Consider the following 113,261-nt stretch of genomic DNA (forward strand, 5'->3'; position numbering starts at 1 on the left):
AACTAGTTTAAGATCCCAGCAATCAATAGAAAATTGCAGATCCATACAAGTATATTGGACCTTGCCAGGAAGTTATTCATCATGTATGAAATTAGAGTTTACTCTAGGCCTGAGTGGAGTCATCCTGCTCCCTTTCCACAATTTACATAGAATGTAGCCATCTCTTTAGATGCTGGAGCTAAGTTCACAAACATGGAAATCCAAAATCATATATTTTTCATATATAGAAGCCCAAATGGCATCCTTTAAGTAAATTGGAACCGCTGTACCCTTTCAATAGTCAGATGTCTTTCTCATTGAGATTGGGGTAACATATGCATATCGGATTTGATAGCTCTACCTAAGGAAAACAAAAATGAAACGCATTTCTACCTGATTATATTATTATGTTATCACACAGTGATGGCCCCAGCGCACAAAAAACAACTGGAATGAACTCTTCTGCAAAATAGTGCAATGCTCTGAACCGCATGGAGGCTCAGGGTTATTTGAGACAGCTAGCCACAAGCATCTCCCAAATATCAGCAGACTTCCACCATCTCTACTGAACCCAGTGACATTTCCTAAAAACAGTCAATACTAAAAAAAGCCAAAAACACTCACTATGGATGAAAATATTCTGATAAAACTGTGAAAGCAAAAACAAAACGTACAAATTTGAAATAGTAGGCAGTACAATAATACAGTTCAATGCAAATTGTGTTCACAATCTGGGAATATCAGAGACCTGTACAGCATAAACACGTGTTTATATGAACTCGTGGACTAGAGCATAGAGTAAGTGCAAAGGTTTAGGTTTTGATAGTTTCATTCACTAAAAGTACTGATCTATCACATGCAGGAGCTGCGGCAGCTTTTCCTACTTTCTCTGCAGCCTGGGACTCTTCCTTCTCCTGTGGTATTTGTCCTTGGTTGTCATATCTCAGCATGTTTGCAATATCGGTTATTCAGAATGCAGGAAATGACAGTATATATTGCTCAATTTTGTTTTGGGATCCAAGTTTTTGCTACCACTGCAATAATTTGCACGATTAATATCCTGATTCTCTCCCAAGCATATAAAACTGTCTTTGATAAATAGCAAACTATTTTATATTCTAAACACAGTCTCAGATAAACAATTCTTACCATAGTCAATATGAAATTGGTTTTATTTTGCTTAAACAATAGTGAAAGTGAAATTTAATTCTGAACAATGAAAACATGCTTTCGTTAATTTGGGTGATACGATTGAACTTTATTTATCCCAGGAGGGTAATTGGTCTGCCAAATAAAACACAAGATTGGGGATGTGCAAAGATTGGGGGGGGAGGGAGGGGAGTCAGTCTACCCCATGACAGAAGGGGGGGTTGTACAGTTTGATAGCCACAGGGGGAAATAGGATCTCCTGTGGCGTTCTGTACTTCATCTTGGTGGAACCAGTCGGTTGCTGATGGTATTCCTCAGGTTGACCAGTGTGTTATGGGGGGGGTGAGCTGTATTGTCCAAGATGCTCCGCAGTTAGAGAAGCATCCTCCCCTCCAAGACCACCTCCCATGAATCCAACACTGCCCCCAGGATGGAGCCAGTCTTCCTGATGAGTTTGTTAATCCTGCTCCCGTCCGCAGCCTTCGCCCTGCTGCCCCAGCACATGACAGCGAAGAAGATGGTACTGGCCACCACTGATTGGCAGAACATCTGCAGCATCTTAATACAGATGTTGAAGGAGCAGAGCCTTCTTAAAAAGTACAGGTGGTTCTGTCCCATCCTGTACAAGGCCTCAGCGTTCCTGGACCAGTCCAGTTTACTGTCCAGGTAAACTCCAAGGTATTTGTAGTTCTTGGCAAACTGCACGTCCGCACCATTGATGGAGACAGGGGACAAAGTTCCACTAACTCAGTATTGTCCGTGTTGAGCTACAGGTGATTCAGGTAATTCAGCACTGACTGAATCTTGAAATAAAGCATCAATGGAGATGCTGCAGAGATGGTGGACAGAAACCTAACCTGGTCCTTTCACATTGATGTAGAGGTCAAGAAAGCGCATCAGCGTATTTACTTTCTTAGGTGTCTGAGAAGATTTGGCATGTCCACGAGAATTCTCTCAAACTTCTACAGATACAATGTAGAAAGTAATATGCATCTACCCGCACACAACAATAAACAAAACAACTGCTTGACTACCTGAACCTGCAGACAGCAATGAACAGAGCCTAGTTCATCACGATCTTGTCACTTCCGTCCATCCAGTCCATCTTCACGGTGCATTGCATCAGGAGGGTTGGAAGCATCATCAAGGATGTCTGCTACCTTGGCCATTCCCTTCTCTCCCTTCTTGGAGAGGATACAGAAGTTTGGATGTCCAGACTTAAGAGCAGCTTCTTCCCCACTGCTATCAGACTCTTAATCCAAACCCCCTTCCCAGAGGGGCTATCATGTACTCTTACTGTTAATTCTACCTCAATCATCTATTCCATTGGTGTGCTTACTTTTTTGCACTCTCAAATTGCATTACCATCTTTGCACCATTCTGCTTTTTGCATTCATCATTGCATTTAGTGTTGTATCCACCATGTCTAGTGTTTACTCCATGAGCTTCATGTCACCAAGGGATTTAATTGCACGCTGATGTACATGACAACAAACTAATCTGATTCAGAATCATTGCTTTCAGCTGTGCTTTGTGTTCTTTATCCTTATTCAAATCACTTTTTTTAATAAGACAGGCTGGTTTAAAAATTTAGCTCTAAATTGGAATACTTCTTTGGAATTTGAAAAAATATATAGAATCTGATGTTAGAATTTCATGTGGGCTAGAATCCATATGATCTGTGTGGAGAACCAGAAATTGTCTTGGAGCCACTCACACATTGTTTTCATACATAGACCTCCTAAGGATTTAAGTAATTAAGGTGTATCAATTGTATTTTTTTTGTACTTATGCGCCTCAGTGATTTCAGGAATCTGATATCTCAGATGAAATTAAACTGTGTTAATTGACATCATGCCAACATTTCATTTAGAGGAGGTATAATTAAATGCAAGCATTGCAGTGTCAATGAGGTTTGGAATGAATGGCACCTCGAGGCATCAATGATGCGTGTCCTAAAATCCTGGATCACTCAAAATGCTTAGATATCCAGATAGCCAGTAAGCTCTGAGATAATTAAAGAGGAAGGAGAGGGGTAAATCCCCAAGAAGACAAATACTAAATCCTGGTCACTGAGATATGGCATCAGAGATTGCTGAAGATAAGGAGAGGGGTAAATCCCCAAGACACAAACTACTTTTTAAATGTGCTTGTGGTCACGGGGGGGGCATCAGAGACCCCCTTTTTTTTTCTGAAGATAAAAATCACTATCAAAAAAATCAATTTCCACTCTGCCTCAAAGATCGCTGGCCTGAACCCAACGGCTGTAACACCAACACCAGTCACCGCTGCGGCGGAACCCGCTCCCATCGCCTCCCCCCGCCGCCGGGACCCAGCCATCTTCCCCCCACGCCACCCCCGCTGAGCCCACGCCACTCCCGCTGGGCCCAAGCCACCCCCGCAGACCTCCTCTGGGTCCCCGCCACCCCCACGGCCCGCACCACCTTCATTCCCCCCCCCCCCCCGCTGGGCCCGCACCACCTTCATCTTAAGCAAGAAGAGGGGAGATGAAGGGGAGGGGGGGGGAGGGGAAGGGGGGGGGGGAGGGGGGGGGTGCGTTGGGTGCAAATGAGCACCCCTATTATTTTTTTCCATATGAATAATATCAAATAATAAACAATTGGACCTGCTTTCCCTTAAACAAAAAAAAATATGAATTCCATAGCATAAAAAAAAAAAATCAAAAAATTTTGAGAGTTAAAAGATAGCCTAATCGTTATATAGCGATAAATCGATAATACACCCACCCCACTCCAATCACCACTCCACTCCAATCACCACTTCACACCCAATGACTGCACCTCCACAGACACCTCTGTCAAGCTTCTCAAGTTTGTGGATGACAAAACCCTGATTGGACTGATCCAGGATGGGGATCTCTGTACTCTTTTCAGTTTGACATCTTTCCTATAACATGGTGCCCAGAACTGAACACAATATTCTAAATGCGGTCTCACCAACGTGTTATACAACTGCAACATGACCTCTCAACTTCTATACTCAATACTCTGACTGATGAAGGCCAAAGTGCCAAAATGCTTTTTGACCACCTGATTTACCTGCGACACGACCTTCAAGGAACCATGCAACCATCAACCATTCCTCTGCCCACCTGGCTAATTGATCCAAATCCTGCTGCAATCTCTCACAACCATCTTCATTATCTGCAAAACCACTCACTTCTGTATCATCAGCAAACTTGCTAATCTTGACCTGTTCTGTGACGTTTCAGAGTGCTGGAGTTACTCAGTGGGTCAGGCTGAGTATAGAGGTTGGGAGGTCATGTTGCAGTTGCATAAGAAGTTGGTGAGGCCGCATTCAGAGTATTGTGTTCAGTTCTGGGCACCATGTTATAGGAAAGATGTCATCAAACTGGAAAGGGTACTGTGAAGATTTATGAGGATGTTGACAGGACTAGGCCAGAGTTATAGGGAGAGGTTGAGTAGGCTGGGACTCTATTTCATGGAGCACAGGAGGCTGAGGGATGATCTAATAGAGGTATATAAAATCATGATTTGAATAGATATGGTTGAGTCTTCTGTCCAGAGTAAGTGAATCGAGGAGCAGAGGACATAAGTTTAAGGTGAAGGGTTAAAAGATTTAATAGGAATCTGCGGGGTATGTTTTTCACACAAAGGGTGGTAGGTGTATGGAGGAGGTAGTTGTGGCAGGGACTATTGCAACATTTAAGAAACAGTTAGGTACATGGATAGGACAGGTTCGGAGGGATACGGATCAAACGTGGGCAGGTGGGACTAGTGCAGATGGGACAGGCTGGGCCGAGGGGCCTGTTTCCAAACTGTATCACTCTATGACTATCTTTCCCTCTCAAACCCATTCTCCTGCCTTCTCCCCATTACCTCTGACACCCGTATCAATCAAGAATCTATCAATCTCCTCCTGAAAAATGTCCATTGACTTGACCTCCACAGCTGTCTGTGGTAATGAATTCCGCAGTTCACCACCCTCTGACTTAAGAAATTCTTGCTCATCTCCTTCCTAAAGGAATGTCTTTTAATTCTGAGGCTGTGGCCACTGGTCCTAGACTCTCCCACTAGTGGAAACATCCTCTCCAAATCAACTCCATCCAGGTTTTTACCAGGCTGGGACAGACGGCAACAGCTTCACACCATGTCCCAAAGCTTGTGTCCTGTCCTGCATCACCCAAGGCAGCAGAGACGTTACAGGAGAGGGCAAGCACCGTAACAAAGTAGCTCACGATGGTTTGGGTAACACTCAGGAATGTCTATGCATGGCACATCATGAATATTACTGAAGAACGTTCTTGACCCGAACTATAATCTATACCTTTTCTCCAGAGATGCTGCCTGACCCACTGAGTTACTCCAGCACTCTGTGACATGTCACCTATCCATGTTCTGCACAGATGCTGCCTGACTCACTGAGTTACTCCAGCACTCTGTGATATGTCACCTATCCATGTTGTCCACAGCTACCTCCCTTTGTGTGAAAAAGCTACCTCAGATTTCTGTTAATTTCTGAAATATTGGTCATAAATTTGGTGCAAAAATGCTCCAAAACAAGGCTCAGAATGGATCAGAGAGCATCTAAAACCCCTGAGCTTCCAGGGCCCTTAAGGCCCTTAAAGGGTTGACGGTGGATATGCAATGGAAGGCATTTAAAAACTGCATGGATGAACTACAACAATTGTTCATCCCAGTTTGGCAAAAGAATAAATCAGGGAAGGTAGTGCATCCATGGATAACAAGGGAAATCAGGGATAGTATCAAAACAAAATATGAAGCGTACAAATTAGCCAGAACAAACAGCCTACCAGAGGACTGGGAGAAATTCAGTCCAGCAGAGGAGGACAAAGGGCTTAATTAGGAAAGGGAAAATAGATTATGAAAGAAAACTGGCAGGGAACATAAAAACTGACTGCAAAAGTTGTTATAGATATGTGAAGAGGAAAAGATTAGTTAAAACAAATGTAGGCCCCTTGCAGTCAGAAACAGGCGAATTGATCATGGGGAACAAGGACATGGCAGACCAATTGAATAATAACTCGCTAGAATTTAGGAGATTGAGGGGGGATCTTATAGAAACTTACAAAATTCTTAAGGGGTTGGACAGGCTAGATGCAGGAAGATTGTTCCCGATGTTGGGGAAGTCCAGGACAAGGGGTCACAGCTTAAGGATAAGGGGGAAATCCTTTAAGACCGAGATGAGAAAAACATTTTTCACACAGAGAGTGGTGAATCTCTGGAACTCTCTGCCACAGAGGGTAGTTGAGGCCAGTTCATTGGCTATATTTAAGAGGGAGTTAGATGTGGGCCATGTGGCTAAAGGGATCAGGGGGTATGGAGAGAAGGCAGGTACGGGACACTAGGTTGGATGATCAGCCATGATCATATTGAATGGCGGTGCAGGCTCGAAGGGCCGAATGGCCTACTCCTGCACCTATTTTCTATGTATCTATGTATCTTTAACTACTTTAGTTCTGTCTTCACTAAGGAAGACATAAATAATCTGCTGTAAATAGCAAGGGACCGGGGGTTAAATGAGATGGAGGAACTGAGTGAAATCCAGGTTAGCCGGGAAGTGGTGGTAGGTAAATTGAATGGATTAAATGCCAAAAAATCCCCAGGGCCAGATAAGTTGCATCCCAGAGTACTTAAGGAAGTAGCCGCAGAAATAGTGGATGCATTAGTAATAATTTTTCAAAACTCTTTAGATTCTAGAGTAGTTCCTAAGGACTGGAGGGTAGCTAATGTAACCCCACTTTTTAAAAAAGGGAGGGAGAGAGAAAACGGGGAATTACAGACCAGTTAGTCTAACATCGGTGGTGAGGAAAATTCTGGAGTCAGTTATTAAAGATGGGATAGCAGCACATTTGGAAAGTGGTGAATTCATTGGACAAAGTCAGCATGGATTTATGAAAGGTAAATCATGTCTGATGAATCTTATAGAATTTTTTGAGGATGTAACTAGTAGAGTGGATAAGGGAGAACCAGTGGATGTGTTATATCTGGACTTTCAGAAGGCTTTCGACATGGTCCCACATAAGAGATTAGTATACAAACTTACGGTATTGGGGGTTCAGGATTGATGTGGATAGAGAACTGGCTGGTAGACAGGAAGCAAAGAGTAGGAGTAAACGGGTCCTTTTCAGAATGGCAGGCAGTGACTAGTGGGGTACCGCAAGGCTCAGTGCTGGGACCCCAGCTATTTACAATATATATTAATGATCTGGATGAGGGAATTGAATGCAACATCTCCAAGTTTGCGGATGACACAAAGCTGGGGGGGGGGGGGGGGGGGGCAGTGTTAGCTGTGAGGAGGATGCTAGGAGGCTGCAAGGTGACTTGGATAGGTTGGGTGAGTGGGCAGATGCATGCCAGATGCAGTATAATGTGGATAAGTGTGAGGTTATCCACTTTGGTGGCAAAAACAGGAAAGTGTAGTGCGTGGGTCTCAAAAGGAAGCACGAAGTCCAGTGTTTTGAGAGGCACCTTTTATTATGTTCCTCCCGGTTGTAGGGAAGACCAAACAAGAGAAAGATGGCACCCAAACCCCTGCCTTTAAACCCTCTGGCTAAGGGCCGCCTCCGGACTGAACCACTCCCGTGCCGAGGGGTTCGACAGTATGATGGCACGACCCTTGGGAGCCGCCACAAAAGTAGACTATTATCTGAATGGTGGCCTATTAGGAAAAGGGGAGATGCAGCGAGACCTGGGTGTCATGGTACACCAGTCATTGAAAGTAGGAATGCAGGTGCAGCAGGCAGTGAAGAAGGCAAATGGTATGTTAGCATTCATAGCAAAAGGATTTTAGTATAGGAGCAGGGAGGTTCTACTGCAGTTGTACAGGGTCTTGGTGAGACCACACCTGGAGTATTGCATACAGTTTTGGTCTCCTAATCTGAGGAAAGGCATTCTTGCCATAGAGGGAGTACAGAGAAGGTTCACCAGACTGATTCCTGGGATGGCAGGACTTTTATATGAAGAAAGACTGGATAGACTTGGCTTGTACTCGCTAGAATTTAGAAGATTGAGGGGGGATCTTATAGAAACTTACAAAATTCTTAAGGGGTTGGACAGGCTAGATGCAGGAAGATTGTTCCTGATGTTGGGGAAGTCCAGAACAAGGGGTCACAGTTTAAGGATAAGGGGAAGTCTTTTAGGACTGAGATGAGAAAAAACATTTTTTTTACACAGAGAGTGGTGAATCTCTGGAATTCTCTGCCACAGAATGTAGTTGAGGCCAGTTCATTGGCTATATTTAAGAGGGAGTTAGATGTGGCCCTTGTGGCTAAAGGGATCAGGGGGTATGGAGAGACGGCAGGGATGGGATACTGAGTTGGATGATCAGCCATGATCATATGGAATGGCGGTGCAGGCTCGAAGGGCCGAATGGCCTACTCCTGCACCTATTTTTTATGTTCTGTTTCTATGTTAAGCGGGCCCTGGACCCCGGCATCGAGGGACTTCACGCTTCGTGCTCGTGATGTGTGCAGCGCACACATTATTTCACATTAAGTTTTTTGTAATCCTGTCATGCCACCCCCCTTTTTGAAAAGCTTCATAAGGGCCTGTTAAGCATACCTCTCTTATCTGCCTCCCTCCTATCACAACAACCATATCCTGTGTCCTTTTTCTTTTAGACAGTCATGAAATACAAAAAGCGTCGGTCGCAGCTGATAAGCCAGAAAGGTCAGAAGTAGAAAGCATCACATAACTGAAGAAATGTCTCGACCCGAAACGTCGCCTATTTCTTCGCTCCATAGATGCTGCCTCACCCGCTGAGTTTTTCCAGCATTTTTGTCTACCTTCGATTTCTCCAGCATCTGCAGTTCTTTCTTAAACATAACACTGCCAGTTGTTCACATAGCTAGGATCTGCACAAGAGTTATCAGGCACAAATGGACTGCAGACAGGGTCTAGTCAACGGGTAGCTCAACCCTCCAGAGGCTAGATCTGACCCCGTGTACAGGTGAGGAATAGAATGGTGAAGCCTGTTGACAAATTACGATAATCATGCTAGATGGGTTTTTGATTAGTATCAGAAGCCCCGAGTCCTGCTTCAAATGTGCAGAGCTCAGAAACCCATCCTTTCCCACATGGAAGAGGTGAAGAGTTGCAGTCAGCACTTACACATATGGTGTAGCATCTGAGTAGCTAATATTACAGCATCCATTACAGGATGAGCAAGACTACGTAAAACAAAATCTGCAGTGGGAGCTCCGACTACTGCAGGGATCTAAGCTTGCATGGCAATGTGGACTCAGGTTACCGCCATCATTAATCTTGCTTCAAATACATTTTGATGTGATCACAGTAGTTCAACAAACCATCCGGCAACGTTCTCTAGAATTGCTGATATCCAGTCCAGTGGGAATAATCCCACCTCTGCTACTCCAACAGTGACCTCATGGTAGCCCATTGACCGACAAGTCCAACTGTTGCTGCTAAAGAGATCTTTCTGGCCCATACCAAATTCCTGGAACCTTCTCCACTGTGCGTGGACAACTATACATTCACAAGATTGCATCGGTAAAGAGAACAGTGTAATGGCAGTAGAAAAGGCAAGAAATAAACAGAACACGAAAATTGAGTTCTTGACCATATGGGGAAAAGTGTATTTGAGGAACAAAATCTCAAACCTCGCACAAAGCTCATGGTCATTATTTGATTCTGAGTCATGGACTAACTAAAGCAGATATCTTAAAATATTGGAGGACATCGCCAATGCAGACTCTACAGATCCTTCAAATCGTTTGGCAGGATAAGTAAATCAACATCTATGTTGCATCCCAGGCTACCATCCCCAGCTGGTTAGACTGAGTTGGCTCTGATGGGCAGACCACATCATTCACATGTTAACAACAAACCCTGAAAACTCAAATTCTCAAAGATCAAAGAGGCCTTGAAAAAATGTGCAACATACTTAAATACATGTGAGAATCTCTGGCCCATGTCTGCTCAAAATGGTGCAGAAGAATTTAGAATGACACCGAGAGACTGATGGAAAGAGTACACCACATCCTAAATCACTCACCTTCCTGGCCTCCTAAGAATTGCCTTCCGACTTGTGCCAGAGTCTGTGCTTCCTAATGACCCATTAGCCCTCAAAATTTAAAGAAGAAAAACCAGAGCATTTTTCGAAGACATAGACACCATTCATTGATTTATTACAAGGATAGTATGGTGCAACACAATTTTGGAGTTAAACCTAATTACGGGTTGGGTGATGAATGGGGAGGGATGCGAGGCAGGTATATCACCACCTTTTGTTTTTCTTTCTGTGTTTGTCTTTTTATTTCTCTACGTCTTCCTTATTTCTTTTACTTACTCACTCTTTGGCTACACCACTTTGGTAGTCTAGGGGTTCTGTCCTTGCACATTCCACTTTTCCTCTCTCTTGCTTTTTCTTTCTTCTTTTCTCTCAACTAGCTAAAATCAAAATTGAAGCTGTACAATAACTGTATTATGTCATATGCCACTGGTTATATTTTTGTACACTTGCTTCTAATAAATTAAAAAAAACAATACAAAAAAAAACAAACTATAAAGTAAGATAATCATACTCAATCCCAAAGAATTGACCAAGTGGATGATCTGTTGTAAAAGATCAGCAATTACTAATGATTCCCGGGTAATTGAAGGTGACATGCTGCAATGCTGTTATAGTGGTCGTTCAAAAATTACAATAGGAAAATATTTCCAAATAAAGATAGCAAGACTTGAGTCCACTCACCACATGTCTGAATTATTGTTTTCCCAGGCATGTAGAGTGCCCTCCGTAATGTTTGGGACAAAGACCCATCATTTATTTATTTGCCTCTATACTCCACAATTTGAGATTTGTAATAGAAAAAAAATCACACGTGGTTAAAGAGCACATCGTCAGATTTTATTAAAGGGTATTTTTGTACATTTTGGTTTCATCATGTAGAAATTCCATTTGTGTTCATACATAGTTGTCGTCGTTCCCCCCCCCCCCATGTTTGCGACACCTGAGGCAGGTATAAGTGAGCTGTCAGCACCTAGTCTTTCCATCACATTTGGAGACTTTTATTGCTGTTTATCAACATGAGGACCAAAGTTGTGCCAATGAAAGTCAAAGAAGGCATTATGAGTGAGAAACAAGAATAAAACTGTTAGAGACATCAACCAAACCTTAGGCTTACCAAAATAAACTATTTGGAACATCATTAAGAAGAAAGAGAGCACTGGCGGGCTTATTAATCGCAAAGGGACTGGCAGGCCAAGGAAGACCCCACAGCTGATGACAGAAGAATTCTCTCTATAATAAAGAAAAATCCCCAAACGCCTATCCGACAGATCAGAAACACTTTTCAGGAGTCAGGAGTGGATTTGTCAAGACCACTGTATACAGAGGCTACACTGCAAGATGCAAACCACTGGTTAGTCCCAAAAATAAGATGGCCAGGATACAGTTTGCCAAGAAGTACTTAAAAGGGCAGCAACAGTTCTGGAAAAAGGTATTGTGGACAGATGAGATGAAGATTAACTTATATCAGAGTGATGGCAAGAGCAAAGTATGGAGGAGAGAAGGAACTGCCCAAGATCCAAAGCATACCACCTCATCTGTGAAACACGGTAGTGGGGGTGATATGGCCTGGGCATGTATGGCTGTTGAAGGTACTGGCTCCCTTATCTTCATTGATGATACGACTGCTAGGAGCATAATGACTTCTGAAGTGTATAGACAGATCCTATCTGCTCAAGTTCAAACAAATGCCTCAAAACTCATTGGCCGGCAGTTCATTCTACAGCAAGACAATGGTCCCCAACATAATGCTAAAGCAACAAAGGAGTTTTTCATAGCTAAAAAATGGTCAATTCTTGAGTGGCCGTCAATCACCCAATCTGAACCCAATTGAGCATGCCTTTTATATGCTGAAGAGAAAACAGAAGGGGACTAGCCCCCAAAAAGAAGCATAAGCTAAAGATGGCTGCAATACAGGCCTGGTAGAGCATCATCAGAGAAGACACCCTGATGATGCAACTGGTGATGTCCTTGAATTTCGGACTTGCATGCAAAAGATATGCAACAAAATACTAAACATGACTACTTTCATTTACATGACATTGCTGTGTCCCAAACATTATAGTGTCCAGAAATGGAGGACTATGTATAAACACAGCTGTAATTTCTACATGGTGAAACCAAAATGTATAAAAATGGACTTTATTAAAATCTGACAATATTCACTTTAACCACGTGATTTTTTTCTATTACAAATCTCAAATTGTGGAGTATAGAGGCAAATAAATAAATGATGGGTCTTTGGCCAAAATATTATGGAGGGCACAGTACTGTCACTGTGTTGGTGTTGGATTGAAAGGTATGTTAAAAAGAGGTTTGCACCTCAGAGAGGTTTCTCCAGGTGCATGTCAAAGATATTTCTCGTTGTTTCGCTCAGTGGCAAATGGACGGCATTCATTTTTAGCATGTAGGTTAATATCGAAGTTCTGTAACAAAGCTGTTGTGCTTTATAGAGAGTGAAATGATTTTACTAGTTTAGGAGTTGAGTCTTTGTGCTAAAGATCAGGTCTTGCCACAATGGTAATTAGGGCATGGCAATCTCTCAGAAGCTGTTGAACACAATGGATTGCAATAATTCCATGTGAAATTAAGGGGAATAGTGAGAATTCTATCTGAAGGCAAAGGTAATTTCTGAGCAAATATTTGGCACAATATTTTCTTCTCTCTGATTTTACCAACTGGTGCTAAGTTCCTGCTGCATTTGGGAACGAATATATCTCTGCCTTAACTCTCATTTGGTGAAGTTGCTCCATGAAGAGATTAGGTGTGCCCAGGCATCACGGAATCAGCCACCCTTTTTCCAATGTCTGCCCTGTTTATCCTGCTGCACAAAAGGCAGGGACATGTGCCCTCACTTCTATTGGTTTTGGAAAGACAGCAAATGCAACAGAGCAGGGAACCATCTTTGTACAGCATTGAAGGATGTCCCTGGCTTTTCCTCATAACCATGTCATTGTGAGGACTCCAAAGGGAGTCATAAGACACATAGACATGCAGCTGTAGTTCTAGTTCTGCTTTCCAGGACTCGGAAATTTGCAATAGGTGCAGTAGGCCATTCGGCCCTTTGAGCCAGCACTGCCATTCAATGTGATCCTCGCTAAACTGAAAAGCAGTGAGAAACCAGGGATTGAAGAAACTGCTTTTGTCTCCAGAACATGTCAGTCAGTCTTGTATGGCGTTTGATAAAATGGCAGAACAGTGAATGGTTTTGTATCATGCAAGCTTCCTAAAACCCAAAACATTGATGATTTATGGTGATGTCACAATGTACCTGCATCAACAACATTTCTTTGCTGAATAGAAATAAATTAACAAATGACATTTCTCTGATTTAAATAGAGATGAACACATAATGACACGCAAGAATTCCTTTCCCCCCCCCTCATTATAACAAGGTGCACTATTTTGTTGATATTTGTTTACCTCACCTCAAAATGGTGCATGATATCTTTTCATATTACTACCAGAAACTTTGCAAATTGTAATACAGAAGTGGTATTGATATGGATTATTATAGTTATGAGTGAAAATTACATTTAGTTTTCATTGAGGTTTGAAAAAATACATCAATGAAGAGTATATAATATATATTTAATGACATTTTCAATACAATTTTGTTGACCAATGTTCATTTTTTCTTGAAAGGCTTTCCTCTCCATAATATTTGGAGAACAGTGCGAGATGATAGTTTAAAATCATATTTCACATTTTTTAGGTTTTTTTAGTTTGTAGTTAATTCTTCTCCAATATGTTCTGATCTCATATTAGATATTTATGTGATCACAGTCGGCCTGGTGCGACCTGTTTTCTCATGAATCTGAGAAAACTTCAGAGCAATTTTTATTAGAGGGCTGAGCATTGTCTGTAATAGAAACAGAAATTAGATGTTAAAAAGTGTGTACATGCACATGCTCCAATGTTATCCTTATACTTAGATCTCTCCCATCTCTGTACCATCTGTCGCAGACAGGGTTGCTTTCAGGACAGATGCTAGGAAATAGTCTTTTAGCTCTGCAGGAGAGCAAGTGGTCATGTACAAGGAGCCTGGAGGTGAGAGGTGTGTAAGGAGGCAGCAGAGTGTAAAAATTGGGAAAATAAGCAGCAATGTTTAAACAAATTCAAAATTGTGTGTAATTGGTAGAATTGGGAGGGTGAATATAAAGAGTTAACGTAAAATTTATTAAGAAGGAAAACCTACTTTGGAAGTTAAAATGTGATCTCTCAGAAGGGCTAGTAACTATCAAGTTTTTGTGTCTTTTCAAATTGAGACAGGGATTTAAATATAAAACACTAAAGTGACCAACTCGCTGAAAAACATATTTTGAACCAGGAATAGAAGAGTAAAAAAGAAAAAACATGGCAATTCACTTGAAATTCAATTGCGGTAACAAATTAATAATGTACATCTAAAGAATGAAAAGATAAACAAATGAGTTTCTTAGATTATGGACAGTCAACTGAAACTTAATTCTTGGACCACATGTGCAGAAAGCACCGTCCGTTGATAAGATTTAAAATAAGGGTTTCCAACCTTTAAGGACAGCTGGAAACACACTTGAACAGAACAAAGGGATGATCATATCCTTGATCAATGTGTACCAAGTGGCCATTTCCATTCAGAATTGCAAGTTGATGACAATCACAAAGTGAAGGAAAAGGCAGAATCTCCATGCTCTGCACCAGTCATTAATCAGTGCTCCGCATTAAGGGAGATGGGGTGATGATGCCCTGATCACACACAAACAACGGACAGTGTGTTCACGGTGGGAGGATCGGGAATTATGAAACGAGCAAGGCATTGCAATGCATTAATCACTGGGAATTTTATGGCCTAGGAAAAAGTTATGGGCAATTGCACACCAAATGGTGTTCTGTTATCTCACTTTTGCATCCACCCTACCATCTAGGCAGCATTTTACAGAGGCCAATTAACCTACAAAGCTGCAAATCTTTGGGATGTGTGGGGAAATCAAAGCACCCAGAGGAAACCCGCACGGCCACAGGGAGAATGTGCAAACTCCACACAGACAGCACACAAAGTCAGGATCAAACCTGGGTCTCAGGTGCTATGAGGCAGCAACTCAACCAGCTGTGTCATCCCCTTATTTATTGCTTATAAATATGGATTATATAGTCTATTGCTTATATATTAAGGTTTGGATTTTTAAGAGTAGAGTTTTTCTGTTTCCTCATTGAGGGAAGCAAACTAAGGACTGAATATGTTTACGATTTTTCACTCTGTGGGGGAAGTCATGATCTTTACTCTGTTCCTCTAAAATGCTTTAAGGCAAATATTCCCAAAGTTTTTAACCAATGGCACATTTAACAGCATACAATTTTGTGTTCCAATAAATTGAAATTATACTACTTTATCTTTAAGATTTTTATAGTCCCTTTCTCCCGATTCTGAATAGTTTTCCCAGCAATGGAGCTCAATGTTATCCTATCTAAGTGGCCAATCTTCCTGTGGATCAAAAAGCTGTGTGATTTCCCGAGATGTATGGTGGGGTGAACATACAGAACAAAGAATAGTACAGTACAGGAACATGCCCTTTGGTGCACAACATTTGTGCCAAACACGATGCTTGTGAAACTAATCTCAGCCTGCATGTGATCCAATTCCCTCTATTTCCTGCATTTCCATGTGCCTATATGAAAGAAACTATAAACGGCTATTTAAGAGAGACACGAGAGACTGCAGATGCTGGAATCTTGAGCAAAAGACAAACTGCTAGGCGAGAATATCCAGCATTGTATACAGTATTGACCACTGGGAAGTGTTTGTGGTACATGGAACACAGCGCAGGAACAGGTCCTTTGGCCCACAATGTCTGTGCTGAACATGATGCCAAGACTAACTGTTATCTGCATGCATGTAATCCTTATCCTTTGAATGTTTGGGAGATCGGCAGAATGCTGCGGGGCTGCAGAAATCCTGGGTGGGAACTTAGTTCATGGCAGTATCTGAATGGTTAAATTAAACATTATGGTTTAACTATATGTCGCCCTTGGTTGGCCGATGTTTTTTTATTTAAATATATTGCCAGGCGCCTGCAATTCTAACTTGCAAACTGTTTTGGGTATGAGCTATTTTCAGGAACGGAACCCTGTCGTAAACTAAAGAGGACCTGTTCTTTAGTTGCTGATTCCCTGCTGGTTCCGTTTGCTTTGAACAAACTTTTTAGCATGACATTGTTTTTCACCTGAATTATCTTCACACATAATTCTGCCCATATATAGTACTTCATAGTACATATGTGGGCAGTACATAATACATATATATAATACATATAGTACTTTATAAATTCAATTGCAGACATAAACCAACATTACAGCAAGAAGTGAAATTATATTTTTCTAAAGAAGTCAAAATCAAATCTACAGTAACAATGAATTTCTCTGCTATTGTCATAAAATCTTATGCTAAAATAGTTTGAAGCAGCGGTACCTAATAGTAGGTCAAAATGTACAGTATTTAGATAAAAAATAAAATGATGGCGATTAAAAGACACTTAACACAAGAAAAGCTTACCTGTGCATCTTTGAAGATTTTAGAAGCATCTTTATAATAGCTATCAATATAAATTCTGATGGTCGCTCCAGCACTGCCAGTTCCACTTAATCTAAAGATAATTCGTGATCCATCTGTGAAAATGATTCTCAATCCCTGTCAACATAAGATTGATGAGAATTATTCAAGAGCTGACACTGATGCTGTGACCTGTTAATGATGTGGCTAATATTCTAAATATATACACCCTGCTGCTATCCAGAGGAACTGGTGCATAAGAAATGTAAAAGTAGAACATTTGTAATACCTTGCAGCAGGAAATATAAAGGTATTCAAAACATTTCTGAAGATTTAATTCCAGTCTTTGATGAGTTATCAGATCTGCAATAGAATAGCGATTGTATGCTACAATTGCCCTCAGCTATAGAGGATAACACGCACTGATATGTGTGCATGAATGCTTGATTAATGCGGAATTTGTCTTTGGGAGTTGCTCCAGTGGTACATCTTGCCAACTCTTATTCAGGCATATATAGTGGCTTCCATAATGTTTGGGACAAATACCCATCATTTATTTATTTGCCTCTGTACTCCACAATTTGAGATTTGTCATAGAAAAAAATCACATGTGGTTAAAGTGCACATTGTCAGATTTTAATACATTTTATAAATTTTAGTTTCATCATGTAGAAATTACAGCTGTGTTTATACATAGTTCCCCCAATTTCAGGGCACCATAATGTTTGGGACACACCAATGTCATGTAAATAGGAATAGTCATGTTTAGTATTTTGTTACACATCCTTTGCATGCAACAACTGTTTGAAGTCTGCGATTCATGGACATCACCAGTTGCTGGGTGTCTTCTCTGATGATGCTCTGCCAGGCCTGTATTGCAGCCATCTTTAGCTTATGCTTGTTTTGGGAGCACGTCCCCATCAGATTTCTCTTCAGCATATAAAAGGCATGCTCAATTGGGTTCAGATCGGGTGATTGACTTGGCCACTCAATTATTGACCATGTTTTATCTTTGAAAAACTCCTTTGTTGCTTTAGCAGTATGTTTTTCGGATCATTGTCTTGCTGTAGAATGAACTGCCGGCCATTGAGTTTTGAGGCATTTGTTTGAACTTGAGCAGATCGGATGTGTCTAAACACTTCAGAATTCATTATGCTACTATCATCAGCAGTTGTATCATCAATGAAGATAAGTGAGCAAGTACCTTCAGCAGCCATACATGCCCAGGCCATAACACCCCCACCACTGTGTTTCACAGATGAGGTGGTATGCTTTGGATCTTGGGCAGTTCCTTCTCACCTCCATACTTTGCTCTTGCCATCACTCTGATATAAATTAATCTTCGTCTCATCTGTCCACAAGACCTTTTTCCAGACTGTAGTTGCTCTTTTAAATACTTCTTGGCAAACTGTAACCTGGGTATCCTATTTGTGACTAACCAGTGGTTTGCATCTTGCAGTGTAGCCTCTGTATTTCTGTTCATGAAGTCTTCTGCGAACAGTGGTCATTGACAAATCCACACCCGGCTCCTGAAGAGTGTTTCTGATCTGTCGGACAGGTGTTTGGGGGGTTTCTTTATTATAGAGAGAATTCTTCTGTCATCGGCTGTGGAGGTCTTCCTTGGCTTACCAGTCCCTTTGCAATTAGTAAGCTCACCAGTGCTCTCTTTCTTCTTAATGATTCCTTCGGTAAGCCTAAGATTTGGCTGATGTCTCCGACAGTTGTCTCTAATAGTTTCTCAGTCTCATAATGGCTTCTTTGACTTTCATTGGCACAACTTTGGTCCTCAAGTTGACAAACAGCAATAAAAGTTTCCAAATGTGATGAAAAGACTGGAGGAAAGACTAGGTGTTGAGATGCTTATCTGCATTAAGGAGGCAATTAAACACACCTGAGCAATTACAAACACCCGTGAAGCCATGTGTCCCAAACATTATGGTGCCATGAAATGGGGGGACTATGTATAAACACAACTGTAATGAAACCAAAATGTATAAAAATGGACTTTATTAAAATCTGACAACGTGCACTTTAACCACGTGATTTTTTTCTGTTATAAATCTCAAATTGTAGAGTACAGAGGCAAATAAATAAATGATGGGTCTTTGTCCTAAACATTATGGAGGGCACTGTACGTAACACCATGAGGATAATGTACCTCAGGGCTGCAGGCAAAAATACAAATTACAACATAGGCCTACAATCTGATGTTCAAACTTACAAAAACCAGAAATTAAAGAAAATATCTCTGGCTATTAATTTTAGCCTGAAAGGATATTGAACAGCTTCCAATTCTCACCTGTACTATTATCACCAATCAGGTTATATTTTGTTAATATTTAAATGGATTGCAGAAGCTACTGATTGCATATAAATATGTAATGTGTAGACCAAAATAACATCTGAAACTTTTCCAAAGCTTTTTTGATCCTTTGTGAAATTCTTTATTTGGACACTTTTTCTGATTTGAAGAAGCCTAGAGTTGTTTCTCTTTTGCAGCTTCAGGCATCGACGTTGATATTGCATGGTGCATATCAAAGATGTGCCATACTCAATTTCAGACTATAAGCTCTGTACCAATATAAATGTTTGTGTTTGATCTTGTGACTTTGAATGGTTGAGCATTTTCAACAAAAATGAATGGCATTTTGCGCTTTAGGTTTGTTGACATTTTAAATCATATTGATTTTGAAAATTTAGCTCACAAAACACTGCCTGCAAAAAATAGGAGATTTGTGTTTCTAAACAGAAAATTATTAAAGTATAACCCTCCACAGCTCGATATTACATTGAATTAAAGAAAATGGGAGCAGGGATACACCATGTGATGCATTGAACCTTGATTGTTATACAACATGACCCTAACTGATCATCTATTTAGATCAAATACATACTTGATTATCTACCTTTGATGGCTTTTGCATCCAGAACGGAATCTACCTCATCTAAATATATTCAACAATTTGGCCTTGCAATGCTCTAATAATGAATTCCAAAGATTCACACTATGACCCGGTAGGCTTCTGCCATGCTCCGCGTTTTGGTAATTTTTGAATGTTTTCAAAGTATTCACTACGATTTGGTGTGTGAAGAAACTTTTGATTCATCCCTCATTGGAGACCCCTTTTCTCGTTATAGTGTCGTTGAGGCCGCAACCAGGGCGGCCTCCAAAAGAAGCCGGGGACTCTGGTGCCTTGTTGCCGTCAGGAGCTGGCCGAGACCGGAGCTTTTGTGGAAATTTAAGTGAGATGCTGCTGCTGCTGCCGATGCTGCTGCTGAGTTGGAGGCTGCTACTGCGGGCTGGGACGTCTGACGGGACGGCTCGGACGACCCCGCGCGGCTCCCTGGAGGGAGACCGCTTTTCGGGCTGCTGCAACGGCGACCTCTCCCGCCCGTGTTGCGGGGTAGAAGAGCTCCTGGAGCGGGGCCTCACTACACCGCCCCGCGCGGCTGGAATGGCCGCGGACTCTGCGGCGCAATAAAACATAAGCCCGGTGTGCGACCTCGCACCAGAAGCAGTTTGGTTAACTCTGTGAATCAAATTAGTTCTACCAATGTTTAATGGATGTTTAAAATGAATGTTGTGTCTGGGGTCAGATGCTGGAAAATTTCGTTTGGACCCCCAGGGGTCCACAACAAAAGACTGACTTGACTCTTGATTTGAAGTGAAACTCATCTCATTGCAAGTGATAGGCACCACTGCATCTATCAGGAGGTAAATTTAAGTGAGATCTCATCTCATTCTTCCAAATTCTAGGGAATATAAGCCATCCCAAGAAGCAGTTTGGTTAATCTAATCAAATTAGTTCTACCAATGTTTAAGAAAGAACTGCAGATGCTGGAAAAATCAAGGTCAGCGGGTGAGGGGGGGCAACATCCATAGATGTCTGCCTCTTTACCTCGCTGAGGCTCCATAGATGCTGCCTCTTACCCGCTTTTTCATTCTACCAATGTAACTCTTTAACTGATTATTTAAAATGCAGTCTCCTAATTTCTCATCATTTGGGTAGGTAAATACAGCTGCTTTCTATTTTAAGTTCTGCATTGTTATGTCAGCACCTGTACTTCTTTTTCAACCCCCCAAGAGGTAAATTTAGGACCATAATCTTCTGTAGTCATGCAGGTTTAAGTTACTGACATGTCACTTCTTAATATGTCTTTATGGAGAACTGGATAATGTGATTGCATCACATCTACATCACCTACCTGGTTTCTGGAAATACTGCCATCAACAGGGTCACAGTATTCAAAATTATCAGCCTTTTCCACAAAGTATTCTTCTTCGCACACTGTGAATTTATAGCCAACGAAAGCACGGTCTGTCATCACAGTCTCCATATTCTTCATTAACTTAGTTGCTGCTGCAGCATCTACTTCCTCATAATCATACCTGTTGCAGAAAAAGAGTGAATTATGTGCATACAGTGAGCTAAGAGATGTTTCAATTTAAGTATTCTAGATTATGAAGTAAAAACAATGTTTCCAAAGCGGTAGTAACATTTTTAAAGATAATCACAAGAAATTCATGGTAGGTTAGAAATTTTGTAAATCACAACCAAAGAAATCATTGTTGAGACTGAATTCACTTAATTTTAGAAGGAAATTAGGCATCTGTTCATTATGGAATAACATTCAGTGGATGAGATTATGAGAATAAAAATATAAATACAAACTTGATGGAACAAATGCTGTATTTCTGTTCAATAATATTAATCACTATATAAACCACAGGCAGCAAAATGTATGCTTTTCTACGATGTATGTGCAGTATTCCTTTGTCATTTTAAAATTCCAGTAAAATTGTACAGGTATTTCCATCCCTGTTCTCCTGAAGGTATTGATTAGCATGAGAGAATACTTCATAAAAAATCATATCCTCTTGGTAATTCACTCCAGAAATTATTCCTCATTAACAGACTTGGATTACATGCTATTTGACTATTAGGTTCCCAACTGACCCCAATTCAGATCTTACTCAAAATCATACATAGACACTTGGAGAGCTTAATGTGTAAAAATAATGATCAGGAAATAGGACGTTTACCGAATACACTCTAAACCAAAGACCAATACTAAAGCCAATTAAAAGTCTACTGGACTGGAAAACAATTTCAGTTAATCTAAATTTGGCAATTTCTAGTCTACATGGTTTGACATCACACCACACCATGCATTTTCAATGACAACATCTGAAGAGTTCAAGCATTTCATGTTATTTAGACGGAATTCTGATAATGCAATTGTACTCCAGAGTTCCATATTAAATGGTATATGAAGCCTGAAATAACAAAGCAAAGCCGTTCCTTCCAATTAACCAAGTTAAAATACATTTTCACCAACGATTTAACTGATTTTTCCTTCCATATTTGAGCCTAGATTAAATATTTTGTCAAAACAAGATCTAATCGTTGATGTGAAATAAGTGTAGATCTTAGCCACTGTGATAACTATCCTACACTATCAGTTGTTCATTTTAAACAACTTCTCCGAAATACAATCAAAACGCTGGAATTGTTCAAAGGTCAGGCAGCATTCTGAAGCATCTGTGATGCCTTTATTAGTGGGCCCTGATTCTTCTTGTTATTGTTGACAGAGCTCCAGTCCACATCTCAATTTATTCCTTGCTCTTCTGTGCTCACCATCTCTCCTCTTAGATAGTGCAAGAATAGCGTTCCCCTGGTACTCTACTTCCACCCCATCAGACTTCACAGTCACAGTTCTCCTTGTCCTGTCTGTCCCTCCCCTGCCAGCTGTGCACTTATAAACTAACTTGTTTTCTCTCCATCCCAAGGTGATATATAGTCTTTAACATAAAATGTTAATCTCATTTCTCTTTCATTGGATGCTGCCTGCTCTGCTGCATCTTTCCAGCATTTTCCATTTTTATTGCAGGTTTACGGGATTTGCTGTTTGCTCATTTTCTACTCTTCTGATGTGTATTCTCTTAATTAAAAAATATAAAATGTAAATTAGGCCACCTTTTCATTTTAAATAATATTTTGGTCATTTTTGTAGATTTAGTCAGAGGGACGAAGAGGCAACACACAGATATTTGAAGCAGTGTGGATATGCTTAAATAAGAGTGTTAAACACAATTTTCCAGGTCAATGCTAAAAAGATCCCTCGAGCAAAAAGCATTACTTCTTCTGAAGGGTTACAATACAGTAGTAGGCCATTAAAAAGCACAAGTTTCAGAAGACAATGCAAAAGAAACACACTGGAATGAAAGAAACAGAACACTGGAAGAACTCAGCAATCAAAGTTTCCTCCTCCCAAAATTATTTTATTAAATGTCAAATGAAACTCAACTTGTTTCTCGGAGAGTTTGATAGTGCAGGATACAAGATTGAAGCAGAACGCTTGGAAATATTACCATCTAGAATTTTTTTTTCTCCTTTGAGGCAAAAATAAATGTCCTATTTATTTCCCCTGCTGTATTTATAAGGATTATTTATACCTATGTGTTGGATCACTCTGTAGACTACTCAGGGAAAAGTATTTGTGGTTGTTCTGCCAGTTAAATTGGATATACACAGACTGTTCCTTTGGACCAATTATGCTTCACAATATATGTATGGCATTTCATTTTAGACATTCCCGAAAATAAATTGCAAGAGGCAATGAGAAAATAATCAACACGTTCTCTTTCAAAATGTTATCGCACTGGCAAATGACAATTAGGATTCTCCTTAATTTAAACACATAGTGTGCAGATTAACATGGGAATCAATTCTGGTACACAATGTAGTGTTTTCTGAAACCATACATGTTAATGTTAAAATCAAAGGAACTTTCTTGAACAAGGTATCTGACCTGGTGAAAAAATTGCGGCCATATTTCTGCCAGTGTTCCTGCATGATCACCTCCACGCTTTGTTTGCGTTTGGCAATAATAGACAGCCAGGCAAGCACAGCCCACAAACCATCTTTTTCACGAATGTGATCAGATCCTTAAGAGGCAATGAAAGTAACAGCTGCCATCAATTAAAGATTCAATTAAAATAAAACATTGAGAGCATCATGGTGCAGCAATGCAGGCATAAGGAACATTTTCCAATGTCTCATTAAATACTTCAAGATTAGGTGAGATAAAGCTTTGCACCCAAAGTCATAGAGTGAGACAATGTGGAAACAGGCCCTTCGGCCCAACTTGCGCACACCAGCCAACATGTCCCAGCTGCACTAGTCTCACCAGCCTGCGCTTGGTGCATATCCTTCCATTGTTTCTTAAACAATGGGATAGTCCCAGCCTCAACTACCTCATCTGGCAGCTTGTTCCATACACCCATGTGTGAAGAAGTTGCCCCTCGGATTCCTATTAAATATTTTCCCCTTCACCTTGAATCTATGTCCTCTGGTCCTCGATTCCCCTACTCTGGACAAGAGACTGTGCATCGACCCGATCTATTCCTCTTGTGATTTTGTACACTTCTATACACCCCTTATCCTCCTACGCTCCAAGGAATAGAGACCCAGCCTACTCAACCTCACCCTATAGCTGACACCCTCTAATCATGGCAACATCCTAGTAAATCTTTTATGAACAGTTTCAAGCTTGATAATATTAACTATAACATAGTGCCCAGAACTGAAGACAATATTTTAAATGTTCTACATGCGATCTCACCAACGTTTTAAACAACTGCAACGTGTCCTCCAAAAGTGTCTTGGAAGTGTTCAACGAATAAAGCTCATTTTATGGTATTCTATCAATGGCTTTGCTGAATAATTAACAATAATGGCTAGTTTTCTCCTTCAAAGCAGAGGGAGACAAATTGGTAGCTTCAAGATTAGGTGAGATAAAGCTAACAGAGCAAAGATCAGGAACAAATCCTGGAAGTTTTTGAAGGGCATGTTTGGCATGACAAAAGGCAGTATCTTTATTCATAGGGTCAGAAAAAAGAGAAATAAGACCTGCCTTTCCAAAAGACCGGCTTATGCTGAAAAAAGATCTTTAACATCCACCTACTTTAATCTCCATTGGCATATTCACAGTCACAATACCATTCATTACAATATTGTGAAGGTATGGTTATCCTGGATTGACTGATTGAATTGATTGATTGAAAGATACGGAATGGAAACAGGCCACTCCAAACAGTCGTTCACACTAGTTCTATGTATCCCTGATGCGCATCCATTTCCAGCACCTTGGGGGTAATTCACACAGCCCAATTAACCCACAAACCCCCCTGTCTTTGGGATATGGGAAGAAACCCACATGGTCCCAAGGAGAAAATGCAAACTCCACACAGGCAGCACCCAATGCAGGATCCAACCCATGTCTCTGGTGCTGTGAGGCAACAGCTTTACCTGCTGCACCATTATGCTGCCCACCATGTCGAGTTATTTTGTGCACTTTCTGACACAAATTACGTAGATTTTGGAACGCCTGCAAAAACAGAACCCAACCGTAATACAGGGTGGGACTGTATTACAAACTCTGGCTAGTAGCTTCTCTGTGAATGTTGTACTTTTTCAAACAATCTATCTATATCTATCGTATCATAACATATATACTTATTAAAACTCTGATCTTGTACGTGTGTATATGTATGTGTATATGTGGTTGTCTTTACATCTTCGCAAAAAGACTACGCGGTAACGATTACATTTTTACATATTCTGATTGGCAATTTTCCCCTCGAGGCCGAGATCACATTCACTGAACAGTTGATGCTTTATTTCTCGACTTATTACTGTTTAAAAGAAGTTTAAAAAACATCAAAATACAAAAGAATTAAAAACAACCAGCTTTCACTGATGACATCACAATGGCTCGGCTAGCAGTGATCAGCTTCACAGAAGATTTAATCCTATATTTCACATTATTCGCGAGTAAAGCTTTAAAAATGCCAACTATCACAAGTTTTGTACATATTCTGATTCACATTTTCCCCCTCTAGCAGAAATCACCTTCACTGCTTACATTTTATGCTTTATTTCTCGACATTACTGATTAAAGTTTTTTTTTAAATCAATAGACTTTGAATTAAAAACAACCTGCTTCAACTGATGACGTCACAATGGCTTGGCTAGCAGTGATCAGCTTCACTTACGTTCGGGAACTGTTTGAGTTGGAGGACCACGCCTCCTGTGGGGGCTATGGGTAGGGAACGGGTGCGTTGGGGGAGCAGACCCAACGGGTCTGCACTTGGTCTCGTACGTATGTGTTTTTGTGTGTGTATATGTGGTTGTCTTTGCAAAAACACTACGCGGTAACGATTACATTTTTACATATTCTGATTGACATTTTTCCTCTCTAGGCAGAGACCACCTTCACTGAACATTTTATGCTTTATTTCGCGACTTATTCTTGACTTATTACAGATTAAAAGTTTAAAAAAATGAAAAGAATTTGAATTTAAAACGACCAGCTTCAACTGATGATATCGCAAGGGCTCGACTACCAGTGATCAGCTTCACTGAAGAACTGCTTCAACTGATGACATCACAATGGCTCGGCTAGCAGTGATCAGCTTCACTGAAGATTTCATCCTATATTTCATATTATTTGCGATCAAAGTTTTAAAAATGCCAACTTAAAATCATTCCTGCCAGCTTCCAACACACTTCGATACAATGTTGCAACACAGGAACACTCTGAACTTTTCACCTCACCAGGAGGGGGAGGTCGATTTGCTATTGCAATTGGAATTTATTTTTAAAAGCCCACTGCTGAGGGAGGCAGGGGAGTGCTGGAATCTTACGTTTGGGAATGGCTTGAGTTGGAGGAGCACGCCTCCCATGGGGGCTATGGGTATGGAACGGGTGCAGTGTGTGTGTGTGTGTGTGTGTGTGTGTGTGTGTGTGTGTGTGTGTGTGTGTGTGTGTGTGTGTGTGTGTGTGTGTGTGTGTGTGTGTGTGTGTGTGTGTGTGTGTGTGTGTGTGCGCATGTGTGCAAATTTTTGCAGCACCTTACTCAGCTTTTTCCCGTCTTCGATCTAAATGAAGTTTCCTTCACATTGATGTTATATTTCACATTATTTCACATTCTCTAAATTTAAAAATTGTAGTTTAACAATAATTTAGCAGCTATTTGGCATCAAAATCCTTGCTGCCTCTCCTTGCAACATTGGTGCCATCCAAGAACACTGATCTCCTGGAATATTGCATTGGGGGAACAGCTTTCATTGGGGTGAGTGGTGGAATATTGCTTTGGGGAACGGGTTGCGTTGGGGGACCAGGCCTCCCGTGTGACAGGGAACCCAATGGGTCTCAGTTGGTCTACTATCTATCTACACATAACTAAAGCTCTGATCTTCCGGTTTGCGCAGTTTTTCTATTAGCGCAAAAACGGTAAGCGATAGCGCTACGATTTTTCACCAGCTCACTCACCGTTATCCTGTGCTGCGAATGCACTGAGTTTCGTTCCGATCGGTGGGATAATGTAAAAGTTAGCGAGGTTTAAAAATCGTAAAAACCACGTGTGCGCAGATCGATCTTCTCTCCTGCCAGTCAGCGCCGCATGGATTAGTCTCTTCTCCTGTCACTACTCGGGACGGTCCGCCCCTTCCTGCGCCATTGTGTCTTTACTGGAGCGGAGGATGGCCAGCGGAGGTCTCCAACCGGCCACAATTTTTGGAGGGACTGGAAGCAGCGCGGCGATGTTGCAAAACAGAAAGTGGTGAATCTGCTCCCTGCGGAGGAGAGCGTCCAAAACGCACCACCATCGCAATGCCCCTTCCCCTCTGGTCTCCCTCGCTGGCTTCTGCCACCTCCCCCGTGATCTCCCCCCTCCCCCATGGCTCTACCCCAGTCTTTTCTTTGAGCTCTCCCCCCACCCCCACCGCCGCCCACACGGCCGTAGCTGCTGGTGCTTCCGGGCCGAACCGAGGCCTTGCTCTGAGGGCGTCGATGGCTGATGCTCCTCCTGGGCAACATCGAGATCCTGGAGAGGGAGAGTGGGGGAGGAGAGGGGATAGAGGGAGAGGAGGGGACTGGGCAGGGGAGAGGGGTTAGGGAGGGAGGGAGCGAGGGAGCGAGGGAGGGAGGGAGGGAGGGATTGGAGGGAGGGAGTGACTGACAGTAGGGGAAAAGAGATGTGAGGGAGGGATTGGGGGAGTGTAGGAGGAGAGAGAAAAGAAGAGGGGAGGAGGTGAGGTGAGAGAGAGTGGGGGAGGAGGGAGAGTAGGGGAGGAGGGGAATAGCGGGAGAGGAGGGGGGAGTAGAGGAGGTGGGAATAGAGGGAGAGGAGAGCAGTGGGGGAAATGAGCAGGGAGTGTGGGAGGGGATAGGGAGGGGAGAGGAGTTATGGAGGGAGGAAGGGAGGGAGGGGGGGAGGGGAGGGAGTGAGTGATTGAGGGTAGGAGAAAGGAGAGGGAGAGAGAATTGAGAGAGGGATTGGGGAGGGGAGAAGAAGAGGGGAAAGAAGAGGAGGGGGAGAGAGTGCTAGGGATGAGGGGAAATGAACTGCGCCTGTGCAGTTGGGGGCTATGGGCGAGTGGTGGAATATTGCGTTGGGGGACCAAGCCTCCTGTGTGTCAGGGACCCAACGGGTCCCACTTAGTCTAGTATATATGACAAAAACTCTCATCTTGTTTGTTTCTATGCGTGCCTGTGCACGTGTGTCTGTAAATGTGATCTCGGAACGACGCCAAAATGGTACACAATAGCGCTAAAATTATTTGCACCACCTTACTCACCATTGTCCTGTGGTGGTTTGTACCAAGTTTTGTTGAGATTGATGTTATATTTCACAAGTTATTCCCATTTTCACATTTAAAAAATCCAAATTTGAGAAAAAATTCTTCCCTCTGCAGCTCTGACTTCACAATTGGATTGTAACCCTACTCGTTCTACTTTACAAATGGCTCCACGGGTCCTCTATTCACTTTATTAATTTAATTTATGCCATCAACAGCACAACTTTGAACGCGGCAGTCACGCCTGCGCAGTGCGGTTCCGTCAGCATCGCATGCGTAGTTTAGTGGAATATGGCGTTGGGGGAATGGGACCCAACAGGTCCACGCTTGGTCTAGTTGTTGCTAAATCCCACATCAGACTCAATTGGTAGCTCCTCTGTGAATCATAGATGTGTAATTAATATTCAGGGTGGATTACACACAGGAAAGCAATGTTCAACAGCAGAGATATACTCTGGCCCATTGTTATTTGAATAGATCGTTAATCATAAATGTTTGTTGGAGTGTCACCAAACTACCATTATCTCCATAAAGCAGAAATTTGAGCATTTCCCATTGATATGCAATAGTATTATCATTGTCAGCTGCCCGCTAAAGAAACACTTTGGAAGTCAGAAAATAAATTGAACAAAGTACAAAATTCCGAGGCAATGCAGCATGGTTTAGGTGTCAGCATAATGGTAAAGATAAGCCGCCTGAAAGGCTTGGTGTGATACATTTAAAATACCTGGTTGAACACAAACAAAATAGCTTAACGTAAGCTTGACAGATGGAAAGAGCAATTAACCCAAAGTCTGTTATTGGCCAACGGAGGAACTTTGGGAAAATGTTCTTTGATGCTGCATTTTTAAAAAGATTCTGTGCCCTCCCTTCGTTTAGTTTAGAGATACAGCACGGTCTGCACCGACCAGCAATCCCCGCACATTAACACTATCCTACACACACTAGAGACAATTTACACGTATACCAAGACAATTAACCTACAAACCTGCACGTCTTTGGAATGTGGGAGGAAACCGAAGTTCTCGGAGAAAACCCACGTGGTCACGGGGAGAACATACAAACTCCGTAGAGACAGCACCCGTAATCAGGATTGAACCCAGGTCTACTGATGTTGTAAAGCAGAAACTCTACCACTCCGCCACTGTGCCGCCCTAAAACTCTTCTTCTCAAAATCATCCTGGAGCTCAAGTATGTTTTGCAGATTAAGTCACTTGAAGCTCCAAGGGCAATGAGAACATTTCTGTATTTTACATAGAATATGGCGTGGCTTGACCAAACTCCAGAAAACAATACATTTGCCGCTGTGAGGACAACCCAAAAACAGCCCAGCCTCCTTCAGGATAATGTTTCCTGATGCATTGCCACACCCTAATTCCCTGTGATTGTCCGGGACCCAAAATAGCAATGCCAGAATTCTTTCTACAGTGTCAAAAAAATCTTCACCAACCACAGATAAAACGTGCTTGCTAAAAAAAAACCCCACCAACTTGATGAACAAGAGCTTCCTGTGCCAACAAGAAGAAATATAATATTTAATGGCTCTGTTCCCATGTTGATGTCACTCATATCAAAGCCATTACAGTATCTTCTGCACAGATCATGAAGTAAACATTCCCACATAAACAAAGTATCTTATCAATCCATGATAATACAATCATTGTCTAACCAACCCTATGCATTTCCTTGGTGCTCTTTCCAACATCTATGTTTGCCTGTTACTTCTCTACAGCGATTCAATGTATTTCTAGGTAAGAAGCTGGCTGGTTGCTCTTATGTAGTGGAAGAACTCACAATCATCCACAAGGGCGACTGCAAGTTATTCTGAGCTGATGTCAATTTCTTTGACGAAAATTGAGGGTATGTTTATATTGATATTGTCCCAAGCACACTACAAGACCAGAGGGAGATGGCAATTTTCTTTTAGCTCAATGGCGTTTCTTCAGCTAGAAGACACATGGTATTAATCACTAAGATGACTTGGCTACATTTTCTGTTCTCTGAAGAATCAAACATTTGACAGTGTCTGGAATTAAGACAAACTGCTCTGCCAAATCATCATAATTAATTGGGGTCAAGGAAAGAGCGTTCACGTCGCGGCCCTGTTCCCACCAATCTTTCCACCAACACGCACAAGAAGCACAAGAAGCGCAAGACAGACACCATTGTATGCAGATGCCGAGAAATGTGTTCAGCTCTGGCTGAACAATTTCTAATCTTGTGATGTGGACTCGATAAGAAGATAATTAAGTTACCATGTACTGGAATTGTTTCTAGTTTTAGACTATACCTTAATGTTGAAAGCAACAATTAAAGAAAAATCTCAGGATAACAAACCACAATGACAAACTATAATAGTGAAAGTGATTCCTAGGTCCCTTAATTTGCATGCAGTGCGTTGCACAAAGTATTTATTATTCATGAAAAAGAAAATTAAACAGGCACCAGAGAAATTTAGATACGTCAATAGGTAATTCATCTCTCAAACTAGGAAATTAAACACCTTACCTGTTCCAAAGCTTTCTTCGCCACAAAGGGAAAGTTTGTTGGCATCCATCAAATTTCCAAAGAATTTCCAGCCAGTAGGTGTTTCATACAAAGCTATTTTTGTAGCTTTGGCAACCCTTCAAAGAGACAGATTCAGGTCTAATTTTCAATTTTGTTCAACATCCAAAAAAGCACATAATTTATTGCAGAATTTAACCTCACAACTTGGATTCATTTGTGTAAACAGAATGAACATGGAACAGCACAAGAGCAGATCCTTTGGTATTGATTACCCAAGCCAAACTTGATGCCAAGGTAAACTAATCTTCTATACCAGCACATGGTCCTCTTAAATGGTACTGCCTTTACCACCATGCCAGGCAATGTGTTCCAGGCACCCACAACTCTTGTGTAAAAATGCATGCCCTGCTTATCTCTATTATTATAACACTCTGATCTTGGATGTGGATGTATTTATTTGTGTGTGTCTTGTTTGTCTGTGATTCACATCTCCTCGAAAACACAACGCGCTAACGGTGTCATTTTTACATATTCCGATAGAGATTTACCTCATGATTTCAAAATTTGCCTCATCTGAAAATTTGATTAATTATTTCTTGATCTTTTTATTAAAATTGTTCACAAATCTGAGATTTTTTTTAAAGCTAACGAGCTGATGACATCATAATGGCTTTGCTCCTCGCGACCAGCTGCGCAGTTTTCAAAGCGCAGCTTGCTGGCCACTGTTTTTGCACGTGCTGCGAGTTACGTTAACGTTAACCCCCCCCCCCCCCCCCCCCCCCCCTCGCAGTCAACTCGAAATCGGCCAGCCGTCCGCAGCGCCTCGCCCGCAGCCCAGCCCCCCAGGGATTAATAAGTGTGTCAGTGGTATGCCAGACCTTGATACACAAATGGATAAATCTAAACAAATTTTGCAGATAGCAGACTAAAGGTTCAATAAAATAAAGAGAAAGCAGAATTGAAAACCAAATGGTTATGGAACGCAAAAGGGTGCGACTTAAATTATACATGTTATTACATAGATGAGCTTTGCTGTAAATTTCACTTATGCATAATATATAGACACATTATAAACTTCAGTTAGATCAATAATATTGTGCAACACTTGAGAGCAAACAATCTTTTGGAGCATCTTATTTAATTATCATTCTAAAGATTCTGTGGAATTGATCATAGGTTTCTCAAATATGTTTTCACTGACAAAAATACTAGAAAGCGATGAAGAAAGAATCAGTATGCTCAATGTACTTCTTCCTGAAAGGGGACCAAAAGGCATGGATTCCCCTTTAAGAAAACTAAAAGGAAATCAGGATGCTTTCACTATTAATTTCCATGCAGCAAGCAAATCGTGCTTACCGATCCAGTGCTCCACTCGTGGGCATGCTTCGAGCAAATCCTCGAACACCAGTTTGTTGGAAATACGGAATAGTGAAGATGTTCGCAGCAATCACAGCCACAGAGTCAGATGGGTTTACAAAGAATCCATGTTTTCCAAGGATCATATTCCGATCCTAAAAAAATACAAGTATATTTTCATTTATGTGATCATGTAATTTAAAAGACTGGTTAGCAATCAAAGTAAAATTCATTTGTGCTCATGTTTGAGAAATTAACTGCGTACTACACCTAATTTGTGGAGGGCTTTGCATCCTGGAGGTGAAGGCAGGACTTCTGCAAACAACTCCCCCACCCCCCCCACCACCACCACTACTAAGAATCTAAGATTGAAGTCATCTGCTGACCCAATGCTCCTGTAGGTTCATGGTTCTCTCAGGTAGTCATCACAGAGCTTGGTGACACGTGCTGGATTACCTTCAGCTATGTCATCATGCATAGATTGCTCTCTCTGATGTCTTTAAACTTGCTTGCCAATTGTTAATTCATGGAAGCAGGGACCCAAGTCATCTCTCTCAATTTACTGTTCACCAAAGAGAGTTCCCCCAAACATTCTCTAATCCCAGAGGAAATTATTTCATCCTTTTTCATTTCAGCGAAAACAAAGTAGCCTTTCCAGCACTGGGCCAAAAAGAGAAGGCAGCATAAAGAGGCTTCTACGATGCACATTGCTGTCTTCACAGAGATGCAGGAAACTTTTGTCTATGCTTAGAAGTTGTAAGGGCTCCCATTAATAAACCAGATTTTATCATCATCAGAAAGAGGTTCCACTTCCTCAACATAAAGGTTGATGTCACTGAAGAAAAGAATCTCTTGAGAGTCATTGTCAAATTTCTTGGAAGCATGTGACTTCTTCATCTACAATACCAGACATTTTCAGTAGGCAGCACTGCCTCAAAGGATACATCTAGTGGACTAACAGTATCTTCTACTTTCCAAGATCCCCACACTATTTTGGACTCCAGCCACAGCAGCCAAGAGCAGATGCAATTATAGTCATGCAAGTACCCAAATAATTGTGAAAATTGCACTGATTCTATTGCCTTACTATCAATTGTATCAGCTGGAGTACATCACAACATATGCTAACAAGATGACTCTTGATTCTTACTCTGAGTCTAAGAGGGTCAAGAGTGTTTAGTGTCATATGTCCCAAACAATGAAATTCTTACCTGCAGCAGCACAGCAGAATAAACCACATAAACAGGCTTTTGAACCCAATAGCCCATTGCACCCATCTACACCAGTGCCATTTACCTGCATTTGGTCTGTAGCTTTTTATGTACTTGTCTAGCTTCTCAAAGTATCTGCCTCCACCACATCCTCAGACAGCACATTCTAATACTGAGAAAAACCTGTGTGTGATAATATTCTCCCAAGATCCCCATTAAACCATAAACCTCTCACTCATGCCCTTTTGGCTTTGACACCCAACCATGGGATAAAGATTGTTATTGTCTATCATGTGTACCCCCGACATTATTTTGTATACCTCTGATAAGTCACCCCCCAGCCTCCTCACTCCAGCTTTCTCCTTAAAGTAGTAACGCTCAAATCCAGGCAACAATCTGGTGAATTTCCTTTGCACCCTTTCCTGTGCAATCACATCTTCACAATATGGAGACTTCAATTCTGTTCCCCATGCTACACAATCTAGCCAACAAAAATACAATAGCAACATACAGACTTTGAGACTGACGGACATGAGGCACAGCGTGAAGAACTGTGTTGATGTTAAGGATCATAATGTAGAATGGGTAATTGGGCACGATGATTTAGCAGGCTCCTGTAAACACATCCTATGTAAGAATAATGTTATAGACGATGCCTCCCATCTATTATCTGCTGATAGACAAGGGAGTCAATGTTCAAATTGAGATTTTAAAATCATATTTAATTATATTCCACATCCCCACCTGCACTGAATCTAACAGATCAAAACCTGATTCCCTGATAACAACATTTAAATGGCTTGGTCCATCAGCTCTGTACTTCCCAATGATTGGTCCTCTTGCTGAAATGATTATGAGCTTTGCATGAAAAATCTAATTCCACTGTGCAAGTCTAAACATTGGTCAAGATATTAAATATTTGGACTGGTGCTTACTATCAATTGTAAATAGCGAACATGATAACCAATGCAACTAAGAGTAATGCACATTGCAGCACTTTGATCAGATTGACCGATAGAGTTGCATTTCAAACCAACAAAATCCCCAATCATACAATGAGAAATCCCTACGACTCATTACGTTAATTCAAGCTATTGAACCAACTGATCATTTGTGTGTGCGCAATTCAGCTGAAACAAACATCACTGGAAGAAGCATCACAATTAATTCTGGTTACGACAGATGGACCCAATCAATGTAGTATTCTGCTGTCCCTCACTTGCTCCCTCACTCATTGCTATCATTTTCAATCACCTACATAATTGGACATTCCGAGAAAATGGGCATTTTGACGAACAGGTTATGAGCTAAATTGAATGTCCTCTACCTGTGCAATAGGTGGGAGCACAGGGAATTTCGTCAACAAATGCGCAAATTTACTGCTGGGACCCCAGACTATATTACCATTGTTTCATTCTCCAGACTCGAAGGTGAGCTGGCGCTCTACACAACCTGAGAAGAACTCTGCTTACACCAAAGTGGCTGGGTAAAGGGGAGGGGTCATGGTCAAGGTTGGAGTGCAGGAGGCCATGATTGAAGATGAGGAGAATGATGTGGGGTAAAACTTGTCTACTTTTGAAAATGACAGGGGCTCTTTGAGCCATATCTGTGCTCTGTAGAAGATCAATATGCTCCAGCGATATATCTCATTCATAATATCACAAGATATTCATGCAGGAAAACGATCTACTTGCTTGTAGTTTCTCTCTGTTATCGCTACTGCAAATGGTTCTTCGGTCTATTGGGGGGTTGGGCTTGTTTCATGAATATGTACAAGAGACTAGGTTACAGGTAATTGTTCCGAGCTGAAATACCGACAGAAAGACAAATGTTTTTTCTTACACCATCGCCATCAAATGCAGCTCCAAAATCATAGTCTCCAGTTTCCATGGTCTCCACTAGGTCAGCAGCATATGTTAAGTTTGGATCAGGATGGTGACCACCAAAGTCTTCAAGAGGTGTGCAGTTCACTGCTGAATTTGCAGGTGACCCCAGTTCTTCACACAAAATCTTCTTAACGTAAGGACCCATCACTAATTAAAATAATAAAATGAATGAAATACAAAAATATCCTGATGACAAGTGCAGCTTATGACAGTGAAATACTTTAAACCCTAAATTTAATAAATTGGACATCATGCAAACTATCACCAAAATCAAAATAAGCCAATGTTTCAAATAAAAGATGCTGGAACTACTCAGCAAACCAAGCAGCCTCTGTGGAAAGGGAAACAGAATTAACTGCAAGTTCAATGATTAGTGTAGATGGTAAAAATGTGGACAGGGATGTGGTGGGCCACAGGGCTTGTTTCTGAACCGTACATCTAAGACACAATAACTTTGACTCTTCATCAGAAATGAAAAAGGTTAGAGCTAAAATAAGTTTGATGCTTAGGAGAAGGAGGAAAGGAAAGAAACAATAAGGAAGACCTGTGTTGATCTGAAACGGACCGTACCCTTGTTTGCTCTCCATCTTAAAACCTATTTTACCTCCATCTTTCCCCAGTTCTGGTTAAATGTATTGACACAAAGCTTCAATTGTTTTTCTCTTTCCACAGGCATAGAGGAAGATGTCAAGACTAAATTAAATTTAAACCCAAAAATATACAATTTACCACCAACAGTTTCTTATTAAATATTTTCTTTTGAACGTGAAGCATTGCTAACACGGTCTGTCAGATTTATTTTATTTTCTCAAATATCAATCCATGGCTTCCAAATTAGTTGCATTGTTGCCAACCATTTATCGGTTCATAAAATATATTTTTCAGCATGATAAACCTTTCCGATGTTATATCTCTGACAACTGGTTCACTGCAACTCCCAAATGGGAAGGGAGGATAACTGTATGTCTTCATTGCAGCTATATGAATAAACTTACATTCCGGATTTTTAAGATTTAAAAAAAAAACTTTTGAGAAAGTTTCAATAAAAATTCATTTGTAGTTTGAAGGATGTATTTGTACTGGATAGAGTATAGAGAATACCATAATTTCAGGTATGGGAAGAAATTGGAAGGTTAGATTTGTTACCTTTGACGCAGAGGAGGCTGTAGGGTGAAACTAATAGAAGTGTATAAAATTATGAAGCATAGATAGAGTGGATAGTAAAAAGCTTCTCTCAATGGCAGATGTGTCCAATATGAACAGGCATTGTTTTAAAGTGAAGAGTAAGAAGTGTAGGGGTGTTCAGAGGAAGAATATTTTTATCCAGATGGTGGTTGCAATCCAGGACATACTGCTTGATAGGTTGGTGGAGGCAGGTACTCTCACAACATTTAAGCAGTACCTGGACTAGCACTTGAAACACCAAGGCATAGTTGACAACCGGCCAGCTGCTGGTCAGTGGGATTAGTATAGATAGGGCCCGATGATCAGAGTGGACACGATGGCTAAAGGGGCAATAACTTTACCTATTCCTGACTTTACTTTCTCTCAAATCCAGATTAAATTGGGGACATGGTATTACAAACATGAAATGTTCTCTGTGAATCTTGAGTAGAGAATGCTTGCAGATTACATACAAAATGTCAACCTTAGTCTAAGAGGCTGTAGATTTAAGGCTAATTCAAATCTCATGCATACAACCTCTGATAATTATGGAGAGCAAGCGACTAAAAACAGCTAAAGAAACCAGCAAGAAACCAGCAGAGATTCTGTCAAAGCTCAAGTCAGGATTACATTGTGGCCAGTTCATTTAGCAACAACATAAAAGGCGGTAAGGAGAGTACAACATTGTCGAGTGTGTTTGGTGATTATAGCATGGAAACAGGCGTTTACGCCCACCAAGTCCATGCTGACCATTGATCGTCCATTAACACTAGTTCTATGTTATTCCACTTTCTCATCTAACCCTTACACATTTGGGAAATGTTATAATAGAAACCAATTAATCTACAACCTCTGATAATTATAGCAAACACATATTTGGAATGCTTGAGGAAATCAGAGCACATGGGGGAAACCCCGCGGTCACAGGGAGAATGTGCAAACACAGACAGCATCCAAAGTCTGGATTGAACCCAGGTCTCTGGCATGCGAGGCACCAGCTTTACCAGCTGCGCCACCATGACTTGTGTCAGTCACGAAGAGGTAGAGAAGTAGGCAAGTGGTAAAGGAGATCTGGAAGTTGGAACCGGGTGATAAAGGTCCAGAATCACAACAGGATTGCAATCAATATTGCTGTACACGTGAGGATAGCAATCAGACTTGTGTTAGAGAAGAAGGTGGGGGACGGTGGCAACGTTTTTAACAAAGCTGCATTGAAAGTATAAAATACACCATATAGGCTCAGAATTTCTGGTTATTCACTATTGCTGAACAAAACAAGTGTTATGTTCCACGTATATGAAACCTGGAGCCTTACCCCATTTGAAGAACACCAATATCTAATATTGCCAATCACAGAATTCTCTAGCAGTAATCCAAGATAACCATATAACCATATAACAATTTACAGCACGGAAACAGGCCATCTCGACCCTTCTAGTCCGTGTCGAACACATATTCTCCCCTAGTCCCATATACCTGCGCTCAGACATAACCTTCCATTCGCTTCCCGTCCATATAACTATCCAATTTATTTTTAAATGATAAAAACGAACCTGCCTCCACCACCTTCACTGGAAGCTCATTCCACACAGCCACCACTCTCTGAGTAAAGAAGTTCCCCCTCATGTTACCCCTAAACTTCAGTCCCTTCATTCTCATTAAGATCATTAGCAACAATTCAAAAAAAGAGTCATTTAAGAATTTCAATTTTTATTCCTTTAAGCTTTGGCAAAGTAGGAATGCTTCCATGGGATAATAAAAATTACAGATCTTCTACTGTCAACCATATTCCCCTCCCCTCCCCTTCCAAATGCTATCCCATAAGACGCTAGGTCCAGTCTCCCAAAATTGTCAACAAGGTTCATTTTTATATTCATTTTCAGAGTTTGCATTATTAGCAAGGCCAGCATTTTGTTGGTACACACAACCACAAAGCCCAAACGAGCAGATTACTTTGACATGGATAGTGTTGAGTCTTTTGAGAGTTATCAGTGTTACATCCAACCATGGCAATAGTTGTTGGGGTCTTTGTTTGGTGCTGTAGCTCACCATTGCCAACTTTACATTATTTGGATGAGCACATGTCAAGATTTCTCACCAAACAACTTATTTAGATATATGAGCAAGAAATGAAAGTTGAAAAGTCAAGATTAACTAAAAGTTAGCAACAGAATTTCTACAGTGAAAACTGCTAAAATAAAAACAAGGTATAATCAGTATATAATATTTGCTGATCGAGATATGCAAAGCATTGTTTCGTAAAGAAGTCAAATTATTCGCACTTCTTCACCAATTCGGTATATTATTTAGTTTGGGTAAATTTGTCATCAAAGGCACATTTATTGTCCCATTCAACAATCTTTACATATTTAAGTATACCTTATAACATGACACCTACTCTACAGCATCTGGCAGCAGCTTGAAGTGCCAAATTGGGAATCAATAATGGGAAGGGCAAACAGTCAGTAATTCTATCTTGAGGAAGGTACTACTTGTGAAAGGATCAATGGCACACATAAGAACAACAAGCATCTATGCAAATAATTTGGATTATATCACGAATAACGTAATATCTTATGCAAAGCTATTTATTAAATATATTTTTAACTTCATCTTTTTGAATAATCTTCCGGGCACACTCCATGCTGGTCGACGTGAAGGGACAGCGTCTCATCCATTCTAAGACTTTCGAGTCTTGCGCCACACTGTGCCGCATCTCAGCTCGGTGACCTCCTCTAATAACGATTACGCCCGGATCTTGGCCAATTTCCCCGACATCCTAACCCCCCAGTTCACAACGGCCAGCCCCATGCATGGGGTAAAGCACCATATCCCCACCACCAGACAGCCACTCCATGCACGCGCACGTAGGCTGCCCCCGACAAGCTCCAATTGGCCAAAGACGAGTTCCGCCGGATGGAGGAAATGGGCATTGTGCGCTGCTCAGTCAGTCTCTGGGCATCTCTGCTTCACATGGTCCCCAAAGCGTCTGGGGGCTGGAGACCCTGTAGGGACTACCGCCGTCTCAACGACGTCACAACGGCCGACCAGTACCATCAGTTTTCATGGCCACCACATCGATCAGCACGGTGCGGTCGTGCTCCCGTCCAAGGTTGTGGCCATTTGCCAGTTTCCCAAACCCTCGACAGTGAAGGGACTCCATGAGTTTGTCGGAATGGTTAATTTTTATCAAGTCAAGTCGTTATTGTCATGTGTCCCATAGGACAATGAAATTCTCGCTTGCTGCAGCACAACCGAACATAAAGTAAGCATAAATACAGAACATTTCAGTGTGTATCTATATAGCATTGACCATAAATATACACATAAATAAACAGATAAAGTGCAATAGGCTGTTATAGTTCAGAGTTTGTTTGATTGCGAGTTTAATAGCCTGATGGCTGTGGGGAAGAAGCTGTTCCTGAACCTGGATGTACCAGATTTCAGGCTCCTGTACCTTCTACCTGATGGCAGCAGAGAGATGAGTGTGTGGCCAGGATGGTGTGGGTCCTTGATGATGTTAGCAGCCTTTTTGAGGCAGCGACTGCAATAGATCCCTTCGATGGTGGGGAGGTCAGAGCCGATGATGGACTGGGCAGTGGTCACAACTTTCTGCATTCTTTTCTGCTCCTGGATGCTCAAGTTGCCGAACCAAGCCACGATGCAACCAGTCAGCATGCTCTCTACTGTGCACCTGTAGAAGTTTGAGAGAGTCCTCTTTGACATACCGACTCTCCGTAATCTTCTCAGGAGGCAGAGGCGCTGATGTGCTTTCTTTATAATTGCATCAGTGTGCTGTTATCGGAAATATGCATGCACAGGAGTTTGAAGTTCTTGACCCTTTCCACCATCATCCCGTTGATATAAACGGGATTGTGGGTCCCTATCCTACACCTTCCAAAGTCCACAATCAGTTCCTTGGTTTTGCTGGTGTTGAGAGCCAGGTAATTGTGCTGGCACCATTTGGTTAGTGCCGTGCGAGCAGCACCGTTTCGTGCCAGCAGCCACGAGGATCATGCAACCGGTGTTAAAGGCCATGGCCAGCAACCAGAGAGATCTTGTTTGGGACGACGCAGCCACGACCGCTTTCAACAATGCCAAAGAGGCACTGGAAAAGGCGACTATGGTAGTCCATCCACGCGCCGACTGTGTCTCACAGTGGATACATCTGGCACAGCTGTGGGCGGAGCGTTGGAACAACTGATCGAGAAGCTGGAAGCCCCTCGCCTTTTTTAGTCATCACCCGAGCAGAAGTACAGTGCTTTCGACCAACAGCTCCTCGCGCTCTACCTGGCGATCCGGCATATCCGCTACATCCTTGAGGGCAGGTGTTTCACAGCTTTCACCGATCATCAGCCACTCACGTTTGCCTTTGCAAAGGTGTCTGATCCCTGGTCATCCTGGCAGCAGCGTCACTTGGCCTATTTCTCTGAGGACACGACTTGCATTCAGCACATCGCGGGCAAGAGCAACCTGGTTACAGATGCGTTGTCCCGCACCACCATCAAAGCTATCCGCGTTTTGGCCCAATGTGTCAACTACACGGCCCTTGCGGCCGCACAGCGCGAGGACGAGGAAATGCTCGGCTACCGCACCGCCATCTCAGGCCTGTTGTTGTAGGATGTGCGATTCGGGCCCGCTGACACCACGCTCATTTGCGACGTGTTTACCGGACAGCCGAGACCCATCATCCCCGCAGCTTGGCGCCACTGGATTTTCTACATGGTTCATGGTTTGGCTCACCTTTCCATCCGGGCAACAACGGCTCTGGTGGCAGCCAAGTTCATGTGGCACGGGTTGCGCAAACAGGTTGGCAACTGGGCCAGAGCGTGCATCCCCTGTCAAACTTCAAAGGTTCAGCGTCACATGAAGGCGCCGCTGCAGAATTTCGCCCTGACACACCGGCTTTCGACCATATCCACGTCGACATCATGGGACTGCTGCCTCCATCCAGATGTGTCACATCACCTTCTCACCATCGTGGACAGATTCACGAGATGGCCGGAAGCCGTCTTGCTCTCTGCTGCAACGTGTGCACGCACCTTCACTGCCCACTGGATTGGTGTGCCGGTGGACATCTGCTCTGACAGAGGTGCGCAGTACACCTCCGAGTTGTGGTCACCAATGGCCCGGCTGCCTGGTGCTCAGCTGCACCACACTACGGCCTACCACCCGCAAGCCAACAGCATCTTTAAAGGCACGGATCACAGGCCCGGACTGGATGGATGAGTTGCTGGGCATACGCACTACTCCGGAGGACATGGCAATTTCCGCAGCCAAGCTGGTGTACGGCGCCCCGCTTATGGTCCCAGGGTATTTCATCCCGGCGGCACATGGACATCAAGAACCGCCCACGACCATTGCCGACGCGCCTCCAGGAGAAGGTGGGCACGCTCTCTCCCGTCCCGACATCCTGCCACGGACTCACTCCCACGTACGTCCCACCCACCCTCAAAGACTGCCAGTATGTTTTCCTTTGTCGCAATTCTCACCGGACGCCACTGCAAAGGCCTTACGAGGGACCTTTCCAGATGCTGCACCTCGACTTTCGTCATCAACATGGGCGGTATGCACGAGACCGTTTCCGTGGACCATCTTAAGCCAGCGCATTTGGACATTAATCAGCCAGTGCAGGTGGCATAGCCTCGCCGTAGAGGGCGTCCACTGTTACGACCGCACCCGCCTTCAATTCCGTCGGTTGTGACCCCGAGCACAGGAGACATGTACACGAGATCAGGCCGCCTTACTCGTAAACCTACTCGCCTCCATTACTCCGGATCTGGGGGGGGGGGGGGGGGGGGGGGGGGGGGGTCATGTGGCGCCATCTTGTGGTCAAGCCACTTGTATCCCGAACCTTCGATGGTCGGGCTCGAACTCTCACTTGAACCGGGCGTGACCTGGGCCGACCAATCACGATGTCGGGGGGCGGGCCGTTAGGCGGTTGGAATTCGAAGGATTAGCAGATGGAATTCGAAGAGGTGGAGTTGAACTGGAGTTTCCGCTCGTGAGCAATGGGGCTGTATCGTTTATTTTTTAAACAGAGTGTTTACCAACGCGTGGACCTCCACAATTTACAGCTTTTAAAAACAAAAGATTAAAATTAATATTTTTCCCCCCAATTCTTTTGAAACAGGAAAATAGTTGCAGGACTAGGCCATTCGGCCCTTCGAGCCAGCACTGCCATTCAATATGATCATCTAAAATCAGTACCCCATTCCTGCTTTTTCCCCATATCCCTTGATTCATTTAGCCCTACAAGCTAAATCTAACTCTCTCTTACAAGGAAAATAGCCGTCAAATCTGAATGTGACACAGACATGTAAAACAACGGTTCATTGTAAAATGGCCTTATAGAGGAGGGCATTCAGCTCAATGTGTCCATAACTCAATTCCTCCTTGTGAAAGTTTGGATAGAAAATAGATTTTACAAAAGAATGATCATTCATGGGCGAATTGACAACAAAATTTGTCTTCTGTTCCTTGAATTTCTTCATTATCATAATTATTGAGAAAGAAATCTATTCCCACCTTCCAGCTATAACTACATCACTCTGCACCACATGGCTCTTCAACTACACATACAAACTTTTAAAATGTGCTGAGGATGTCTGCTATTATCATCCTTTCAGTTGCCAATTCCACACTTTAACCATCCTCTAGGTGTAAAAAAGTTTTCTCACTTCCCTGTGAATACAATGGTTTGGCTTAAATTGAAGAATTGGTAATAGTAGTTTAAAATCTTAAAGTTAAAGAAGTATGTTTTGCAAATGGTTATTTAATCAGACATTGATTTATCTCCAAAGAATTCAATTATGCAAATCACAATAAAATAGAGTAATTTAAGTGAACTCTATTTGTCAAGCATATTTTTATGAATAAGATTCAGGTTTGCTAATTAAATTATATACCAAGAATCTTCAGCAAGACTATAAAACATGTTCTAACATTAATATAATAATAACTTGCTCTTTCACAGTAGTTCATACCTCCATGCATGGCATCTAATCTTATCTTCAAGTGCTCTGAACCAGATAGTAGCTCCTTCAAAGCATTAAAATCAAAGATGTTTCGTAGCATGTTCACGTAAGCCTCCACCGAATCCACAATTTCCACTAGAAGATAATCACTTTATAGTTACTGCTCTGGTATTTATTATTATTTGAGATAATAGCACATGTGATAGAAAAGACTAGTTGTTACAAAAGGTTGGTGTTAATAAAGAAAGGGGAATCTGTGTTCTACTTCAAATGAAAATATTAAAGTTGATAAATCAATAAATTAAAGAACAGATGGAATATCTGGGGAGAAGTTCAAGTTGATTTGTTGCTTCATATCATTATGAGGAGTAAAAGATAATCTTTGGAATGAAATGAAAAGTGGACATTTTTTCCATGTGTAGAAAAAAACCCTATTTTGCCCATAAAACTAATTTCAGTAGACTGAACCTGCTGCCTCAAAAGGTACCTCAATTTCTTATTTTGAAAGTTTGGTTAGAAAATAGATTCTACACAGAAAATGATCATTCATGGGCCAATTGACTAAAAAAATATAGTTTAAATGGCAAGTCTTCTGTTCCTTGAACTTCTTCATTATCACAATTTTAAATAATACTGGCTTTTGAGTAATTAAATGGTAATGGCATCATGCAATAGCCGGACAACATGAACACTCCTATCTCGCATTTAATTAGCTTGTCACAACTGGAGTGCTGGATAGTAGTCTTATGCCTTATTGAGTTAAAGTGAAAAGGAAAAATCTAATGAGATTATTCTTCTAAACTATTATTCAAGGATCCTAGCTGGAAGAAACTCTGAATGAATTATCAGATAACAGAAGAATCAGCTTGATTTTGATAATGCTATTCTATTATTTAATTAACTGCCAAGTCCAGTAAAGCTCGTGTTTAAAATATGGATTTGATACTGGCCAGGTGTTTACTTTAGAATGAATAGCAGTTCCAGAAGAGAAGGAAAAGAAACTTGGGATGCTTCACATCCAATACTGCAGACAGCTGATTTTCAGTTCGAAACCACATTTCTGCAAGGAACACGGGCAGAATTATTACACAGCCCACTGTTACATGATCTTATTGGCAAATAGTATAGCATTATCATGCCCAGGGACAAGGCACTATGCATTAATGAGGAGACAGCAATAGACTTAGTATACTTTTTTTTTAAGTTTAGTTTTGGTCAATGGTTTTGAATAAGAGGAAGGAATGAGATACCTGAAAATGGTTTAAACTTGTTCTCCAAGTCGAACTGTTGTTTTCCAATTGTGCTTAAGTCAACTTTCAGATCAGGGCAAATAGAATATTCTTCAATCGTTTTGCTGAGTTGAAAAATCTTCTCTGTGACAGCCTCAGGAGCTGGACCTGAAAGAGGCAAGATATACTCAAGATTCCGTGAAAGAGATAAATCAGCACAGATAGTTATTCATTAAATATACTACTTTCTTACATAGTGGTGCCTTTTGCTTCAAAAGATCCACTTGAATGAAACTTACAGGGTTTCTCCCAAACCGTTTCCAGAAAGTCAAATTGAAATCAAAATATCTGCCGTTTGTAAACTCTTTGATTCCTAAAGATTTTCAAATTGGATTTGATATAGAAGACCACAAATTGCAGTGGATTCTTGAGGCTAAAACAAGATTTGGTCAGGGCTGTTATTCATGATCATAACTTTGCAGCTTAACAGGCGCAGACAAAATTGAGATTGTCCATTATGCACTCAAGACGTGCGGGTTTGTAGGTTAATTGGCCTCTGTAAATTGCCCCCAATATGGACTAGTATGAACAGGTGATTGAAGGTCAGTGTTTCCATGCTGTGTCTCTAAACTAAAATAATTATGCCTCCATTTTAACAATTTAGGATCCCACATGCATTTTATTTAAAAAAATGTTTTCTCAAATTACCCAGCAATTTTTAATGTACAACTCCATATCCTTCTTTTCTTGCACCCTTTTAGAAATGTGCCGTCTAATTTATATGCTTCTCTTTGTTACTCTTATTGAAATGTAACAATTCACATTTATCTGCACATTTATTTATTCCAGAGCGTGCCTATATCCTCTGTCCACTGAAAGTAAGCTTGCAGGTACAGCAGGCAGTGAAGAAAGCCAATCATTGTGAGAGGATTTGAGTTTAGGAGCAAGGAGGTCCTACTGCAGTTGTACAGGGCACTGGTGAGACCGCATCTGGTATATTGTGTGCAATTTTGGTCTCCTAATTTGAGGAAGGACATTAGTGCTATTGAGGGAGTGCAGCGTAGGTTCACTAGGTTAATTCCCGGGATGGCGAGACTAACGTATGTGATGAAAGAATGGGTCGACTGGGCTTGTATTTGCTGGAATTTAGGATGAGAGGGTATCTTATAGAAACATAGAAAATTCTTAAAGGATTGGACAGGTTAGATGCAGGAAAAATGTTCCCGATGTTGCGGGAGTCCAGAACCAGGGGTCAAAGTTTAAGAATAAGGACTGAGATGAGGAAAAATGTTTTCACCCAGAGAGTTGTGAATCTGGAATTCTCTGCCACAGAAGGCAGTGGAGGCCAATTCACTGGATGTTTTCAAGAGAGCGTTAGATTTAGCTCTTAGGGCTAACGGAATCAAGGGTTATGTGGATAAAGTCAGAACGGGGTACTGATTTTGGGTGATCAGCCATGATCATATTGAATGGCTGGCTCAAGGGCCGAATGGCCTACCCCTGCACCTATTTTCTATGTTTCTATGTCTTTTACTATCCATACAGTTTACTGTACTTCCAAGTTTTGTGTCATCTGCAAATTTGAGTCCTGTGCGCCGTCATTAATAATAAACAAGATACCTAAGCACTTAAGCACCCGGGGAACGCTATTGTACCTTTCCCTCCAGTCTCAAATTAACCACAACCACTGTCAAATTAGCAATGCTTCATCAAATGGGTGCTGCTGCCATTCATTTTATTCTATGAGTTTTTAACTTGATGACAACCCTTTTATTGATCTTGCCAGCTCTCCACTCTGTGCTGGACCATTTGAATAACAGGAACGCTTACCTCAAGCTATAGCTCATCAACTACAGCCGGGTGCTCAATGTATTGTCCCTTCCAAACATCGTCAATGTCAGGAAACTGGGGCTTTGGTCTTCCCTACACAGCTGAGTTCTTTAGTTTAATTTATTATTATTGTCAAGTGTACCAACGGTACAGATTGGAAATTATACCTCCCCCTCATTGACCATCAGCATAGAAGCACCAGAGGGCTGCATGCTCAGTCCCCCGCACTACTCTCTCTATTCCCATAACTTTGTTGCCAGAACCAGCTCCAACACCACCTTTAGATCCACCAATGATACCACCATCAATGGAATAAACACGTACAGTAAGAGTAAAGGAATAAAATTGACAATCAGTGGTGCCAGAACAATAATTTTGCTCTCAACACTCGCAAGATCAAATACTTTTTAATTTATCATTATTGCCACGAATACCAAGATACAATGGAACATTTTATTTTGCATGCGATCTAGGTAAATTATACATAAATGAGCACAATCATCACCAGATGCTAGTACATCAGATATTGCAAAAGAGAAAATAAACAGAGTGCGGAATATCGTGTGATAGCTGCAATGAAAGAATTTTTAAAACAAGGTAGATTGGGAGATCAGGAATTCATTCTTTGCATATGAGAGGTCCATTCAAGAGTTTAATAACAAAGTTTTAGTTTAATTTATTATAGTCATGTGTACCAGCTCTGCTTCTCAGCAAATGTGCTCAGCACGACCTCATCATCACGAACACCCTCTTTCGCCAGAAAAACAAACTTAAGGCATCTTGGAGACACCCAAGCTCCAATCAGTCGCATCTCATTGACTATGTCATTGTACGAGCCAGGGACCGCCGTGAGATGAACATCACAAGGGCCATGATCGATGCAGATGACTGCTGGACAGATCATCGCCTCATCCGCTCCATGATGTCCATCAAACTCAAGAGGAAGAGGATGCGTCAAACGAAGCAGATCCGGCCAAGGCTGAACTTGAAAGCCTCGAGGAAATTGCCATCCAAGCTACGCGGCTTAGACCCCTTGCCCTCAAAAGACAGGCAAGAACTGCTGAAGGACAATGAGTCCATTAACGCCCGATGGAAAGAGCACTTCCAGGAACTCCTCAACCGTGACAGCACAAGTGAACCAGACATTACCCACCACATCCCCCAGAGTCCCATCAGAGAAGACATGGAAGAACCTTCCACTATGACAGAGGTTGAAGATGCCATCAAGAGCCTTAAGAACAACAAGGCCACCAGTCCAAGTGGGATCCCAGCTGAGATCGTAAAGGAAGGTGGACCGGAGCTCCCGTACCACATCCACGCTCTACTCAAGGTCTGGGAAAAAGAAGAACTTCCCTCAGAACTCAGGAATGGTCTAATAGTGACCATCTTTAAGGGGATACGGGTGAATGTGGAAACTACAGGGGCATCTCACTCCCATCAACAACAGGCAAAGTCTTTGCTCGTGTCCCCACAATCTGACTTCTGCTACTGTCTGCGAAGGTACTGCCCAGTGTGGCTTCCGCCCATCCAGAGGTACAGCAGACATGATATTCACAGCAAGCCAACTCCTGGAAAAATGCCGTGAACAAAGGCAGCCTTTGTACATGGCCCTCACAGGCCTGTCAAAGGCTTTTAACTCGGTGGACCGCCAGGCTCTTTGGAACATACTATCAAGATACGGTTGCCACAACAAGTACATCAGAATATTGAGGCATCTACATAATGGCATGTCGGTCACAGTGCTCAGCAACTGCGACTCTGAGTCCGAACCCTTCACTATGGAAATGGGAGTCAAACGGGGATGCATCATCGCACCCACCCTGTTTGTCGTCTTCCTTGCTGCCACAGGGGATCCCAATCCTCTACAGAACAGATGGTGGGCTCTTCAACCTTAATAGGTTGAAGGCCAAGAGCAAAGTCAGTAACATCGCCATCATGGAGCTTCAGTACGCGGATGACTGCGCCATTGCAGCACACTCTGCAGAAGACCCCCAGGTCATCCTGAATGCCTTTGCCAAGGCATACAGAGCCATAGGCCTAGTCTTAAATATCAAGAAGACACAGGTCCTACATCAACCTCCACCCAACCAGCCATCTACCCAGCTCACTATAAAAGGGGATGACACCACTCTTGAAAACGTTGACCACATCCCCAACCTCTTTCCTCAAAAGCTAACATCGACTCTGAGGTCAACCATCACCTGAGTTGTGCCAGTGTGCCTACACCAGACTCAGGAAAAGAGTCTTTGAATACCGAGACCTAAAGGCTCAAACAAAACTGCTGGTTTAGAGCCGTTGTCCTCTCCACCCTGTTGTAAGGTAGCCGAGTCATGGACCATCTACAGCAGGCACCTGAGAGCCCTGGAACAATACCATCAAAGATCCTTACGAAAGATTCTGAGGATCAGCTGGGAGGACAAACCTACCAACATCAGCGATTTGGAGGAAGCCAACATGACCAACATCACCACCACAATAATGCAGCACCAACTTCGATGGACTGGCCATGCCATCCACATGTTCAACACACATCTCCCTAAACAAATTCTGTACTCTCAATAGAAGGAAGGTCGGCGAGCCCCCGGCGGGCCAAAGAAATGGTTTAAGGACAACATCACAAACAGTCTAAAGAAATTCCACATCACATCGAGCAATTGGGAACACATTGCACTGGACTGGCTCTCCTAGAGGAAATCCGTGCAGGAAGGAGCTGCACGTCATGAAATGGAACTACGCCGTGACGCAGAGACAAAGCAACAGCACTGTAAGGAGAGAGAGAAGGGGGCTCGATGACTATCAATCACCGCCAGTCTCCACTGCCCACGTTGCACCAAGGTGTGTGGATTGCAGATCGGCCTCTATAGACATCTGCAGACCTACAAATATACGACCGAATGGAGAGGAGAGGACAGTCATACTCCTTTCGAGTGACCGCCAATGATGACCAAGGTACAGTGAAAAGCGTTTTTGTTGCATGCTATCAGTGGAGAGATAAGTTTTTTTGGCCTTCCATCACAGCAATGTGATGGATGTTTATGTAAATTGTGTTGTGTCTTGGGTCTATTTGTTTGTAATGTATGGCTGCAGAAACGGCATTTCGTTTGGACTTCAAGGGGTCCAAATGACAATTAAATGCATCTTGTATCTTGTAAAAATCTTGAATGAGAAGACTAGAAAAGGATTACAATCAAGCCGTCCTCCGTTCACAGATACAGGATAAAGGGTATATTGTTGAATACAAGATAAAGTCTAATTAAAGATAGTTCAAATGGCTCCAATGAGGTGGATGGATGGTAGGTTGGGACTGCACTCTAGCTGGTGAGAGGATGGTTCAGTTGCCTGATAACAGCTGGGAAGAAACTGTCCCTGAATCTGGAGGTGTGAGTTTTCAAACTTCTGTACCTCTTGCCTGATGCGAGAGGCGAGAAGAGGGAGCGACTGGGGTGAGATTGGTCTTTGATTATGCTGGTTCCTTGTCAAGGCAGCACAGTGTAGATGGAGTCAATGAAAGGGAGGTTGATTTGCGTGATGTTCTACCCTACGTCCACTACCCCGTGCAATTTCTTGCGGTCTTCGATGGAGCTGTTCCCAAAACATGCTATGATGCATCCCCATAAAATGCTTTCTACTGCACAACAGCAGAAGTTGCTGAAGGTTGGACATGCTGAACTTCCTAAGCCTTCTAAGGAAATAGATGTGTCTGTCAGTGCGTTTTCTTAGCCATTGTTTCGATGTGGCTAGTCCAGGGCAAATTGCAAATGATTTTTACTCCTAAGAACTTGAAGCTTTTTGATCATCTCTACTTCAACGCCATCAATGTATACAAGTGCGTATACTGTTTTGGTTCCTGAAATCAGTCATGATCTCCTTCGATTTGCTGACATTGAAGGAGAATGTGTTAGTCTTGGCACCAGGTTATGAGGTTCTCAATCTCCTTCCTGTACTCCGTCTCGTCATTCTTTGATATTTGGTCCACTATGATGCTCTCATCTGTGCACTTGGAAACTGAGTTGTATTGGTATTTGGCTGCAGTCATGAGTCTATAAAGAGTAAAGTAGGGGGCCAACAACACATCCTTTCGGGGCACCCGTGTTGAGGATTATCGTAGATGATATTTGTCACACACTGGTCGTGGCCTGTTGTCGAGGATCCAGTTGCAGAGGGGAGTGCAGAATCCAAATTTCACTCATTTGGAGATGAGCTTGGTCGGGATAATGATATTGAAAGCAGAGCTGTAGTCTATGAAGAGGAGAATCACATAGATGTCCTTCTTATCTAGGCATTCCAGGGAGGCGTGTAGGCTCGGAGAGATGGCATCAGCCATGGACCTGTTGTGGTTGTATGCGAATTGCAGTGGATCAGCGTTGCTTGACAGGCTGGCTTTAATATGTACCATAACCAGTCTCTCGAAGCATTTCATGATGGTGGATGTCAAGTTCACTGGATGGTGGTCGTTAAAACACGCGATCTTTGTTCTCTTTGGCACCGAGATAATAGTGGTCTTCTTGAAGCTGGTGGGTACCTCAGAACGTTGTAGGGAGAGATTAAAGATGTCCGTGATCACTCCCACTAGTTGGTCTGTGCAGTTCCCAAGGATAATGGACAATAGACAATACACAATAGGTGCAGGAGTAGGTCATTCAGCCCTTCGAGCCAGCACCGCCATTCACTGTGATCATGGCTGATCATTCACATTCAGTACCACGTTCCTGTCTTCTCAACATATACCCTGACTCTGCTATCTTTAAGAGCTCTATCTAACTCTCTCTTGAAAGCACCCAGAGAATTGGCCTCCACTGCCTTCTGAGATAGAGAATTCCACAGATTCACAACTCTCTGGGTAAAATGTTTTTCCTCATCTCCGTTCTAAATGGCCTACCCCTTACTCTTAAACTGTGGCCCCTGGTTCTGGACTCCCCAACATCAGGAACATGTTTCCTGCCTCTAGCCTGCCCAATCCCTTAATAATCTTATATGTTTCGATAAGATTGCCTCTCATCCTTCTACATTCCAGAGTACACAAGCCCAGCCGCTCCATTCTATCAACATATGACAGTCCCGCCATCCCGGGAATTAACCTCGTGAACCTACGCTGCACTCCCTTAATAGCAAGAATGCCTTTCCTCAAATTTGGAGACCAAAACTGCACACAGTACTCCAGGTGTGGTCTCACTAGGGCCCTGTACAACTGTAGAACGACCTCTTTGCTCCTGCACTCAACTCAAGTATCAAGTATCATGTATCCTTCATCGTCATTCAGACTTTTCAGTCTGAACGAAATTTCATTGCCTTGCAGTCGTAACATAGAATAAAATAACAAAACACACAATAAACACAGATTCAACATCCACCACAGTGTCCACCAGGCCCTCCTCACTGTGATGGAAGGAAAAAGTCTTAAAGTCCTCGTCTCTTCCCTCCTTGTTTTCCCTCTGTGTTGAGGCGATCCAGGCTTCCGATGTTGTGACTCCGCCGGGTGATGGTAAGTCCCGCGGCTGAATCCGAGCTCCGCAAACAGGCCGGTTCAAACTCCGCGGCCCGGGGCGGTCGAAGCTGCCGAAGCCGCCACCCTGCACCCATAACAGTCCAGCAGACGAAGCTGTTGCTGCAGGAGCTCCGGAAAAACAGGTCACCAACCTGTGGCCTACGAGCTCCCGACGATGTCGTCCACTGGGCCCGCGGCAGAGCCTCTGAGCCTCCGAAGTCGGGTCGCCTCGCATTGGTAAGTCCTGGCTGGCTCTGCCTCCGGAGCCTCGAGGTCAGTCCCAGTTGGAAGTAGCCAGCTCCGCCATTAGGCCTCAGCGCAAACGGAGACGGAGGATATAACAAGAAAAGGTTGCATCCCCCCGAAGGAAGAGACTAAAACAGGTTTCTCTCACCCCCCCCGAACTGAAATAAACTGCAACAACGGGACTAAGGAAAACAAAAAAAGAAAAGATATACAGACTGCAGGCGAGCCGCAGCTGCAAGGGCAGCACCGCCACTTCCGGAACTTCTCTTGTTATGAAGGCCAACATGCCATTAGCTTTCTTCACTGTCTGCTGTACCTGCATGCTTACTTTCAGTAAGTGATGAACAAGGACCTCCAGATCTCTTTGTACTTCCCCTTTTCTCAACTTGACACCATTCAGATAATAATCTACCTTCCTGTTTTTGCCACTAAAGTGGATAACCTCACATTTCTCCACATTAAACTGCACCTGCCATGCATCCGCCCACTCACCCAACCTGTCCAAGACCCTGCATTCTCATAACATCCTCCTCATAGTTCACACTGCCACCCAGCTTTGTCTCATCTGCAAATTTGCTGATGTTACTTTGAATCCCTTCATCTAAATCATTGATGTATATTGTAAATAGCTGCGGTCCCAGCACCGAGCCTTGCGGTACCCCAATAGTCACTGCCTGCCATTCTGAAAGGGACACGTTAATCCCTACTCTTTGTTTCCAACCAATTTTCTATCCATGTCAGTACCCTACCCCCAATACCATGTGCTCTAATTTTGCCCACTAATCCCCTATGTGGTACCTTATCAAATGCTTGTCCATTTTCCTAGTTATCCTCAAAAAATTCCAGAAGATTAGTCAAGCATGATTTCCCCTTTGTAAATCCATGCTGACTCGGACTGATCTTGTTAGTGCTTTCATCTTTTTAGAATTTACTCCAGCATCTTCCCCATCACCGATATTAGATTAACTGGTTTATAATTCCCTGTTTTCTCTCTCCTGCCTTTCTTAAAAAGTGGGATAACATTAGCTACCCTCCAATCCACAGGAGCTGATCCTGAATCTATAGAACATTGGAAAATGATCACCAATGTGTCCACGATTTCTAGAGCCACATCCTTAAGTAACCTGGGATGCAGACCATCAGGCCCCAGAGATTTATCAGCCTGGGACCATGTGGCCAGAGACTCAGCATGGACCAGTTGCTTTCTGTGGGAAAGGCCTTGCCACAGTCAACGGGTGACAGAGTTTAATGGTCCTTGAATATGTTGGTTGCTTTCCCAAGACAGTTGATGGAGTCAGTGGAGGTTGGGTTGGGGATAGAGGCTGGTTTGTGCAACGGACTAGGCTACATTCACAACTCTCCACAGTTTCTAATGGTCTAGACCAGAGCAGTTGCTATACCAAGCAGTGATGCATCTGTATAAGTTGCTTTCTAAAGTGCATCTACAGTGCACAGTGCATGTAATTAGACCAGCACAAAATTGTTGGTGACATTTACATCTATGAAGTTGAAGCTGTTGATCATCACAACATCAGCACCTTTGATACAGACTGGGGTACTCCACCCTGCTTCTTGATGTTGATGACCAGCTCTGGACTGAGGATTCAACACCTCTCTCTACAACAGGATCCTTGACTATGATATCATCATAGTGGACCTGATCCCAAACAATGAGACCGTATGGCGATAAGACAGCTTAGTAGCATGGTGGTGTCATTGCAAAGTTTTAAATTGAGTTAGAACAGAATTTTGCCACACAGTCTTGAGCCTATTGGGATTTTAATAAGGGTGAAGATCGCAGTCTTGCAGGTTCCCGGTGTTGAAACCTATTATGGAGAATGTTTTGTCGTCTATCTTTACTGTCATGGTTATGGGACAAGTCAAGGATCCATTTGCAGAGGGACGTGCAGAATCCACCGTCCAAGAGTTTGGAGGTGAGTTTGTTGACCTCTGGAAGGGAAAGCCATGGGACCATGCACCTGTCTTCATTGGTGATAATCAACTGTTCGAAGTACTTGAACGTAATCTCTGCTGATTCGTCCTGGGCCCTGCATATTGGAACAATCATAAGGAAAGCTCTATTTCCTGCTTTCATGAGGACATTGCCTTGACCATCATGAATACTGACTGCCCTACCATCATAGGGATCCGCAGGAACCCCTGTCTCAAAAACATTGTGGACCCATACCATACTGGCCATGCTCTATTCTCGCTGTTACCATCAGGAGGAAGGTACAGGAGGCTGAAAACCAGACTCAATCACACTTAAGATAGACATAAAAAACTGGAGTAACTGGAGAAACAGGCAGCATCTCTGGAGAAAAGTAGGTGGTGATATTTTGGGTTGAGAGCCTTGAATAGGTGACGTTTTGGGTCAAGACCCTCTTCCTTTCAACCAACCTTCCTTGAACCACCTTACACAACCCTAACCACAACCCTACCTCAGCAGCCCACCACTGTGAACTTTGTAATACTATTATTCCCCAGCAGACTTTGGTGTTTGTACTATCATGGTTTAGTTTATTTAGAATAACAAATACATTTGTCGTCTTTGGTGAATATTACAAATAAAGACTCTTGCCTTGAATCTTTGAAAATTAGTTACATTTCCCAAAGATGCTGACTGAATAAGCGCATACACAAAGATCAATAACTGGAAGAATGATTCTGGAACACTATCAGAAACTATATAACTATACCCTTGCTTTGGGCTATTCAGAGAAAGATTAGTACAATAAGTAAATACCTTTCATATATTATTACTTCACTTTTAATTAAAAGGGGGGGGGGGGGGGGGGGGGGTTGTTGTTACCGAACTGAACTCACTGTTGAATGAAGTCAGTGAAAGCGGCGGTTAGAGAGTGTGAGGCCTCGCATCGTCTGCACTTCTGAGACGTCGGCTCTGTCACGCTGGCTGTTCCCCCGCTGCTGGAAAAGCAGCAGTTGAAGATGCGATGTTTGGCTTGAGGCAGCGTGACAGAGCCGGGCCGGGCACCAGTGGCAGGGAAAAATGTCGGCGTTTTTTGAGCAGAGGCGGGCGTCATCAGCCGTTATGGTCGCTGGCCAGCAGGAGGCGACAAAATGAGTGAGTGGGGGGGGTGGGGGAGGATTTTATTAAAAAATGGGTACATAAAAAAGAAAAAAATGTTTTGAGGAGTGCATAATTGAATGTAAAAGTGAATGAGCTAGTGAAATGGAAAAAATGACGGAGTTTCATGACGGAGTGCTGGCGGACCAAGGAATCAATGGCCGAATCTGGCACCCACAAACACACACACACACACACACACACACACAGTTTTAATATATAGATAGGTGCCAGACTACATATGCAATATAAGTACTTTTCCAAGTTTGCTTCGCTTACTGATCTATAGATTCCAACAAAAAAGTTTGAAATTTTCCAGCCAAGATGAAATGCTCAAATCAACATGGAACCTCAGTCAGGGAATCAGTTTGAACAACAGTCTGTGCCACAACTATAAAAGGGAGTTTGGAATTATTTTTTTAATACAGAGGGTTATTAGAATATGGAGGCAGAGTAAATCGATATTTTAATGAGAATTAAATATTTTGAGGGGTAAATTATTCAAAAAGGTAGATGGAAAGGATGGAGCTAAAGGATCAAAGTGGACAGCTGTAACACCTACCTTGAACAGATATGATATGGCAAGAAGTTTATTTCTGTATTGAAACTTCAGTAATTATGTGTGGCAATGGTATTCAATTTATATTAATAGTGTGGTGTGTAATATTAACAAACCTGCTGGAACAACTAAAATTACTACAACATTTGGACCGAAATGGATCAAGATACAATTAAAATAACAAAGCCAATGGAAGAACATTGTGAATTCTACAAAGGCACGTTACTTTATGATCAATTAGCAATTATAATCTCCTTAGAAGTGAAATGTAATGCCTCATATTTGCAACAGTCATGCTATCTGAAACATGCTGTATATTTGTAAATTTCAGTTCTTCATGACTGGTCTAAAATAGCAAAGGAAAGGGAAGGGCAGAGAATTGCTATGTTTATGTAATGCACCGGTTTATTTTACTGTAAAGTGTAGAGCAAATGAAAAATTAATAACATTTGGCCTGTCTAAGTACATGTATCATCAATACCCAATTCTTGTCTAAGTATCATTCCATATTAAAATCAGATGAGTGGAAATAATTGGATAGTTCTTTCAAAGAATGAATGAGTAGTGATTTACATAATAGCCTCTTACAGTGCTATTAAACTCAATCATAAAATGGAAAAGTAGAACAATTACATTTGGGATGTGATGTGCAGATAACAAAAAACATCGATATCACAAAGAGATGTTTTTTGCTTGAAGCGCAAGCAAACCTCTGACATCATATGTGGCCTATTCATATACCACATCAAGGTGGTGCTGTTGAGCTGAGGAGGACTCCCATCTTCTTAACTCCAGTGCCATCTGAGGGTCGCAGTAGTTGAATTGATATCAGAACCTAGATTTGGAAAGGTTCCTAACCCAAGTAATCTAGAAGCACCTATTATAGCTTTCTACGCAGACCATTCTATTTTACTTGCCAGAGATGAAAAATAGCAAATCCGATGGTTGCAAGTGATCATAAAATGGCAAGTCTTTATCTAGATGGGCTAGTCACCCCATCCATACTCTCAATATTAGCAAATGAAATGAGGCGCAGAAACTCAACTTGGGAAGTGCTATTGGTTGATGGTTTTGGTCTTGCTGGAAAGCTGCATCAGAAATAATTATTTTAAAAAGCAGCTGAAAATTAGCTAGGCCTAAATGATGACCGAGAGACACAAGAGACTGCGGCCTAAATTATGTCTGGTCTAAGGTGAAATTATGTGAAATTAATTACTGCCATTCAAACCATCCAAAAAATATCAAATTGAATGATACAGATTTGGGAAACTCAGTTAATTAGACCCATTTTTGTATCATTACTAACCTCCACTGCAAATGTTGTATTTGATTCCAAAATCTCCATCGGGTCCACCAGGGTTGTGGCTTGCTGTCAGAATAATTCCTCCAATTGCTTTGATTTTTCTGATTATGCAAGATACAGCTGGAGTTGAAAGAATTCCATTTTGTCCAATTACTAAACGTCCAATCTGTTTAAAAAAAAAATTGTTTGGTAAGCATTCTGAAACATTGATAGCTTTCTTTAAGTGAAGTCCTCTCCTGAAATAGATGAAGAAATGCTAGTTATGTGGAATAATATACTTTTCTTACCAAAATCAGCATTCAGAATTGACTAGCTCGGATGTAGCTTAACGTTTGTTAAAAGTTTTATTCTCATTATACCATCAAAATACACTCCGATTCCATTCTCAAGAGTATCTTTATTCTTTCAGTGTATCCACATTGTCAGCCGTTTGTGTGATCTTTCTAAAGGAGCTCTCCCACTTGGGCGACCTAATCCGCGAGTTCTGGCGAGTTTGCCCTCGACTCATACTCGCAACATGGTCGACACAAGGTCGTAGGAGTGTCTTTGTAACTCTCCTTCATGCTCAAGAGTAGTCCCCATGTACTCGAGGCCTCAACTAGGTCGTGGTGTATTTTTCAACATGTTGAAAAATGCCCGCGAGTAAAAAAAGGTAATCATGGAAAAAATCGATACTTTTTTTACTCGTATGAGGTCATAGTAGATCAGCATGTTAGTCGTAGGTAATTAAGGGTAATCAAAGGTAGTCTTCATCATAGTTGAAGGGAGGTCGAAGGAGGTCGTCTTCACTCTCCACCATTCGGTGTTCAATTTTCCCGAAGTTAGTTGTAGCGAGTCGTAGCTGGACTTCAACATAGTCGAAGGAGTTCTTCAACATTACATTTTTTCAAACTCTCCTAAACTCTTTTAAACTCGCCAATTAGGTCACCCAAGTGGGACAGCCCCTTTAAAATTCAATAAATACCAACTTAATTCACCACTGCAAGGAATCAAATTAAAGATTGATTTAAATTCATTTCACTTAAGAGCTCAACATGAAGCAAAATAGTCATGTCCAAGTCAATATCAAGTCATTGCAGATGTACATAAATTAATAATCATTATTATAGATAACTCAACAACTTCTCAAAGATTGGAACAAATTGTAAAATTAAAAAGGTAGTACAGAATCAGTTTCCTAATTAAAAAGGCCAAAAAAAGATTTGATTCACCACCAGTGAGCACCATTGACATTAGTCAAAGTAAGTTGGAGGTAATGCATTTCATTATTTGTCACAAATATATTATTAGAGCTATTAATTTATTGTGAAAGAATTGTTGCAATCATTTCAAAAATAGAACATTAACCATGAACGATTTTGGAATCGCAAGGCAAATGCTCTCTTCATCACTGAAGTATTGATTCAGAGGATCATAAATGGTAGAAGAAGGGTTTTCAAATGAAATGTAGAATCAACTTTTTATTTCTAAGTCAACAGAAAGGGAGGTATGACAGTTATGGAATCGGGGGGCAAAACAATTAGGAACAAACTAGGGGGATTAGGCCAACTGCTTAAGGCTTAAATTTGGAGGTAGCAGGTAGCAGAAGTGGGCAGCCATTAATGCAGACGGGGATAACAGTAGGCTATGTAGAGGAACTCCCAACACCGAGATAGGGAAAGGTATTGCAGAAAACTCCAACAATTCTGATATGGCCCCATTTTTAAATCTTGATCTTCCTTTTCCAGTCCCTTCCTACTTTCCTTATTCACCCTCATTATTACACAATTCTGACTCCCTATTCCTCCAGCCACAATAGTTACTGCACTCCACCAATTTCATGCACTATGCATTCCCAATTTTAATTGCTTCATCATGGATGTCCATGTCTTAACATAACTTTATTCTGTTCTGAATTGTCTCCAAATTCTCCGTTGCTCATCCTTGAAGATGCTCATTAAAATATGTCTTTGATCTGACTAAGACTGTGATGAACTTTTCTTCAGTTTCTTACCTTGCCGGAGATGCGATTGTTTTCCGGTTGCATCTCCGGTCACTCGGCGGCCTACCATCGATGGAGCTGGAGGCCTCCTCGGACTGACTTGAGACCCACTATGGGGCGTGGACTTAACATCGGAGCTGATCCCTTGCCTAGGATCGCTCCAACTGCGGCCTGCGGACTTACCGTCAAGACCTCGCAGTCTCGGGAGAGGCCAAGTCGGGAAGCTCCAACGACGCAGAGGCTTGACCAGCCCCGACTCTGGGTCCAATCGCCGACTCGAGGGAGCTGATATCCCCTGCCCCCCCCCCCGATGCAGGAGCTGATCGCCCCAATGCGGAGGGCCCAAATGCCGCCGGCTACGGGAGTCAAGATCATCCCGTCATCGGAGGGCTTGATTACAGGGAGGAATGTGGAGGAGTCACTGTGGTGGATGTTTATGGGTTAATATGTATTTTGTGTGTTCTGTTGCTTTTTATTTGTATGACTGACTTGGCAAATGAAATTCCTCGTATGTTGCGAAACATACTTGGCTAATAAAGTATTATTGTGATTGTGATAAATAAGTCTTTGCGGCTAATGTTAATTTTTTTTTAAATTGTTAATATATCATAATGAGCAACAAGTTACAGGCACTATTTATCCTAATGGTTTAACATTGACTTTGTGATTTAGCTAACCAATCCTTAGAACACAGCTAGATTTGAAATATGATTACGTTGAATGAATATGCTTACAAGAAGTAAAGATTGAAAAATATTTCACATGCTTACCTGCAACGAATGGTCAGAAATTTGTTTGTTTACTGTTGAGATTAATAATTAAATAGTCAAGTCAAAACATAGGTGATACTTTAATGTAAAGCGTGGAAGAGTGAGGGGAGGAGTTGCATCTTAAATAGCAGAGACGTAGGAAAATGAGCAAGCAGACTTCAATTGGCATTAAGAGATGGCAATGAGCTGAACTGTGATACTATCTTCAAATATGCAGGTGAGAGAACTGAATGGAACCCAAAATATGATAAAAAATTGTGATGGAAAATTAAAGGATGGTCAGAAGTGATGCACCAAAATAATGAAAAAGGCAACAATGGCATTTTAAATAATTGAAAGAATTGTGCTTCACATGTAAAATTGCTCATTTATATGTAGCAGCCCTATGATGATATTACTTTTACTGAATTAGAAATTGTGCAGTTTTACAACCTTGGATGCATTATGCACAAATCATATTCAGAGATTTATGGTGATGGAATCAGCCAAATTATATTTTATTGAATCAATCATCATCACAATGAGAAAGTCATTAGATCACATCTGCCAGGAAATGTTTCAGCACTATGATATTGAAAATCAATTTAACATGGAATAAATTACACTTGCGACGATTTCCAGCTCAAATCGCACCAATCCAAAAAAATTCTCAACTGGGCACTTCTAGTCACAAATTATTCTTGCAACCCTGATGTTTGTGATACTGTCAATTGTCACAGTGTTCCTTTTGAAGCAGGATGATTTGGATTATGTTGCCTTGAGGATGTCAACAGGAATTTCTAATCTGTCACCATTTTAATCCCTCAACACCAGAGCAGGATACCTGCAGGTAAATCAGAAAAGTATCTGATTCCTTAGGCCACAGCCCTTTCCAAAACATCCACACTCTCCTCCGCCCCTGACATAGTCTCCTTCTATATCTTCATGTCAGCCTCTCGAATCACCTCACCAATTCCACACCCAACTCTCAGATTTCCTCACCACCTCACATTCATATTGCCCTTCTTGATCTGGTAATCCCCACCCCTCACCCAAAATTTCCATTCCAGTCCCCAATTCAACCTGAACCTGGTACCCAACGATTTCTTATGACAACCTCTCCCCAGACAATGTTAACCTCCATATATATCACTCATCCTTATGCATGTGGTGTTCCAAACTTCAACCCCAAAATTCCAAGCCCAGCCTCAGGAGAATACGGAGCAGTGCACTCAAGCACAGAAAAGCCCAATGTCTGGTAACTTGCAAGCAAGGCCATAAATGCAAGTAAATGTTGAAGTCATGAGGCAATGAGCAAAATGGTTATTCTAGGGATTTAATATTTCTCCAGTAAACCTCTGGGCAATTTTCCTTCAACACCAAAGGAAACACCAACACCAAATAGAATAATTCATATTAATAATAATAAACCTCAACATTTGATAGGAATGTTTCAAATAATATTTTAACTAGCTCCTCGAATATGCTCCATAATTAAGGTCAGGCCAATCCGATCTTACCCTCAATTCTCTCCCTAGATCCATCTATCCTATTGTAGTTCACATGCCTGTCAATCTTTTATTCAAATGACCCGGCCTCACATTTGTCTGAAGTAAAATATTTCATGATTCAAACCCTCCGAGAAGAAAACCCACCATCTCCATCTGACATTGTGAAACCTTCTTCTGATACACCCCCACCCACTCTAGTTCTGTATACCCTCACTAGAAGAAACATCCTCTCAACATCTACTTGTTAATACTCTCAGTTTCAAAAGGGTGAAAGGTAGTTAGCGGGATGGGATAGATGCTGACTTTTCAAGTCAAGTTGTCACATTTATTTATATAGCACAATTAAAAAAACAACTCTCGTTGGCCAAAGTGCTTTACATTTGTTGTAAGAATAGTATAAACAAACAAACTACATACATATAGCCCTCGCTCAGTGGACGACAGGAAAGGCTTGGGAGTATAGATAAGATTTTAGTCTTGACTTAAAGGAGTCGATGGAGGGGGCAGTTCTGATGGAAAGGGGGATGCTGTTCCACAGTCTAGGAGCTGCAACTGCAAAGGCGCGGTCTCCCCTAAGCTTTTGGACTTGTCTGTGTGGAGTTAACATGCTCTATGCAACCATAGGTTTCCGCAGATGCTCTAGTTTCTTCCCACAACAGTGCCAGTAACTTCAATGAATACCTTAAATTGAGAATTAGGGAATTAATGGGCACACAAGAGAACAGGTCAAGGAAAATGAATAAGGAAATGGAAGTGAGGGGAATGCTCAGAATCAGCATATACTCAATGGGGCAAATTACGTCCTATCCCTTTTGAGAATATGAACCAGAGATGATTTTTCAGAATGGCCTAATTGGATTGGATTCAATTTATTGTCATTGCCCTTTTCAGTGCAACGAAATGGTTTAGCCTGCAGTCATAACATAGAATAAATAACAAACACTCAACACAGTTTAAAGTCCCAAAGTCATTGTCTCTTCCCTCCTTGCTCTCCCTCTGCGCTGAGGCAATCCAGGCCTCCGATGTTGTGACCCCGTCGGGTGATGGTAAGTAAGTTCCGCGGCTGAATCTGTGCTCCTCAAACGGGCCGGTTCAAACTCCGCGGTCCGGGGCGGTCGAAGCGCCGCAGCTGCCGCCCTCCAGTCCAGCGGACGCAGCTGTAGTTGCGGGAGCTCCGGAAAAACAGGTCACCACCTGTGACCTGCGAGCTCCCGATGATGTCGTCCACTGGCCCGCGGCCGAGCCTCCGAGGCTCCAAAGTTGGGTCGCCCCGCTACCACAGCCCTGAAGTCGGCCAGCCTCGCATTGGTAAGTCCTGGCTCTGCCTCCGCAGCCTCGAGGTCGGTCGCAGTTGGTGGCCGCCAGCTCCGCGACAGGCCTCAGCACAGACGGACACGGAGACGGGGGGATACGGCAGGAAAGGTCGCATCCCCCCCCCCCCCCCCCCCCCCCCCCCCCGAGGAAGAGACAAAAAACATACCACACCCACCCCCCACACATACACAACTAAATAAACTGTGTACCCTTAATTTGGTTTGCAAATGAAAATATGGTTAAAGATAAAAAGCAAAAAAAAAATGGTTGTTTGGGTTTAGGTTGAAGTCAAAAGGCAGGCGAGCCGCCCCCCTGCAAGGCTTCCGGAATCTCTGAATCGGACATTTTGAACAATTAATATATCCCCTCCCCTAAATCCCCTCCACACACCCCTACCCCCTGCAAAGCACTCCCCCTCTCTCCCCCCTGCAAGTATTATACAGTAACTGTTGATGAATACGAAGGAGAATCATTAGCTAGGAGGCAGTTTGGCAGAATGACAGTAATCATTAATTTTAAATAAAGAGGGATTCATGCAAAATAATTGAATTGAATTCTTTATTTGTCATTCAAAAGAAAGTTTGAACAAAATTTTGTTTCCACAATCATAACAATAATAAAAAGCAACAAAACACACAATTACATAAGTCAGTAGAGTGAGGTCTGAAGAAGGGTTTCGGCCCGAAACGTTGCCTATTTCCTTCGCTCCATAGATGCTGCTGCACCCGCTGAGTTTCTCCAGCTTTTCTGTGTAACACACAATTACATAAATTGAACATAAACATCCATCACAGTGACTCTCTTCTCCCGCAGTCAAACTGCTGCTTCGAGGCAATCGAGGCTCCCAATATTGAACCCCCGCCGGACGATGGACGATTCTGCGGCCGATTTTAAGCTGCGCCGCGCGACGAAAGGCCCTGCGAACGGGCTGACTCAAGCCTTGCGATTCGGGGCGGACGAAGCTGCTGTTTCTGAAGTTCCCGAAAAATCGGTCGCCAACCAGCGGCCTGCGAGCACCCAATGTTACAGACCATAGGGCCCGCGGCCGAAGCCTTGAAGAGTCAAATCGCAGCCACAATCGCAGCGCCACCACAGCCTGTGAAAGTCAGCCAGCTCTGCGATGGTAAGTCCACACGCTCTGCGACCAGAGCCCTCAAGGTCGACTCCAGTTGGAGGCCGCCAGCTCCTCGATGTTAGGCCGCAGCGCGAACGGAGATACGACACTGAAAATAATTCGCATCTGCGTTGACGAAGGAGATTTTAAAAAGTATCCCTCACCCCTCACCCACCCACCACCCACCCCCATAATGCACAACTAAAAATAGACTACAACATACATCTAACATTAATGATAAGACAAAGAAGGAAGAAAGGCAGACGGACTAAAGGCGAGCCACAGCGCCGCCACCAAAACAGCCTTCAGCTTTATCAAACGATAGTAATGAGAAAGAATATGTTGTTAGATGACAACTGGAAAAAAGTCTCCAGAGACATTCACCCAGCATGGAAATATGCCCTGCAGCCTAACTCATCCACACTGAGCAAGATGCCCATCTACACTAGCTCGATTTGCCCTCATCTGACATATCCCTCTAAATTGTGGTGTGGTGGCGCCTAACTGCAGCGGCTCGACTACAGTCGTCCGTCTTTTATTTATTTTTGTCTTGTTAAATGTATGTTTTGAGCTTAGTTTTGATTATTTTTTAACTGTGTAGATGTGGGGGGTGGAGGGGGGATATGGGGGAGACCGTTAGTCTCTTCCCTGTACAGGGACGCGACTTTTTCCCTGTCGGGTCTCCGGTGTCATTGGGCCTAACATCGTGGATCCGGCGGCGGCCTCTGTCCGGGACCAACCCGAGGGCTCCAGTCGCGGAGCCTGCAGAACTGACATCGCGGAGCTGGCTGTCTTCGGAGCGGGGAGAGCTGTGGTGGCGCTCGGCTGCGTCCAAACTTTGGAGCTGATGGGAGACGGCTTTTCGGAGCTCCCGCAATGGCAGCTTCTCCCACTGGAATCACGGGGTTGAAAGTACATAGAGCGAGCCCTAACATCGCCCGGTGCCGGTTGGTGGCCACGGGACTTACCATCTCCCGCCGGGGGCTCTAACATCGGAGCCCCAGTTCGCCTAGACGCTGCAGTTGGACCGCGGGTGAAGAATAAAGGGAAGAGATAAGATGTTGCCTTCCATCACAGTGAGGAGGGGTTGGAGACACACTGTGATGGATGTTTATGTAAACTGTGTTAAGTGTGGTCTTGGGTTTTTTTGTAATGTAAAAAACTGTAGTAAATGTAATTTTGTTCAAACCTAGGTTTGAATGACAATAAATAGCATTCTATTCCATTCCAAATTAATCCTCTCCATGTAACTGTCCAAATGTCTTTTAACTATTGGAGCTACCCCAACCACTTTCTCTGGTAGCGGGTTCCATATGCATGACGCCCTCTGTGCAAAAATGTTGCACTTCATGTCCCTTTTCCCTTTTGTGTGTATATTTGTCGTCAACTTATTCATTCTCCTAACCTGGAAAAAAGACTCTGTTCATTCACCCTTTCAAAACCTAGATGATTCTATACACTTCTATCAGATTAACCCTCCGTCTTCTAGGCTCCAAGGAATAAAACCCCAGCCTGCTTAACCTCTCCCTACAAGTCAGCCCCTCATGTCCTGGCAACACCATAAATTTTCTCTGCACTCTTTCCAGCTTAATGGCATCATTCTAACAGCAGAGTGACCAATACTGAACACAACACCTCATCAAAGTCTTGTGCGATGGAAATATAACGTCCCGACTTCTATGCTCAATGGCCTTACTAATGAAGGCCAGAAAACCAAAAGCCTTCTTCACCACTCTGTCCATCTGTGACACCACTTTCAGGGAACTATATAACCTTACTTCTAGGTACCCCCATTCTACCACACTCACCCAGCTTTCTACTTGAAAGATTTTGTTTGAAGTGTAAACCAAATAATATCCATCCTCTTGTAACTTATTACTCTATTGACCCTGTTTGGCACACATATTTTAATGCCGCCATGTTGCAACTTCTTCTCATTTTACATCCAAATTGCTACTGGACCAAGTGCAGACCGTTGGGTCTGCTCTCCAAACGCAAGATTCCGCCACTCACCCGTTCCCCCAACGCAATATTGCACAACTCACGCATAGCCCCCAACTGCGCAGGCACGGCACATTTTTTCTCATCCCCCAGAGAGGGAGAGGGGGAGAAGAGGGGGGTAGAGGAGGGGGAGGGAGAGAGGGGAGAGGAGGGGTAGAGAGGGGGCAGGGGGAAGAGTAGAGAAGGGAGGGTAGGAGGGAGAGGGAGGGGGGAGGGAGGGAGAGAGAGAGTAAAGTGGGGGGGTAGGGGGGAGGGGGATAGAGAGGGAGGGGGGGGAGAGAGGGTGGTGAGGGGGCGAGAGAGGGTGTTGACGTGACAACTACCCTCCCTACCCCCTCCTCTCCCTCAATCCCCCCACTCTCCCCAGGATCTTTCCCCTCTCCACTCCACTCCCCACCCCATCTCCCTCCTCGCCTCCCCAAGATCTTTCCCCTCTCCATCCTACTCTCTACCCTATCTCCCTCCTCAACACAGCCCCCCCCCTCCCACCATCTCCCTGTACCACCCCACTCCCCACCCCAACTCCCCCCTCCTCATTTCCCTCATCCTCCTCCCCTTAGTCCCACTTCCTGCCCTAGCACCTACCCATGTCGTAGAGCATCACCAGGGCCAGGGCCTGGATTGGTTACTCAGTCCTGCCCTGACTGCAGACACCAGCCGTCAGCTCGGCCGCTGCCTGGGCTCCAGTCCAAGCCCCGACTTCATCTACGGGCTCGTTCCTGACCCCGGACCCAGGCTCGTCCTTGGTTCCAGCGGCGACTTCTTTCTTGGCCCCGGTTACAGACCCATCCCAAGCCCCGGGCTCGGCCCTCCCTCCAGCTCCAGCATGAGGCTCGACTCCAGCCCAGGCCTAGTCACCAGGCTCAGCACGCGGCACCACCCTCCCCACCAGGTACCGGGTGGCCGTTGGGCGTTGGGCGCAGGAAGCCACTGCCACTCCTCGCTCATCGTGAGCTCTGGAGTGCTCCTCCCTCCTGTCCTGTCTTGCGAGTACATGGTGACGTCACTCTGATTTTTTTTAACTCATCCACACTGAGCAAGATGCTGTTTTTTAAATTTCAAGGATTAATAACTTAGGAAATATAGGTAGGAATGCGACAGGAAGATGTGTATCGCCAGGACGGGGAAAATATGAGTAGGATGTGTGAAAATGGGAAGACTGTGGCCTAGCGTTTGGAAGAAGATAGAAAAAGCAGAATGACACATCATGGGCACAAACAAGATGAAGACTTTTAGTTATATAGAGATATTTGAAAGCAAACAGGAATCCAGATCATTATATTTTTCCAATCTCTTCCTCCAGAATCATTAAGGACATTGAAAAATATGCAGTACATTATTATAGAATAAATAGTATTCTTCACTCAAAACATCATGATACCACTTGTACCTTTTGCGTTCTAGTGTTATATTCTATCCGTTTGAATTATGTGGAAAAAATAACAAGCATATCAATATTTTGGCAAAACATTTAAAAAACATCTCATTACAAACTCAGCAGTTTAGGTTTTAGATCAATCCATCCATATGTTAATGTATTACCACCTGGTTAAAGATTTCTTGATTCACCTAACATATTGAGAGAGATTAAGATAAAATCTAATTAAAATTAAAATGTTATTCAAATAAATATTTTTTAGTTTGCAGTAACAAAAATAAACATATTGCTGTTATAAATACATTTATATTTGAAAATCCTGCAGAAAAAAAAGTTGTTTTGTTATTGAGAGTCAAACTCTCTAGCCCCAAACCGCTTTCCCCAATCTAACACAGTTGTCATTCTAACACAATGTTCAATAACAGGAGGCCACTTAGGAACTTAACAATCTTTTCATGTAGTCTTCCTATGAGCTACTGTCCAGCTTCACAGGGTAAAATATATTCTATATCCTTTAGTGATAGATTTAGTTAGGATACTAGCTGTAGGCATGGGGTCAAATCAAGGATCAAAATACACTCTTCCTGGTTTATTGGGAAATGTTATGAACATTTTCAATAAACACTACAAATATTTGAAGCAACGCGGAGAAATAAGGAAAGTGGAATCACTCGATTTTGAGTTCTTACTGTTCTTAGCAACAGTCTCAAACAATGAGTTGAGTTAGTCTCTAATCACATCCTAGCATAGAGCAAAGCGCCTTGAGTATCTAGAAAGGCGCTATATAAATCCTATCCATTATTATTATTATTAAAGGAATGGAAATAACGGATAATGTTGAAGAGGCAAGGACAAATGTGAAATATATAACAACATTTGTGTGTGCATTCAAATAGGAATAAAAAGGTATCAGCCAAGTAAAATAGAACCATTTCATCTCTGCATGCATGAACCACATGCACAATTTACTAACCAGATATGGCTCTTAAAATAGGAAAATATTCCACATTCTACACTAGAGTGTGTATTCTTCTATTGAACATCTAAAGTTCAAAACAAATGAAACATTATTAAAATGAATATGTATCCTTGGAATGATCACAATGTCATTCTGTGTTAGGTCAAAAGAAAAGCAAAGAAATCAGATGGAACATTTTAAAGTTTTGAATAACTGCCTAAGTACCATCTCATTGAAAACAAAGCAAAAGGTTCATAATAACTCTTCCTTTAGAAAAAAGAAAGACACTTTAGATAGGCAAAAATGAGCATCACGTAACACAACCAAGACAGACTGATCTGTACATGCTATCAAAAGCCAAAGGAGAATGGAGATGAAAGTGAATTGAATATGTAGTGTTTCTTTCACTTCCATCTTTGGGATGAATCAAATCTAGACTCACTATGAAGATGTTAGCTGTAATGTTCCAGAGACTTAACTCCCCACCCCCTTCCCCACCAAAGCATATTCCCAATTAACTTTAAAAATCCTTCAGTTCTTCATCACTTCCTCATAAAAAAGTGTTTAGCAGGCTCTTCTGACAAAGCAGATCAGAACAGCAATGTGTTATTTCCTGCAAATTATACTAGAAAATTACTTGCCTTTTACAACCGAAAGATGCTTTTTTGCAGCGTTGTAATGTGGGAAATGTCGCATCCGATTTAAACCGGCAACTACAACGTTAAAAAGAGCAGATAATCGGCTAAATTGAATTCCTGCTTATTTTCGCAGAGAACCGTGCAACTTTCTAACTTTCTTTGAAAAGCATACGAAGTCTCTACAACTTTAATCATTGGTGTTCTTTGGATTGTTCAGCACGCTTTTAGGATTGCAGAGAAGAGTCAGTCAGGATGTGGGCCTTAAGTCTCAGGTGTTACATTTGAACCCACAACCGTCAGTGAGCGCTGCCTCTTAGCCAAGACAAACACCAATCAGTCGCTGCGCAAACGTATATTCAGATGTTACCCTTCTAAAAATGTCTCCACATACGCGTGGATTTTTTTTGTTCTTTATCAAATAAAATGGTAGGAACTTCTCGACTCAATGCACATATCAAAACACATGCTTCAGAATCTAGTCAAATATTATTTGCGCTTCTTTACAATTCAACCGAGTCCTCCCACTACCGGGTGTGATACTTAATAGCGTTTACGGCTTTTTAACGTTTTCACATCGCACCTGCTCATTTTAGTCCCATTCCCCAACAGTTCGATGGCATAGCAAAAACACACGCAAAAAAAAATATTCCTCAGTGAAAATACCTACTAAAATCAGTGAAACTCAATCGCAATTCTGGCCGATAATGTGCGGGGAGCAACATACCCCATTGGCAGCAGCCATTTGAACTATGATTTCTATGGCAGCTTTATTGTAGTACCGACCATCGCCTCCGACCACCATAGTAGACCCCTGACGATCCCTCAAGTCAATTGAAGCATAGATGCACTGAATGAAGTTCTCAAGGTATTGCTGCATGAACTGAAAATTTTTAGTTTTCTTCCGGAGCCCGCTAGTTCCCGGTTTCTGAGCATCATAAGGAGCTGTCAGCACAGTCACTATAGGCAGTGGACTCCCATCCATAACGAGCCTCACGTCGATGGATCATAAACCACTGTCGGAATATAGGAATGAATGAAAAGTAGGAAAGAACAGAATTTCCTCCGAAAATTACACGGCGAAATCAGTCAGTGAAGGGCCGGGTTACGCTGCCGAGAGATTTAGATGTTCAGAAACAGCAAAACAGCGCCTAGAAATAGCTCCCTCAAACAGAGACAGCATTTTCTGTAATTGAAGAAGCGTTGCCACACTTGCTCCAAAAGATCACTGTCAAAAAGGCAGCATGAAAAAATGAAATAGCCCGTTGCAAATCAATGATAGAAAAATTGAATTGTTCAACTTATTATTTGGCAGCAAACTTTCTTCGGGTGACTGATTTTGATAGATAGGCTCCCTAGCCAAAATATCTCTCCGGCTTGCTGCTTTCCGCTGACAGCTAGATCCGATGGACGAAGAACTGTGAAACACGTCATGAACTTGGAGCGCTGATGTATTAACTTCTCATTACTGTACACACATCTTGTATTGTACTTAATGCACTGCGACTAAAAAAAATGGTGTATTAATTATACTGCTGCTGTGATAACAACAACAAAAAGATTCCTAATCAACTACTTCCCCCCTGCTTTATTTTTAAAGCTATTATTGAATTACGCGCTATGCGCCCAGTCGTTGTTTAAGGGCAGAAGGTCGCCTCATAACTTTTAGATGTGACCATCTACACAAGAAATAAAATAAAATCTGATTTCGATCGTTCTTGAACCGGTCCACGCCGCTTGACATAAGCTGGAACGCGGCAAACATACTATTAACACAGTATATTTGCCGCGTCCAGGGGTTGTTCTATGGTAAGGGAATACATTCCGATTACAATTATAATTTTCGCGATGGAAAAAAAAAATCCACGAAAATTATGCGAAGCGCACACGATAAATCGTCCCATTTTTCGTGACAGTAAACTAATTAAATTGAATATTGGTTTGTTCGCTATTCCACCCCCTTCCCACACCTTTATAAAGATGTCGAATAAATTTAGCAGGAGAAATATTAACGCAGGAATCATTGCTAAAGGTTTAAAAGACAGGTCCACGATCACCTGCGGCATGATATGCAGCGTAGGGTTGCAGCAACCTTAAGAACACACAGATGTGGAGACAAGTCATCATCGACCGAGAGGTGAATTTAGCACTTCCAGCACTCAGTCACAAGAATTGTATACACAAAATAGACATATTCTAACGTTAACATGGTGTAATGAGTTAATTCGTTTTAATTTCGCATTCTCATTCCAACTAGGCAACTATGGAACTGTTATTATGAAGGTTTTCATCCAATGCAGTCACTACCGTGCGTAAACATTTTACTTTTTATTTATGGGAAATATATGTTGAGAGACAAAATATTGTCGGACTTAATACCAATTCAAAGAATATATCAGACCTTTGTATAACTGGACACTGAGGTTAATTATCTGCATTCACAAATGTGGAGGACGGGTGTTTTTTGTGTAAGAGCAGCTAGTAAATGTATCATGTGTAGGAAAGAACTGCAGTTGCTGGTTTAAACCGAAGATAGACATAAAATACTGGAGTAACTCAACGGGACAGGCAGTATCTCTGGAGAGAAGGAATGGGTGACGCTTCGGGTAGAGACCCTTCGTCAGACATTGTAAAGTAGAGAGTATCAAATCAGTCTTTCTCTCCAGTGGACTGGGTGGTGGCTGGACAGAAGCCTCGCACGCAGTTAAAGGCGATGTCAAAGCATGTTTGAACGATCGAATACAAAAATTGAAAATAATATTACTTGGCAGCAATGATTGCTGCATAAACAGTGGCAGCCATTCTAGCTGGGAGTCTGTTGTGTTACTGTTGCTGCCTGACGTACATATCTGTTTTAACAGTCATGGTATTGTGCCTGGTGCACAGTACTTCATGTTTACACAATAATCTCCAATTGGGACAACAACCAAAGAAAATTTGAACAAGAATCTTCTATACTCCCTTTATTCGATTAGAAAGGGAAGAAAGGTCTAGAGAAAAGCACAGAAACAGGCTCTTCAACCCAACTCATCCATATTTCATCTAAGTTTGTCCCATTTTCCCACATTTGGCCCATAGCCCTCAAAATATTTCCAAATGTCATTATTTTACTTGCCTCAATTACTTCCTCTCACAGCATGTTCCATATACCCATTACACTCTGTGTAGAAAAGATGCCCCTCAGGTTCCTATTAATTATTTTCCCCTCTCAATTTAATGTATGCCCTCTAATTCATGATTCCCCTACTCCTGCATTCATTTTGTCTATTCCCCTCATTATTTTAGGCATCTCTATAAGATTACACGAGTATGTAGGGTGACGTGTGCTCCAAGGAATAAAGTCCTATCTGCACAAAGTCTCCACATAGCTCAGGTCCAGAGGTCTTTGTAAATCATCTGTGCACCCTTTGCATAATGGTATCTTTGCTATAGCATGGTGACCAAACCTCACAGACAAACCATGGAAACCTCACAGTGCAGCCTCACCAACATTTTGCATTTTGTTCAGCTGTCACACAATGTCCCAACTACCATATTCAATTGCCGGGATGAAACCCAATGTGCCAAAAGCTTTCTTCGACACCCTACATACCCATGACATAATTTTCACAGAACTATGTACTTGTACTCTCAGATCCCTCTCCTCTATAACATTCTCCAGGAACCTACTGTTCACTGTAAAGGTCCTGCCCTCATTTCACTTCCCAAAATGTAATACCTCATACTTATCGGTATTAAACTCTATTAGCCATTCTTTCGCTTACTTTCCCAGCTAATTAAGGTCTATGTAAATCTTGATAACTATGTTCATTAACTACTGTACCACCTATTTTAATGTCATTGGCAAACTTACTAATCATGCCTTTTACATTCTCATCGAAATCAATGACATGGATGACAAGCAGCAGTGGGCTCAGCAATGATCCTTGAGGCACACCACTAATCATAGTCTGAAAAACAACCTTTTATCACTCCACTTTGCTTCTTACCACAAAGCCAATTCTGCATCCCTCTCTACCTGCATGATGTGCAATTTAACCTTCCAGAGCAGCTTATCATGTGGAACATTAAAGGTTTTGCTTAGCAGCCCTTCTTAAATAGAGACACAACACTAGCCACCGTCTGGTCTGCTGGTACCTCACCCATGTCTAATAATGAATCATATATTTCAGCTAGGACTCTTACAATTTCTTCTCTAGTTTCCCACAGCATCCTTGGATATATCTGATGAGACCCTGGAGATTTACCTACCTTCATACATAGAAACATAAAAACATAGAAATTAGGTGCAGGAGTAGGCCATTCGGCCCTTCGAGCCTGCACCGCCATTCAATATGATCATGGCTGATCATCCAACTCAGTATCCCGTACCTGCCTTCTCTCCATACCCTCTGATCCCCTTAACCACAAGGGCCACATCTAACTCCCTCTTAAATATAGCCAATGAACTGGCCTCGACTACCCTCTATGGCAGAGAGTTCCAGAGATTCACCACTCTCTGTGTGAAAAAAGTTCTTCTCATCTCGGTTTTAAAGGATTTCCCCCTTATCCTTAAGCTGTGACCCCTTGTCCTGGACTTCCCCAACATCGGGAGCAATCTTCCTGCATCTAGCCTGTCCAACCCCTTAAGAATTTTGTAAGTTTCTATAAGATCCCCTCTCAATCTCCTAAATTCTAGAGAGTATAAACCAAGTCTATCCAGTCTTTCTTCATAACACAGTCCTGACATCCCAGGAATCAGTCTGGTGAACCTTCTCTGCACTCCCTCTATGGCAATAATGTCCTTCCTCAGATTTGGAGACCAAAACTGTACGTAATACTCCAGGTGTGGTCTCACCAAGACCCTGTACAACTGCAGTAGAACCTCCCTGCTCCTATACTCAAATCCTTTTGCTATGAAAGCTAACATACCATTCGCTATCTTCACTGCCTGCTGCACCTGCATGCCTACTTTCAATGACTGGTGTATCATGACACCCAGGTCTCGCTGCATCTCCCCTTTTCCTACTCGGCCACCATTTAGATAATAGTCTGCTTTTCTGTTTTTGCCACCAAAATGGATAACCTCACATTTATCCACATTATACTGCATCTGCCAAACATTTGCCCACTCACCCAGCCTATCCAAGTCACCTTGCAGTCTCCTAGCATCCTCCTCACAGCTAACACTGCCCCCCAGCTTAGTGTCATCCGCAAACTTGGAGATATTGCCTTCAATTCCCTGATCCAGATCATTAATATATATTGTAAATAGCTGGGGTCCCAGCACTGAGCCTTTGGACATCTTTGGACATCCAGCACCTCCTCAACTGTATTATGGACCGTCCTCAAGAAATCTCAATCAATTGTCCCAAGATCTCTAGTCGTCATGTCTTTTTACACAGTAAAAACAGAGGAGAAATATTCATTGGAAATTTTGCCCACATGCTGCAGCTCCACACAAACTTGACCATTTTGGTTTCTGAGGGCCTCTATGATGAATGTTGAAAATCTCTACTTTAATGAATGTTGAAAATCTCCTTGATCCTTATCTACCAGAACTATGCCATGCCATCCTTTTGCCCCCTGATTTCATTCTTAAGTAACTCAAATTTCACTGTACCTTAACTGGTACATGTGACAATAAACTGACCTTGAAATATGCTCCTCAATCTCTTATACGCCTCTAGGGTTGCACTTGATTCCAGCTGCGTATACATCACCCATGCCTTTTTCCTGCAAGAACCTCAATTTCTCTCGTCATCCAAGGTCCCTTACTCCTACCTGCCTTACTCTTCAATTTAACTGGAATATGCATAGAAATAATAGAATTGTGGTTGCCTTTCCCAAAAGGTTTGCTCACTGAATGATCAGTCACCTGCCTTGCCTAATTCTCTAAAAGTAAGTCAAGCCAAATGTATGTCGTCAAACGGAAACCAGTGAAACTGATCCCGGCGGAGGAGAGCATCCAGCACCCGCTGTGAGTCCCAAACACACCGCCATCGCAACGATCCGCAGCTCCAGCCCCTTCCCCTCTGGTCCCCCTCCTTGGCTCCTGTCCCCTCCCCCGTGATACCCTCTCCCTCATGGATTTCCCCCCGTCTTTTCTCCGAGCCCTCTCCCCCGCCACAACCGCCGATTTAAGTTTAGAGGGTTAAGGCACGCTGAGTGCGTTTAGAGGATAAAGACTCCAGCAGGTGCATGTTTAATGGGTCCAACCACCCATGGGATTCGTGTTGAGGGTTGAATCTCCCGCTAGTTCACATTTAGAGCGTACAAGTGCCCGTTGAATGCATTTAGAGGTTCACAAGGCCATTGGGTTTGCATTTAGATGGTACAAAAACTCCCGCCGGGTAACGTTTAGAGGGTGCAAACTTCTGCTGACGAGGTGGGACGGGCCAAACCTCTCTAGGAGCGTCTGAATGCCTGTGGGACGCGATCAGAGAGTCCCAGAGATCACTAGACTGTGTTCTGATGGTCAAGAAACATTAAGATATTCCTAACGAGTTTAGAGGCTTCTAACATCACTCGGGGATGGGTCTAGAGTCCCATCTCTAGCTGGGATAGGGTTCAAGAATCTAAACGCCCCTTGCGTGGGCTTAGAGGGTCACAACGAGTTTACACCGTCCAAATGCCCCATTTGTGTTCACAGCCTCCTAATGAGTGTCTAAATGACTGCTCCAAACTGATGCACCACTGGGGACGAGGGAGGGAAGGCGGTAGAGGTGGAAGAGGAAAACGGAAGGGGAAGGGGGAGGGTAAAGAGACACAGTGAGAAACAAAGCTCTTAGATCTGCTCTAAGATCTTTGGTGAGAAACAGGGGTAGGGAGGGAGAGGGGTCACAGACTCTCATTATACACTGATACACCCCTCACCCTCCCTCTATCCCTCCACTTTCTTTGAGCCATGACCATGAGCCAATCATGCGCAGTTGGGGGCTATGGCTTAATGGTGAAATATTGCGTTAGGGGATCAGGGATCCCATGTGACGAAGGCCACTTAGTCTAGTAGTCTTTATAAATTACTTAAACAATTATATTTTACTTTAATATGTGGTATTTAATGTTTTGGGGATAACTGACGATTTAACTAAAGACCTGCATAATTTCTGAAGTTCCATCAACATGGCAATAATGTGCCACTGCCTTGCATGGTTTTGATGTTGTTGATAAGCAAACAGAAAATAATGCTTGGCTATCCCTCCATAGGACAAGAGACAGCCTCTTCTACTTATTAGAACACTTTGATATGGGGATTCATTCCGTGCATGTCCTTGAGGTGTAAAATTTTATCCCCGCAGCATGTTATAATGTCTCTGCCTATAATCTTAATTTCTAGAAATTTTCCAAAAAGAAAATGTCCAATCTTAAAGAAATAAAATCTAATGGTCTGATAAAAAATTAACTATCAGATTCTGAATGAACACTTGCTGAACAGTTGCTGGACAGTGCTGATCTGAAGGACAAAATAAGGTTGATTCTGTAAGAATCTGACAGGAGGTCACCTTCTCAGTTACAGGTGCGTTCTTAGATATGGACATACATTTGTTTCTTTAATAACCCGCTGTTATCCATCATCCATAACTCAGCTACATGGAATTGATTTCCATCAAGCTGATAAATTAGTGTTTTTGATAGCGAACAATGTAAGAGTGACTCACTTAATTCTATGCAGGTAACGCATTATGAATTATCAGAATTCTAATATACCTTATGAAGTATTGTGATCTTCTTATGGTCTGCAATGACCTTTCCCAACTTCAAGGGGAAATAAACAATGGTGGAACGATTAAGTTAAATCAGTAACTTTTGATCAGTTTCACCTGCATAGAACTTGTGCGCATTCAATTGTTTTGGTATTAATGCCCATCATTTTAATTTTACATCAGTATAACCAGAATACTTTTAAAATTCCAGACTCGTCTAAATTGACACATTTTTTGCTAAATGTGCTCCACCTGCAATTCAGAGTGTTTAAATGTGCTCCATCAATAATTCAAAATTAATTTTTCAAATGAAAGATGCAAATTTACTGTTCAAGGTTTCTTTTGTGGCCGTCAGAACCCCAGCCAGTATGCCTTTTGATAATGTAAATCAAAGACACATCAGACCCAAGACGGCACTTCCATGACAAGTTACATTGGAAGGAGCAGGTTTACTTTGCTACTGTTGGCACTCCAATTGTTAGCATCCAATGAAATTAGTATGCAAGGGTGAATGTGACAGAATTGTACAGTATAAGAAAACTTCTCTGTGTGTTCAAGAGACTTATGAAATTTGAAGGAGGTAATTACTCTGACTTGATTGCTGAAGTACACTAACTGGCTTGCTTTGCTTCCCAGTATCTTGTGTTATCCAAATTAAAGAATGCAGTATGTTTGGGACAAAGACCCATCATTTATTTATTTATCTCTGTATTCCACAATTTTGAGATTTGTAATAGAACAAAAATCACATGTGGTTAAAGTGCACATTGTCAGATTTTAATAAAGGCCCTTTTTATACATTTTGGTTTCATCATGTAGAAATTACAGCAGTGTTTATACATAGCCCCCACATTTCAGGGCACCATAATGTTTGGGACACAGCAATGTCATGTAAATGAAAGTAGTCATGTTTAGTATTTTGTTGCATATCCTTTGCATGCAATGACTGCTTGAAGTCTGCAATTCATGGACATCACCAGTTGCTGGGTGTCTTCTCTGGTGATGCTCTGCCAAGCCTGTGTTCAGCCATCTTTAGCTTATGCTTGTTTTGGGGGCTAGTCCCCTTCAGTTTTCTCTTTAGAATATAAAAGGCATGCTCAATTGGGTTCAGATCGGGTGATTGACTTGGCCACTCAAGAATTGGCCATTCTTTAGCTTTAAAAAACTCCTTTGTTGCTTTAGCAGTATGGTTGGGATCATTGTCTTGCTGCAGAATGAACTGTCAGCCAATAAGTTTTGAGGTATTTATTTGAACTTGAGCAGATAGGATGTGTCTATACACTTCAGAATACATTATGCTATTGCCATCAGCAGTTGTATCATCAATGAAGATAAGTGAGCCAGTACCTTCAGCAGTCATGCATGTCCAGGCCATAACACCCCCACCACCATGTTTCACAGATGAGGTGGTTTGTTTTGGATCTTGGGCAGTTCCTTCACTCCTCCATACTTTGCTCTTGCATAAACTCTGACATACCGTATTTCCCGGCAATGAAGACGCACCCCCATTTTGAGTTGCTAAATTTTGAAAAAAAGACTGACGGGACAGGATCAAGGGTTTGGTTTAGTCCAGAGGTCGGCAACCTTTTTTGCATAGGGGCCAGGACTCATGTTTGTGAGCGGATGGCAGGCCACATCTATCGCCATAGTTAATAAATGGAGGTAATAATACATACTAACTAAATTAGTAATTAGTAATAATACACTATTAATACATAAATTAGTAATAATACATACTAATAATACATAGTTTTCGTGTGTTTTTCAATTAGGTTCCAGATTATCTGCGTGCCCCGGGGACTAGCTGCAGTTCCCAGCACCCTCGCGTCCCCGGGACTGGCTGCAGTTCCCAGGTCGCCTGTCCCGGGACTGGCTGTAACACCCAGGTGCCTGTGAGCCCTGGGACTAGCTGTAGTTCACAGGTTGCCTGCATGCCCTGGGTCTAGCTGCAGTTCTGCTGTCCGGTCCTGACGGCCGCTCGCAGCCACCCGAGCTACTGAGTGAGTTGCTGGCATGATCCCCGACCCCCTCCTTCTCAACTCACCTGCCCTCCCCGCAACTTTACCCCTGGCGGCCCAGCCGTGTTGACCCGGGCCAGACTCACCACACGTTGTAGAAGGAACTCTTCCCCCACCAACATAGAAAATAGGTGCAGGAGTAGGCCATTCGGCCCTTCGAGCCTGCACCGCCATTCAATATGATCATGGCTGATCATCCAACTCAGTATCCTGTACCTGCCTTCTCTCTATACCCTCTGACTCCCTTTAGCCACAAGGGCCACATCTAACTCCCTCTTAAATATAGCTGACCTTAAATATGAACTGGCCTCAACTACATTCTGTGGCAGAGGCAGAGAATTCAAAATGTTTTTCTCATCTCGGTCCTAAAAGATTTCTCCCTTATCCTTAAATTATGACACCTTGTTCTGGACTTCCTCTGGACTGTACTGAGGGATAGCCAAGTATATCTTTCTTGGCTAACAATCTAAACTTCGGCCTCCAAGACGCAGGTAAATTTTCGGGCCTTATTTTAGGGTAAAATATAGCGTTTTTGTTACCGGGAAATACAGTAAGTTAATCTTCGTCCCATCTGACCACAAGACCTTTTTCCAGAACTGTGGTTGCTCTTTTAAGTATTTCTTGGCAAACTGTAACCTGGCTCTCCTATTTTTGCAGCTAACCAGTCTTTGTCCCAAACATTATAGAGGGCACTGTAACTTAATTTTAAATTGTGTAATAAAAAAAAATAAATACACATTCTTAAATTATGCTTTACCCTGCCTCAAAATGTAATTTAAAAATTGCTATTGTGACTGGAATAACTGTTTCCGCACAGACACTTAAGTATGAGGATTCAGTCCAGAAAGTTGTGTAGAGCTGTTTTAAGGAAACAGGTGAGATTCTACATATTTGCTTTGAGTTGGTGGGCCGTTCCATATTCCAGAACTCATAGGCCAACCTAAATGAATATGACACTGCTATCACAGATTTCAATCAGTAAAAGTGGAGAAGACTGCTTGCCAAAGAAGACGATCCAAGTTTTCCACAAAGAGAGACCATGGATGAACCACAAGATCCACTACTGTTGATGGACAAGTCTGTGGCATTCGTCGGGCAATCTAGACCTGTACAAGAAATCCAGATAGGACGTTCACTAAGTCATCAGGGATGGCAAGAGAAAATTCTGCATTAAGCCAGAGCCCAGAACAACCACAACTCTACAATTGGATCCATCACTTCCTCTCCCATTGAGCACAATCAGTGACAATAGGCAACAAACCATTCTCCACCCTGCATGGCTGTGCTCTCTGCCCCTTACTATACTCCCTATACACTCATGATTGCACAGCCAAATCCTGCTGTAACCACACTTACTTTGCATATGACACAACCATAGCAGGCTGGATCCCAAAAGGCAAGATGGAGTACAAGAAGGAGAGTGAAAGCTTAGTAACATAGTGTCAAGGCAACAACCTCTTAGTAACATAGTGTGACGGTAACAACAGATAATCCTCTGACATTTTTGCCACCTCCAACGGGATCCCACCACTGGCCACAGAGACCCCTCCCTCCGTAACTCCCTGGTCAATTCGTCCCTTCCCACCCAAACCACCCCCTCCCCTGCTACTTTCCCTTGCAACCGCACGAAATGCTAACTTGTCGCTTTACCTCCCCCCTCGACTCCATCCAAGGACCTAAGCAGTCTTTCCAGGTGTGGCAGAGGTTCACCTGCATCTCCTCCAACCTAATCTATTGCATCCGCTGCTCTAGGTGTCAGCTGCTCTACATAGGTGAGACCAAGCGTAGGCTTGGCGATCGCTTTGCCCAACACCTCCTCCTCCATGGCCAGAGTGAATCCCACCGCAAATTGGAGGAGCAGCACCTCACATTTCGCTTGGATAGTTTACACCCCAGCGGTATGAACATTGACTTCTCCAATTTCAGGTAGTCCTTGCTTTCTCCCTCTTTCCCCTCCCCAGCTCTCCCACAGCCCACTGTCTCCGCCTCTTCCTTTTTTCTTCCTGCCCCCCACCACATCAGTCTGAAGAAGGGTCTCGACCCGAAACATCACCTATTCCTTCACTCCATAAATGCTGCCTCACCCGCTGAGTTCCTCCAGCATTTTTGTCAACCTCTGCCTCCATATCAGTAAAATGAAGGAGCTGGTTGATGACTTCAGAAACTAGGATTAAGTACACCCCCCAGTCTATGTTGATAGTACTAAAGTGGATAGAGATAGTCGAGAGTTTTAAGTTCCTTTGTGCAAATATCACTAAACATTTGTCCGGGTCCAATCATATTGGTGCTATAGCCAAGAAAGCATAGCAATGCCTCCATAAATATAAGGATGATCAGCATGTCTCAAATGACATAACAAATTCAAATGATGCACCTTAGAAATCATTCTTCCAGTTAACCATTCTTTTACCAGTGCATATCCATTCCTTTCTCTTCTTCTCTGCAACTTAAAACTAACTTGTTTTCTCAATTTCCCAGTTCTAATGGAGGTGCATCTGACCTGAAATGCTTACTTTGTTTCTATTTGCACGTCTTTTTAATAACGTTCTTTTAGGAAGGAGATGAGGAGGAATTTCTTTAGTCAGAGGGTGGTGAATCTGTAGAATTCTTTGCCACAGAAGGCTGTCAGTGGATATATTTAAGGCACAGATAGATTCTTGATTAGTACGGGTGTCACAGGTTATGAGGAGAAGGCAGGAGAATGGGGTTAGGAGGGAGGGATAGATCAGCCATGATTGAATGGCGGAGTAGAATTGATGAGGCCGAATGGCCTAATTTTTCTCCTTTCACGTATGATTTTCAAAGGTTACTTGGAAGAAATATTTTGCTATATCTTTTGTTACCAATACATTGTCTATTTTCGTGCAAGTAAATTGCCATCGTTGGGGGTGGTGGGGTGGATAAAAATGTATCCTCTAAGTGTCTTGCCAAAGTGATTTTGCATAAACTGTTATCTTATCATTTGCTAATATTGTCACTGAGTTTCACAATTCCATACATTGCTCCAACATGGATAACAAGATAAGAACAGAATGGAACTGCTGAAAGATTGCACGTTGTCAGCTTTGATCAATATTTAGTTTTTCTCCATCTCTTTTGGATTTTAAGGTAAACACTTTGAAGGTAAACACTTGAAGGTAAGACTCAAAGCTATGTTCCCCCGAACCTAGCTATCCCTCCCGAACATAACAACTAACTTTTACCGAAACATTCGGACAAACCATTTTCACATGACCCAAATACGTGGGTAGGTCCTTGCTTTTAAACATTTTTATTCATGTTCAATTGTAATGTCTTAACATGGCACTCACCTTTAACCTAGATTACATGCAACCTGGAATTTACCTGGTAACCACAACCCCTAAATGTTCAGTAAAAATGCCACTAGGATGATATTAATTATAATTAACACATTTTATTATAAAGAGAAAAAATTATCTTTAGAACTTTAGCCATCATGTCTTCAAGTCAACCAAATGCATTTCATATACAATTTAAGAGCATGTATGAAAACATGGCAGCAATTTTATACTCAGTCTATATCACCAATTAAAGACTTTTGGTAATTTTGAATGAGAATCCGCCAATAATTTTTTTTTCTTCAATCATGTGCAGACTTCACTTGGGTCTCACCGAAAAATGACACCTCCCACAATGCATCATTAGGGTAGTACTGCAGAGGAGTACCTCTAAAAAAAATTCAAGGGATGTTAGCTTCACAGGCTGAGCCAGCATTTAATTCCCCGTTCTGAAATGTCCTTTAGAAGGTGGTGATGAGTTGCCTTCTTGAACTGCTGCAGTCCTTGATATATATCCAAGTTAGTATGTTATGTGGCAATTTTCAAGTGGTAGTGTTCCCTTGCCTTTACTGTCATTGTTGGTCGAGTTTGGAAGATAATGTCAAAGGTGTCTTGTGGAGTTGTTGCAAAGAATCCTGTGGATGGTATATACTGATACTATGGTGCTATGCCAGTCAGTTGAGGGCGCTGCGAGTCGGCTGCCCTGCCAGCAGCGTGTTCGTTATTTCGAGTAATTTAGATTTTTTTGGTTTGTCTAAGTGTTTGTTTTAGGTGTTTCTCGGTGTGTTTTGTGTGGGGGTGAGGGTGGGGAGGGAGGGGGAAGGGGAAAACCGTTCTTCAGTCACCCTCGACGGAGAGGCGACTTTTTCTATGTCACTTCTCCTCCTCCCCCCTCGCGGCCTAACAACTTGGATTGGAGCGCCCTTTCCCGGAGTCGGGCCCAAGAGCTTCAGCAGCGGGCGCAGTGTGGACTTTTCCATCGTGGAGCGAGCGAACCCTTGCCGGGGGTCGCCGGAAAGGAGTGCTCCGATTGCTGGCCTAGTGACTTTGGACCATGGGGCTGTGGTCTGCGGAGCTTCTAGCCGCAGGCGTGGCGTGGACTTACCATCAGGAGCCTGGGATCCCTTGCCGGGGACTGGCTAAACTTTGTGGCCTTCCACCACAGTGAAGAATGCTGTGGGTGGATGTTTGCGTTAAATTCTATTGTGTATTGTGTGTTCTTTTTTTTTTTAAGTGTATCACTACTGGCAAATTCATTCCACTGCACCTTTGGGTACATGTGATGAATAAACTTGACTTTGAGGGAGTGAATAATTGTGAATATATAGTGTTGAGCTTCCCGAGAGTTGTGAAGTTTCCAGACAAATGGAGAGTATGCCGTTACGTTCCTGGATATTGATAGCACAGGATTCCGTGATGGCAGTGCCACTGAATGTAAAGATTGGATTTCCTGGCACTTGTGTGGCACAAATCTTATTTGCCACCAGATACTGTCCAGGTTTTATTCTTTTTGCAATGTGGACTGCTTCATTATCTGAGAAGCTGTGAATAGTGCTGAAAATTGTGTAATCAACAGCGATGATTGGATCATCCGCTTGGCATTTCTGGCCAAAGATTCTTGCTAATGCTTCAGCTTCTTCTTTTGAACTGATGTTCTGGGCTCCCCCATCATTCAATATGGGGATATTTGTTAAGGCTCTTTCTCTTATGTGTTGTTTAATTTCCACCACCATTGACAACTGGATGTGGTAGGACTGCAGAGCAGAATTCTGATTTTGCTGTTTATGATGCAAGTGGTCCATATCTGTAGCTTCACCAGGTTAATCCTTTATCCTGGTGCTCCTACAAGCATGTCCTCCTGCATTCTTCATTGAACAAAAGCTAATCAGCTGGTTCATCAATGATGGTCAAGTTGGAGATATGCCAGGCATGAGATTGCAGATTGCGGTCAAGTACAATTTGCTCTATTTAACATGGTGGTGATGCCACATGGCTCAATTAAGCATATTTTCACTATTAAAACAGGTTTTGTCTCTACAAGAACCTGCGCAATAGTCTCTCCAACTGATACTGCAGTGAACAGACGCATCTGCAACAGGTATATTGGTGAAGACAAGATCGCGTTGATTTTTCCCTCTTGTTGATTCCCTCACCGCCTACTTCAGAATGAATCGAGCAGCAACAACCTTGCAGCAACTGAACCATCCTATCATCAACTAGAGAGCGATTCTGGCCAACCATCTACCTCATTGGAAGCTCTCGGACTGTCTGTAATCGGACCTTATCTTGCACTAAACATTATTCCCTTTATCCTGTAACTGTACACTGTGGACAACTTGATTGTAACCATGTATAGTCTTTCCGCTGACCAGATAGGGTCCCTGTCCAGAGTATATTCTACACCTTCGCCACTCTCAGCACTCCAAGTTGTGTTCTTCTTGGAGTAGTACTGATTAATCAGGTGAGGTAGAACAGCAGGAGGCAATCAGCAGAAGGTCTCCTTGCCCAGGCTTAACTTGATACCATGAGATTTGATAGGATCCAGAGTCACTGTGGAGGACTCCCTGGCCAGTTCCCTGCCAATAGTATAACACTATGCCATCACCTCTGCTGGGTCTGGAGTTGTGCAGAATAGTGTATAACGGCGAGTATGGAGGTGTTGGGAAAAGAAAATTCAGAATGAAAAATAGCACAGTGGAGACAAGAAAAAACGTACAAAATTCCCTCTTAAAAAAATGCAGTGCTTGTTTGCTGGTTTATGAATAACCAGTGGAATGTCACAAGAATCACCACCTGGGCCACTGAGAATCTACTTTCATGAGTACTGCAACCAAATTTGCTGACAATACACACTTTGCTGCAAAGGAACAAGTTAAATGAATGGACAATAATATGGCAGATCAAAACCAGGGAATTGCAAGTTTATCCATTCTGATCGGAAGAATAGAAATGCACAATATTGTGCAAATTAAAACTGCAGAATGCCACTGTAAAGAGAGCTCCAAGCGTCCTTATACTTGAAAGACAAGGAGCTATCACTCAGGCACCAAAAGTCAGCAGAATCTTGGCTTTTATTGCAGGAGAGATGTAATCTAAAAATACAACTGAGTCCTGCTCAGGACTCCATTTTTGAAGAGACATACACTTACAATGAAAGCTCAAAGATTATGTTTGTCTCCTGGAATGAAGACATTTTCTTAGAGGATAGGTTGAACCAATTGAACCAATATTCATTACAATTTATAGAATTCGGAGAGATCTTAGTGAAGCGTAAGATTCAGAGGGTAGTTAACTAATGAATATTTCCCCTCACGGGGAATCAAGACTAGGACAGTTTCAGAATGTCAAGTCGCACCTTTAAGATAGAAGTGAAATTCAAGATGGGGGAAAACAGATAGAAAAATTGAGTTGAGGCCAAGGTCAGATCAGCCATTATCCCGTTGAATAGTGAAGCAGGTTCAGTAGCAATACAGCTAATCATAAAAAATATAAATGTTGAAAAAATCAAGGATGTTGCCTTGATTGGGGGGGGAGGGGGCTCAAGTTAAAAGGAAAGATTGGATAGGCAGGGGCTGTTTTTCTGAAGAGTGAAGGAGGCTGAAAGGCAACATGATAGAGAACATAAAATTGAAAGGCCTGGATAGGGTAGACCAAAGATCTTAGAGCGGAGCAAGATAGATCACCCCTGCAAAATCCAATGTCCTGACGTATAGTATGCAACAGAGCGTAACTTGGGGTAGACAGCCAGAGTATTTTTCCTTTGTCAGTGATATCTAAAACTAGAAACCCTTGGTTGAAGGTTTCAAGGGTCAAGGTACACTACATCCAGGTACACTACATCTAGTACACTACATTAGAATTGCACAGCATAGAAATGGGCCGTTCGGCCCAATACATCTATGCCAATCACTATGTCGATCTAAAATAATCCCACTTATCTACATTAATGCCCTATTCCTCCCTCTATGGGATAGGAAGTTTGAAGTGGATCAGAGGGGTAATTTCCCCCCACACACAAAGAGTAGTTAGTACCTGGAAAGAACTGCCAGAGGAGGAATAGGCGACAGGAATAGTAACAACGTTTGAGAAATATCTTGACAGGTATGTGAATGAAAAAGGCACAGAGGAGGGATAGGGCAGGTTGGGTGAGTGGCAGATGCATGGCAGATGCAATTTAATGTGGATAAATGTGAGGTTATCCACTTTGGTAGCAAAAACAGGAAGGCAGATTATTATCTAAATGGTGTCAAGTTGGGAAAAGGCGAAGTACAACAGGATCTGGGGCTCCTTGTTCATCAGTCAATGAAAGTAAGCATGCAGGTACAGCAGAGAGTGAAGAAAGCAAATGGCATGTTGTCCATAATAAGAGGAGTTGAGTATAGGAGCAAAGAGGTCCTTCGGCAGTCGTACAGGGCCCCCTAGTAGGACTATACCTGGAGTATTGTGTGCAGTTTTGGTCTCCAAATTTGAGGAAGGACATTCTTGCTATTGAGGGTGTGCGGCGTAGTTTCACAAGGTTAATTCCCGAAATGGCGGGACTGTCATATGCTGAGAGAATGGAGCAGCTGGGCTTGTATACTCTGGAATTTAGAAGGATGTGAGGGGATCTTATTGAAACATATAAGATTATTAAGGGTTTGGACACGCTAGAGGCAGGAAACATGTTCCTGATGTAGGGAGAGTCCAGAACCAGGGGGCCACAGTTAAGAATAAGGGGTAAGCCATTTGGAACAGAGATGAGGAAACACTTTTTAACACAGAGAGTTGCGAGTCTGTGGAACTCTCTGCCTCAGAGGGCAGTGGAGGCCGGTTCTCTAGATACTTTCATAGGGCTCTTAAAGATAGCAAAGTCAGGGGATATGGGGAGAAGGCAGGAACGGGGTACTGATGATTGTGGATGATCAGCCATGATCACATTGAATGGCGGTGCTGGCTCCAAGGTCCAAATGGCCTACTCCTGCACCTATTGTCTATTGTGCTTGACCTGCTTGGTATTTTTTATCATAGCTGTGGCTGAACTATGTCAACATCCCAGTTCCAGAACCAAGATATAAAGGGGTTGCCTTGAAACTGAAAATACACCTATTAGCTCCAAATACAGGCCCATATGCATAGAAACTTAATTTCTTTTGCAGTTTTCAACCCAAAGGTGTCAAAATTACATCCCGAAAACAAGTCAACTTTCCCTGCAGAATTATCATAATCCCTGTAGAAGAAAAGGCACCCATTTTGGGCCATGTCTCGAGGGTGAAGAGAGACAAGATCAGTCCAGCAATGGAGAAAGTTAATCCAACTCTATCAAATGAACTTTGTCTCTAACCTAACCCTAACCCTAACCCTTGTCTCTAAATGCTTCTGTACAATCCAGTTAGTGGTTTCCTTTCCCTCAGCATGAGCTTAGTTCCATTGTTTATGAAATAAATTGCATTAAGCATTAAATGAGGTTTTCAGCTAATTCCATGCATGGTGTTGCCTGTGAAAATAGCATTAAACTCAGAGAGCTGTGGTAGTTTTAAATCCCTCAAGAAAACAGTCATGACGTTGAAAGACATCTTAAAATGAACTTGACAACATTAACAAAGATGTCTTCTGGCCATTAGATTTACTTCAAGATACCCTCACATACAAATCATCCCATCATGAAGCTGATCAAGAGGCATAATTTGCTTATGGTATGATTTCAGCAGATGAGCTCAGCCAGCACTAATATACGCAATGTTACAAGAGATGGGAATTGACAAGAAAGAAGGGTCAGAAGCTTGGCTCAGGAATAAATTTGATTCCACAGCTGCACATTGCTGACCTTCAGATAACAGCCACGAAAGATGGAATCATTAGATTAGTAATGAATAGGAGAAAAAAAACATTACACTGCAAAAACTCTGTGTGTTAAGCAACCTCAATAGAAACAAACCTTGCATCAAGACTGAGGGGGCTGAATGGGAAGAGGAAAGATACAGCAGCATGATGGGTGGGACAGAGGTTGAAAGGTGGAACCAGATATTTTTTGGGAAGGAAGGAAGGGGGGAGGGGGGAGCGGGAAGTGATGAACAATGGGATAATAAAACCAATGGACAGGAGATTGCAGGTAGGAGAAGAGCATCAAGACAGGAGTTACTTAAAATTTGAAATTTAAATGTTCATACCATTTGAGAGTAAGCTACCATGGAAATACAAGATATTGTTCTTCCAATTTGCATTTGACCTCACAAAAGCAATGGAGAAGGACAAGGGCAGCCAGTGTGGGTGTGGGAAGGAGAGTTGAAATGATCAGCAGCCAGAGGCTCAAGATGGTCTTTGCAAACAGCACTCAGGCACTTTACAAAACTGTTGCCTGTTTTTTGCTTAGTTTCATCAATGCAGAGCAGGCCGTATTATGAGCACCGAATGCAGTAGAGGTTGGAGGTACAGCCGAATCTTTGACTCACTTAGAGGGGATGTTTAGGTCCCTGCATGGTGGCAAGGGAAGAGATGAAGGGCCAATTGTTGCACCTGGTACAGTTGAACAGGAAAGTGCAGGTGATGGAGAGGAGCAAACCAGAATCACGAAGAATGGTCGCTGACAGTCATTTCAATTTTCCTTCCCACCCCCACACAGTCCCGTCTGTCCTCCACCTTCTCCAATGCGATTGGCAAGGCCAATCGCAAATTAGAAGAATATCATCTCATGTTCCGCTGAGGTAGCTTACAATCTAATGGTAGGAGTAATGAATTTTCCAATGCTCAGACCACTGGTGTTCGTCTCCTACACATTCACCATTTCAGCTGGGTTTAGTGCCCCTTTGTTACCTCCCCCCTTCCCTTATTTGGTTTTGTCTATGACAGCCTCTGGCCTACCTTCTGCATACCTAAAATATTTCCTCTTCCTTCTCAGTCCTGATGCAGGATCCTGAAGGAAAACAACAAAGTACTCTTTTTACCATCTCAGATGCTGCCTAATCTGTTAAGTTCTTCCAGTGTACTATATTTTGTTCCAGTCTCTGCGGTTACTTTTTGTCTTCATTGGAAAAGAATTTCGAGATCATAACCAAATATTGCAGTTTTTGATTTGAAAATTAATCAATTGCAGATGTTGGTTTACCAAAAAACCACACAAAGTGCTGGAGTAACAGCCGGTCATGGAGCATCTCCGGAGAACGTGGATAGGTGACATTTCAGGTTAGGACCCTTGTGCAGACAGGATAGTATGTTTCCGGTCAAGATCCTTTTTCAGAACAAATGTCCACCATATCACCTATCCATGGGCTCCAGGGATGCTGCCTGACCTGCTGAGTTACTCCAGCACGTTATGACATTTTTATTAAAGCAATTTTTGAATGATTGAAAGATATTGCATGGAAACAAGGCTTTTGGCCCACAGAATCCATGTTAACCATTGATCACCCAATCACACTTCTATGTATCCCACTGTCACATCCATTCTCTCCACACTAGAGGCAATTGACAGAGGCCAATTAACTTACAAACCTGCACATTTTTGGGATGTAGGAAACTGGGATACCCAGTGAAAACCCACATGGTCACAGGGAGAATGTGCAAACTCCATGCAGACAGCACCCGACATCAGGATCCAACTCAGGTAATTGGTGCTGTGAGATAGCAGCACCACTAGCTGCACCACCACCCTCTTTTTCTCTTTCCATTTGGAAGATCTGAGCATCCAAAAATAGATGTGGTACAAACTATTTGCAGTGTGAAGGTCAACCAATATCATAGCAAGGTAAAGCTGGATCCATGTTTTTTCCCCCCATCAAGCACCAGAGCACCAACAGCTTAAAGTTATTTGCAAAGAATTAAGATAGTTCATCCTCCTTTTCGCTAGACATACAGGGGCAATACATTTTGTTAACATTATGAAAGTTCCAACAGTCATTTATTTAAAGTTATTCTTCCTCTCCTTGCAACATGTGGTGTTTTCCAAATGGCACCTAGGTCTGTGTTAAATTTCAGCCCTCGGACTGAGACTTGAGCAACAGTGGGATTTTGGTTTAAACTTCATTATTCATCTCCCCACTTTTCGTTGCTTATATATTTTTTCTGACAAATCTCCTTTCACAATTTTTGCACATAGTTGTTCAATATTAGTCCCTTGTGCAATAGGGGGAGTTATCTCTCTCGCTATGTACACAACCCCCTCCCACCGTAACCATAGTAACCGGGCCTGCACAACCAAGGCGGCCTGGCAAGAAGAACTGCGAGACAAGTAAATTACCACAACTCTAAGCAAAACAAAAGCATTACAAGTATTTTTAATTCCTGTCACACACCAAGTACCCTACATGGCCGAAAAACTCACCAGTATCCTGTTACAAATAGGAAAATGTCAGAAGTCAAACGGTGAGGGGATGAAAAGTCATCAAGCTGCAGAAGGGCAGCAAAGGGAAAAATAATCAAACGAGCCAACAAACCCTCCCCCTCCTCCTCTAAATTACCTTTTAAAACATAAACTTTCGAGTTTCATTCATTCGTGCACTCAACAATTACAAAGCCGTGACTGAAAAGCAAGCCCTGCACAAAAGTCCTTCACTATATATAATTCGAGTTGCAATGTTTGTTATCGGAACTGCGCTCAATGCCCAGACCATTGAGACCCTCGATCTTTGTGTAAGGGTATAAAATCAAACGACCACTGAGAGTTTAAGCGACAAGAGGTGAGAGTTGTGTGTGTGCGTGTGTGTGTGTGTGTGTGTGTGTGTGTGTGTGTGTGTGTGTGTGTGGTGTGTGTGTGTGTGTGTGAGTGTGTGTGTGTGTGTGTGTGTGTGTGTGTGTGTGTGTGTGTGTGTGTGTGTGTGTGTGTGTGTGTGTGTGTGTGTGTGTGTGTGTGTGTGTGTGTGTGGTGTGTGTGTGTGTGGTGTGCTGGTGCTGGGGACATGTCGCCAGGCCCTGCCCGGCCTCGGCCTCCCGTAAACACCCGCCCGGTTCTCCCGGCTACCGTGTGCGCGGAGTGCGTGCGATTTACCCCGTTAGCTGCCGACATCTGGATGATGAGCTGGATGATTTGCTTGTTGTAGTAGCGGCCGTCGCCGCCGACCACCAGCACAGCGTCCTGCCGTTGGGCCGGCTCCGCGGCCGCTGTCAGGATGGACTGGATGAAGTTCTCCGCATAGTTCGCCTTGGACTGGAACACGGAGACGCGCTTCCTCAGGCCGCTTGTGCCCGCCTTCTGGTCGTCGAAGGCGCTGGTCTTCACCGTCAGGATCCTGCTCATTTTCAGCCCTTTTACTTTATCTATGAACAAAGTTTGTTATTGTTGTTGTTGACGGCCCTGTCCTCAAACGGCCCTTTGCTCTTCCTCTCTCCTCGTCCTTGCCGGCGTCTTCGCCTTTTGACAGCTCGCTGCTCCTCCCAGGCTGCAGGGCCGCGCACACGTACGCCGCGCCGCGCCGCGTACCCTGGCTGGCATTCTCCGCAACCTTCTCCAGTTATCCACTCCGCCCTGGAAGGCATCACAACCAAGTCTTTGTGTGCATGTGATACCCATCTGCCACAAATGCATATTGCATTCGGCTAGTCGTCTCTCCAATATTTACCACAGCATATGGAAATTTGAAATAAACAAAAAAGATTGTTTTCTACAATCCAACCCCTGGCTAGAGAGTTGGGTCAAATTATTCCACTCTGGAAGGAGACATACCCTAGCTCTAATGTTCCCTTATAATTAAGTGTATGCCACACAATTTCTATGAGAAAAAAATGCCTATGCATACTATGTGGCTCTGACTGTACTACAAGACCCCAAATAGTCAAGGGGAATTAGAAGAGCAAATTTGCCAGGAGATTGTAGGCAGTTGCAGGACTAATAAGATTGTTGTGGTAGGGGATTTAAATGTTTCCTATATTGACTGGGAATGGTTTAGATAGGAATGTTCAGGAAAGTTTCCTCAGGCAAGGCTGCCAACTCTCACGCATTGAGCGTGAGAATCACGCATTTTGCCAAATTCTCGCGCTCGCACGCTGATCACAAATTTCTAACCCTCTGAGGTGAGAAATTATGTTATCAATGAAAATCTCAAAACTCATATCAACTGCATGGGGCGCGGGTGTTGGAGAGCCGGGGTGGAGGGAGGGATGGATGCAGAAGCAGTGGCGGGGGCATATGCGGACGGGGAGCCGAGGCTGGCAAGTGTTTGCCGGGCTGGCGAGTGTTTGCCAGGCTGGCGAGTCGCTCACTGCAGCTCCGGCCATGGAGCAGCCTCAGTGCAAGAGTCCCGGGCCGCCAGAGGTGTCGGAAGCTTTGCGCCGCTGCCGTGAGAGTGCCGAATTCGCCCAGGTGACCGGCATGGGTCAGGCTGTGGCTCGGCGCATACTGGAGGACAAACAGTGGCTGCTGGAAGTAAGTACCAAGCACTGGGTAGAAACGGTGGAAAATAGTGGCCTTCAAATGGGGGTGGTTGGAGAAAGTGTCCTGCTTGCCTGCTAGATTTTCACTTACTGTAACTGCAGGAAAAGAAATCCCGATGTTAGGGGAGTTCAGAACCAGGGGTCACAGTTTAAGAATAAAGGGTAGGCCAGTTAGGACTGAGATGAGGACAAACTTTCTTCACCCAGAGAGTTGTGAATCTGTGGAATTCCCTGCCATAGAAGGCAGTGCAGGCCAATTTACTGGATGCTTTCAAGAGAGTTACATTTAGCTCTTGGGGCTAACGAAATCAAGGGATATGGGGAAACAACTGGAAAAGAGGTACTGATTTTAGATGAACAGCCATGATCATATTGAATGACAGTGTTGGCTCAAAGGGCCAAATGGCCCATTCCTCCACCTAGTTTCTATGCTTGAGTATATGGCAATAAAACTCGACCACTTGATTTTGAAGCATTCATGCATGGTGGAGGTATAATGTAGTCATGGAGTGATACAGTGTGAAAACAAGCCCTTCGGCGCAATTTGCCCACACCCACCAACATGTCCCAGCTACACTACCTGCTGTCGATCAATATCCCTCCAAACCTGTCCTATTCATATATTAATCTAACTGTTTCTTAAACTATCTCCTCTGGCAGCTTGCTCCATACACCCACCACCCTTTGTGTGGAAAAAGTTACCCCTTAAAAAGTTACCTCTTAAAAATACTTCAAACGAAAAACTTTAAAATCATATTTCTACAATGCACTAAAACATGATTTTAATACATCAAATTTTTTAAAGTCCCTACCATGAGAGAGGAACATCCCCTCCCACACCCTCCCCCCACTCAGTTGCTCCCCTCCCTCGCTGGGTACCCCCAAGGCCAGTGATTGCTCAGCTTCCCCACTTTCAAAAACGCTCCGTGGCCCCTGGTTCAGACAGAGGGCACTGCCAGATGTGAGCGGGGAACTGAGGCCAGTTGTCCATGATGGCTGGATCCCAATGCTCAGTGTTTCGGAATTGGCTAATGTTATTGATTTGTAATTAGCCCGAGTCGTAATTAGTTGACAAAACCTTAATTTATTAATCTGGAATATCCAGGGGGATGGGATAAGTGTAATATTAAAATGACATGCAATGTGTCAGGCTGTCACAACATACAGCTCCGATAACCCATTATTTCCTTCAGTTAAATATTGGGAAGGTAGCACTATTGTCATTTGCCACTCAACTATTATGTTTGTTTACCTCATTGACAATTTCTAAACATCTCCCCCCCCCCCACAATTCCTTTGACAGGTTGAATAGAAATGTCCCCAATCTCGTTGTTTTATTATTTGAACATGTAGATGAACATCCTCAAGATGTGTAATCACATGGAAACTGATTCAGATGCGATGTTTAAGAGCTTGTTCAAAAAAGGGGCATATTTTAAAGGAGTGACAGAGATACTTGCAGGGGAATGTGTGAGGAGGTTATTATTTGTCTTTAGTTTTAGCTTGAAACAGGACATCTTAAGATTCAAAGTTTAATATAGTAATTGTGCTGATACTGACTCCAACCAACCACATAATGAATATCATACACTCCAGAGGTTTTATTTTTCTGTTGCCATTTAAACTTCACTTGGATTTCAATCATTTAAATGTAAAAGTAATTGCGAATGGGGAGCATTGGAAGAAAAATCTGCCCTCGGTACATATTGACTGTAATATAATAATGTATCCTGTTGATAGGTGCAATCAAAACAAAGATCTTTTTTATCATTGTTGCATTATTAATACCACAGAAAATATGATGTACTCTCAAGATCACATTTAATAGAATAATATTGCTTAAATATATAGTTATTGGACTTTGCATTTCGGAAATGTTCCAGCTGAGAGGAAGACAGCATAATACTGAAAATATTGGGGGTGAAAATTACTTCAGGGCAGTTTGTTAGGAAAATTAAGGAAATGGTAACAGATAGCTTATACAGCTGAGTGAGTATAATTTTATGGATGAGAAATTGGGTTCAACCAATTGATGACTTATTTGACAAAGTAACTAGCATGTTAGATAACAAGGAAGCCAATGGATATAGCAAATTCTGTTATACAAAATTTTGTTATACAAAATTTGGTCTGTGAAGTGCCCCATAAAATATTACCGCATTAGATAAGCACCTGTGGACTTGACCGTCCAGGGGGTCTGATATGGGACTATGTGTGGGTCAGATATATTGTCAGTGCAGAGGGGCTAGGAGCAAGGCCAAGTGTGCATCCAGAGTCAAGGTCTGGAATAGTACTAGGTGTGCAGTCAAAGCTGAGACAATGGGAGTGTTCAGCACTGGGAACCTAAGCAGGTAAACAGCTATGATCAGGGTACAATAGGTGGCCAGGTGTAAGGCTGGACTTGGGGTCAGGAATGAGTGAAGGTATGCAACTGGAGTCAGGGTCAGGAGTAGTACCAGGTGTGCAGTGAAACCCTGGGTGGTCAACATGGGCCAAGTGTTTGATTATAATCTGATTTCCATACATAGAAACATAGAAAATAGGTGCATTTTCAGCCCTTCGAGCCTGCACCGCCATTCAATATGATCATCGCTGATCATCCTGCTTTCCTGTGCCTGTACCTGCTTTTCTGTGCCTGTATCCTGTACCTGCCTTCTCTCCATACCCCCTGATCCCTTTAGCCACAAGGGCCACATCTAGCTCCCTCTTAAATATAGCCAATGAACTGACCTCAACTACATTCTGTGCCAGAGAATTCCAGAGATTCACCACTCTCTGTGTAAAAAATGTTTTTCTCATCTCAGTCCTAAAAGATTTCCCCTTTATCCTTAAACTGTGACCCCATGTCCTGGACTTCCCCAACATCAGGAACAATCTACCTGCATCTAGCCTGTCCAACCGCTTAAGAATTTTGTACGTTTCTATAAGATCCCCCCCAATCTTCTAAATTCTAGCGAGTACAAGCCGAGTCTATCCAGTCTTTCTTCATATGAAAGTCCTGACATCCCAGGAATCAGTCTGGTGAACCTTCTCTGTACTCCCTCTATGACAAGAATGTCATTCCTCAGATTAGGAGACCAAAACTGTACGCAATACTCCAGGTGTGGTCTCACCAAGACCCTGTACAACTGCAGTAGAACCTCCCTGCTCCTATACTCAAATCCTTTTGCTATGAATGCTAACATACCATTCGCCTTCTTCACTGCCTGCTGCACCTGCATGCCTACTTTCAATGACTGGTGTACCATGACACCCAGGTCTCGTTGTATCTCCCCTTTTCCTAATTGGCCACCATTCGGCTAATAGTCTACTTTCCTGTTGTTGCCACCAAAGTGGATAACCTCACATTTATCCACATTATACTGCATCTGCCATGCATTTGCCCACTCACCCAGTCTATCCAAGTCATCTTGCAGCCTCCTAGCATCCTCCTCACAGCTAAAACTGCCCCCCAGCTTCGTGTCATCCGCAAACTTGGAGATGTTGCATTCAATTCCCTCGTCCAAATCATTAATATATATATTGTAAATAGCTGGGGTCCCAGCACTGAGCCTTGCGGTACCCCACTAATCACTGCCTGCCATTCTGAAACGGACCCGTTAACTCCTACTCTTTGCTTCCTGTCTACCAGCCAGTTCTCTATCCACATCAATACTGAACCCCCAATACCGTGTTCTTTAAGTTTGTATACTAATATCATATGTGGGACCTTGTCGAAAGCTTTCTGAAAGTCCAGATATAACACATCCACTGGTTCTGCCTTATCCACTCTACTAGTTACATCCTCGAAAAATTCTATAAGATTCGTCAGACATGATTTACCTTTCATAAATCCATGCTGACTTTGTCCAATGATTTCACCACTTTCCAAATGTGCTGCTATCCCATCTTTAATAACTGACTCTAGCGGTTTCCCCACTACCGATGTTAGACTAACTGGTCTGTAATTCCCCGTTTTCTCTCTCCCTCCCTTTTTAAAAAGTGGGGTTACATTAGCTACCCTCCAATCCTCAAGAACTACTCCAGAATCTAAAGAGTTTTGAAAAATTATCACTAATGCATCCACTATTTCTGGGGCTACTTCCTTAAGTACTCTGTGATGCAGCCTATCTGGCTGGGGATTTATCGGCCTTTAATCTATTCAATTTACCTAACACCACTTCCAGGCTAACCTGGATTTCACTCAGTTCCTCCATCTCATTTGACTCATAGACATGAATATACTAAGATTATTCATGTGCTGCACCTATTGATCAGAGCCTGGCTCTACTGTGGAATGTAATTAGGAATGTAATTTAGCCTAACCTTATTCAAAGCAAATCCAATTTAAAGCATAAATATTGCATTCAAGTGTAAGTTAAAAGACTCGCTATAGTATGCACCAGATTGCACAATTTCAAGCTGAAAAATGCAAAAGCTCCATCCCATTGGACACCCCCCTCCTACATCGGAAAGTTTCAAGAGAATATTCTGAGGGATAAGATATAAATGTATTTAGATGGACAAGGGCTGATTAGGGATAGTCAGCATGGTTTTGTACGTGGGAAATTGTGTCTCACGATTCTTATGAGTTTTTGAAGATGTAACCTAAAAGGTTGATGAGGGCAGAGCTGTAGACATCCATATGGATTTCAGCAAGGCACTTGACAAGGTTCCGTATGCTAGGCTGCTCTGGAAGGTTAGATCGCATGGGATCCAAGGAGAAATAGCTGACTGGATAGAAAATTGGCTTCCGGAAAGCAGTAGAGGGTGATGATGTAAGGTTGTTTTTCGGACTGGAGGCCTGTGACTAGTGGTGTGCCGTAGGGCTTGGTGCTGAGCCCATTGCTGTTTGTCATCTACATCAATGATTTGGATAAGAACGTGCAAGACATGATTAGCAAGTTTGCAGTTGACACTAAAGTGGGTAATATTGTAGATAAAGATGGTTGTCAAAAATTGCAACAAGATCTTGATTGGTTGGGCAGATGGGCTGAGGAATGGTTGATGTAATTTAATACTGAGAAGTGCGAAGCATTAAATTTTTGGAAGTCTAACCAGGGCAATACTTCCATAGTAAATGGTAGGTCTCTGGGGAATGTTGTATAGCAGAGTGACCTGCTTGGAGTACAAGTACATAGTTTATTGAAAGTGGCATCGCAGGTAGATAGGATGGTCAAGAAGGCTTTCGGCACATTGGCCTTCATCAGTCAGAGCATTGAGTAGAGAAGTTGGGATATTATGTTACAGTTGTAAAAGACATTGGTGAGATCACTATTGGAGTACTGCGTTGTTTAGGTCACCCTGTTATAGGAAAGATGGTGTTGAATTGGAAAGGATGCAGAGATTTACGAGGATGTTGCCAAAACTGGAGGACCTGAGCTATAGGCAGAGGTTGAGTAGGCTAGGACTTTATTCCTCAGAGCGCAGGAGGATGAGAGGTAACCTTATAGAGGTGTATAAGATCATGAGAGGAATAGATAAGGTAAATGCAAAGAGTCCTCTACCCAAAGTAGGGGAATTGAGAAACTGAAGTCGTAGGTTTAAGGTGAGGGGGGATTTAATAGGAACCTGAGGAGTAACTTTTTCACACAAAGGGTGGTGGGTGTGTGGAACGAGCTGCCGGAGGACGTATTCGAGGCAGGTACTATTACAAGTTTAAAAAACGTTTGGACAGGTACGTGGATAGGATAGGTTTAGAGTGATATGGCCCAAACGGAGGTAGGTGGGACTAGTATAGATGGGGTACGACGGTCAGCGTGGGCAAGTTGGGCCTGTTTCCAAATTGTATGACCCCATGCATCCAGGTCAGATAAATTCCCTAGATTAAAGACTTTATGTTTTTGTTTTAAATGTTTGTTTTAATTTTTTTTCGAACAGAATAAAAGAATAAAAAGCAAGTGTGAAACAGTATACAAAAAACAAAACAAGAATATTTATAAAGTGTCATAAACAATATCTATAAATAAATGAAATCGTATGTGTCCGAAAAGGAGCAGGAAGAAGCCAAAGCTTATTTATTCCCACCCCTTATTCAACTGCTTGTAATTATCTTATACAAATTTAGCAGGTATATGTACACCATATGTACACCAGCAGCTATATGTACACCAAATTATTTACATTTATACACTAATCAAATATTTACATCCATAAAAAAAGAAAAAAAAGAAAAGAAAAAACCCTTATACTATACAGTATCTTAGTCATATATACAACCTATCACCCTGTAATAGGTTGTATATATGACCTTCCCAATACAATCAGTATAACAAATATCCCACTCACAATCATCTATCCTCATCCCAATATCCTTTTAAACAAGTGTTTTTGTACATCTTTTTAAACTGAATTATGCTTGTGCTAAGTTTTATCTCCTGTTCCAGACCATTCCACAAATTCACACCACAGATTGCTATGCACATACTTTTAAGAGTTGTTCTGACATTGAGTTTTTTTAAATTACGTTCCCCTCTCAAATTATACCCACCCTGTCTTTCCATAAACAGTTTTTGTATATTTCTTGGAAGTAAATTATTTCTTGCTTTGTACATGATTTGTGCAGTCTTTAGAATTGGTTGGTCAAAAGGAACAGCAGGACTGGCTATGTTAAGCATTTTGGGGGATCCAGAAGGTGGTGTTGCGGCCTCACCTATTGATGCTCTTGCAGCCAGTGGATGAATGCATAGATTGCAGGGTGAATGAGCAGACAGAAAACTACAGATGCTGGAATCTTGTACAAAGCACAAAGTGCTGGAGGAACTCAAACGGTCAGGCAGGTAGGTGGAATGGCCAAACGATGCTTGGGGTCAGGATCCTTCTTCAGACATGGTGAATATACCAAACTGACCACTGCTTTATGGTACAAAGGACCATTCAAATTGGGTGAATGAATAGGAATGTAATGGTAAAACATTGTTAATTAGGAATATACATACTGTATAGCACAAGTCCTAAAGGCTGTGTACATATGCCAGGGTTAATGACATCTACCATCTGCTATAGGAAGGGATGTTTAGAAGTGGCATAAACACTAGGTTCAGGAACAGATACTTTTCTACAACTATCAAGTTCTTAAACCAATCTTCACAAACCTGCATCTATCTTGACCGCAGAACATTATGGACCACCTCTTGCACTTGTTTTCATTATAAATTTGGTTTGTATTAATGTTTTGTATTTTGCAGGTTTTTATCTTTTTACTGTCTTGTAGAATGTGTAATTTATGCTTTTACGAGTTTGTCTGGGTCTATGTACCTGCGATGCTGCAGCAAACAAGATTTTAATTGTACTGCACCTCACTGTACTTGTGCATGCAACAATAAACTTGATTTGACATCATCTGAAAGGAAAAGAGTCAACTTGGAGTGGAAGGGAAAGATCCAGTTTCCATTGTCCTTGCTGTTACAAATAACATAAGGAGGTAGCATGTAAATATACAAGGAATAAAAGGATATGGTCTTAATGTGGGCAAATGGAATTGATATAGATGGGGGAAAAAGGTTGGCATAGTCCTGGTGGGCTCCTTGAGATTACAGGCTGACTTCCACCTCAACCCAGCATTCCCATCTATCCTCAATATGCGTTCACCCACTTGTTTATCAATAAATTATATACCCCTGCCAGAAATATATTTAATACGCTTTGAAATGCTCAATGACTCAAACCCTAATCTTAGTCTTAATTTGCCAACACCTATTTTCTTAAAAAGTGGACCCGACTTCTGGGGTTTTCCACTAGGGGAATAACCTTAGAATATAAAACAGTACAGCACAGGACATGTCAACCCTTCATCCCCTAATGTCCGTGCTGAACATAATACCAATTTAAACTAAACTCCTCTACCTGCATGTGTTCCATATGCCTCCATTCCCTGCATATCCATGTGCCCATCTAAAATCTTCTAAAATGTCACAATCATATCTGCCTCTACCACCTGTGTACAAACAATGCCCCACACATATCCTTTTAACTTTATCCCCTCTCACTTTAAAGCTATGCCCACGACTTTGAAATGTATACCCTGAGAAAAGGCTTTGTCTACCAAAACTAGGCCTCTCATAAAGTCAGCTGATAATCCAAAGAATCTTTCCTTGCTTGTGTTTCACCTGATTTCATAAGAAACAAATCATAGTCACTGTCCTTTTATGGTGATTGTTTTGATGATGGAAAAAATATTTGTAGTCTAAACAATGGCTGTAAGGATTGATGTTTTGACCTGATACAGCAATTCCAATACGTGGAAAGGCAAGAGGCTGCAGAGAATGGTGGACTCTGCCTTATCCTTTACTGGCACGGCCCTCCGCACCATCAAAAACATCCATATGAAATGCCACCTCAAGAAGGCAGCATCTAACATCAAGAGTCCCAACTATCCGAGCAATGCCCTCTTCTTGGTGGTACCATCTGGCAGGAGATTCAGAGGCCTTAAGTTCCACACCGCCTGATTGAGGAGCAGCTACTTTCCGACAATTAGCAGGTTCTTGAATTGACTTGCATAACCGTAATCTTACCACGGCAACCTCTTGCATTTCCATGGACCAGTTTATTGTGTATTTTTGCATTAATATCTTGTTTTTAATGCATGTCTTTCTTTTCACTGCCTTGTATAAATTATACATTAATCACACATAAATTATGTTTTAGTCTGTTGCTGAGTCTGTGTGCCTATGATGCTGCTGCAAGCAAGAATTTCATTGTTTCTGCACCTCACTGGACTTATGCATATGATAATAAACTTGACTTTAGTTTGCATGTCTCAGCAACTGCTTGGCTGGGCTATGGAACAACTCCCCCAATTTATTTGTGAAGAATGGCAGGGCTGAATGCACCCTTGTCATGTCCAGATCCATTATCCAGGTAGATAATAAATGGTCCATCTGATTTTACTGTGTTTTGTCATAGTAGTTTATTTCAATGGAGTGGCTTGCTCAGCCATTTCAAAGAACAGTTAAGAATCATATCTGACTAGAATCACAAATAGGCTATAAAGATAAGGAAAGCAGATTCTTTGAAGGGCATAAGTGAAGCAGGGGTTTTTACAACAATTTGGTAATTTCATGATCACCAATGGCAATACTACTTTCATTACAGGTGTTTTAATCAATTAATTTCAAATTGCTCAGCTGCTGCAGTCAGATTTGAACATGTTTTGTCTCATCAGTCCAATATCTGAATTACAAGGCCAGCAGCCTAACCATTGTACTATCATTCCCTAAAGGAATATGCTGTTGAAATTATAACAAATAATAGTGTGATCAATGGTCCTGGATGATTATAGGTATTATGGAATAAAAAATGGCTTTCACAGACACATAAATAATAAAAGGAAAATTACAATCAGGATAGAGTCACTAAGGAATAATATGTTAAAATTACAAATGTTACTAAAAAGACTGATATATTTGTAAATAATTACTTTGCCACTACTTTTATCAGGGAATCCACATTGTGAACAGGGTATAATAAAGGATGGAAATATCTATAAGGATATACAAAATTGAAAAAAGTTAATAATTGATAAATTAATCATATTTATAAAGGACAAAACCTCTGATCTGGCTGGATAGTTTGCATGTTAAAAGAGATTAGATTGTGTAACAGGGTAATTGCCCCTCAATTATTTGTCAGGGTAATTGCCCCTCAATTATTTGTCACTCACATAATCCAAGATTATACAGTCACAAATGCTTTTGGATTTTCTATGTTTCTAGGTCAGTGACTTTGAGAAATACCAAGTTCATGTAATGATAGATTAAGTTTAGTTTAATGGTAAAATGAAAATGAAATCCTCAAGAATGTCATAGATATTCATGTAGAGACAAAAAATACAGTAGGATGTAATCAACATGGATTTCAAAAGGGAAGGTTATGCTTGAACCAATTTTACTAAATGATTTAAAGTAACAGGAAAGGGAGCTGTTGGTAGGAAGGTAGATAGATTTCTAGAAAGCCTCTGAAAAGTCACTGCAGGATAAACTCAGTCAAAGTCAGTCAATTTTATTCGTCACAAAATCAAAAAGAAATCAAATGTGAGACCAAATAAATAAATGTGTAAAAACCACAAAAAATAGAATGCTTGAAATAGATGCCGGAATATGTTATTTAGCCCTTTGAGGCAGCTTCACTGATCTTATACATGTCTACTTTCTCCTAAAACCCATATCCCTTGATTCTGTATCTAAAATCTAGTCTCTTTAATCCCAACTTGTGTAAAGTTACATCAAATTCATAGGCTTATGTAATGTATCGGGGTCTTGTACTTGGGGAAATTGGCATAGAATTCATCTATAGAACAAACTGAATAAATGCAAAAAAGGAAATAAACCCTGGATTAAGCCAATCAGTCTACTGAAAAATAATGTGTGAGAGTTTAGAGCTGATGATAAAGTAGCATGGATCACAGCCACACGTACTGTATATGTTCATGTAGCTATCTATTCATACACTTATTGAGCTGCATGTGGCTAAGTAACAGAAGTAAAGGTACCCAGCTGGAAGTGTAAAGGAGGGACAGCAAACCCATGATACACTCACACAAAGTGAGCTATATGTCCACATGCTTAATTATGGGCTACACATCAAATAAACCAGAGAAAAGGTATTAAAGAACAAAAATATGGAAAAGCGCAGCAAATGTTCCCTTCTAAACATGGTTAAAAATGAAAGATCAAGATTATAGTACTAAATGGACAATCCATAAGTTTAAAATTTAAATCCCAGCACGTAAAATTTTAAAATTGAATTTGGATTAAGTCCCTTCACAGTTGTGCTGTGAAGAAAAAAATAATGGTAACATAAGGACCTATTAGTGGCTAGTTATTTCTGTGCTGGACTCTCAATGACTTCAGTGTTGTGTTATGGGAACGAGGAGCTTTGTGATGTTCAGAATAATTTACGAACAATTTGATTGATCATACGATACAGTGGACACTGATAGCCTTCAAGGAAGTACTCCATCTCTATGTGGCCTTCAACTCCAAATCCATTCTTCACTCCGAAATCTTCTTCAGGTTTTACAAGGGCATGGGAGGTAGGAGGGGTTGCAAAATGTAAGCTAGTATTACAATAGTGATTCAGAAGTCCATTATTGCAGTAATCAGGAAGAATATACTCAAAAGCTCTTCTAGTGAAGCAGGACTGGTAGAGCTTAGAAACCAATAGAGAGCAATCACTTTGCTGGGAATGTTCCTCAGATATTCTAACATTTAAGCAAAAGACAGAGGAGCTGATTTATAGACAAATCACATAGAGTTACAAGAATAATAGTATTTTAGCATTATGGGATCTCAACTTCCTTAATATTAATGGTGATCACCTTAGTGTAAAATAATTAGAGGAGATGGAATTTTTAATAAGCATCAAGAGAATGTTTTAAGCCAGTGCAGATAGTACTACAGAGAAGGTATTAGTACAGGATCTAATCTTAGTCACTGGAGCTGGTTGATAGGCTATAGTGTCTTTGAGAAAGCACTTTGGATATAGTGACCATTAGTAAGTTTCTAAGCAGTTATGGAAAAAGATAAAGAAAGACCAAAAAATAAGGTATTGAATTGGGAAAATATTGTAAGATAGGATTTGGTGAAGGTAGACGGGAAGCAGTAATTTGCAGATAAGTCTACATCGAATAAGTGGAAGTTATCAAAATGAAATAAAGTTCAATACCGAAGTGTTCCAGTAAGGGTGAAAAGTAAGGGCAGCATCCAAGAAGGCTGAAGATCAAGTGAGATTGAAGGTTGAATAAAGAAATAAAAACATATGACAGATATAGAGAACAGAAAATGGGGCAGCCCGTAAGAGTATGCACAGTGTAAGTAGGGTAATTAAACAAAATCAGGGGAGCGGAGTAAGCACAAAATATAATTGGTGGCTAAGATTAAGGTAAATCCCAAGCATTTTACAACTGTATTAAGGGTAAGATGATAACCAAGAGTAAGGCCAATTAGGAATCAAAAGCGCAATATGTGCATGGAGCCAGAGAACTGAATTCGCTTCTATCCATTTAAGGAGAAAGACGTTGTAATTGGGCAATTCTAGGGAGAGGGAAAGTGAAATTCTGATATTCTAAATTCTATTCTAAAAGGATGTATTAGCTTTCTTAAGAGACTAAGGTAAATATGTGACATCCTTGACCCTGGCATTAGGAGCTAGAACACCATCCTGAATTCTCATCAAATCCAGATTTTTATTTCTATTGTCCTATCAAATCTTCTATCGCAATTGCCCTTGGACACTTACTCCTCCCCACTTGGGCACCTGAGCCATGACCTTTGCTCTGGCTGGACTCTGCAGAGATACACTTCGTCCCTTTTTGCAACATAGAGAAATGGTTTGAGTGGGATGCACATTGAGGTTTCCCTACCTATCTCCCTTGCTTACCGGGACAATACCGAGACAAACTTGAGCATGTATAATCATTCGGTCACCTGCAAAATGTGGCAAGGTCTGAATACTATAACTGGCTGCAAAGTGAAGTCAGGCAACTTAAGATATTCTACATTCGCATTGAGCAGAAGGCCAATGGGACGATGACATTCGTCCCATCAGACTCCAGTGTGTGCCTCTTCCCAGGGTCAATGTTGCAGAAGTCAGATCATTCTTCCTGTGGGTGAACCCACAAAAAGCAACTGGCTTGGACGGAGTCCCTGGCTGTGTCTTTAGAAGTGCGGGAATAAATTATGGGAGTATTCATGGACATCTTTAATCACTCCTTACTCTGTTCTGAGGTACCCACCTGCTTCAAGAAGACCACTATCATCTGGTGCCAAAGAAAAGGAAGATCTCATGTGTCAATGACTACCATCCAGTGGCCTTGACATGCACCATCATGAAGTGTTTTGAGAGGCTGGTTATGTAACACATTAAACCCAGTCTACCAAGTAACTTTGATCTACTGCAGTTCGCCTACTGCCACAACGGGTCCACAATTGATGCCAGCTCCCTAGCCCTGCACTCATTCCTGGAACACCGGGACAGGAGAGACACCTACGTCAGACTTCTATTCATAGACTACAGCTCTGCTTTTAAGACCAATATCCCGTCCAAGCTCATCACCCATCTCTTGGAACTTGGTGTCAGCACTCATCTCTGCAACTGGATCCTTGAGTTCCTGACCAACAGGTAGGGGAGTAATCATCCTCTATGATAATCCTCAACACGGGGTGCTCCACCAGGATGCGTTCTCAGCCACCCTTCTTTAATCCTTATAAACCCACGACTGTGCAGCCAAGTACAATTCCAAATCAATTAACAAATTTGTGGCTAACACCATCGTAGTGGATCTGATATCAAATAACGACAAGGCAAAGTACAGGAAGGAGATTGTGAACCTCGTGACCTGATGTCAAGACAATAACCTTTCTCTCAATATCAGCAAGACAAAGAATATAGTGGTCGACTTCAGGTAGCGATGCAGTAGGTATACCCTGGTATACATTGACGGTGCCAAAGTGGAGATGAATGATTCAAGGTCCTAGGTGTAAATATCACCAGCAACTTGTCCTGAACGAGTCACATCGAAGCAATGGCCAAGAAAGCATACAAACACCTCTACTTCCTTCTCAGGATATTCGGCATGTCCCCAACAATTCTCACCAACCTCTACAGATATGCCGTAGAAAGCATTTTATCGGGATGCATCACTGCATGGTTTAGGAACAGCTCCATTCAAGACCGCAAACAATTGCAGAGAATTGTGGCACAACCCAGACCATCACACAAGCCAACCTCCCTTTCATTGACTCCGTCTGCACTTCATGTTGCCGCGGCAAGGACACCAGCATAATCAAGGATGAGTCTCATCCCGATAACTCCTTTTTCTCCCCTCTCCCATCGGGCAAGAGGTGCAGAAGTGTGAAAACACATATACCTCCAGATTTAGGTACAGTTTCTTCCCAGCTGTTATCAGGCAACTGGAGCATCTTATCAACAACTAGAGAATGGTCCTGAGCTGCTATCTACCTCACCGGAGACCCTTGGACTATCTTTAATCGGATTTACTGGACTTTATCTTGCACTATTCCCTATATCATGTATCTGTACAATGTGGATGACTCAATTGTAATTGTGTATAGTCTTTCCTCTGACTCGTTACCACGCAACAAAAAAGTTTTTCACTGTACCCTCAGTACATGTGACACTAAACTACCCTGCCTGATGGGCATTCATCCCTTCTTTGACCATCTTTCCTTAGCTATGCACTGAACACTGCTTATAAGTGTGTTGGCCTTATAACTGTCTCATGGACACACTGCGACATTGTATGAGAAACTATTGAAGAGACAATGCCTTTACTCTCTGGTTTTCAGTGATTTCTTTGAAACATACATCTGAAAAGGCTTGACAGATGAATGCTACGATGGCTTGCTCTGGTGGGGGAGTTTAGAATTGAAGGCCAGAGTCTCAGGTTTAGAAGTCAGCCATTAAAGGGAGAATGAGGTGGATGAGGGGGGATCTTATAGAAACTTACAAAATTCTTAAAGGGTTGGACAGGCTAGATGCAGGAAGATTATTCCCGATGTTGGGGAAGTCCAGAACAAGGGGACACAGTTTAAGGAAAAGAGGGAAGTCTTTTAGGACCGAGATGAGAAAATCATTTTTTACACAGAGAGTGGTGAAGCTGTGGAATTCTCTGCCACAGAAGGTAGTTGAGGCCAGTTCATTGCCTGGATTTAAGAGGGAGTTAGATGTGGCCCTTGTGGCCCAGGGGGTATGGAGAGAAGGCAGGTATGGGATATTGATTTGGATGATCAGCCATGATCATATTGAATGGCGGTACAGGCTCGAAGGGCCGAATGGCCTACCCCTGCACCTATTTTCTATGTTTCTAAGAATTTAGTATGTTCAAAGCTGCACCCGGCAGAAACTCGGAAAAAAAAGGCCATATGTTCAGGCCAGCACAATTTTATTGAGTTGAGGGGGCACGTGGCCTATTCCTGCTCCCATTTTTTTGTATAAGGTTCTCAACAAAGATTGACCAGAATACTGAAAGAAAAATTATCAGGCATGTTTCCATGACAATTGGCAGGTAACATTCTTGCCACAGGCCTTCCAAGTGATAAACTTCTGTGACAAGAATCCCCAACCACCTTCTCTGGACTATCAGCATTGCCATCTTTGCTGAGCTCTGCCATTAAAAGCTTGTGGTGAGGAGTTGGGGTTGAGCCTACCAATAACCAGAAGCTCACTTGAAGCAAGTATATTAACAACGTGGATTCAGGTTTTGATGGTGGATTGCCTTAAATGATTCGCTCACCTCCTCACCCCAACAAGGATTTTTGTAATCTACAAATCTTGAAGCTGAAGTGCTGTCATTCCTTTATCGGTATTTACATTGGAACTAAAAGTTATACTTGGCCTTCACTTGGTATCTCACCTGTGGCACTGTGGAGATCACATTGCAATACCAAATTGGTGCAGTGAAAAGTAAGACATTGAGTCATGCTGTCCTTTGCATATTTAAAAACAACTTCCATTTATAAAAATAAATTCAATAAAGGCATATTGAAAAGTATTTCACACACAAACTGACAGACTTGCTAATCAGTGAAATTAAGAAAGTATACGCAGTGAAAATCAGTGAGATAAAAGCAATGTAGCCTTTCTAGTGAATATTCTAATACACTCTTGACTTGAGGCCAATAGATACTGCAGGGCATTCAGTGGGATCCAGAATTGAGCTACACATGTATTTTCTTGAACTGATTATAAACCCATTCAAAACAGGGTTTACCTGACATCCCTTTCAAAATACTTCCATACAATTTGAAAATGTTTCTTAATTAAATATATAGTACAGCAGAAACTTTGTACAAATTTTAAAAAATAGGACATTTCTATGTTTAGATTCAAACTAAAAGTGGGTCCTTGTAAGAGCAGTACGGGTTATATGTTAGCTGACATTTACTGTACTGGGTTATAATTACAGAGCAAAAAGTCATAGAGCAAAGGAATCACCAGTAGGTTAAAGATAGCCTTTGAAGACTTCTTGCTGCCAACATGTCTCAGGCAATTAAGGCATACTTTAAAATAACCTACACTAAGTCTGTTATAGTTCTATGTGTTCATCTGTTAAACGACAAGACCTTAAACGAGTTGGACAAAGGTCACTTGTTTTAAATCTAAAAGCAAGAAATTTGTTTGAAATCTCGACAATCTTTAAAAGAGAATTCAGATTCTTGATTTCCCTCCAACTATTTCAAAATGTATTAACAATCTTCCCTGATGTCTCAGTCAGTAAATGTATCATGTGGTGCGGTGCGGCGGTGAGCCATATAAAGCAGATTCCATTTCTGATCCCTGCTTTGTGCTGAATCAGCTGGTCCTTCCTGAGGTGCTAGGTACTCAAACTGATCTCATTGCCCCCATACTAGGTAAGGGGGAAAATTTGATCTTGTTGTTAACATACATAAATACGAATCAATGGTAATTCTCAGTCACCAGACGCATAACTCGAGTTAAATAATATGCCGACACTCCATAAAATGTCACCTAACGCCAGAGACCCAGGTTTGATCCTGACTACGGGTGCTGTCTGTACAGTTTTACGTTATCCCTGTGACCACATGGCTTTTCTCCAGGTGCTCCAGATCCTCCCACGCTCCAAAGACGTACAGGTTTGTAGGTTAATTTGGCTTTGTAAAAGAAAGTGGAAATTGTCCCTAGTGTGTAGGATAGTGCTAGTGTAGGGAGATCGCTGGTCAGCGCAGACTCGGTGGGTCGAAGGGCCTGTTTCCATGCTGTATCTCTAAACTAAAATACTGAAAGGGAGCTTGGAATTGAAAGCAGAGGGCCTCTTCAACAACAGGATTGGAACCCCCAATTAGTGTCAGAAGGTGAGATTAGAATCAAATTAAGATCAAACATTGTAACAACTGAGTATTGCACAGTGAGTTTACTACTTACACATTTAGGCAGAGAGCCGCCTGTTCTTTACGTTCTTTAAATGGTGTACTTTCTTCAAATGTGTATGTAGTTCCAGCCCCTGCTTGACAAAATGCACAGTAATCCAACAGTTAATTCTGTGTAGCTTCTAGAAAAGTAAAGCTGTCATTTAAGTGTCAGTAGAACTGAGATATTTAAAGATGGCCTTTTGTTGATAATCATACCTTGTACTGACTGTGAAAACGGGTTGGTATTCTAGAATTTTGTGTTATTCAGATTCCAAGTGATGGAACGAATGCAACAAAAACTCAAGATCTTGCAGACACGGATAGTTGGCTTTCGGCCAGCAAGTACACACGAGCTAAACGTTTCCACAAGCCATCCATCACCACCTCACATACCAGCTCTTGCAAAAGCGCTTCCATTGTCCAGATCATAATTCCTCTCTCTCAACACATGAACATTCTAAGTTCCCTCTGTTTCCGGCTGGCTACCGCTCCTTCCCGTATAATTGCTTCCTTCACCCATTTTCTGCCACTGCCAACCCTCCTCAACACTTTCTCCTATCTCCGTCACACACCAGCTTCCCAGGCTTTCTCCAATCTACACATAATATAATGCTGGCTCCAAACCTGCTGCCTACCATGGAAATAAAAAAGACAAATGAAAGTTAAGTCAAACATTAAAAATAAATACTTAATCACCAGATTAGGAGATGTCGAGGGAAGAATTAGTTTTAAGGTGAAAAACAAATCAAGAGCAAGATTAACAACTAGGGATTAACAGATACAAACATCACAATAAGCAACGCCATAACACAAATTAAAGAGAAAACGTAAAGACAAATGCATCAAGAAAATGAAATCAACATTCAAAAGAATCGTAATTCCTTATTATAATAGAGAATCAGATTACTTTACAAATATTATTTTCTATTGAATTTATGTTCTGTTTTTAACTTACTATTGTGCAAAAAATGTGATGAATTATATGAAAGGAAGCCCTTGAAATGCACTCATAACATTCTGATTGGTAGTAATGGAATCTAGCAACGACAGGCCCACCGTGCTTGATGACAGAGCAAAGCCACACAGCTGCAGTCACAGAGGAGGTAATTTGTGACTATGGCAAGGATTCATCCAGTGTTTCAAGGTAGTATAAAGGGATTGCATAAGGATGTTCTGGGAGTGATGATGACACCATGAAAGCATTTTAAAAGGAACTGGAGGTTGGGATGAAGGTGGTAGATGAAAAAGACAACAGCAGCTATATGTTTAGGAATGTGCATATGTTGCTCAATATCTAATTATATTATACTATAGTATTACTGATGGTGTAACAATAGCACCCTCTTGTGATCTGAACCTATTATGTCCCCCAGAAAACCTTTGCACTTTTCTAGGGTGAAATAAAACCAGATTAGCCACAAATCATTAAAAGTGTCATCTCACAGGAAACATTACATTTCAGAGTAATATGTAATCAGTTCTCACTTTGATACACATAATTTGGCATGAATAATAAAACTCATTGCTAGAATGTTTAATACTGTACTGTACTACCAAATCAGGCTTTTCTTACCGATTTTTAGTCTATAGTACCTGTAGTTTTTCTTGTTTTGCCAATTTCTGGTTTCAATAGTTAACCGTTTTGGTCTTCTCTGTAGATGGGAGACTCGTCTCTCAGGTTTCTTCCACATTCACTGCAGCTTTTCAAGAAAGATGGCTACATTTCATATCATTGGGAATGTGGAATGAAATAACTTGTGGCTTATTATTTGTGATAATAGGGGCTAAATTAATGTAGCAGGCCTTCAGTGAAACAAAGAAATCGCTTCTCAGTTTGTGAGTTGTAAGTTCATAATCTTAAGCATTTAGATTTGATATTCATATTTAATATCTAATACATTTCAGAGTAATATTCGGTGGGCGGCGCGACTTTCGTCAGCAGAGGCCTCTGCAGTCCGTCTGTATTTTTATTATTTTTGTCTCGTTTCTATGTAGTTTTTATTATTTTTTTTTGTCGGGGTATGTGTGTGGGGGGGTGTGGGGGGGGGGGGGTACCTTTAAAATCTTTCCCCTGCACGGGAGACCCGAACTTTTCTTGTCGGGTCTCCGTTGTCGTTGGGGCTGCAACGTGGAGCGGCCTCCAACAGGAACGACCTGGGGCTCCAGTTGCGGAGCTGCGGTCCTACTCACCGTTGCGGAGCTGGCCGAGTCCAGAGCGGGTGAAGCTGTGGTGGAGCGCTGCTGCGACCCGACCCCCGGAGATTCGGAGGCTACAACCGCGGGTCTGGCGGACGGCAGCACCGCAAGCCCGCGGGTCCCTGATGGGAGACCGCTTTTCGGGGCTTCCGCAGCAGCGACTTCTCCCGCCCAAGTTGCGGGATTGAAGAGCACCTGGAGCGGGTACTTACCATCGCCCCGCGCGGCTTGGAATGGCCGCGGGACTTTGCGAGCGCCCGCCGGGGCTCTAACACCAAGACCCGGTGCGCGACCTTGCATCACCCGGCGTGGCTTTAATGGCCGCGGGACAATCACCATCGCCCGCCGGGGGCTTTGACTTTGACTCTCGGGGGGGAGTGCAGGGGGGAGATAAGCTTTTTTTTGCCTTCCATCACAGCGATGTGATGGATGTATGTGTAAATTGTGTTGTGTCTCGGGTCTTTTTCGTTTTGTAATGTATGGCTGCAGAAACGACATTTCGTTTGGACCTCAACGGGGTCTAAATGACAAATAAATTGTATTGTATATTAGTAACAAAATGTTCTTGTGTTTTCATCCTGTGGCATTTTAAATGCCAACAAACCTTATTTTGAGTCTGAAGAAGGGTCTCGACCCAAAACGCACCTATTCCTTTTCTTCAAAGATGCTGTCTGACCAGCTGAGTTACTCCAGCTTTTTTGTGTCTATCTTTGGTTGAAACCAGCATCTGCAGTTCCTTCCTATACAAACCTTTATTTTCCCCAACAGAAGACATATAAACCTCATATAAATCTCCAATGGTTGGGATTCCTGGAGTCCAAGGTTCACCGTTTCAAAATGACGGAGCACAGAGTAGTGAATCTTCGGAATTCTCAGAGAACTCTAGAGATACACAGCTCGAGAGATTTTTAAGTATTAAAGTAATTGAGTGCTGTAAGATTAGTGCAGGAAAGTGGCATTGAGGTATAAGATCAGTTTTTTATCTTGCTGAGTGCAGAACAGATACAGTGGCAGACCGGCCTTCCTCTATTTCTTATGTTCATATGTTATATTCACAAATCGTTACTAAAATCTCAAATAATGATTACAGAAATACAAAGTGGTCAGAGGTTGAAACTTGAGATGCAGCGATGGCTGCCAAGATAATGAATTTTAGCAAGGAAACAGATGGAAGAGTTTATAGTAAGGGTGATTTTTGAGGAAAACAGTGGGCTGTCTGCTGAAGTCAAAGGACATGGGGAGCTGAGGTTCAGAATAAAATCACCCAGAATTTAGAGACTGGGGAATATGTTATGATGGAACCTATCAGTAATAAAGTAGACCTAGAGCATAATTGGGTTAGTATGTTTTAAGACTTTAAAAGATTGCTGTAAGTAATTGATTACTCAAACTGGGGAAGGTACCAGAGAAATAGAGCGAGTAGGATTTTGTGGAACGCGATCGTTTGGAACTTTGCGGTTGCGGTGAATTTAAACCCCATATCGGCAGGAAAAATACTGCCGGTTCATATGGGTACTAAGTCACCTTTTCGCAACGTAAAAAATTGATTAAAGGCATCCTAAGAAGCACGTTTGTATGTAAAATAAACGGCTGCCCCGTACGTGAAATCCGTTCCCGTTGTTGGTGTTGACAGCTTTAGAAGTTGATTTTTAAATTTTTCCTGCTATTAAAATATCCAGTGCAGTTTAAAACAAATTTAATAAAACTGATGTTGGAGCGATTATTCTGCAGCAACTAAACAGCTTGACAAAAATCGATTTCAACAGGCTGGGAAAAAAAGGGAATTTTAAACCCCCCCCCCCCCTCTCAAAGGCGCTAAAGTTGCGCACACGGGCAGTGACAGAACTGCAGCGCGGCTGAAGGTAAGTTTTGTAACATACCTACATCCTGCACTTGTAAATAAAATGCTTCCAAGACAGCACAACCACAATGGCGTAAAATGGTAAAAAATGTAAACTCTGATAATCCGGCTCCATCGGAACTTTGGTGGCGTTGGCACATTAAAGAAAAGGTGGCAACCAAGGCCACAGTAAGTTT

At 42.3% G+C, this 113,261-nt stretch overlaps 1 protein-coding gene across 3 annotated transcripts; it reads right to left on the reverse strand.

Moving 5' to 3' along the window:
- Positions 1 to 13,733: 13,733 nt before the first annotated feature.
- On the reverse strand, positions 13,734 to 91,192 carry pgm1 (phosphoglucomutase 1). Of its 3 annotated transcripts, none has more exons than XM_055642086.1 (11): positions 90,779 to 91,192; positions 57,180 to 57,342; positions 44,687 to 44,833; positions 43,446 to 43,571; positions 35,252 to 35,442; positions 32,199 to 32,353; positions 30,843 to 30,958; positions 23,504 to 23,639; positions 20,897 to 21,080; positions 16,694 to 16,828; positions 13,734 to 14,023 (listed from the first exon to the last, which is right to left on the reverse strand). In XM_055642086.1, exons 1-11 carry the CDS (start codon positions 91,025 to 91,027, stop codon positions 13,934 to 13,936), a joined length of 1,692 nt encoding a protein of 563 aa, XP_055498061.1. In that variant the 5' UTR covers positions 91,028 to 91,192; the 3' UTR covers positions 13,734 to 13,933. The 3 variants fall into 3 exon arrangements, with proteins under 3 accessions (XP_055498061.1, XP_055498060.1, XP_055498062.1); XM_055642085.1 differs by lacking the exon at positions 90,779 to 91,192 and adding an exon at positions 69,545 to 69,817; XM_055642087.1 differs by lacking the exons at positions 57,180 to 57,342; positions 90,779 to 91,192 and adding an exon at positions 55,053 to 55,192.
- Positions 91,193 to 113,261: the final 22,069 nt, after the last annotated feature.

Source organism: Leucoraja erinacea, chromosome 10 (assembly GCF_028641065.1).
Source record: "Leucoraja erinacea ecotype New England chromosome 10, Leri_hhj_1, whole genome shotgun sequence".
Lineage (NCBI taxonomy): Eukaryota > Metazoa > Chordata > Chondrichthyes > Rajiformes > Rajidae > Leucoraja > Leucoraja erinaceus.

What these genes read in the sequence shown, in the direction of transcription:
- pgm1 (XM_055642085.1), bottom strand. Translation starts at nt 69,802, where the DNA reads ATGGATGGGAGTCCACTGCCTATAGTGACTGTGCTGACAGCTCCTTAT. An exon ending in GGCCGCAATTTTTTCACCAG is followed by an intron (nt 21,081 to 23,503) that starts GTCAGATACCTT and finishes TTTCTGCAACAG; the next exon opens with GTATGATTATGAGGAAGTAG. An exon ending in AAATCTTCAAAGATGCACAG is followed by an intron (nt 14,024 to 16,693) that starts GTAAGCTTTTCT and finishes TTTCTATTACAG; the next exon opens with ACAATGCTCAGCCCTCTAAT.